Source organism: Pelophylax lessonae, assembly GCF_965119305.1.
Source record: "Pelophylax lessonae genome assembly, chromosome: 13".
Taxonomy (NCBI): Eukaryota; Metazoa; Chordata; class Amphibia; order Anura; family Ranidae; genus Pelophylax; species Pelophylax lessonae.
In genome coordinates this window covers 108,839,460-108,983,638 of record NC_138780.1, presented here as the reverse complement: position 1 = coordinate 108,983,638, position 144,179 = coordinate 108,839,460, and the positions used below count along the sequence as shown (strand labels likewise).

Genomic DNA, 144,179 nt, shown 5'->3' with positions numbered 1-144,179 from the left:
AGGGACACTTTGCAGCACAGGTATTAATTACTTACCACACCCACTTCCCTGAAGCTCCACCCACTCCACATAATTAATCTCCGCCTACTTATCATCAGATTATAGGGTCTACTCAATAAAGAGAGAATTACAGGAAATTGAAAAGGGAATTTCAAACTTAAGTAGCAGAGCCAAAGTAGCAAAATTGGAATAATTCTCCCATTCAGCTGCACTACTTCTGCCTAAAGTTTAAAATTCTCATCACAATTCTCTGCAATTCTAAAGTGTCCAATGTGCTCAGGTGTGACCACACAAAAAATGTAATATGGAAATATAAATAAATTGCAAGGGACAATATAAACTACCCGGGACAGGCTCTTATTTGCCGGGACTGTCCCTGCAAAAACAGGACGATTGCCAAGTATGCAGTAATGATGTGCAGTAACGTGTAGCAACCAATCAGCAGTAATGATGTATAGTAACCTCTAGCCACCAATCAGCACAGTACTGATATGTAGTAACCTCTAGCAACCAATCAGTGAGTGGAAATAATATGCAGTAATCTATAGCAGCCAACCAGTTTACAGTAATGATGTGCAGCAACTGCTATCAACCAGTGAGCAGTAATGATGTACAGTAACCTCTAGCAACCAATCAGCAGTAATGATATGCAGTAACCTCTAGCAAGCAATCAGTGAGTGGTAATAATATGCAGTAATCTCTAGCAGCCAATCATTTTGCAGTAATGATGTGCAGTGACCACTAGCAACCAATCAGTGAGCAATCGCTGCCTTATCTGCTGCAGTAAACTGATTTTGAGTTTAGCTGCTACTTATTGTATCTCTCAGAGCAGGTGGAGAGCAAAATTACATGGTGGAATGGTGGGAGCTGGGGGGAGGGGGGGGGCCCAATAAATTGCTTGCCCAGGGTCCAATCAATGTTAAAGACGGGCCTGCTGCTTAGTACAGGTGGAGTACATGTAGTTCAGCCTTAATCCTCAATGCAACTTCATGGAAGCTTTCTGCCTCTATCATGATTTAGTTAACGTGTAGTTACTGTGGGAGTGTGGCTTAGTTGTTGATTTTCCACTACATGCCATGGAGATTCCATTGCATGATCCTGGCAGAATGTGCTTTACCTTTACATGAAAATGATGGTATGCTTGTAAGGTGTTTACAACCTGTAGAGATGATTTGTATCTAGGTTCACGAAAAGGTATCAGGTTTTTTTTTTTTTACATAGAACTTCAGAAGAATTTGTGTTATCTCCAAAAGCAAGAAACTTCCTGGTGCTTCTTCCATCTTAGTTTTTACAAACATTGTGTGTGTGTGTGTTATATATATACATATATATATATATATAATAAGATGTTATTACCTTATTTTATTATATAAGATTTTTTCACACTAACCTATCTTCAGCAAGGTAAAATTGTTATTAACCACTTAAGCCCCGGAGGATTTGGCTGCTAAAAGACCAGGGGGTATTTTACGCTTCGGCACTGCGTGACTTTAACGGACAATTGCGTGGTCGTGCGACGCTGTACCTAAACGAATTTGACGTCCTTTTTTCCCCACAAACAGAGCTTTCTTTTGGTGGTGTTTGATCACCTGTGCGTTTTTTGATCATGCGCTATAAACAAAGAAAAAGAGCGTCAATTTTGCAAATATAACAATATTTTTCACATTTTTTATATGAAATTCCCCCCCCCCAAAAAAAATGTAAAAATCTAAATTTTTTAACATTTTCAGACAATTTGTTTTATGCTACATATGTTTGGTAAAAAAATTTGCAAAAAGCGTATTTTGATTGGTTTGCACAAAAGTTATCGCGTTTACTAACAAAGGGAAAGATTTTTGTCATTTTTGTTTTTTTTAACGCGTAATGGCGGCGATCTGCGATTTTTTTTGCGGTACTGCGACATTGGGGCGGACAGATCGGACCCTTGACTGACATTTTTGACACTTTTGGGGTTACCAGTGACATTTCTACAGTAATCAGTGGTATATATATGCACTGTTACTGTAAAATTACACTGGCAGTGAAGGGGTTAACTTTATTTGAGAGGGAGGGGCTGTGTGTGTCCCTAGGGGCGTGCTTTCTACTGTGATTGGCTGTGGCTACTAGTGTAGGAACAGTGATCAACGGTCCTACATAATAGAACCGTCTGATCACTGTTTCTACACAGGGGAGAATGACAGGCAGCTTGTTTACATCAGCCGCCTGACTTTCTCCCTCTGTACCGACGATCGGCGAGTGACCGGCGGAAATCGCGTCCGCCGGTCACACGCACTAACTTCCCTGTGAACGAGCCGCTATTGGCTCACAAGGAAGTGACAGGCAAGTGACGTACCGGTTCGTCACTCTGCCTGGCCGGGGCTGACCGCCGCAGTATATAGTCGCGCGGCGGTCGGCAACCGGTTAAAGCAAGGCTTTTCATCACCCAGATAGACCCTTCTACACAGAAAAAACATTTTGATTTAATGCTTTACTTCGGATAATACCTGTATTGAAAAATATATTTCTCCAGAGTCACAAAAGATATAAAATCCACTTTTTGCGTAACCAAGTTTCTTTACAAACCCAGATATTAATTTGTAAAAGTAACAGTGACAACATCACTGTGCTGCACATAGCCTTACACCTAAACATTTTTTACCTTATTGCAAGGAATGCATTAAGGTAAATAATGTTTAGGCTTTACAACCACTTTTACAATGGATATGCTGCGTTAATCAAACACTCATTAATGTGTGGCATGACGCTCATAAATGCATGCCTGTTAACGCAACACACAAAAACAGCAAGGTATAAATGGGCCTTAATGCCTATCTGTGGTCAAAAAGTAAAATGATATATTAATTTTCACATTGTGTTTTAATTATTTCTAGAGTCCTCCTAATCTGAGCATTTTTAAATGACATAATGTTCATGATATAATTCTCATTAATGACCCAATGTGATTATGCTTACTTTCTGAAAATTGACATAGGACTTCTTCCAGGCTTTAGCTATAATTAATTTAGCAGCCTTAAAAAAGGGTGCAATTTCCAGTACCCTGGAGGGCTGTTGTGTAGGAGACGTAGCCAGAGATTGTGTGGGATAATGATGTGAATTAAGGTTGGAATGAGGCCAACTATTCTATATATTTCAGAAAAGACCACCAAATTTGCAAAATATCACTTTGTTGATGGTAACCCCCGTCACTGTAAGATGATTGTTTGATGAACTCTAGCAGTCCCACCTTTAATGTCATTTTTCTATCTACAGCAATATCTCCAGCCTACGTACAAAATGTGGTTTTGCAATCTGCCAACCAATGCATTATTGAAGAGAAATTGAATGAAATTACCATTTGAAAGAGACTGAATATGATACACAGTGCATCAAATTATTAGATCTCCTAGGGCATTTAATGTGACCAGTTAGCTTCCCTGTAACTATAATATAAAAGTGTTTGGTCTCTAAATGATCTTTAAGTGATTGGTATTTTGATTCTGGATATTATTTTTTTAAAAAGACAGGAAAGTGGATTGCTTTTCATTGCTATGATAAATTATTACTACATGTCATAAAGCCTCTGACAATTTAGGTTATCAATGCTATTAGTAGACTGTTGGCATAAAAGACATTTTGCTAATGGTTTTGATTACCTTGGCCTGGCTTGTGTCAGAGATAGTGTAAAATAGAATATATTTACCACTTGCCGACCAGCCGCCGTAGGTAGTTTTACTGTGGTAAGTTGGCTCTGTCCTAGGGTTACAGGTACGTCCCTTCCCAGGACTGCTAGTGGGGGTGCACACATGCGCCGATTGGCCACAGGGGGAGCCAATCAGTGGGTCTGCCTCCAGCAATGTCCCCTGGGCTCCTGTAATCGCTCCCCATGCAGACAGAATAGCGGTCTGCCATTGTAAACACAGCAGACCACTGTTCTGTCAGTAATGAACACAGGGATCCTGTGTTCCTCCTTATTAGGAACACAGGTCTCTGTGTTCATTCAGCAAGCCCATCCCCCACACAGTTAGAAAGCACCTCCTAGGGACACATTTAACCCTTTGATCGTCCCTGGTGTTAACCCCTTCCCTGCCAGTGTCATTAGTACAGTAACAGTGCATATTTTTAGCACTGATTACTGTAGTAATGTATCCAAATAAAAATACAAAAAGCATATAAGTGAATAAATAAATCGGTGAATAAATACAAACCCCCAGGAAGAGGTCAGCTGTGACGAAACTTGTCGGGACCGGCATGCTGACTTCGCCACGCAACCCGGTAGGATGCCACAATGTCGCAGTCCCGCTAAATATCGCTAATCGCTGCCATTACTAGTAAAGAAAAAAAAATACATAAATCTTTCCCCTAGTTTGTAGACGCAATAACTTTTGCGCAAACCAATCAGTATACACTTATTGGGATTTTTTTTTTTTTTACCAAAAATATGTAGCAGAATACATATTGGCCTAAAATAATGAAAAAAATTGAATTTTAATTTTTTTTTATTGGGAATGTTTTATAGCAGAAATTGTCGCTCTTTTTTTGTTTATAGCGCAAAAGAAAAAAAAATAGCAGAGGTGATCAAATACCACCAAATGAAAGCTCTATTTGTGAGAAAAAAAGGACATCAATTTTTTTTTTGTGTACAGCTTCGCACGACCGCACAATTGTAAGTCAAAATAACGCAGTGCCGTATCGCAAAAATGGCCTGGTCATTAAGGGGGTAAATCCTTCTGGTCCAGAAGTGGTAATGACTAGTTGTATATTGTGCACTAAGTTCATTAAAGGCCCATTGGTTTCCAGATTTTTACAAACTGATGTTTATGATTCCAATTTAGATCTTTACAAGAGGTGCATTAACAGCAAAACAGGATTTTTTACCCCCTACCATGCTTTAATTATGGAATTTAGGCTCCATTTACACCTGAACGTATAATTTTCAGGCGTTTTTTGGGCATTTTTCAGGTGTTTTTTTGGACTTTTTTTGGTGTTTTTCAGGCGTTTTTTGCAGGAGTTTGGAGGCAGGCATTGACATCCAACAAAAATGCTTGTAATCTGCCAAAAAAGAAGCTCATGTACTTTTTTGAGCTTCAGGCAAAAAACGCTCATAGGTGGACAGGGGCCATTGAAATAAATAAGATTTTGCTTGTTGGGCGTTTGGAGACTTCAGAGATGAGCGTTTTATGAGCTGAAAAACGCTCAGGTGTAAACAGGGCTTTATGATAACTTGTTTCTGGGTGAGTCCTTAAAATAGAAGAACGGTCAAAGCTCCTTTAGACAATAATGTCAAAACAAGAAAAAATGGCCCGTGGAACTTTATATGAGGTGCGTGCTCAGTGGCTAATAATAAAGACATACACAGTGTATGAATAAAAACAACATAACATTTTATTGCATTATAAACAAACATGGCAATATATGCTCAAATACACATGATATAGCTCAAAGGCTCAAATATGAATGGCATATGACATGATTGATATATTCACAAGTATTGGTATGCATCTTGGTGTATCCTCTTGATGAAAAATACCATAATGGATAATATGAGATATTGGAATGTACATTGTAGTCTGACGCGTTTCGGGAGCAACATCTCCCTTCCTCAGAGACCAATGCGTTCAAAGTATCTCTATAGAAAATATAATATATTAAAGTCTGCAGTAGGGATGGAGTTTGAATAAAAAGAATTCAATCAAAAATGGGAGCTCAAGGGAGTACTACATACTCACCAATCAATGGAGCTCGAATGGCAAGGATGTACTCTTGTATGGCAGCGGTGCGTCTCGTCTAACCCGGGAAATGAAGGGTCCCAATATGACAGCAGCCGGAGAGGGGGGGGGGGTTTCTGGCAGGCAAGTGTATGTGTGATGGGGGACCTTCCATACCTATTGTTTATATATAAAGTAACAAAGTGATCAAAATGTAGCGTGTAGGCTACCAATATTCAAAACATGTATGATATTAATGGGGTGGGAAGGGCTAATGTGATGGATGTGTGAGGGGGGGGGGAAGTGTAAAGTAGGGATGAGGAAAGTGTGGGAGAGGATAGAAGAAAAGAAAGAGGGGGGGGGGGAAGGGGAAAGAGAGGGAAGGGTGGGGGAGAGGGGAAGGGATGGGAAAGAAGGGAAGGAAGGAGGGGGGGAGAAGGAAAGGAGGAAGGGGGAAGAGGAGGAGGAGAGGAAGGGGGAAGGGAAAAGGCAGGAGAGGGAAGGATGGAATGGGGAAAGGGGGAAAGGGAATAGGGGGAGGGAAAGGGGGGGGGGCTGGGGGGGGTATGGGGAGGAGGGTAAGGGAATGGGGGATAAGAGGGGGAAGGAGGGGAAAGAGGAGGGAGGAAGGGGGTGGGGGGGGGGGAGAGGGGGAAAAAGGAAAGAAGGAAAGACCAAAGCCAAAAGGTGATGACAAGGGATGGAGTGGTGGTGTATGATGGCAGGGGTGAGGTGATGTGAAAAATATGGGTAAATGAAGAGTCAAAGTGGAGTGCTCAGCTGTGAGGAGTGGGTGAAGGAAAAAGTGGAACCGTGAGAGGAATGGTGAGTGGCTCCCCTGTCAGGTATCTCCAAGGCTGACAGCAAAAAAGGGACCCTAACGTCATGTCACAGGTGGATGCCGATCTATCAGAGCCTAAGCATCTGTGATCGCGTGTGTGAGAGGAACGCTGGCAGGGCCGGACTGGGAATAAAATTCAGCCCTGGAAAAAATGTCATACCAGCCCCATAGCATTATTATACCGGCCCAACAGCATAGCGCCATTATTTCCTTGTTCATAAAAGGGAAAACCATGCATTTTAAAGCAAATTTGAAGAGTGTATTATACATAGATAAGATAGATATGAAAGCATATAGGGCTTTATATATAAAAGAGCAAATTCTAGTTAAAAGTGGTAAAAGTGCGGACATGGTAAAGGAGATGTCAGAGGCTGTGTGGACATGGTACAGGACATGTCAGGGGCTGTGTGGACATGGTACAGGACATGTCAGGGGCTGTGTGGACATGGTACAGGACATGTCAGGGGCTGTGTGGACATGGTACAGGACATGTCAGGGGCTGTGCGGACATGGTACAGGACATGTCAGGGGCTGTGCGGACATGGTATAGGACATGTCAGGGGCTGTGGAGACATGGTACAGGAGATGTCAGGGGCTGTGTGGACATGGTACAGGAGATGTCAGAGGCTGTGGAGACATGGTACAGGAGATGTCAGGGGCTGTGTGGACATGGTACAGGACATGTCAGGGGCTGTGTGGACATGGTACAGGACATGTCAGGGGCTGTGTGGACATGGTACAGGACATGTCAGGGGCTGTGTGGACATGGTACAGGACATGTCAGGGGCTGTGCGGACATGGTACAGGACATGTCAGGGGCTGTGCGGACATGGTATAGGACATGTCAGGGGCTGTGGAGACATGGTACAGGAGATGTCAGGGGCTGTGTGGACATGGTACAGGAGATGTCAGAGGCTGTGGAGACATGGTACAGGAGATGTCAGGGGCTGTGGAGACATGGTACAGGAGATGTCAGGGGCTGTGGAGACATGGTACAGGAGATGTCAGGGGCTGTGCGGACATGGTACAGGAGATGTCAGGGGCTGTGGAGACATGGTACAGGAGATGTCAGGGGCTGTGGAGACATGGTACAGGAGATGTCAGGGGCTGTGGAGACATGGTACAGGAGATGTCAGGGGCTGTGGAGACATGGTACAGGAGATGTCAGGGGCTGTGTGGACATGGTACAGGAGATGTCAGGGGCTGTGCGGACATGATACAGGAGATGTCAGAGGCTGTGCGGACATGGTACAGGAGATGTCAGGGGCTGTGGAGACATGGTACAGGAGATGTCAGGGGCTGTGTGGACATGGTATAGGACATGTCAGGGGCTGTGGAGACATGGTATAGGAGATGTCAGGGGCTGTGGAGACATGGTGCAGGAGATGTCAGGGGCTGTGGAGACATGGTGCAGGAGATGTCAGGGGCTGTGGAGACATGGTGCAGGAGATGTCAGGGGCTGTGGAGACATGGTGCAGGAGATGTCAGGGGCTGTGGAGACATGGTGCAGGAGATGTCAGGGGCTGTGGAGACATGGTGCAGGAGATGTCATAGGCTGTGCGGACATGGTACAGGAGATGTCAGGGGCTGTGGAGACATGGTACAGGAGATGTCAGAGGCTGTGTGGACATGGTACAGGAGATGTCAGAGGCTGTGTGGACATGGTACAGGAGATGTCAGAGGCTGTGCGGACATGGTACAGGAGATGTCAGGGGCTGTGCGGACATGGTACAGGAGATGTCAGGGGCTGTGCGGACATGGTACAGGAGATGTCAGAGGTTGCAGACATGATGAGGGGGGTGGGATGAGTGGCAGCAGGGGTGGTGGTGAGGGGGGTGGAATCAGTGGAAGCGGTGGTGATGGTGAGGGGGTTGGGATCGGTGGCAGCAGGGGTAGTGATGAGGGGGGTGGGATCAGTGGCAGCGGTGGTGGTGATGAGGGGGTGGTGATGAGGGGGGTGGGATCGGTGGCAGTGGTGGTGAGGGGGGTGGGAATCGGTGGCAGTGGTGAGGGGGGTGGGAATCGGCAGTGGTGGTGGTGGTGAGGGGGGTGGGAATCGGTGGCAGTGGTGGTGAGGGGGGTGGGAATCGGTGGCAGTGGTGGTGAGGGGGGTGGGAATAGGTGGCAGTGGTGGTGAGGGGGGTGGGAATAGGTGGCAGTGGTGGTGAGGGGGGTGGGAATCGGTGGCAGTGGTGGTGAGGGGGGTGGGAATCGGTGGCAGTGGTGGTGAGGGGGTTGGGAATCGGTGGCAGTGGTGGTGAGGGGGGTGGGAATCGGTGGCAGTGGTGGTGAGGGGGGTGGGAATCGGTGGCAGTGGTGGTGAGGGAGGTGGGAATAGGTGGTGAGGGGGGTGGGAATAGGTGGTGAGGGGGGTGGGAATCGGTGGCAGTGGTGGTGAGGGGGGTGGGAATCGGTGGCAGTGGTGGTGAGGGGGGTGGGAATCGGTGGCAGTGGTGGTGAGGGGGGTGGGAATAGGTGGTGAGGGGGGTGGGAATCGGTGGCAGTGGTGGTGAGGGGGGTGGGAATAGGTGGCAGTGGTGGTGAGGGGGGTGGGAATCGGTGGCAGTGGTGGTGAGGGGGGTGGGAATCGGTGGCAGTGGTGGTGAGGGGGGTGGGAATCGTTGGCAGTGGTGGTGGTGAGGGGAGATTGGTGGCAGTGGTGATGGGGGGTGCCATCCTCCCCACCGCCACTGCTTCCCCCCCATCCTATTAGGGAGAAGATCTGTGGTGGTCTGGTGGAGGTCGGAGGATGGGATCAATAATTCTGCTGATTTTTTTAGTACTAACTTGGTCAGACTGTGACAGTCGGACTCGATTCCCCGGGTGCTGGGCTGCTGGGCTGGCGTCCGTGTAGTGGGTCCCTCGGCGCCGTCACCGTGACCATCCGTCTTGCTGACAGACTCAGTCACATGATCCACCGCCGGCCGGCGCCGCCGCTCTGACGTCATGCCGCCCATAGCGGCTGACATAGTACGGACTTCACCAGGGATGCAGCAGCCATCACAGCGCGGCCGCGGGGCGGTCCCAATAGCGGCCGCGTCTTAAAGCGGCCACAATAGCGGCCGCGTCTTAAAGCGGCCACAATAGCGGCCGCGTCTTAAAGCGGCCACAATAGCGGCCGCAATAGCGGCCGCGTCTTAAAGCGGCCACAATAGCGGCTGCGTCTTAAAGCGGCCACAATTTTAAAGCGGCCCCAGGGCCGGCGGCCCACCGGGAAATTTCCCGGTATCACGGTAGGCAAGTCCGGCCCTGAACGCTGGGATGCAGACCTCTCCGTCCCGCAGATATGACGGCACGCAACAGCGTGGGCACGTCAGTAAGGATACCGACGTGCGGCGCTGGAGGTGCGGCATGACGCCGATGTAAGGGTGGACCCACTCCTCCCAATGAGGGGGAGGGGCGGGGACAGCAAGGGAGGCGGAGCCTCACTCTTTATACATCGCAGCTCCCGGGATATAGGCAAAGGCACCACCTGGTACAAGGAGCCAGTGTGTCAAAAACTATTAAAACCACATTGAGAATATAAAAAAGGGGAATAGGACTCTAAAGTAGTGAGATGTTGCCTACTAATAGCAGAAAAAACAAAGATTGTATATATATATATCTTATGATGACAATATGAATAAAATAACAAAAATAAAAATACAGAGGGGGGGGGGGTCACCAAGATTGCATTAATAGCCGGGAGGAAACCAGATCATTAATGGGCACAATGGGTGTCTTCCACCCTAAATATAAGTACAAAAGGGGTAATGGGCTGGTTTCTTCCAGAGCACTCCTCCATCCCGAAATATGTATCAAAACAAGAAAAAATGGCCTGTGGGACTTTATATGAGGTGCGTGCTCAGTGGCTAATAATATAGACATACACAGTATATGAGTAAAAACAACATAACATTTTATTGCAGTATAAACAAACATGGCAATATATGCTCAAATACACATGATATAGCTCAAAGGCTCAAATATGAATGGCATATGACATGATTGATATATTCACAAGTATTGGTATGCATCTTGGTGTATCCTCTTGATGAAAAATACCATAATGGATAATATGAGATATTGGAATGTACATTGTAGTCTGACGCGTTTCGGGAGCAACATCTCCCTTCCTCAGAGACCAATGCGTTCAAAGTATCTCTATAGAAAATATAATATATTAAAGTCTGCAGTAGGGATGGAGTTTGAATAAAAAGAATTCAATCAAAAATGGGAGCTCAAGGGAGTACTATATACTCACCAATCAACGGAGCTCGAATGGCAAGGATGTACTCTTGTATGGCAGCGGTGCGTCTCGTCTAACCCGGGAAATGAAGGGTCCCAATATGACAGCAGCCGGAGAGGGGGGGGGGGTTTCTGGCAGGCAAGTGTATGTGTGATGGGGGACCTTCCATACCTATTGTTTATATATAAAGTAACAAAGTGATCAAAATGTAGCGTGTAGGCTACCAATATTCAAAACATGTATGATATTAATGGGGTGGGAAGGGCTAATGTGATGGATGTGTGAGGGGGGGGAAGTGTAAAGTAGGGATGAGGAAAGTGTGGGAGAGGATAGAAGAAAAGAAAGAGGGGGGGGGAAGGGAAAGAAGGGGAAAGAGAGGGAAGGGTGGGGGAGAGGGGAAGGGATGGGAAAGAAGGGAAGGAAGGAGGGGGGGAGAAGGAAAGGAGGAAGGGGGAAGAGGAGGAGGAGAGGAAGGGGGAAGGGAAAAAGCAGGAGAGGGAAGGATGGAATGGGGAAAGGGAATGGGGGAGGGAAAGGGGGGGCCTGGGGGGGGATGGGGAGGAGGGTAAGGGAAGGCCCCCCCTTTCCCTCCCCCCATTCCCTTTCCCCCTTTCCCCATTCCATCCTTCCCTCTCCTGCCTTTTCCCTTCCCCCTTCCTCTCCTCCTCCTCTTCCCCCTTCCTCCTTTCCTTCTCCCCCCTCCTTCCTTCCCTTCTTTCCCATCCCTTCCCCTCTCCCCCACCCTTCCCTCTCTTTCCCCTTCTTTCCCTCCCCCCCCCTCTTTCTTTTCTTCTATCCTCTCCCACACTTTCCTCATCCCTACTTTACACTTCCCCCCCCCACACACATCCATCACATTAGCCCTTCCCACCCCATTAATATCATACATGTTTTGAATATTGGTAGCCTACACGCTACATTTTGATCACTTTGTTACTTTATATATAAACAATAGGTATGGAAGGTCCCCCATCACACATACACTTGCCTGCCAGAAACCCCCCCCCCCCCTCTCCGGCTGCTGTCATATTGGGACCCTTCAGCTCCCGGGTTAGACGAGACGCACCGCTGCCATACAATGTTATGTTGTTTTTATTCATACACTGTGTATGTCTTTATTATTAGCCACTGAGCACGCACCTCGTATAAAGTCCCACGGGCCATTTTTTCTTGTTTTGATACATATTTAGGGATGGAGGAGTGCTCTGGAAGAAACCAGCCCATTACCCCTTTTAGACAATAATGTCGGGATTCAGCCAGATGCCTTACACACAGCTGCTTCAGCCTCCCAGCGTGCCACTGAGAGCCTGGCCAGCCACTCCCGTTTTTCTCCTGTCAGTCAGTGCTAGAGAGGGAAGAGCAGAGAGTGGTGACTGACAGTTCTTGGGCTTAGAGCTGGCAAGGGACAACTGCACCAAAGGACCAATGCTGCAGCAGGTAGGTAAGTATATATGTTTTTTTTTAACATTCCCAAACCTCTACTTAAAGAGAAAGTAAAGCCTTATTTTGTAATTGTAACTACAGGTAAATCTATAATAAGGCTTACCTGTAGGTACTGTGAATATTCCCTAAACTTGCACAGTTTAGGAGATATATTCAGAGTGCATGCAGCCCATGATGTCATCAGGGTATACACTCTGACGGTCTGGCTTATGGTGCCAGACCTTCAGAGCTCGTGCCGCAAACAGCAGCTCCCGCGCCTGCGCGGGAGAGACGTCATTGCGGCTCCCCCCACTTACAGCACTGGAGCCTGCGAACATGAAAGAAACACCGGGGCAGCTGTCTCAGCGGTATGCGGGTGCCGATGGAGGGCTTCGATCTAAGGTAAGTGTTTCATAATGAGCTAGTATGCGATGCAAGCTAGCTCATTATATATAAATAAGAATTACAAAAGGACACACCAGCGCACAGCCGCCCTCGCATAATAAAGTTTTAATAGGAGATTGGACAACATTTCTAACAAATACACTGACGTTTCAAGAAGATAACAGGCACATACAACGATAGGTTCCCTTTCTTCCTCTCCCCCCTGGATGTCCCCTTCAGATGCTATGGAGCTCGATCGCTGCTCCTGAAGTGCCTGATGGCCCGAATACTCCTCGCTACGGCCCCGGCGTTCACAGCCCAGTGCGCCTGTGCCCGGACCAGCCGGCTAGTCGCCACTGTGCATGGGCGCCGCGGCCCTGCAAGAAGGCTGTAGATGGAAGGGGAGCAAGGAATGGGACGACGTAGTACGCTTGCTAGGTTGCTATGACAATGCATTTTGGAGGCGGGGCCTCCTTCCTCAGGTCACCTGAACATGTGAAATAAATATATGTGAAATAAATCCATAAATATGACTTAAAATGAAATCGAGATTAATAAAAAAGTACATTAATTTATTAATCTTGATTTTATTTTAAGTCACATTTATGGATTTATTTCACACATATTTATTTCACATGTTCTTATATTAATCATGCACTTTTTGATTTTTTATTAATTTTTAGATACTGTATTTTCTGGCGTATAAGACGACTGGGCATATAAGACGACCCCCCTAATTTTCAAGTTAAAACATAGGTTTTGGGCAATACTCGCCGTATAAGACTACCCCCCTTCCGAATCAAGGCAACACCATTGAAAAACATCAGATTTCTCATAGATCTCCAAGGTACCCCAAGTACTGTAATACATGTAATCTCTCATAATATCTCCAAGGTACCCCAAGTATCACCAGTAGATGCAATCTCAAGACGATGACGGGAATCCTGCACCGGCACACCGCATGCACCGCAGCCCCGGCCACACACAGTACACCGCACCGAGCCAACCACAGCGAGCAATGCACTCCACCACCGAATGCAAAGCCTGCTCGGATTGACAGAGTCAGAGAGGCGGGCTGATGTTACTCATGAACACATCGCCCTCCCCGATTGGCCCAGCGCGGCACACCGCATGCAGCCGAAGCCACGGCATACACGTCACACCGGCACAGAACTCCCAAACAGCCAGTGTCCCGAGATACTTCATCTTTCACATGCACTTTGCACTTTATAATCATGTTCACACTGGGGGGGTGCGCTGGCGGGGCGATGAAAAAAATCCTGCATGCAGCATCTTTGGAGCATGTTTAGAGTGCTAAAAAAAAAGCACCTCAAAAACGACCCTCTCCATTTAAATGAATGGAAAGCGCCTCAAAAGTGCCTTAAAAATTGTTCTTGAAGCAGTTCAGTGCAGTTTGGGCACTTCGGTATTTGAGTCACGTGACTATAAAAAAAAAGTGCACTGCTAACGCCTGTAAAGTGCTGCAAAAGAGAGTTTTATGGGCAGTTTTCAAGCCCCTCAGTGTGAAAGGGCTCTTCATTTCTATATAGTCTCGACCAAGTGTAGCTGCTGTCCCCTCCCAGCTTTTAGGCTTTACTGTATTGTAAAATGAACTTGTCTGCACAAGAGCAAAAAAAGATTTATATTCACATCATGTGCTTCTGCCAAAACATCTCCACCCTTCATATACAGTATATACCACAACGGCTCATTATAACTTCAGCATGCTACTTTGGGTGTATCTTGCTGATAACTTTACCACCTTGTTTTCAGTCACTGTTTTTACTGACTTTTACTCTCAACTAGTTTCCACCAGCCACTATGGAGTTTGTGCCTTGATATTTCCTTTTACAATCTTTTGTCATTAGAGCTCAAACCAATGATGATAATGCTCGGCTTAAGGGCAAATAAGTGCTGAAAATATTTTTTTCTTTTTGTAGAATTTAGTGTACCAGTCCCATATGTTGACCTTATGTGGGACATTGCTTTGGGCAGCAGGATTACAAGACACTATCAAACCTTAATATTTGCATATTTTATTTCCTTTTATTCACCTGTGCATATTTAGTAAAGGAACTGTAGGGGAATTGGGGAGGTGCTGGAGATTCTGAGAGGAGATATTTTGTAGTTCGGGAAATATGAAATGATATACTTTCTTTGGTTTGGTGGTCTGCACAGTTGAAAACTAGCTTGACATACAAAGCAAACTACAAACTGTCTCCAATAGGACAATATAGCAGTAGTTTGTACCAAAAAATAACATCACACATCCTTAAAGTGTTAGTGCACCTTTTCATTAAAAATATAAAGGTGAGCTAACACCCTACATCCTTCCTACCCCCCTTGTGGGGAGGTGCAGAGTGGTGCAGCAGCAGTAATTCCACAGACTTCGGTACAGAAAACAGAACTTATATTAATGTAGAAAACAGAAAATCCCAGCAAACCTGGCAGGATGGCACCCGACCAGAAACACTCATGGCAAGTAACAGCAATGTGTAGCAGTGTAGGTCTGGGATGTGTCAACAGTGTCTGTCTTGAGAAGCAGAATGTGGCCTGGCTGGTCTAGATCCAGGTAGAATGGCGTGTCCACATTCTTTCCCTACTCATCTGGAACCTCTTCCTGCCCCTAATCACTCTCCTTGTCAGATCGGTGACCTGTCCTTACACTACACACACATGCAAAATACCTTCCAAGCCTGGGAGCCAGGGCCTTAGATAGGTTCTGTCTGACCCATGATGACTACTAGAGTCACATGGGGTGTCAGCATCCAATAAGATAACTTCCCTGGTGACCCAAGAAACCATAGAGGAACCATGCTCCTCTTGACTTCCACTCCCCCTGCAATGCTCTGCAATGCTACTTGGGTTCAGCGCCTCCCACAGTGGAAAAGGAGACTGCACCTGCCTACACCCTGGTCACTGCTGCCCTTGCCTCCATGTGTGATACAGTTTTACCATTCTAGCAGCCAAGTGCAGCGGTCCTGGGGTTTGAAATCCATGCTGTTCTTCCCCCTCTTTCGCTAGGGATGCCAGGACAGATTAGAGCAGTTATGGTTGGTTAGCATAGTCCCCTCTGTATCAAAAAGTCTGCATGTTTGCAATTTTTTATTTGACTTCACACAATCTGGATGTGGATCTGGATCTTCCTTCCCAAGCTGCTGTGCACATTGTGTCCTTGCCTTGACACTACATTGGAAAAGAGAAAGTCTGCTTCTCCACTCCTCAACACACTGACACATCCTGATGGTGGAGCTCTGTAGTGGAGAAATGTAAAAGAAGGCAATGGGGACAGTTTAGTGTGCTTCTTCTCCAATGGAGTGTGTCAGTGCAAAGCCCAATCACCACAATAGACTGATCCTCCATGAAGCAGGATTTGTAGGGCAGTTACTATGGAGGGGGGATTACTGTATCCTGAGATTCATAGGTTCTGTCTCTATTAGACGGAGCCTGCCTGTGTTTGTTCTGTGCTGTCATGTGTGTAGTAGAACTGAACTCAGAAGAAGTCAAGGTGGCTAAGGTGAGATATTGTGCCTACTGTAGCTTAGTTTATAGCAAGTACTATTTGTATGTTAATTTGCATTTATTGAGGTGTTAAACTACTATGTCGTCAATCTAGTTAGGATGAAAGTGTCTCTGATTGTTTGGCAGATGCCCATTAAAAATGAAGCTGTAGGCTGGCAAGCCTGATACTTGATTACCCCTCCCATGAACTTCAGTGTGAAGGTTTCTTGGCTGGAGCTCATCTTTTGACTTATCAACTGTGACTCTTGGTATCCTGGCTTAGTTAAGCCCTCTCATCTACAGCTGCTTTATTTAATTTCATTGGAGAATTTGAGGTGGAATAGCTGGACTTGGACGTTGTGTTTGTGCACAGACTATTACTAATACTGGGTTACTGGTGAAGACAACATAACCACACAGCAGATTCCTCATAGTGAAGACAATTTAAGACAAATTTAGTTCAGAACTATTGATAATTGATAATGAACCCCCCAATATTACTAGCACATGTTTTGTGATCCTCTTTCCTATTGGGCCTAGGGAATTTTCCTTACAATCCCGGAATTTAAAGTGCTCTGTTTTCAACAACAAATTTTCCAAGTTGGTGGAATTACCTTTAACTGTTGTAGTTGATATAAAACTTTTACATTTGCTTTATATGTTGTCATCTTTCCTTTTGAGTATTTTTCATAATGGATGGCTGTTCCTTTCACTCTGTAGACTTTAGATTTGCTCTTCAATGTAAACAAATACTGTTGAACCTTTCTCTATGTCACGTGTCAAACACAAGGCCCATGGGCCAAATCTGGCCCTCCAGGCCATTTCATGTGGCCCTCGCACCTCTCCTGCAGCTGTGGCACCCCCTCACCCCCACCCCAACCTTTTCTCAGCAGTCGGCAGCAGAGAGGAACACAGAAACCTGCGCCTTTCCCTGAAGCCACGGAGGGCTCGTCTCTGCACCCACCATATCAGCAGTCGGCAGCAGAAAGGAGCACAGAACTCTTCCGCTAGATGCTGCGCTTATCCCTGAAGCCACGAAGAGGCTCGTTTCTGCCCCCAACATCTCAGCAGTCAGCAACAGAGAGGGGAACAGGACTCCTCCCACAGATCCTACGTTTTTATGTGCAGCCACAGCACCGCCTCCCCGGTCTCATCATTAAGCAGACTCCGGCAGCTGACTGCAGCCCTCCTCTGCTTCTCCTCTAGACCCTACACTTTCTGCTTCCCGGCTCCACCCCAGCTTCTTCCCGGAAACACAAGGTAGGAGGGTCGCACTGTGATGTAAGGGAAGGTGGGGGACTCAACTTGTGAAGGTGGCTCTGGAAATTTAGTCTTACAGATACAACTGGCCAACTGGAAACCATAATGCTAATGTGGCCCGCAGTGAAATGGAGTTTGACACCCCTGGTCTATTGCTTCATCTGTCTTTGTGTTTGGTTGGTAAAGGGGTCAGAGCTGGTGTACATGGCTCTATATAGATTCTTACTGGTTGAGTTATAATGTTAAAAATGGTAGTTGGGGGGCAGTAGCAAAAAAAAAAAAAAAGAGTAGAAGAATGGAGCTGTAGGAAGTAAAAAACCTACATGGGTAGGGATGGGGGTTGCTGGTATGGTTCTGGAGCACTGTTCATATATCACATTATTGATCATTTTAAATATACTCCTCCTTTATAAAATATCAGCATTCCTATTAGTTAGGGTTTGTTTACACCATCATACAGTGCTCTGCAGTGCACATATTTTGTTTTTTGACATACGCAACGTTCAAAATGAATGGGCTGCAATGCATTTCAGTGCATGAAAAATAGGTGCTGTTTACGTTTTATTGCGCCAGAGTGCAATGCAAAGGACATTGTTAGTTGCAGCACACTTGTGTTGTAAACAGTGTTGCCAACTGTTAATATTTTTACTGGCAGCCAGTAAAAAATGGGCATTTTTCCCCTGACAGTAAATGGCAGTGACAGGAAAAGGTTGCCAGTTAAAAATATGACTGTGACGCTCAGAGCCGGCCGAGACCATCCTAGTGTCTGCTACAGTGTGTTAAGGTGGCTCTGGCGGAGGTGGTGCCTGAGCATTTCGTGTGATGTCATGGTTCAAGGGAGCCAAATAGGGCTGACGAAGCCTTCTGTGCGGGTCTGCGGAACAGGAGCAAGACAAGCTGGGAACAGGACAATCAGTGATGTTTGGACTGGAGTGCACTGAATGGACCACCTGGCATGGAGAGAGAAGGTCACTGTCAGTCAGGAGGACTCGTGTCGGTGAGGTGTCTTCATCATCTCTGCTGCTGCACATTGTCAGTGTCACTGTGAGAGTCAATTTCATGTGTGTGTGCCTCCCTGTTCTAATTTCTTGCCTTCCTGAGGCCAGTCCTTAAAGAGGAGTTCCGCCCCGCAGGAAAACAAAATAAAGGTCAGCAGCTAATGTAGCTGCTGACTTTTAAATATTAGAACTTACCTGTCCAGGGTTCCCACAATGTCGGCATCCAAAGCCCTTTTTCGTATCAGCTCTCGGGTGCTGCCGCTGCCATTCAGCTTCACAGCTGGTTCCCTACTGCGCATGCACGAAGCACGCTGCGCTTTCTAATTGGCCCAGCTGGGGAGGAAGAAGGAGGGGGCCAAACTTCCGAGGGACAGCACTGCGGCACTGTCTCCCAGAAGTGGGGAAGGGAACCTGTCAAAAACAGGTACCCGTTCCCCCGCTCCCCCCTGAAAGGTGCCAAATATGGCACCGGAGTGGGGAAGGAAGCATATAAGCGGAAGTTCTACTTTTGGGTGGAACTCTGTTACTACTTACTTACTATATTGAAAATAAAATAAGAAATATGTTGTTTGCCTTAATATCTACCTTAAATCACATTGCGAATTGCATATTGTACGCTTTTGTAGCTTAAATACTGAAATTTGCACTTAAAATTCTAATTTTGTAACTTTTGGAAATTCCAGTAAAACTTGGCTGTGCCAGTAAATTTTTGCGGTCATGTCAGTAAGTTTGAGTCTGGTAGGTTGGCAACACTATTTTTAAAGGAGGGTGGGGTGGCTGAGCTGGGCCAGCAGGAAAAGTAATTAAAGACTAGTAAGTCTAAAGTAAGAGATGAGGTTATTGTGTGCAAGGAGGGAGGGGGCTGTGCTGGGAAGTTGACTCTCCAGGATGAGTCAATTATTCCAGCAGATTCAAAGGCACATTGCAAGTGCATAAAAAGTTATTCATAAAAAAAAAACAAAATACTTCAAGTAAGAATTTAGAATATTTGTTTGTTTCTGTGTTTTCTGCAATTTTTAGGTTGGTGACAGGGTCTCTTTATCATTTTACTATTTTGAGTATTTCTATTAAATAGATTTTTCTCATGTATAAATATCTAAAAACAATAATATTTCCAGTATTTTTTTCTTTCATTGGGATCCATCAGTTGGTATTATAACGCCCTAAATATTTTTCTGGCAAACTTCTGATTTTCTGAGTTCAGACTGGTGTGAAGTGTTCTTCTTTGTGTGCTCTTTAGTTGCGCACACGTGAGACTGCGCTCTTCCTGCTGATACAGATCTCCAATCACTTCCCACCTGTACAGCTGCTGTGAAATGTATGTGAGATTGTGCTGAAAACACTGCTCATTTGCATTGGAGAATGACGTTTTTCTTTTAACCTATTCATCACTGAATCCTACTGAACATAGAAACCTGGTACTGGGAAGCATCAAATATGTCTTACTAATCTTTATTTGCATGGGTAATGATTTGACATTTTTTTTTTTTTCAAAGTGTCAAAATGTTATGATCCATTTGCACCCTTGTAGTGCACTTGGTTGACACATTCAGTGTACTCTATCTATAGAGGGGCAACGATGTCACAATAGGATAGAAAGTGTGTTAGGGCTACAGAGCACCTCCCTATCTACTCATCAATCTAACATCAGGAGAAGGTGTTTTAAAGTCCTCAAAGATACACTATATTACCAAAAGTATTGGGACGCCTGCCTTTACACGCACATGAACATCCCAGTCTTAAGCCCCGTACACACGATCAGATTATCGAACGATCTGTCGTCCGTTCTTTGTGGCATGCTAGTCTGATGTGGAAAGTGAAGAGTTTATTTTCATACGAATTTTCCGTACGACAGAATTCAACTTCAGAAGTGATGTCATGTGTTGGATTGTTTTGTATGTGTTCTTTCGTCTTTGAGCATGCCTAGTCTTGCTCTTAAGATTTTTTTCTGTCGAAATCTGCACTAATGAGACGAAAATCGGTTGTTGTTTTGATGGACGACAAAAATTATATAGTCTGCACATCAGGATTTTGTCAGCCGAAAAGTCGGAGTTGGCTGTCGAAAGCACCATACTAACAATCCGAAAATCGACAGATCGGTCGTCGGACAAATTTTCCCTACAGATTTTCTTATCGTGTGTACGGGCCTTAAGTCTGTAGGTTTCAGGGCCATAGATAATTTTTTTTTTGTTCTGGGGGGGTTCAGCAGCAGGTACTAAGTAAAAGTCTTTTTAAATAAAACAAATTAAAAAAAGCTGGAAAAAAGAAAACTATGTGTTGCTCATAATAAGCTAACACATTCCTAATTCTATATTCTCAGATCCTCTTGAAAATTTATCCTGATTTCAATTTTGCCTTCTTCCAGTTCTTATGAACTCTACCCAGTTGGTTGGCTTAGGGTTCAATATTGAGTTTGCCCACCCTTTGCAGCTATAACAGCTTCAACTCTCCTAGGAAGGCTGTCCACAAGGTTTTGGTCTGTTTACTATGGGAATGTTTGGCTATTCTTCCAGAATTCCAGCATTTCTGAGGTCAGGCACTGTTGTTGGACGAAATGGCCTGGCTCACAGTCTCTGCTCTAAATGATCCTAAAGGTGAACGTTCTATCGGGTTGAGGTTAACAGGATGTTGGAAAAGGAAGTGGACATCCCCAAACCATTTCTATGTTAAATTAAATGGAATGTTTAACAAGGTGATTGTTTACAATCACTTTAGGCGTCAGCAATGCAGGACATTTTGGGCAATTTCATGCTCCCAACTTTGTAGAAACAATTTGGGGATGGCCCCTTCCTGTTCCAACATGACTGTGCACCAGTGCGCAAAGCAAGGTCCATAAAGACATGGATGAGCGAGTTTGGGGTGGAAGAACTTGACAGGCCTGCACAGAGTCCTGACCTCAAACCCATAGAACAATTTGGGGATGAATTAGGGTGGAGACTGTGAGCCAGGACTTTTCGTCCAACATCACTGCCTGACCTCAAAAATGGGCTTCTGGGAGAATAGTCAAATATTCCCATAGCCACATTAATAAACCTTGTGGACAGCCTTCCCAGAAGAGTTGAAGCTGTTATAACTGCAAATGGTTGGCCAACTTAATATTGAACTTAAGGGCCATACACACTATAAGATTTTCTATGTAGTGCAAGGGCCTGCCAGATTGCATACAAATTGAAAGTGTTTAGGTTTGACCTCATATTATATGGTTTTGGTAAATCTAAAGGAAAAAGTCTTCAGAAAATCTTATAGTGTGTATGGCCCATTAGACTAAGACTGGGATGCCATTAAAGTTCATGTGCGTGTAAAGGCAGGTGTTCCAATACTTTTGGTAGTATAGTGTAGCTAGAAAAAATGTAAGGCTGGGTTCACACCTCCATGCGGAGTGGCTCAAAGCAGGGTTTTGGTGTGTCCCTGTTCACTGTTTCAGGTCCGATTCAGTCCAAATTTTTGGCTGAATTCCGACCAAAAATGGACCAGAAGACACACAGGACTACTGTGCTATTTGCTCTGCAGCCATCCCAGGGATGTGTGAAGCGGCTCCATTAAGAGTCGGTCACAGGCTCCTGACATGCGAATTGGATGTGGAGAAACCCACATCCAATTGCCAATAGTGTGAACTCAGCTTAACTATTAGGAGTGAAGCACAGGTAGAACCATGCTATCAATGGTAAATTGTATTTACCAGACTAAAAGAGAGCAAGTAAAAATGTTTATTGTTAGGGTTTACATACCCTTTAATTCTCCTTAAATTCGCTCAAGCTTTTGATATAGTATAGAAATAATAATAATATAACGTCCTTTACAACTCGTAAATGGAAGAGTGTTATAAATTAAAATGGTCTTTTTCATTTTGCAGCAGAATTTGCACTTTGAAAGTGAATTTGCCCCAGAGCTCAGTAAATGTTTCACTTTGCAAAGAATACACAATCATATGCAAGGGAATTAAAAAAAAAACTGAATTTTTGCTTGTACATGATTGGATAATGGAAGTCAGCTGAGCTTCACTTCATTCACTAAGGTCTGGGGCAAATTCCCTTGAAAAGTTTCTCCGGGTGGAACAAAGGCAATAAAACTCTTCAGGTGGAGAGGGCTACAGCCTGTCTACACCCACCTCTTCTTCATCTCTGTCCTTTTTATCTGAGGGCAGAACGGTGTTTTTAGACCGACTTAGTGGCTGGATCTGAGTGGGAATAGCTTCAGTCTGTGAGGGTACCAAAACTGCATCAGCTATAGGCAAAGATGATTCAGGTGCTGTACCTTTAGTGGGCTCATTCCTTCTGAGCGGATCTGATAGGCTGGCTGTCCTGGCAGCTTTTGAAGGTTGAGACTTCCAGCGATCAGCGAATTTGTGTTTCCCTGGAATACCCAGGTTTCTCAGTAATACTCTGTCCCCAGGTTGCAAGTCTTGTACTCTTACTTTAAGGTCATAGTTATTTTTCTTTTGTTTACCTTGGGTGTCTGAGGCCTCCAGAGATTTTTCATAGGCTGTTTTCAAACTCTTTCTTAAACAGTCCACATATCCTCAATGAGATGTCATTGATATCTGGTCTAGGAATGTGCCAATGGCCAGACTGACAGGTAATCGAGCTTCCCTCCCGAACATCAATAGATATGGCAATCGGCAAATAGCCCATAGCATAATTTTCAGTGCTGTTGTAAGCATGTACTATAGCTGCAATGTGTCTGCTCCTATGCTGCATCTTTTCAGTAGAGTCCCAAGCATGTCCAGAAGAGTGCAGTTGAATTGTTCTGGCTGGGGGTCCCCTTGAGGGCGATAGGGAGTTTTCCTTGACTTCTGAAGGCCCATCATATTTATCATCATTTAATATCATTAAATAAACGTACTCTTTAAGTTTCTTCCCTGATCGGAATGGATACAATGAGGCAGGCGATAGTAGACAAAACTTTTCCATGAGGACCATTGCTACAGTTGAGGCTCGTTGGTCTGTGGTTAGACGTACTTGGTTAAGTGATCGGCTACTACCAGGACATTTCCCTGCCCATTCGAGTCAGGCTCCAGAAAGGAAATCAATGCACACCAACTCCATTGGTCCTTGAGTTTGGAGATGGCCCATTGGCCATCACAATAGGACAGGAAGTGTGTTAGGGCTACAAAACTCCTCCTCATCCACATAACATCAGGAGAAGGTGTTTTGAGGTCCTCAAAGATAGTTAGAAAAACTGATAGGAGTGTTAGGGTTTACATACCTTTTAATTCTCCCTAAATTTGCTCAAGCTTTTGTTATAGTATAGAAATATTAATATATGTCCTTTACAATTCATGAAGGGAAGAGTGTTATAAATTAAAGTTCAGAGGTCAAACCAACCTTGCCCAGTCATGTAGTTTAACCTCCCTGGTGGTATGATTCTGTCAGGAATTACATACCAAAAGCGGTACAATTCTTTTCATGGAAATTTGGCGTTATGTATTATAGACCTACAATTCTTAGTAATTACTGACTTAAACCTGACCAAAACAAGAGTCTAGTAGACATCCCAGAGTGATAAATTTGAAACACAAACGCATGAATTATAATCGAATCAATAATATAATTTTATTATTTAATATATAATATATATAATAAATTTATATTATTGATTAGATTATAATTCATGCATTATATATTATATATATATATATGTGTGTGTGTGTATATATATATACACACACACACATATATATATATATATATATATATATATATATATATATATATGTAATATATATAACGCATCAATTATAATTGAATCAATAATATAATTTATATATATATATATATATATATATATATATATATAATATAAAATATGTTATGTGTTTGTGTTTTGTGCAACGTTTTTTTTTTTTTTTTTAATTTCCCTCCCTAGTTCCGCTCCCATGCAGCATTGCTGCTGCAGGGAACGGAACTAGGAAGTCATCACACCGACGGAGGACGGAGGAGCGGCGGGACTCTCGGCTGGCAATCTCAGCAATGAGAGATCATCGCTGGATCGCCAGGAGAAGGTAAGAGAACACCGCTGCGCTCTCTGCACATCCACCCCGAGCGTGACTCGGGGTTACCGCTCCTGATAGAAAAAATCAACCCCGAGTCACGCTCGGGATTACCGCCAAGGAGGTTAAATACATGCAGCAGTATTAGGTTTTGTATATCATGATAAGACTTGGCCCTAATGGCCTGAGAAGGGGCACTACTACAAAATAATCTTTACACAGCTAAAAAGCCCCCTATTTAGCCGCTAACAGGTTCTCTCTTAGTTCATATCATAGTGCTATCACACTGGAGACTCCCAGGGGTTGATTTACTAAAACTAGAGCACTCAGAATCTGGTGCCGTTGTGCATGGTAGTCAATTAGCTTCTAACTTCAGCTTGTTCAATTAAGCTTTGACAATATAACCTGGAAGCCGATTGGCTTCTATGCACAGCTGCACCAGATTTTGCATGCGCCAGTTTTAGTAAATCCCCCCCACAGGTCCCTGATCTTTTTCATTTTGCAACAGAAGTTGCACTTTGCAAGCAAATTTGCCCCAGAGCTCAGTAAATGTGATAAAGTTTCACTTTGCAAAGAATACACAATCATGTGCAAGGAAATAAAAAAAAAAGTAAAACAATAATTTTTGATTGCACATGATTGGATAATGGAAGTCAGCCGAGCTTCACCCTATTCTTTAAGGTCTGGGGCCAATTCCCTTGAAACGTTTCTCTGGCTGGAACAGAGGCAATAGACTCTTCAGCTGGAGAGGACCACAGCCTGTCTAATCCCACCTCTTCTTCATCTCTGTTCTCTTTATCTGAGGGCAGAATGGTGTTTTCAGACCGATTTAGTGGGCAGGGTCTGAAAATCGTCCGAGTGGGACTAGCATCAGTCTGTGAGGTGTCAAAACGGCGTACGCTATAGGCAAAGATGATTCCAGTGCCATATCTTTACTGGGCTTGACTTTTCTTCTGAGCGGATCTGATAGGCTGGCAGTCCTGGCAGCTGTTTACAGACTTTTAAAGGCTGAGACTTCCAGTGATCAGCGAGTTTGTGTTTCCCTGGAATACCCAGGTTTCTCAGTAATACTCCCCAGGTTGCAAGTCTTTTTGTGTTTATTAAAAGAGGAGAACTTCCGCTCGAGCTGCCTAGGCAGTCTGAGCGGAAGTGGGAGCGGGTACCTGTCAAATCTAGGTACATGTTCCCCCCCCTCCCCAAAAAAATGACATGCCAAATGTGGCATGTCAGGAGGCCTTAAAGCAGAAGTTCAATGTTTGTGTGGACCCCTGCTTTAAGGTTATAGTTCTTTTTGTTTCCTAGACCTTGAGTGTCTGAGGCCTCCAGACCAGAGCTTTTCAGTGGAGAGAGTCCCACTTTTCAGTAAAGAGGTGTAGCATAGTCAGGCAGGCCTGGTCAGCAACAACAACAAACAAACACAAGGGCCTAGTGCATTATCATTTGGATGGTTTATTTAAAAAATAAAGATTAAAAATACTCACAAACGAGTTCTTGTTAAAAGCATGTCACAAAAGGAACGCAGTCCTCAGTAAAGGTATCCGAGGATGAGTAGTCCCTTAGATTCTTGAAGGCTAACGCGTTTCGAGGCCTAGCCTCTTCCTCAGAGCCTAAAAGCGCATGTCCAGGCCCTTACTTAAATACTAGACAATGATATTTGTAACGAGACACAGATTGGGGCAAGGCCCTCCTCCTGGGGGCGTATACATGGGGCGCCCGCCCACAACATCAGTGGGCAGTAGATATTTTGCGAATAGCCCGTAGCATCATTTTCAGTGCTGTTGTAAGCATGTACTATAGCTGCAATGTGTCTGCTCCAATGCTGCAACTTTTCAGTGGAGAGAGTCCCACTTTTCAGTAAAGAGGTGTAGCATAGTCAGGCAGGCCGGGTCAGCAACAAGTCTTGCCAGCAAGGTACAAAGTCAAAATCCAGAAGCGTGGTCAGAGACAGTCAGTGTCCTACACAGACTGGCAGGGTAGAACAAAATTGTTAGGCAAAGAGAGTAGTTCAGTCATTTGGAAAGGTTCAAAAGTCCAGGAGTTCAATAGTTCAGTAGTATAGCACACATCCAAGGAAACAGATCCAACAAATGGGCACTGAGCACAGGAAGTCACAAAATGTACAAGCTGGGCTGATTGCTGATTGACTGCAGCTGGAAGGCAGGTGGAGCTAGATAGTCGCAGGAGCAGAAACGCCAAGCAGGATGTGTGCTGAAGATACTCAGATTGCCCAGTGGCAGAGGAACAAAGCTGCAGCACAGAAGCGGAAGGATCCAAGTTCAGACTCTCACAGGCACATGACACTTCTAGTGTAGCCTGGTCGCACGGCTGGTATTGTTCAAACTGTTATTCGTTATTAAAGTTCTGCAAAGACAGTGACTTTGGAATTGTGGGAGATGTAGTTCCGGGAGGAGCCAGGATCATAGACTGCTATGTAGAGAGACTTTTCTCACAGGGAGCAGTGTGACGCGCGGAGCCTGCTGGGAGTGTCTTTATAAAGGGGGGCGGGATCTAATTTCGCTCTATTGCCTCGAGGACAGTGTGCTGTAAAGAATGGGAAGAGCTGCTGCGGATTGCAGAGAAGGAAGCCGGAGGCCTAGTGGCGGACACCGGAGCTGAAGCGGGCGGTGTGAGTGCATGGAGGAGTCTCGAGCAGAAGGTCTTCTGACAGGCTGAGGGAAACGCTGAGCAGAGCGGGGCCTGGTGGCAGTGGAGAGCGGAATTCCCGGTATGGGTGAGAGACATCCAGTATCTACATCTGCACTAATCACAGACCTAGGCTGAGTCAGGGCAGGACTGCCAAACTGTTTGCTTAAGAAGGCCATATGGAAATATAAATATACCACTGGACACTGCAGTCATATATATAGTGCGAGGTGGGTGAACTAGGCCTCAAGCCCTCTGTCCAGTCCCAGGCTGTTAGTCTGTTGAGACACATCAACATCTGTTTTACCTTTGTTTCTGTGGATTACAATTATTGACTATTTTGGGGATCACAGTTCATCATCATCATCACCTTTATTGGATTATAATTACTTTCCTTGGATAGTTTGGGGATTCCTTACCGGTGAAGAATAGTGAGGCCTCACTCTTCAGGAGACTATTGCAGATCAGTATAAAGGGGGCCCCCGTTAGTACACAGAGTGCACTCTGATAGTAGATCTGGTATTGTTGTACTGTTTATTCTACATTAATCATTAAGTGTAATCATTCTTTATCTGTGGTCACTCTCCAAGTATACTTAAACATTCAGTGTGTTTTTACTGTTGCTGAACGCAATCCTCTAGTATATATATGTATTTAATTACATATATATGTGTGGCAGGGGCGTAACTACAGGGGTTGCAGGGGTTGCGATTGCTACCGGGCCCCATGCTCCAGGGGGCCCAGTAGCAAACCAGTGGGTGAACTTCCAGGATTGCAAAAGTCACACTTGCGACCGGGCCCTGGCATTGCACCACTGTGGGGAGGCCCCAAGATTGCAGGAAGGGAGCCCACTGCAGAACTTGTGAAAGGATCCTGCTGCGGGACCGTAATAAAAGGCCATGCAACGAGAATAAAGAGCCCCAGGATTAGTGGGAAGAGCCCTGGGATTGAAGGGAAGGGCCCCGGCCAGGGATCTCGGGGGGCCCCTTCATGGTTTCTTGCATCGGGGCCCTGAAGGCTCTAGTTACGCCTCTGATGTGTGGCTTGTGTTCTAGATCCTGAGTGCTGAACTATACTCAAATCCTTGGCTGGGAACTCAGGATCTACCTTATTAGCAACCCTTGCATTATCTATGATTCTCTTTGTATACTTTTGTTTATTTCTAATTTCAAAGCAGTAAACTTGTTCTTACACTGCAATATTTGTGGTCTAAATTATTCAATATGACAGAACAAATAGTGTCAGTTGGGTCAGAACAGGCTCAGGGCGAAAGAAGTGAAGAGTATACCCATGCACTAAGCCACTCCCTTGGGGGCAGGGTACACTAGTGTTACCATGTTTCCCCGGAAATAAGACCTATCTCTGTTTTCTAGGATGGCTGCAATATAAGCCTTACCCCGAAAAAAAGCCCTAGTTAAAGTCCTTGTAAAATCATGTAATCCACGCTGTAAAAGGATTATATAATGTCCAGTGTGTGTCTTTATGTACTATGTTTGTAGAAAATACCTTATTTGCAGCACCGCTAGGCGCTCATGTGACCCTCCAGAGCTCTCCTCCTTCTCCCGGCTGACGTCAGCAGCCCCTCCAGCGGGAATCTCGGCATCTCCCTCGGCAGTGCTGGGAACGGGAAAGAAGAGCTCTGGCGGGTCATGTGAGCGCCCAGCCAAAATAAAGTATTTTCTACAATGTTACATAAAGACACACACTGGACATGATATAATCCATTTACAGAGCAAATTAAATGATTTTACAAGGACTTTACCTAGAGTTTATTTTGAGGATTACAGAGATGCTGACTCCTGAGCTGACAGGGAGGGAGAGGGGGAGAGAAGACAGGGGACAAATAAGACATCCCCCGAAAATCAGCCCTAATGCATTTTTTGTAGCCAAAATTAATATAATAAGACCTGGTCTTATTTTTGAGGAAACGCGGTAGAAGACTGGATCCTTCAGGGTGAAGTCTCAGTGGTGACTTTGTAGTTGCAGGTATGCACCCCCCCCCCTCCTCTCCCCCCGACTCTTAAAGTTGTGAGCCTAATGATTATCAATATAGATCAACAGCAAGGCCTTCAAAAATGGCAGCTTTTCCAGCTCATGAATCTTCTTTCTGTATATTTTCCATAGGATTGCAGTTGAATGTACTGTAGAGGTTAGCAATGCTGGCAGTCTAAGGGTTAATTCTCTTCTACCAAACAACTCTTCACAATCATCTTTTTGTAAAAATAGATGGGCAGTATAACTAAAAATAATAAGTAAGAAAGGAGTAAGTAAGAAGTAATTAATAGAAAGAAAACCCGATTTGTCAATGCTCATCCGTTTCTAGATTTATGCAGGCTGTGCCAGGTGGTATAACAAATGCAGCTTGGCATGTAGGTACAACAATTTCACAGTAAGCTTCCGGATGTGGGAGACGAGCCAACAGGGCTCTTTAGTCACCTTCATTTCAGCCGAGTACGCCACGAGATTAACGCTCTGATTTTTTGCAGCAGTCTGATGCAGTAAATACGGTATGTATTGGTGTGGGTCATTAGCAGGTTTGATTTAGAATTGCCAAACGGATTTGTGTCTATAGACTCCTGAGAAGTAAATCTGATCCTGAAGGCAACCGCCATTTTTATATTAACTCTCACCACAAGTTTTGAATGATTCCACCTTGAAAACCTGATGATTTGCTTATGTCTAAACACAGGGGAAATGTAGCAATCTCCAACAATTAAACCAACTCCAGTTCCAGTATTGAGATAGGTGTTTGCATCCCTGTTATTCACATGGGCGTATTTAGGTGTACATCCATACAATAAACTGTCCTTGCCCACATGGGATGCACAGGTATTCAGTAAATCTGTGTACTGGCAGTCCGATTCATGTTCATTAGAATGCAGTGACTGCAGGGACACGACCCTCTGGTCCTAACTTTACAGCTGTACAGGTGCACAAACACACACTGGCAAACACGGAATTTCAAACACATGTACGTGTAGCACCCTCCTATATAGATGCTAGAGAGTGAGTATAGTTTTGGCTCTGTTTGCAGAGGAGCAGCAGGTAAAATCTATATTGCACTCAGCTTAACAGAGAGCAGGATCTGTGAGTTAGGTCTGCTCAGTGTGCCCAGTGTGTGATGTATCTGGTCTGAGGGAGTGTCCTCATTGTGTCCAATGGGGAGGCACATTGGACAGTGGAGGAAACCTGGCCAATGACACACAGGCTTTTGATACAACCCCAGGGATTGGCACAGACTGTTTGTCTCGGTGCATTGTGGTGCAGGGTATAAAAAGCCAGGGGCACTTGAGGTATAGGTCTTTGGCGGGAAGCAGAGTCCCAGAAGGAGGGTGGCGGCTGCCTCCTCTTCTGCAGCAGTTGGTGAGGGCCACAGGCAGTCGGCCTGGTGAACCTACAGTATGGAGCTGAACCCAGAGGTCCAGGAGAGCTGACTGAGGAGTTGGGCACTGCGAGAATTTGGAAAGCAGTATCGTGAGTACAGAGGATCTTGGCCAGAGGTCTGCCCAGGAAGGGAGGAGTCCTTCTCCACTGACACCACTGACGGGTGTCAGCCAGTATATAGAAAGGCAGTACTGGGGGAGTACCCTGAAGAGAAGTACAAACAGGAACATTTATCTCAGCTTGATTCAAGTGGCAGGATAAAGTGGCGGCCTTGCCACGTCCTCAATTTAGAAGTCCTCAGAAGCTGTGAATAGTTCCAGGTTGGAGTATCCCACTCATCCCTTCTCCCATCCCAATCTAAAATAAAAATAAAAAAAAACATCTATCCCTAGTCTGATCATTGACTGAGCCAAAGAACGTAAGGTGCTAAGAATTCTGCGTGCAGTTGCTACGGGTAACCCAAGGAAATCCAAAAGTGTCAATCACCAGCAGTCCTCTAGGGGGCAGTGCTACATACGCTTAAGAATGCATGTGTGAAAGAAACCTTACAAAACAAACAAAATGTCTTAATAACAAACAGTTAAATGCTGCGGACCTGAAGCATATAGATACTTGGAGACTGCTTGAATTTAAAGTCACTTTAGGGCTCATTTACACCAGGTGCATAGCCTTGCAGAGTAGTTCCAAGTTATGCACAAGGCAAAGTGCCTTTTCCCCTATTTGTTCAGATGACACCATCGCATTGCATGCAGATTTACAAACCTGGACTTAGATTGTCTGTAAAAAGGGACACACATTCATACGCCTGCCTACAGCCAGTGCCATCTTAAGAGCATTAAAGGCCCCTGGGCAATGCAGTGCACTGGGGCCCTGCCTACACAATAACCCACAAGAATAAAAATGCAAATTATCGATAAGGCGATATTTATTGGTACAGCAGTGCCAGGCTAATGACAGCTTCCAAGTTGGGCGGCTGGGTCCGGTGAACACACACACAAACGGGAGTCAGACTCGACTGTCCTGTGTGGGCCTGTTCCGTGGAGGCATTCCTGCAGTTGTGGGCTCCCCCTCCATGGCCCAAGTGGCCTGACAGCAGCGCAGGGCTGACAGGCGCTTGCCGCCTGCTATGTTCGGCAGCGAGGTGCACACGGGAATTGAGACTAATGCTTGGCTGGGGTTGGATCCCTGGGACGGTGGGGCTCCCCGGGCAACTGCCCACAGTGCCCATTCGGTAAGACAGCCCTGCCTACAGCCATTGATTTTTATAGGTGGCTATACGCTCTTGGGTGGGGAATAATGCCGGAATTTTACATTGTATGGACCCAGTCTCCCGTGTCCATGAGCCCTTAAAGTCACATGACTCAGAATGATACAGACTGATAGCCCAAGTGTTACATTGTTGCGCTAATTTCAGAGACAGAATGACAAAGCTTTATGGGGGAAAAAACATCACCATTGGTTATTGATTAACTCATGTTATGAGATTGGCATAGGCATACATTTAGGCAGGTGGTGTCCTTGAAATAACAAAAATATCTACTCCAGGAACAATATCTGTTAACTGTTTCCACCAGACAACACACGTCAGCTCACATGTTTATTCAAACACAGCAGCAATTCTAAGAAAGACGTGGCCTTATTCATAAATAAACAATTCCCAAGATAGAAAGAACATAGATGAAATATACAAATGACATAGGTAACATGATAGATACTATAGATAGATACTTCCCTTATCAATATATACATGTTATAAAACATGATGATATTATTTGAAAGGAGGTCTCACTCCTAGCACTGCAGCTTGGTTTTATTATAATTGAAAAGGATTACATACATCAGTCCTTGTAGCAAACTGCATGCATTATAAAGACTTTATACTAGGGCAGACATTTTTGAATTTCAAAAGTATATATGTGCTAAAATGCATGTGCTTTCGTGTGGTGCAATTTTTAAAAAGCGTCATGTACTTCTTTTGTGCGTTTTTTGCATGTAGGGCAATCTATTGAAATGTATAGGCTGCACTAATATGATGCACATAAACAAGCAAGAATGCGCATGCTCCACCGTACCTGCATAGTTATGAATGGAGCCTTAGCTCAATAATAAACAGTTCTGAACAGTTGAGCCTGCAACAAAGAGGATTAAAGGAGTTGTAAAGGCAGAAGGTTTTTTTATCCTACTGCATTCTATGCATTAAGATAAAAAGCCTTCTGTGTGTAGCAGCCTCCCCAACACCCCCTAATACTTACCTAAGCCCCATCTCTGTCCAGCAATATCCACGAGCCCCTCGGGCATCTGGGACTCTCTCTCCTGATTGACTGAGATACAGCTGTGGTGCCATTGGCTCCCGCGGCTGTCAATCAAAGTCAGTTAGCCAATCAGGAGAGAGAGGGGGTGAGGCCGAACAGCAGCTCCCTGTTGGAATTGGCAAACAGAGCTGCAGCTTGGCTCAGGTGCCCTCATAGCAATCTGCTTGCTGTGGGGCACTCAACAAGAAGAAGGGGACAGGAGCAGCAACGAGGGAACCGAGAAGAAGAGGATCCGGGCTCCGCACAGAGAAGGTAAGTATAAGGGCTCTTTCACACGGCCGCTCCGTGAGAAAGCTCCGCTGCGGGATTTTTTTTTTTTTTTTCACGGAGTGGATGACATTCGTGTCATCCGCTCCGTAAGTCCGCATATCATCCCACCCGTTTGCGGATGATATGCGGACATAATGTAAGTCTATGGGCATTGCGGATGTCAGCGGGTGACACCGCTGACATCCGATTTTCCTTCCTTTCTGTTTTTTGAACGGATGAAAAAATAGGGTTCTGTTCCGTTCCAAAAAACGGAACAGAACTGAAAGGAAGACAATCAGATGTCAGCGGATGGTATTCCGCTGACATCCGCAATGCCATTGACTTACATTATGTCCGCAAATCATCCGCAAAAAAATAGGATGATTTGCGGACACACGGAGCGCCCGTGCGAAAGAGCCCTAACTTGTTTGTTATGTAAAAAAAATAAATACATAAAAACAAGACTTTACAATCACTTTAATACTTGCCTGTCCCGCTAAATGTGTAGCCAATATTCACTCTCTTAAAATTTGCTTTCGATTCTTCAGCACTTTCGATTCTTCAACACTTTCAGGGGTGTCAGATGCCCAGTTCTTTTCTGTACTCTCTGGTTCCATTCGCTGACCCTTTTTGTCACTAATGGATACAGTAGTTATGAAGGTTTTGATGGAAGGAACCAAAGCCCACAACGGGGGACCAGGCATCCAAACTGGAATTATCAGGTACTAAAGATTCTTCAGCATCCAACACTTCCAGGGGCGTCAGATGCCTGGTCTCTTTCTGCAATCTCTGGTTCCATCCACTGGCTCCTACGTCACTGTCAGATACCTGGTAGGTAGAGCCTGAATGTGCGGAGGAAGGCCTCTCTTACACCTCTGACTCTGAGCCCCTGATAGGGTAAACAGGAGGCGCAAGAGTGCAGAGTCGCACAAGTGCCGGTGGACGTGCAGGCTGCAGGACTGCTGGTAGAGTAGAGTTCCAGAGGGAGGCAAGTGTACTGGGGGAGTAGTTGGACCAATGCAGCAACTTGGAAGCCTCGGGGAATACTGGAAGATAGACAGAGTCAGACAAGCCGGGTCATACACAGAGAGGTCAGATCAGGTACAAGTGGAGAGACTAGAGAATGGTCAAGGAACAGGCTGGGGTCGGTGTAGGCAGGGAGAAGGAGTAGTAAGAGGCAAGCCGGGTCAATATTTCAGGAACAAATGCAGGTAACAGGAAGCAGGACTGGCACGGAATGCTGTAGACGAGACAGCACTGATCCTGGGTGCAGATCCAGCTTAAATAACCCATTTGGCGCCTAAACTGTCATGAGATGCGCCGCGCACATTAGCGTGCGCATGCGCACTCGCATTCGCATCCCGGCGCTTCTGCGTTCGCCAATGTGCCAATTAGCGCGTGCTAACGCGTTGGCGCTTGCTAAGTGCACCTCTTCTTTGGGAGCTTCGAGGGGCAGGACCTTGCCTGCGGTTGCCAACTTGTCCTCTGGCAGAACCTTCCTGACAGTCACTAATGGATACAGTAGTGATGTAGGTGGTAATGGATGGAACCAAAGCCTACAACGGGGGACCAGGCATTCAACACTGGAATTATTAGGTACTAAAGATTCCTCATCATCCAGCACTTTCAGGGGTGTCAGTTGCCCAGTCCTTTTCTGCATTCTATGGTTGTACCCGCTGGCCCCTACATCACTAATGGATACAGTAGGGATGTAGGTGCTGATGGAAGGTACTAAAGCCCACAATAGGGGACCAGGCATCCAACACTGGAATTATCAGGTACTTAAGATTCTTCAGCATCCAAAACCTCCAGGGGTATCAGATGCCTGGTCCCTTTCTGCACTCTCTGGTTCTATCCGCTGGCCCCTACGTCACCAATAGCCACAGTAGTGATGTACAGTATCTCACAAAAGTGAGTACACCCCTCACATTTTTGTAAATATTTTATTATATCTTTTCATATGACAACACTGAAGAAATGACACTAAGTAGTGAGTGTACAGCTTGTATAACAGTGTAGATTTGCTGTCCCCTCAAAATAACTCAACACACAGCCATTAATGTGTAAACCGCTGGCAACAAAAGTTAGTACACCCCTAAGTGAAAATGTCCAAATTTGGCCCAATTAGCCTTTTTCCCTCCCTGGTGTCATGTGACTCTTTAGTGTTATAAGGTCTCAGGTGTGAATGGGGAGCAGGTGTGTTAAACTTAGTGTTATTGCTCTCACTCTCTCATACTGGTCACTGGAAGTTCAACATGGCACCTCATGGCAAAGAATTTTTAGAGGATCTGAAAAGAATGAATTTTTGCTCTACATAAAGATGGTCTAGGCTATAAGAAGATTGCCAAGACCCTGAAACTGAGCTGCAGCATGGTGGCCAAGACCATACAGCGGTTTAACAGGACAGGCTCTACTCAGAACAGGCCTCGCCATGGTTGACCAAAAAAGTTAAGTACATGTGCTCAGGGTCATATCCAGAGGTTGTCTTAGGGAAATAGACATATGAGTGCTACCAGCATTGCTGCAGAGGTTGAAGGGGTGGGGGTCAGCCTGTCAGTGCTCAGACCATACGCCACACACTGCATCAAATTGGTCTGCATGGCTGTCATTCCAGAAGGAAGCCTCTTCTAAAGATGATGCACAAGAAAGCCCGCAAACAGTTTGCTGAAGACAAGCAGACTAAGGACATGGATTACTGGAACCATGTCCTGTGGTCTGAAAAGACTGAGATAAACTTATTTGGTGCAGATAGTGTCAAGCGTGTGTGGCGGTAACCAGGTGAGGAGTACAAAGACAAGTGTGTCTTGCCTACAGTCAAGTATGGCCGTGGGAGTGTCATGGTCTAAGGTGGCCGGCACTGGGGAGCTGCAGTTCATTGAGAGAACCATGAATGCCAACATGTACTGTGACACACTAAAGCAAAGCATGATCCCCTCCCTCTGGAGACTGGGCTGCGGGGCAGTATTCCAACATGACAATGAGCCCAAACACACCTCCAAGACGACCACTGCCTTGGTAAAGCTGAGGGTAACGGTGATGAACTGACCAAGCATGTCTCCAGACCTAAACCCTATTGAGCATCTGTGGGGCATCCTCAAATGGAAGGTGGAGGAGCGCAAGGTCTCTAACATCCACCAGCGCTGTCGTCATGGAGGAGTGCAAGAGGACTCCAGGGGCAACCTGTGAAGCTCTGGTAAACTCCTTGCCCAAGAGGGTTAAGGCAGTGCTGGAAAATAATGGTGGTCTCACAAAATATTGACACTTTGGGCCCAATTCGGAAATTTTTACTTAGGAGTGCACTCACTTTTGTTGCTAGCGGTATATGTGTGAGTTATTTTGAGGGGACAGCAAATTTACACTGTTATACAAGCTGTACACTCACTACTTTAGACCGCATTCACACTGAAGCGGCACGACTCCTGCACGACTTCGGGGGCGACCTGTGAAGTCCCGTGCACCGCGACTTCGGCACGACTTGCACGGACTTCACATAATTGAAGTCAATGCAAGTCGCTCCGAGGTCGCCCCGAAGTAGTACAGGACCCTTTTTTCTAAGTCGGAGCGACTTGTGTCGCTCCTATTAGAATGGGTCCTGTAGCAGTGCATGGACCGCGACGGACCGCGACTTGTCAGGCTGACAAGTCGTGGTAATGTGAATGGAGCCTTATATTGTAGCAAAGTGTAATTTCTTCAGTGTTGTCACATAAAAAGATATAATAAAATATTTCCATAAATGTGAGGGGTGTACTCACTTTTGTGAGATACTGTAGGTGCTGATGGAAGGAACTAAAGCTCACAGTTGGGGACCAGGCATCCAACACTGGAATTATCAGGTACTGAAGCTTCTGCAGCAAATGTAGCTTTTCAGAAAATTGATAATCAGTGCTGGGGGCAGAAGAACAAGTAAATAGAGACTATTTCTAGGAGCGCAGACATTTTTGATTTTATAAGTATATTTTTATTAGCAGGGATTCTGGGTATTCAAAGAACTTCAGCAAACGAACAAAGTAGCCCCCACTTTTTTCTTTGTAGGCAGGCCTTTTTTCTTTTATTTTTTTTAAATAGTGACAGAGTGACTTTAAAGGATAATACATAAGCAACCATGAGTATTTTCAAGCTGTCATATCAGAATCAGCTGTTATATTCTTTCAAGTCATCTGGCTTGTGGTTGGTCGGTTGCTGCAGGAAATTGCTGCATGTTTGCTCTAGTTTCTAAGATGAGCCCCATCTGCAGATCTAAGCTGTAAATTAGCTACTGAAAGTCAGAGTGTATGAATGATACCTGAGGGTTAATCTAGATGCATTGTGTGTGTGGGAGGAGTGTGTGTGTGTGAAAGAGAGAGAAGGAAATGCTGGAGATCTGATGAACTTGTCAGAACTAGCAGGGAGAAATGAAATGCAATGTTCTCCTGTGTAGGATCAGATCACAGTTAGGGGGTCTGTAGCCATCACCTGCCCCTTAGCCTGATCACACTTCAGGAGGGGGCTACCATGTGTGTAACAGGTACTCTCAAAGCTGGCTACTGGGAGGTGTGTTGGGGTGGAGACCTGTAACCAGTCCCAAGCTCCAGAATGGGATACAGGCAGAGTGCTGGGACAGCTGATCACTCCGACTACAGTAGCATCTTCATGATGGGGACCAATGGCAAGAAGAAGGGGATCCCGTAAGTCTCTTTTTTTTCTTTTTGTAAAGCCACTTGCTGTCACATAGATGTCATATAAAAGTGTGTACCGGAGAGGCTATGTATGTGTTTGTTCTGTGACATTGTTATTAGGAGGCAGATGATTGACAAGTACTTTGAGCTTTTTGTATTTCACAAAATAGATCTGTACAGTGTGCCAACCTGTAATAGTATCTGCTCAACAGGTCAAATGCTGAATAGGATATAAATAATTCTATATGAGAACAAAGCCCAGACACTGACCATTTAAAAATGTATTTCTGGATCTTTTATGGGGAGCAGTAATCAACTATAGATCACTTGTTGCCATGCATTTTCCAGACTATAGCTATAATTAAACTGATCTTTCAGCGATCTGTCAGCTCTCAACGAATATACTTTCTATGAATGGCTTTCCTCTAAATCAGCCTCTCAACTAGGGTTCCTTGGAATTTTAGGGTTCCTCTAAAGGTTTTTTAGGGGTTCCTTGAGTAGTGATTTATTTCTGCCTCTATGATAAGTAACCACTGACACCAATCATATTTTTAGCTATCTAGTGAGAGAACTCTTAATACTGACACCAATGTAAAGAGCAGTCTTCACATTGATTCCCAATGTAAGGAGCGGTCTTCCCATTGATGACCAAAGTAAGGAGAATACCCCCTGACAACCAATGTAAAGTGCATTATTCCCACTGACCACCAGTGTAAGGAACATACCCCCTGACCACCAATGTAAAGAGCATTCTTCCCATTGACCACCAGTGTAAGGAACATTCTTCCCACTGACCACCAATGTAAGGAGTATTCTTCCCACTGACCACCAGTGTAAGGAGCATTCTTCCCACTGACCATCAATGTAAGGAGCATTCTTCCCACTGACCACCAATGTAAGGAGCATTCTTCCCACTGACCACCAATGTAAGGAGCATTCTTCCCACTGACCACCAATGCAAGGAGCATTCTTCCAACTGACCACCAATGTAAGGAGCATTCTTCCTGTTGACCACCGATGTAAGGAGCATTGTTTCTACAGACCACCAGTGTAAATTACATTCTTCCCACTGACCACCAATGCAAGGAGCATTCTTCCAACTGACCACCAATGTAAGGAGCATTCTTCCTGTTGACCACCGATGTAAGGAGCATTGTTTCTACAGACCACCAGTGTAAATTACATTCTTCCCACTGACCACCAATGCAAGGAGCATTCTTCCTATTCACCACCAATGTAAGGGGCATTCTTCCCATTGACCACCAATGTAAGAGCATTGTTTCCACTGACCACCAGTGTAAAGGGCATTCTTCCCATTGACCACCAATGCAAAGTGCATTCTTCCCATTCACCACCAATGTAAGAAGCATTGTTCCCAATGCCCACCAGTGTAAGGGGCATCCTTCTCACTTACCATCAATGTAGGGAGTATTCCTTCCCCTGACTACCCATGCATGGACCATCCTTCCTACTGACCAACACACTAATGTACTATGAGCTGTAGATTTGGTTCTTATTAGCAGGGGGTCCCCGAGACCGGAAAATTATTAGTTCCTTTGTGGTAAGAGGTGGAGGAAAGCTGTTTTAAATATTGGCATTGCTGATTCTGCTTATTTATAGTTTGTGTGCTACAAATGACTCAGTTCAGGATGTGATGTATATGGCTTTCGGAGAGAATCTAAGATGGTGCTAGTGATGAGGCATGTGTTGGAGATTTCCATTGGGATATATGGAGTCTAGAAGTGCAAGCTTAGAGGTGTTTTTCTTTCCCTGGATGATTAAACACGTAATAGAATACGTAGACAGAGTAGGTAAATAACCATACATTGCAATGACAGCAGACTTTCTATTCAAAGTGCTGTTTATAGCACAATCATCTGATTAATATGATACTCAATGAGAAAAAGCTATATAAATCTGAGATTTGCACATTTTTGGTGTTTCCTATGTCCTTGTCACAACTTTAGGTGTGACGCTATCAGTGTTTGTGCATGTAGTTAGTCATGCACTGCAGAATACTCTGGGTGATTAATAAACAGAGTAATATCCTGAAGACCAGATATGCTGATCAATACGTTGAATAAACTTTCACTTTCTGCTTTGTCCTGCAAGGACAGAGCCATCTGCTGAGTGTGCTTGAGATTTAAATAACAAGTGTCAGCCTCTTCACTTGCATGCTCTGATGTATACAGCCCTTTCCGGAGATTGATGCATGCTTTTGTGTGATGCTGGGAAGGTTGTGTTGGAAACCAGGTGAAATGAGATTACATTATACAATCTGAGGGATGATCAGTGCCATCTACAGGCGTCTCCCAGTGGAAGGAGCAAAGATCAGGTGCCAAATGCTGCAGGTCAGAAGTACCAACCACAGGCCACTACATAGATGATCGAACAGCAACAAACTGAAATGATTAGTTGCCGTTGACTCCTCAGTAACAATACTCTGTGTGCTGTTTTATTTAAAGCATTTTTAAGACTATTATAATGCTCATCCTTAGTAAGTGCCATGATTTTGCACAGCGCCATCCTAAAAGTGGTGCAAAAGGATAATGTTACAATTAAAAGGTACTATAATACTTTATCTATCATCTATTTATCTCATTTTATATCTATCATCTTGACCATCTTTATTACTAAGACTGGGTTCACACAGTATTGTGACCACAGACATCGCATGTGATTGGCACTGCATTGCTGATCACGTGCGCTGCCTGTGCAATGCTAATTCATCCATACAGTTGTATCGCTGAACTCGCGTTGGATTTGCACGAAAAAGGTGCAGGGACCTTGACTAAAGGATTCGTCAACTTGGGTCCTTAAGCACTAGAATAAAGACGCAGACTGTGACATGGGTTTAATACGGCCACAGCAGCCAATATATTAATCAAAGTATAAATAACATCACATTTACCATAACAATAAGTAAAAAATTCAACAATGAACTTCTAACAATACCCAACAACAAGGGGTCTTTGGGTGGCCTTAAGGCACAATTTTAACTGTAATCGTCCATGTCCTCAGCCGCGCCCCCAACCGGCTCGAAGACGTTACGACCTCACACATACTTCCCATTTTTTCCCCCAGGGGACCAAGCTCCTGGGAGAACAACCACAAACCAAATGAGGAGCACCATACCCTAGATGGGCCCTCACCAGGGAAAATGTAAGTAATCACTGACCCCCCAAAGACCCCCTGACCCGCCAACTGCTGTGACAAAAGCGCAACAGACATAATCATGTATGCATTTTTTTTTTTTAATTCTGAAAATCTTCTTTTCCTTTTTTTTTTCTTTTTTTTATAAATTAAATTAGAGTAGAAAACACAAAAGTATTCCCCAACCTGTACTCCTCAGCAACCCTTAACATATATGGGAGGGAAGTTACCTCTTCTAAATTCTTTGGACACACCCCAATATTACCTATCTGCATTGCCCCTAACATTTGCCCCCAGCCCATCCAGCCTTTTTCCTCCAATTAGGTAAGGACTACTGCCTTTGCCACCCCTTTGACCTAGCTAACCCTTCCCTGATCCTGTTCCTCCTTAAAGCTGGATACACACTATCCAACTTTTGTGGTTAAATTTCCTTCGGATTTACCTCTTCTATGTAGAGCAAGGGCCTGCCAGATTGCATACAAATTGAAAGTGTTTAGGTTTGACCTCATATTATATGTTTTTGGTAAGGAAAAAGTCTTCAGAAAATCCTATTGTTTGTATGGCCCATTAGTCATGCAGCCCCTTCCTCCGTTTTCTCCTATGGGCCTCACTTTTTTTCCTTGTACTGGAATTGGATCACATGGGTGTCCGATTCCTGTCCGAATTCACAGTTCTCACTGCGATCTGCGAACCGATCTGGAGGTGTCATTACCTTTGTATTGACACCCGCAGCGGTTAACGGAGGGCAGTGTGAACTAGAATCGTGCTGGTTCCCGCATAACAGTAGTGCTATAGATCTTTATCTATCTATCATGACCATCTTTATTACTAAGTGCCATAATTTTGCTCAACACTGTACAAAAAGCAGTTCATAGACAAAACAATGTTCAGTTATTATTGTTGTAACAGCTTGGCTGTATACAGGTGTGGTAATGTGTGCTTCAATTGTGTTGAACGCTTTGGAAAATCCCTTTCCAATTGCTTGCCAGGTGTTCAAAAGGGAATAATGCTTTCACTCATACTCCCAGATCTCAGCAGTTCTTGGAAACACACGTTGTTACAGGACAGTCAGATGTGTCACCACTAATGATGGGCTCAGGCGTGTTCGGATCATACCTGCCGGGAAGCCATCACTGCACACCACCAATCATACGCAGCGTGTGTATGTCTAGCTGCTGGCTGGGAAATGCCCCACTGCCTATGATTGGTGGCTTCTTGTCTGGTAAAATCCGAACACTCCTGAGACCATCACTAGTCAACCCTTCCTCAATGAGCCACCTGTCCCGCCATCCTTACTAAAGCCTAGTACATGTGGGCCAAATGTCGGGCGAATTGGCCAGTGCAATAGAAACCAGCCGACATTCGGCCCGTGTGTCCTGGAGTCGGTCCGAACAGCCGGCTTCTGTTGAAGGGGCATGACCGAAAAAGATCTGCTGATCAGCTCCAGATCAGCGCTCATAGCCAATGGCTGAGAGTGCTGACCGGGTGTTCTGACTGGGGGCCATCCCTGCCGGGAGAAGACCGTTGTTCGCAAGTGATCCAGCAGGCTGGTTGTACCCAAGTTGGTCGATCGATCAACTCGGTACATTCAGCCTGCCCATTAATGGTTCGAATTTGCCTAAAGTCCAAAGAGCTTAAATCAATAAAGCCTTTTGGTGAGAAATTTTAAAAGGTGTGGTGCGGTACCTCCTTGCGTACCCTAGTAGGAATGTTGTCTCAATTGCTCTTCCCAGCATATTTTGGCATTCTGCAGGTACTAAAATGCAGTTCAGTCTGCCCTTCTTTACTAAATTCATTTCATTTTTTTTTCATTGCAGCCCCCTTACACTGAATTGTTAAGCCTCTGTGCATAGAGAAACTATGGCAACAAAAATGAGAATACCACAGCTCCAAAAAGTTCTTCAGTCATAAAAAAATACATTTGAGGTTAAAGCAGTATTAAAGTGGTTCTAAAGGCTGAAGGTTTTTTTTGTTATCCTAATGCAATCTATGTATTAAGAGGAAAAACCTTCTGTGAGTAGCACCCCCCTTTAGCCCCCCTAATACTTAGCTGAGCCCCGTCTCTATCCAGCGATGCTGCACGAGAGCCTTGACTGTATGGGACTCTCCCTCCTCATTGGCTAAGACAGCCATTGGCTCCCGCTGCTGTCTGTCAAAGTAAGTGAGCCAATGAGGAGAAAGAGGGGGTGGGGCAGAGCTATGGCTCCATGTCTGAATGGACACACAGTGCAGCGGCACGGCTTGGGTGCCCACATAGCAATCTGCTTGCTGTGGGGGCACTCGGCAGGAGGGAGGAGCCAGGAGCACTGGTGAGGGACCTCAGAAGAGGAGGAGCTGGGCTGCTCTGTGTAAAACCACTGCACTGAGCAGGTAGGTATAATATGTTTGTTATTTTTATTTTAAAAAAAAGTGAGACTTTAATATCACTTTAAACCCAAAACCAAAAATGTAATATATTGCAGCTTACCAGGCATTCGATGTGGTGCCTATATTAGTTTTCCTTCTTTAGGGCTCTTTCACACGGGCGTTCCGTATGTCCGTTTTTCATCCCATCCGTTTGTGGATGAAAAACGGACATAATGTATCTCTATGTAAATACGTATGTCAGCGGATGACCATCCGATGACATCCGTTTTTCGTCAGTTCAGTTCAGTTCAGTTTTTTTGAACGGAGGAGAACCCTATTTTTTCTTCCGTTCAAAAAACGGAACGGACGCAAAAACGGATGTCAGTGGTGTCATCCGCTGACATCCGTATTTACATAGAGATACATTATGTCCGTTTTTCATCCGCAAACGGATGGGATGAAAAACGGACTTACAGACCGGATGACACAAGTGTCATCCGTGTCCGTTTCAAAAAAAAAAAAAAAAGGAACTGATCGGGCATAAAAAACTGAACGCCCGTGTGAAAGAGCCCTAAGTCTTTTCCCCTCTGTTTTTACCTGGTGATCTAGCTAGTAACACACCTCCCGTATTAGACAATCTATGCTCTGGATGAAGGAGCACAGGGGGCAGCTTTGGACAGAAGCATTGTCAGTCTGGGGAAGGTGAGTGTTAGATGGACTAGCAGGTTTAAATACACTTTATAAGTAGTGTTGAGCGAACACGGACTGTATTATTCGTGTTCGTACCGAATAATTGGATTTTTTGTACCCGAACACGGACACGGACACTTTACTGTATGTTCGGGTAAAAATCCGTGTTCGGTCGTTTTATTTCCGGGTTTTGCATGCTTTGGCGCTCTTTTCATGGCGGGCTTTCAACAGCCAATCAACAATCGTTTAACTGGTGTGCCTTAAGCCATCCCAGCCATGCCTGCAAATGTCTCAGTAGCTGTGATTGGCCGTCTGAAGCATGTGACCAAGTCTTTATAAGTTCGAGGCAGCCGCAGCGGCGTCATTATGCTGCTTAGATTCAGGGACAGAGCACACATCAACGTGCTGGCTGCTGATTAGGGAAAGATAGGCAGGAAAAAACCATTTGTGTCCGGATAGAATTGAGGGACAGGTCGGAGTGTTTAGGCAGGGCGAGTTGTAGGCATTTTAGGGATAGAGTCTGCTGAATTATATAGGGTCAGTGTCTTCTACAAACTACAATCGATATTGCTGTGTGGGGGGTGGGGTCTGCACTCAATCCTGATCTACGATCTCTTCTCAATCCTGTTAGGGACAGAGTCTGCTGAATTTTAGGGAAACTGTGTTCTACAAACTACAATCGATATTGCTGTGTGGTGTGGGATTGGAGATAGGCAGGTGTCAGTGATCCACATCCATTTTTCTGTGTGTGAGCTGCAGTGAACACAATCTTTTTGGGCTGCAGTGAACACAATCTTTTTGGGCTGCAGTGAACACAATCTTTTTGGGCTGCAGTGAACACAATCTTTTTGGGCTGCAGTGAACACAATCTTTTTGGGGTGCAGTGAACAAAATCTTTTTGGGGTGCAGTGAACACAATCCTTTTTGGTGTGCAGTGAACACAATCTTTGTGGGGTGCAGTGAACAAAATCCTTTGTGGGGTGCAGTGAACACAATCTTTTTGGGGTGCAGTGAACAAAATCCTTTTTGGGGTGCAGTGAACAACATCCTTTTTGGGGTGCAGTGAACACAATCTTTTTGGGGTGCAGTGAACAAAATCCTTTGTGGGGTGCAGTGAACACAATCTTTTTGGGGTGCAGTGAACACAATCTTTTTGGGGTGGAGTGAACAACATCCTTTTTGGGGTGCAGTGAACAAAATCCTTTTTGGGGTGCAGTGAACAAAATCATTTTTGGGGTGCAGTGAACACAATCTTTTTGGGGTGCAGTGAACACAATCTTTTTGGGGTGCAGTGAACACAATCTTTGTGGGGTGCAGTGAACACAATCTTTTTGGGGTGGAGTGAACAACATCCTTTTTGGGGTGCAGTGAACAACATCCTTTTTGGGGTGCAGTGAACACAATCTTTTTGGGGTGCAGTGAACACAATCTTTGTGGGGTACAGTGAACAGAATCTTTGTGGGGTGCAGTGAACACAATCTTTGGGGGGTACAGTGAACACAATCTTTGTGAGGTGCAGTGAACACAATCTTTGTGGGGTGCAGTGAACACAATCTTTGTGGGGTACAGTGAACACAATCTCATACTGAAGGTTTGAGGGTGCTGCCTGTTCCATACTCCCCCTACTCCTCATCTAGCCTTTTAGGGGTACAAACAATAGTAATTGGGGCCTAGTGTGGTTGTGTACGTGTGATATACATACACTTTTTTGGGATCATATTTTCTATTCCGCTATTTAATCAAAAACCTTTGGGGATCAGTTAAATTGGGGGATAGTCTGTGTTGGTACGTGTGAGAGAGATCCACCTTTCCAAGTTGTTGGGGTTCATCTCATACTTCTGAAGGTTTGAGGGTGCTGCCTGTTCCATACTCCCCCTACTCCTAGCCTTTTAGGGGTACAAACAATAGTAATTGGGGCCTAGTGTGGTTGTGTACGTGTGATATACATACACTTTTTTGGGATCATATTTTCTATTCCGCTATTTAATCAAAAACCTTTGGGGATCAGTTAAATTGGGGGATAGTCTGTGTTGGTACGTGTGAGAGAGATCCACCTTTCCAAGTTGTTGGGGTTCATCTCATACTTCTGAAGGTTTGAGGGTGCTGCCTGTTCCATACTCCCCCTACTCCTAGCCTTTTAGGGGTACAAACAATAGTAATTGGGGCCTAGTGTGGTTGTGTACGTGTGATATACATACACTTTTTTGGGATCATATTTTCTATTCCGCTATTTAATCAAAAACCTTTGGGGATCAGTTAAATTGGGGGATAGTCTGTGTTGGTACGTGTGAGAGAGATCCACCTTTCCAAGTTGTTGGGGTTCATCTCATACTTCTGAAGGTTTGAGGGTGCTGCCTGTTCCATACTCCCCCTACTCCTAGCCTTTTAGGGGTACAAACAATAGTAATTGGGGCCTAGTGTGGTTGTGTACGTGTGATATACATACACTTTTTTGGGATCATATTTTCTATTCCGCTATTTAATCAAAAACCTTTGGGGATCAGTTAAATTGGGGGATAGTCTGTGTTGGTACGTGTGAGAGAGATCCACCTTTCCAAGTTGTTGGGGTTCATCTCATACTTCTGAAGGTTTGAGGGTGCTGCCTGTTCCATACTCCCCCTACTCCTAGCCTTTTAGGGGTACAAACAATAGTAATTGGGGCCTAGTGTGGTTGTGTACGTGTGATATACATACACTTTTTTGGGATCATATTTTCTATTCCGCTATTTAATCAAAAACCTTTGGGGATCAGTTAAATTGGGGGATAGTCTGTGTTGGTACGTGTGAGAGAGATCCACCTTTCCAAGTTGTTGAGGTTCATCTCATACTTCTGAAGGTTTGAGGGTGCTGCCTGTTCCATACTCCCCCTACTCCTAGCCTTTTAGGGGTACAAACAATAGTAATTGGGGCCTAGTGTGGTTGTGTACGTGTGATATACATACACTTTTTTGGGATCATATTTTCTATTCCGCTATTTAATCAAAAACCTTTGGGGATCAGTTAAATTGGGGGATAGTCTGTGTTGGTACGTGTGAGAGAGATCCACCTTTCCAAGTTGTTGGGGTTCATCTCATACTTCTGAAGGTTTGAGGGTGCTGCCTGTTCCATACTCCCCCTACTCCTAGCCTTTTAGGGGTACAAACAATAGTAATTGGGGCCTAGTGTGGTTGTGTACGTGTGATATACATACACTTTTTTGGGATCATATTTTCTATTCCGCTATTTAATCAAAAACCTTTGGGGATCAGTTAAATTGGGGGATAGTCTGTGTTGGTACGTGTGAGAGAGATCCACCTTTCCAAGTTGTTGAGGTTCATCTCATACTTCTGAAGGTTTGAGGGTGCTGCCTGTTCCATACTCCCCCTACTCCTAGCCTTTTAGGGGTACAAACAATAGTAATTGGGGCCTAGTGTGGTTGTGTACGTGTGATATACATACACTTTTTTGGGATCATATTTTCTATTCCGCTATTTAATCAAAAACCTTTGGGGATCAGTTAAATTGGGGGATAGTCTGTGTTGGTACGTGTGAGAGAGATCCACCTTTCCAAGTTGTTGGGGTTCATCTCATACTTCTGAAGGTTTGAGGGTGCTGCCTGTTCCATACTCCCCCTACTCCTAGCCTTTTAGGGGTACAAACAATAGTAATTGGGGCCTAGTGTGGTTGTGTACGTGTGATATACATACACTTTTTTGGGATCATATTTTCTATTCCGCTATTTAATCAAAAACCTTTGGGGATCAGTTAAATTGGGGGATAGTCTGTGTTGGTACGTGTGAGAGAGATCCACCTTTCCAAGTTGTTGGGGTTCATCTCATACTTCTGAAGGTTTGAGGGTGCTGCCTGTTCCATACTCCCCCTACTCCTAGCCTTTTAGGGGTACAAACAATAGTAATTGGGGCCTAGTGTGGTTGTGTACGTGTGATATACATACACTTTTTTGGGATCATATTTTCTATTCCGCTATTTAATCAAAAACCTTTGGGGATCAGTTAAATTGGGGGATAGTCTGTGTTGGTACGTGTGAGAGAGATCCACCTTTCCAAGTTGTTGGGGTTCATCACATACTTCTGACGGTTTAAGTATGCTGCCTGTTCCATACTCCCCCTACTCCTAGCCTTTTAGGGGTACAAACAATAGTAATTGGGGCCTAGTGTGGTTGTGTACGTGTGATATACATACACTTTTTTTGGATCATATTTTCTATTCCGCTATTTAATCAAAAACCTTTGGGGATCAGTTAAATTGGGGGATAGTCTGTGTCGGTACGTGTGAGAGAGATCCACCTTTCCAAGTTGTTGGGGTTCATCTCATACTTCTGAAGGTTTGAGGGTGCTGCCTGTTCCATACTCCCCCTACTCCTCATCTAGCCTTTTAGGGGTACAAACAATAGTAATTGGGGCCTAGTGTGGTTGTGTACGTGCGAGATACATACACTTTTTTTGATCATATTTCCTATTCCGCTATTCAATAAAAACCTTTGAGGATCAATTGAATTGCGGGATAGTCTGTGTCGGTACGTGTGAGAGAGATCCACCTTTCCAAGTTGTTGGGGTTCATCTCATACTTCTGAAGGTTTGAGGGTGCTGCCTGTTCCATACTCCCCCTACTCCTCATCTAGCCTTTTAGGGGTACAAACAATAGTAATTGGGGCCTAGTGTGGTTGTGTACGTGTGATATACATACACTTTTTTTGGATCATATTTTCTATTCCGCTATTTAATCAAAAACCTTTGGGGATCAGTTAAATTGGGGGATAGTCTGTGTTGGTACGTGTGAGAGAGATCCACCTTTCCAAGTTGTTGGGGTTCATCTCATACTTCTGAAGGTTTGAGGGTGCTGCCTGTTCCATACTCCCCCTACTCCTCATCTAGCCTTTTAGGGGTACAAACAATAGTAATTGGGGCCCAGTGTGGTTGTGTACGTGTGATATACATACACTTTTTTGGGATCATATTTTCTATTCCGCTATTTAATCAAAAACCTTTGGGGATCAGTTAAATTGGGGGATAGTCTGTGTCGGTACGTGTGAGAGAGATCCACCTTTCCAAGTTGTTGGGGTTCATCTCATACTTCTGAAGGTTTGAGGGTGCTGCCTGTTCCATACTCCCCCTACTCCTCATCTAGCCTTTTAGGGGTACAAACAATAGTAATTGGGGCCCAGTGTGGTTGTGTACGTGTGATATACATACACTTTTTTGGGATCATATTTTCTATTCCGCTATTTAATCAAAAACCTTTGGGGATCAGTTAAATTGGGGGATAGTCTGTGTCGGTACGTGTGAGAGAGATCCACCTTTCCAAGTTGTTGGGGTTCATCTCATACTTCTGAAGGTTTGAGGGTGCTGCCTGTTCCATACCCCCCCTACTCCTCATCTAGCCTTTTAGGGGTACAAACAATAGTAATTGGGGCCTAGTGTGGTTGTGTACGTGTGATATACATACACTTTTTTTGGATCATATTTTCTATTCCGCTATTTAATCAAAAACCTTTGGGGATCAGTTAAATTGGGGGATAGTCTGTGTCGGTACGTGTGAGAGAGATCCACCTTTCCAAGTTGTTGGGGTTCATCTCATACTTCTGAAGGTTTGAGGGTGCTGCCTGTTCCATACCCCCCCTACTCCTCATCTAGCCTTTTAGGGGTACAAACAATAGTAATTGGGGCCTAGTGTGGTTGTGTACGTGCGAGATACATACACTTTTTTTGATCATATTTCCTATTCCGCTATTCAATAAAAACCTTTGAGGATCAATTGAATTGCGGGATAGTCTGTGTCGGTACGTGTGAGAGAGATCCACCTTTCCAAGTTGTTGGGGTTCATCTCATACTTCTGAAGGTTTGAGGGTGCTGCCTGTTCCATACTCCCCCTACTCCTCATCTAGCCTTTTAGGGGTACAAACAATAGTAATTGGGGCCCAGTGTGGTTGTGTACGTGTGATATACATACACTTTTTTTGGATCATATTTTCTATTCCGCTATTTAATTTAACTGGGCCTCCATGCGAGACCTGTGTGCCTTGTTGCGCTGTTTTGAGTACTCCACCAACATGGCCAGTGGCAATGACGCCGTTCTCAGCTTAACTATCCCACTTCTATGCCTCCTTGAAAAAACAATTCGGGCGATGATGGAAGAGGATGTGGCACAGGATGAGGAGGAGGAGGAGGATGAAGAGGTAACATTTCCAAGGCTTTCAGGGCAGTCATTCGCAAGGGGCTCCGAGGGTGGGTTCCTGCACACGCAAACGCCAGGGACGCAATTGTCCAGCAGGGGCACAGTTCTGGAGGATGAGGAGGATGAGGAGGAGGAGGAGCTGGAGGAGGAGATGGAACCATGTTCACAGCAGGGTGGCACCCAGGCCAGCTCATGGCCATCACTGGTGCGTGGCTGGGGGGATACAGAGGACACGGACGATACACCTCCCACAGAGGACAGCCTTTCGTTGCCTCTGGGCAGCCTGGCACACATGAGCGATTACATGCTGCAGTGTCTCCACAACGACCGCCGAGTTGCCCACATTCTAACTTGTGCTGATTACTGGGTGGCCACGCTGCTGGATCCCCGTTACAAGGACAACGTACCGTCCTTAATTCACTCACTGGAGCGCGATCGCAAGATGCGCGAGTACAAGCGCACGCTGGTAGACGCCATGCTGCTGGCATTCCCATCTGACAGCGGGGCCACAGTGGAAGCACAAGGCAGAGGAGGAGGAGGAGGAGGTCGCCAACGCAACCAGGGCACCGCCAGCACCTCAGAAGGCAGGGTTAGCATGGCCGAAATGTGGAAAAGCTTTGTCAGCACGCCACAACAAACAGCAGCACCAGCAGCTCAGATGGAACGTCTTAGCAGGAGGCAGCATTTTACCAACATGGTGGAGCAGTATGTGTGCACACGCCTACATGTAGTGAATGACGGGTCTGCCCCCTTCAACTTCTGGGTCTCCAAATTGGGCACATGGCTTGAGCTTGCCCTTTACGCCTTGGAGGTGCTGGCGTGCCCTGCAGCCAGTGTATTATCTGAACGGGTATTTAGCACAGCTGGGGGCGTTATAACAGACAAGCGCAGCCGCCTGTCCAGAGACAATGTGGACAAGCTCACGTTCATTAAAATGAACCAGGCATGGATCCCACGGGACTTTTCCGTACCTTATGCAGAATAGCAATGGATACCGACCTTACCCACCCATTGTTCCATTTTTGCTCTTTCTCACTCTTTTGGGGTGTACCCTCATTTAAAATTTTTGAAAAGAAGCAGTGTTGGCTACCTCGTCCTCCTCCTCAGGGCCAGATTAATGTAGGGGCTATTGGAGCTGCAGCTCCAGGCCCCTACCTTTTATATAGGCCCCGGGTTGGCCATATTCACTGTTACCGCTCTTCTGTCACTTGTAAACACAGAAGTCTGGCTTCAATGCTCGCTTCCCCAGGCAGCACCCTCAGAACCTCCCCACACAGCGTGAAGGCCGGACAAGGAGGGACAGTTGGCGATGCATGGATGTGTTTATGGGCTTCAGAGACAGCATCCCATGTTGAATTAGGCATGCATGGCTGCACCCTTCCTCCTCTGGGTGCATGGCAAGGCACGGCCCTTAAGGCCCTTCAAAATCCTCAGCACCAAGCCCATGATGCTGTTAATCCGGCCCTGGTCCTCCTCCACCGCCGCTTCCACCTACACCGCCCATAGGTGTGCGCAGCCTATTGCATTAAGGTGTGCACCCCAAAGTTGAAATACACATGCATGTGTTTGCCAGCAGGGAGAGTAATGTATCGGGGCCATGTACCTGTAGGCAAGGAGAAATAGAGCAGAGCAGGTCCCAGGGAGATCTTTCCCATCTCCTCACTGGCAATGCTATGTGCCCTAGGTGATTAGGGTGTGCCCAGGCACACCCAGCACACCCTGTGCGCACGCCTATGTCACCGGCCGCCACATCCACCACCACCTCAACCTCCCTCCTACTCCATATGGGCCTCGTCCTTCAGAGATGAAGAAGAACATTGTTTTATTTTTCTGTTTTTTTTTGTTGTTTTAAGTTATTTCCCTATCCACATTTGTTTGCAGAGCACTTGCCATGCTCTTAATTACGTTTTGCTGCCATTTGCAGCACTCTAGCCCTTTCCTTTGGTGTTTTAGAGCCATTTTAGTGCCTTAAAGTTCGGGTCCCCATTGACTTCAATGGGGTTCGGTGTCCGGGAAAAGTTCGGTAAAAGTCCGGGACACGGACCCGGACTTTTTTTTAAAGTTCGGCCGAACCCGTCGAACACGGACATCTAGGTGTTCGCTCAACCCTATTTATAAGTAGTTACAGCATTTTTTTTTCTTTTGGGATAAAGATTATTATAAGCTCCCCTTTCTGTGGTAAATAGTTTGTCTCAGCCCTGTTTCTGATACATCTGCAGGACAGCTTGTTCTGTTGGATAAAAACAAACTTACAGGCTGAATCACTAGTTTAAAATAAAGGAAAGAAAGCCTAAAAAGAAAACTACTGTGGCCATCACATATAAGAATTGGTTAGCAGCAATATATTAAAAATTTGCTTTTGGGTTTAATACCGCTTTACATCTCCATGTTCCAAGAGCAGTAACCCATTGTCAGAAATGATAATAACTACACAGTGGGGTTGATTTACTAAAACTGGAGAGTGCAAAATCTGGTGCAGCTGTGCATAGAAACCAATCAGCTTTCAGGTTTTATTGTCAAAGTTTATAGAATAAGTTCACCTTTAAAATAAATAAATGCACATTTTTTTGCAGGTAAAATAAATAAATAAATAAATGCACATTTTTTTGCAGGTAAAATAAATAAATAAATGCACATTTTTTTGCAGGTAAAATAAATAAATAAATAAATGCACATTTTTTTTGCAGGTAAAATAAATAAATGCACATTTTTTTTTTTGCAGGTAAAATATTAAATAAATAAATAAATGCAATTTTTTTTTTTGCAGGTAAAAAAAAACGTGCATTTACCTTTTTTTTTTTGTAGGAGCCTGGAAAGCATTACACCCACGATCAGCAGATCACAGGTTCAATGCAGGACCCTTGCAGGCTGTCAGTGTAAGATACGGGCAGGCAGTTACACAATGACAGGAGGAATCAATGAACTACTAGAGTGCTCAAAAGCCCCCTTGTAGTTTATTGAGAACTACAAGCCGTCAGCTGCAAAGACTGTCAGTACTTGTAGTTCATTCATTTATTCACAGAACTCTGTGAATGAATAACGCTGCCATGTGGATGAAGCCCCCGCACGGCCGCACTATTTTCAAATAGTGACAGTGGGTGCAGCGAGAAGATTCCCAGTCTGCTGTCAGAGGGAGGGGGGATCAGGGAGTGGCTGCGGGTGTGAGAATATGTTACATGTTCCACCCTAAAAACTGGTGCAACAAGTAACATGTTCCCAAAGGTAAATTTATCCTTTAATTGAATAAGCTGAAGTTAGAAACTGATTGGCTAACAGCTGCACCAGACTTTGCACTCTCTTGTTTTAGTAAATCAACTCCAATAAGTAGAAATGCAGTCCATGCAAACAGTACTTTCATCACCCATCTCTTGTGACTGGCTGAAGAACAGTGTGGATAAAAATCAATGATTTAAAAAAAAAAAAAGAAACAAAATCAGATTTTTGTGATTTCAATCAGATTTCTTTTTTTTTTTTTTTTAACAAATTTATTTTAGTAAAATACTTTTGGTGTAAAAATCTATTTAAAGATAATTTTCTGTTAAGTGATTGTTAAGGTTCATTTTTTTTTTTTAATAACAAACATGGTTTACTTACCTGCTCTGTGCAAGGATTTTGCACAGAGCAGCCCCGATTCTCCTTTTCTGGGGTGCCCCTGCGGCACTCCTAGCTTCTCCTGTTCATTGGGTGGCCCCACAGAGAGCCGCTTTTTTCGGGCGGGTTCATGAGTTCTGCTGCCTTGTCCATTGACACAGACAGCAGTACTCGCCCCCCCTAGTTCCCGTGTTACTAGATTTGATTGATGGCTCCCGCTGCTATTAATCTATCCAGTGAGGACCCGAGACAGCGGCTGGAGCCGCTGGGCTTGTGCTAATCACTGGGACGATGGGGTTCAGGTAAGAAAAAAGGGGAGGGGGTCTGGGGGGCAGCTAAAGCACAAAAAGTTTTTTACCTTAACCTCCCTGGCGGTATTCCCGAATGTGGCTCGGGGTGAAATTTCAGTGGCATTAGCGGTAACCCCGAGCCACACTCGGGGTACCACCAGGGAGAAATCGCTGGATCCTGGAAGAGGTTACTTACCTTGTCTCCAGGATCCCGCGATGTATTCCGGCAGTGTACGGTGGCCGGATCTTCCGCCTGATGCTGTGTGCCCCGGCTTCCGTTCCCTGCGAGCGTCGTGTCACAGGGGGGTGGAACCGGCGGCAAATTCAAAAAGTAAAACACACAAACACACTGATATATCGTAATCCTATTGAATTACATTACAAAAAAAAAATAAATTGACCTTAGTTTGCCCCCAGTGCCCTTGCGGTACCTTCTTGCGTACCCTAGTAGGAATGTATACAACTGGTAGCTCCACTTTTGTAGGGGGAAAAAAATAGCAAATAAAGAAAAAACAATATAGCGTATACAATTGCGACACAAATCATATTGTAATTGAATGTTATTAAACATTATTATTATTATTATACAGGATTTATATAGCGCCAACAGTTTGCGCAGCGCTTTACAATGTGAGGGAAGACAATACAGTTACAATACAGTTCAAAACAGGAGGAAGTAGAGGGCCCTGCTCGTTACATTACCTTTCCTTTTCAATCTGCAGCTGTTGTAATTTTCTGAAATTGCAATGCAATATGGCTACCTGGAGCTGTTCTGTACACAGAATGTGTACTGACCACACAAAACATAATTTCCTGCTTGTGTGATTGGCTCACCAATTTTCCCAGAAGTCTGCCTAAGATAGAAGTCAGATTTTTGGCATCCCCTGCAATAAAAATGTCATTTTTGGTGAGCACATCTAAAGGTATACAGGCCCAGCAGATTTCCTCATTAGAGCCCTGCAGCTGCCACAGCTGACAGATAATTATGAAACCATTCCCATATAATCCACTCAGCACAGAGGAACAAATAGTGATTTCTTTACTGTCGGTTCACACTGGGGACAGCTTCAAAGTCGCCCGACTCTGAAGCCGCCTGTGCAGTGCAACTTCAGCGGGGCTTGCAAACAACTTCTCTAATAGAAGTCAATGCAAGTTGCCCCCAAAGTAGGGAGGAGGAACCTTTTTCTAAGTCGGAGCGACTTGAGTTGCTCTGATTAGAGCATTGCACTGAATGGAGTGTAACTTGTCTGGCGGTTGAGTCGACTGACAAGTTGCCCCAGTGTGAACCCAGGCTCAGAATAACAAAAGGTAGGAATCTATAACAACGTTTGTTAAAATCCTTGTAATGTTCATAGATTATCCAGAGGGAATGTTTTTTTCTCAACGAAAGTGGAGTTACGCTTTAAGCATGTTTGTGGGGTTCTACATATTTCAGAAGAAATGAGTGAAAAGCATTAAGGTCTTTATCTAACCTAATAAGCTATATCCCCCTCCCCGTACCTTCCATGATAGGAACAGTGTGCACATCAACAAAGGCATTGATAGGATATGTAAGTGGTTGTTGAATAGGAAAGTAATTATCAGTAGTAGCTTTAAAAAGGGGCAGAAGTTTATTTTCGGGTGACAAACGCACATAGGGCAGGCCATTCAAGTAAATAGGCTGCCTTATGTGACACACAGAATCATGTGAAAATTGCACTGTCAAAATCGCATAGAGGGAATGTTTGTTCTGCTACATGATAATGTGAATAGGGCCTTACAGTACTGTTGTAAAATCCTGCTGACAGGGACAAGACTTAATAAAAACCGACAAATTTATGTGGTTCATACTTTACAACTCACAACAACAATGGGGTTGATTTAATAAAGGCAAACAGCAGACAGACTGTGCACTTTGCAAAGTACAGTTGCTCCAGAGCTTAGTAAATGAGCAGAAGCTCTGCTGACTTCCATCATCCAATCATGTGCAAGCAAAAACGCTGTTTTTTTTTTTTTCCTTTTCCTTGCATGTGATTGTTTTTTTTGTTTTTTTTTGTAGAGTGAAGCTTTACCTTATTTGTTAGGCTTTGGTGCAACTGCACTTGCAGAGGGCAACTGCACTTTGAAAAGTGCATAGTCTATTTGCCTTTAGTAAATCATCTCCAATGTATTTAACACACCTTATCAGTCTAGTTATTAGTTCATTTATCAGTCTATGTATGCCTATTTTACAAGCATATTGATTCTTGTTTTACTTTATCTAGCCTTTGTTCAATCATGTTTAAATGTTACATGAGTGTATCAATTGTTATATAATAGGAAAACAGTAAAAGCAGAAAATAACAAAATAAAACAGAACAAGCATCTAACTGCCGGTTCACACTGCAGCGGCACGACTTTCGGGGCGACCTGTGAAGTCGCGTGCACCGCGACTTCGGCACAACTTGCACGGACTTCATAAAATGAATGTCTATGCAAGTCGCTCCAGGTCACCCCGAATTAGTACAGGACCCTTGTGTCGCTCCTATTAGAACCATTCCTGTACTACACTATGGGACGCGACGGTGCACGACTTGTCAGGCTGACCAAGTCGCCTGACAAGTCGTACCAATGTGAATGGAGACTTAGAGGGTCTTCCACATTCCCTTCCAACTTCCAGAGTCAAAGTCCAACCACAGAGGATTCTGGACAGAAATCTCTCTTTTTCAATGTCCACTCTATGTCACCAGCAAATATCCTGACTAGGACCTTGACATATTCATTAAAGGCCCCTCTACTGCTGAGCACCTACACAGACTACCACATTTCCTGATTGCCCTATACTGCCCCACTTGCTCCCTAGATGCCGTACAGACAGTAAATGCACCCCTGAAGCCTGGAGACATCCCACAACCAAGACACAGTTTATATAAGTTCCAGGATGAAGACGGTGGCATGTCTTTGGATGTATGCCAGAGATGAACTGATTATGATATATGTCATGTGCATAAAAAAGAATGTGTTCCTTTCTATTGTCGTGCAAAAGCAAGTGCTAATCATTTTCTGCATTCTTTGGAAAATATGAAATGGTTATATGCAAATTATGAGGGCTTGAGGTACAAGAAAAACGTGAATTGAAACATAGCTTTTTCTTTTGAATTCTGCCTTTTTTGGTATACTTCTGTTACATTCAGCTACCATAACCTGACCTCTAACTGGGTGTGTTGGCTTATAACACATCATTGTGACCATTGTACCAAACAGTGGTTTCCAGAAGACCAAATGACCTTGCCAGGTTGTTGTAAACCACTGCAATCTTCTACTCAACTTACACAGGCCATAAATGGTTTGAATCTCCAGGTCCTGCTGAATCGGTCAAGATTCGAACCGTGTATGGACAGGCTGAAAGTACCAAGTTGGTCGATCAATCAACTTGGGTACAACCAGCATACCAGGTTTTACCTGCGGTTATTGCTAGCTGCTGCTATAGCGGCTAGCAATAACCACTGTCTTCCCCTGGCAGGGACAATGGTTCAGCAGGAGGGATTTCCGCATCGACACCATCTCCGTGTATAACCTGTCTTAGTGTACAGGCTCTAACTGTACAAATATGGTGAATCTCCTGTCTATACAACAGGCCATGGTCAGAAAGAAATGTACACAATTTGGAAAATTGCTGTGTGATAACGAGCGCTCCCAGTCCCAGCAGTTAGTAGTCCTTAGCATTCAACGCAAAAAAAAAAAAAAAAAACATGAAAATTATCTTTCTTCAGCAGGGGGGATTTGATTTAAAATGTCTATTTAAATCACAAATGAAATCACTAGTAAAATTGCTTGATTTAAATGAACTCAATTTAAATAATCATTTTTAAAGAGCAAATGTCATCTCTGTCCTGCAGCGGCTCCTCCTCTGACCCGCTGTTGACTCACAGACAGTCCCATTCACTTTGGGGTACGTTTATGAAACTGTGAATTTTTTTTCACCGTTCACTTCTCGGCAGTTCTCCGAGGAAAATGATCTCCTCTGGCACCCAGGCTGTTTATGAAGCGATGAACTTCAGTTCTCACAGGGTGAACAGAGGAGAAGTTTTACCTCTGAGAACAGCCGAGATCTGTGTACAAGTGAGACAAAGCGAGATTACAGTACGAGAAAATCACTGGTGCCCATTTAATAACCAGTGATAGATTATCACTGCTGAGTACACGTGCATTCGACCCCTACTAATGTTAATTAAATAATTATTCCCCCCACATAAATATATATATATACTGCATACACACACACATACATTTTATATATATATACACACACATTAAATATATATATATACATGTATGTGTGTATATGTATATACAGTGCCTTGCGAAAGTATTCGGGCCCCATGAACTTTTCAACCTTTTGCCACATTTCAGGCTTCAAACATAAAGATATAAAACTGTAATTTTTTGTGAAGAATCAACAACAAGTGGGACACAATCATGAAGTGGAACGAAATTTATTGGATATTTCAAACTTTGTTAACAAATAAAAAACTGAAAAATTGGGCGTGCAAAATTATTCAGCCCCCTTTACTTTCAGTGCAGCAAACTCTCTCCAGAAGTTCAGTGAGGATCTCTGAATGATCCAATGTTGACCTAAATGATTAATGATGATAAATAGAATCCACCTGTGATGTAATCAATTCTCCGCATAAATGCACCTGCACTGTGATAGTCTCAGAGGTCCGTTTAAAGCGCAGAGAGCATCATGAAGAACAAGGAACACACCAGGCAGGTCCGACCGAGATACTGTTGTGGAGAAGTTTAAAGCCGGATTTGAATACAAAAAGATTTCCCAAGCTTTAAACATCCCAAGGAGCACTGTGCAAGCGATAATATTGAAATGGAAGGAGTATCAGACCACTGCAAATCTACGAAGACCTGGCCGTCTCTCTAAACTTTCAGCTCATACAAGGAGAAGACTGATCAGAGATGCAGCCAAGATGCCCATGAGCACTCTGGATGAACTGCAGAGATCTACACCTGAGGTGGGAGACTCTGTCCATAGGACAACAATCAGTCGTATACTGCACAAATCTGGCCTTTATGGAAGAGTGGCAAGAAGAAAGTCTTTTCTTAAAGATATCCATAAAAAGTGTCATTTAAAGTTTGCCACAAGCCACCTGGGAGACACACCAAACATGTGGAAAAAGGTGCTGATGAAGCCAAAATCGAACTTTTTGGCAACAATGCAGGGACAGGGAAGATGGTTAAAATTGATGGGAAGATGGATGGAGCCAAATACAGGACCATTTTGGAAGAAAACCTGATGGAGTCTGCAAAAGACCTGAGAATGGGACAGAGATTTGTCTTCCAACAAGACAATGATCCAAAACATAAAGCAAAATCTACAATGGAATGGTTCACAAATAAACATATCCAGGTGTTAGAATGGCCAAGTCAAAGTCCAGATCTGAATCCAATCGAGAATCTGTGGAAAGAACTGAAAACTACTGTTCACAAACGCTCTCCATCCAACCTCATTGAGCTCGAGCTGTTTTGCAGGGAGGAATGGGCAAAAATTTCAGTCTCTCGATGTGCAAAACTGATAGAGACATACCCTAAGCGACTTACAGCTGTAATCGCAGCAAAAGGTGGCGCTACAAAGTATTAAATTAAGGGGGCTGAATAATTTTGCACGCCCAATTTTTCAGTTTTTTATTTGTTAAAAAAGTTTGAAATATCCAATAAATTTCGTTCCACTTCATGATTGTGTCCCACTTGTTGTTGATTCTTCACAAAAAATTACAGTTTTATATCTTTATGTTTGAAGCCTGAAATGTGGCAAAAGGTCGAAAAGTTCAAGGGGGCCGAATACTTTCGCAAGGCACTGTATATATACATGTATATATATAGATAAATATGGCAGGGGGACATGATTACTGTGTTGGGGGGTCTGAACGAGGAAGAAGGATGTCGATAATCTTCCTTCTTCCCCCTCAGTTCTCCCCTGATTCTGTCTTCTCTCCCCGATTCACCACCTCTAGGCTGGTGAATCCGGGAGTGTGAATTCTGGCATAGATCACCAGTGAAATGCTGAGATCGCAGCTTCATAAACTGGCCTTTCTGTGTCAGTCAATGACAGATTCTCCATGTGTAGAGATGATCAGCAGAGAACATGTTCTCCCCCGATCATCTCTGTTTCATAAACCAATAATGATCGGAAATGAGCTACTATCAGCAGGATCACTGCTCATCTCAGTTTCATAAAAGATCACCTTTATTGGGATGGCTGGTGATACGGCAGTGACACAACAAGGTGAGGGACATGGCGGCAGCAGGTGAGTGGATGCCCGCTAACAGGCGCTGCCATGATGGATATCTGAAATGACAGGTGCTCTTTAAATGTAAGGACTCATTCTTGCTGGTAGTTAGAATCTATAACATTTGCAAACAAATTGAAGGTTTCCAATTTAGAATAATAAACTGTAGCTGTTTGTAGTGTACAAAGATTTGCAAGACAATGGGGTAAAGAAATATTCCTGAATTTTGTTTTATCTCACGGTTACTGTGAAATTGTGTGAATGCAGTGCACGTTATCTCAGCTTGCAGAGCTTGGATTCATTGAATGAGTTTACCAAAAATGTGAATATTGTAAAATATAAAGGCTTATACTACATAACTAAGCTCCATTTCATGCTGAATAAACTAAATTATTAATGTATCTTAAAGAAGTTGTAAAGTCTCATGGTTTTTCACTTTAATGCTTTCTATGCATTAATGACACAAAGCTCTATCATAATAATATATATATATATATATTTTTTACAGTTCTATCCCTTTTGGGACAAAGTACATGTAGTACATGTTTCTAAGTGCTTTACAATCCTAGTTAGGAGGTCTGACTTGCACCCCTTCTGCTGCCAATTCGACAACAGTTTAGAAGGAGATGGTTAATTCATAGCCATCTTGGTTGTGAACACATTTCTGAGACAAGCAAAGGCAAGGGGAATGTAGAGAGAGGGGTAAAATGTTAGGCTCTGCATTCCTCTTGCCATTTCAGGAATGTCTTCACAGCCGAGATAAGTTGCAGCTATGAGAATGAGCAGTCTCCATCAGGGCTGTTCCTGGACTGGCTGTGGCAGGAGGGGAGAAGGGCAGGTTAGACCTCATAACTAGGGTTAGAAAACACCAAGGTTCCATTCACACCTAAGCGTAGCGATTTACCCGATTTTTTCAGGCATTTTTTTAAAGCTTTTTTGCAGCTTTTTACAAGCGTTTTTAAAGGGATTTAGAAGCATATTACAAGCGTTTTGCAGCTTCAAGCATTTTAGTTTAGCCAATAGAAAGCACTAGGGGGAGGAGAGGGAGAGGAAATTAGGGGTGGAGAGCTGCTGAGCAGAAAACAAGCGACAAAAACACTTGTAAAAATGGTCACGTCAGGCATTTCTATTAAAGTCTATGGGGCCAAAAACGCTTGTGATCTGCCAAAACAAGGCAATGTACTATTTTGAGTGACAGGGGTTTTGCTTCAAGCGACAGGGTCATTGAAACATAGGGACAGAACTGTACAAAAATATAATTATTCGATTTAATATCAGAAGGTCATTGTATACTATTACCTTAAATTGTATCTAAACCCAAGAACGAAAACTTTATATATTGCAGCATACTAACCTTTGGATGTGGTGACTGTATTTGTGTATTTCCAGGCTTTTCCCCCTTTAATTTTACCTGGTACGCATGTCAGTAGCACACTTCATGTTTAAGGGTGGCAACACTCACTCACTATATTATTTGTGGAGAAGGATTGTTGTCACCCCAAGACATTAAATATGTTTGGACAGGGCTCGACAAATCCCAGGCACCAGGTCGGTATGGCGACTGGAATTTGCATCCTGGCGCCTAGGCTTTTGTAAGCCCATTTACTGTTGGCACTACTAAGAGCCTCCTCACTGCTGCCGTCCCCTATGCTCTTATCTGTCTTGTGTAACATCATCCGCCCATGGTCGCCGGTGGGCATCTCTTTACACTTTTAACATCCGTACATAGCCCTTGAAGCTAGGTAGAAGCATAATCTTTGCAGGGGGTCCTGGACATTGGTTAGTGTAGGCATGTGAAAGCACTGACCAATATGAGTCTGTTCTTTCTTCTAAGACAAAAGAGTAGACTCTCATTTGTCAACACTGTCACATGATCACTCTAAACAATGCCCAGGAGCCCTTGCAAAGATTATGCTTCTACACAGTTTCCAGGGCTGAGTATGGAGATGCACACCGTTAATCGTGGGTGGCATGGCGGCGGATGATGTGACACAAGACAGATAAGTACACAGAAGTTTCCCCCCATAACAGGTTTTTATTGTCTTTTTTTTCCGGCCCTGACAAAGGCGTTACATTGGGGTTACTAGCTGCCTGCTCTGCAGTAAGGTAGAGTTATTGGGAGCAAATTACTTGCCTTGCCCTGGACGCTGACAACCCCCAGTATGCTAAAAAAAAATGGCTCCTAACTTTTTTAGCTGGCTCCGGGATTTAAAGCAAATAGGTCAAGCTCTGTGTTAGGACTACATAAAACCTCCCCCTTCCCTCAGGCAGGGCCAGTATCATTGTCTTGACATTTGTGCAGCCTTGTTAGCTTGCTACAGGAAGTTAGGGGTCACTGGGTTTCTGGCAAGGTTTTTTTGTATTGTTTTGCACGCATTGTACATATATACCGAAAAAATACATTCAGTGGTGTTTTAAAGAATAAAAGGGATTCTAGAACGGTATTGTTGTTTTTTTAAATATATTTTACACCAATCTAAAGAAAATTCTGGACCTTGAAACCCTTTGTAATAAAAATGGAAAATTGGAATACTATGTGAGCATCAACAAGGCAATTTTCTGAGCTGTTTAGAAGGAATCTAGGTCAGGCCAGAGACTGTTAAATACTTCCAGATAAGTGATCATTATCATCCCATCTTACATCAACATAGTAGTCATAAGAATTCACATGAATATAACTGGAGCAATTTATTAGAGAGCATTTGACTTATGGGGATGTATATTCTTTTTGTTTGGCATATAAAAAAAAATGCACATGGGAAAGCATATTTGCTCAGTAAAAATGCTGTCTGTACTGGTGAATGTCTGTTAAGGGCACATACACTATATTACCAAAAATATTGGGTTGCCTGCCTTTATACGCACATGAACTTTGATGGCATCCCAGTCTTAGTCCATAGGGTTAAATATTGAGTTGGCCCAGCATTTGCTATAACAGCTTCAAATCTTCTGGGAAGGCTGTCCACAAGGTTTGGGAGTGTGCCTATGGAAATGTTTGACCATTCTTCCAGAAGCGCATTTATGAGGTCAGGCAATGTAACCAAAGGCCTGGTTAGCAGTCTGCACTCTAATTCATCCCTAAGATGTTCTGTCAGATTGAGGTCAGGACTCTGTGCAGGCCAGTCAAGTTCCTCCACCCAAACTCGCTCATCCGTGTTTTCATGGACCTTGCTTTGTGCACTGGTCCAAATCATATGGTGAGGGGGGGTGGGGGATTATTATGTGGGGTTGTTTTTCAGGGGTTAGGCTTGGCCCCTTACTTCCAGTGAAGTTACTTTTAAGGCGTCAACAACATACCAAGACATTTTGGACAATTTCATGCAACTTTGTGGGAACAGTCTGGGGATGGCCCTTCTTTCTTTCGTCCACATCAGTGCCTAACCTCACAAACGGAATTCTGGAAGAACAGTCAAACATTCCTATAGACACACTCCTAAACCTTGTGGATAGCCTTCCCAAAAGAGTTAAAGCTGTTATAGCTGCAAATGGTGGGCCAACTCAATATTGAACCTTACGGACTAAGACTGGGATGCCATTACAGTTCATGTGCGTGTAAAGGCAGGCATCCCAATACTTTTGGTATTATAGTGTATAACTCTTAGGGCAGTCACCAATGCTGGTCCTATGTAAGCTCCCTGAGGATTGTGTTTTTGTTGCCATACCTCCAAACACCAATGTTTATTTCAGTTTATCAGAGAATGCATTAATAATTAGATAAGGTTTGCAAACCTGCATGAATGCTGATTCTCTGATAAATGATGGCTAACACCTCAGATAATAGATTGTTGCCAAATTTTCTCAAATATGGTCTGACTGACCATATCTTTACTGCCGTTCTTGTCACTGCAAGTTTATCTTACCCTGCCTAGGCCATTTCTTCTTAAACCTAGAGCCACAGACATGTACTGGCTGGTCCATGGCCATCAGCTCAAGCTTTGGTTTTGAATGGCAGTGATTAGATGAAGTTTCAGCTGTTATGGCTTCACCCAATTCCACCAACAATACTGAGGCAAAAGTGTCTATCGTGCATCATCCGAATTTCACCATTGGCTCCACTTAGTTGGTGTCATTTAGGCTGTCAGTTGCTATGTTGCCATTCTTATGAGACCAGCTCCTGGTCACTGGAGGAGAACTCTATTTAAAGGGTCAGTCCACCCTAAAGTAATGTGTTAGTTTAGGTGTGGTGAGTTGGGCATTGGCCCTTCTTACAGGTTTTGTATATCCCATCCAGTCAGATCTCCCTTCCATAATTCCTGGCCCTGTTCTTATCTGCCTGGTAATTTTGGGTGTTATTGGGGGTTTGTGTATTCCAGCACCCCCTTTTGCAGTCTCTATAATAAACTGAACTGGATTTCACCAATAACCTTCACATGAGATACAAGAAACGATCAGGTGTTGGCGCTTCTAAGTTTCTAACAATATCCAAAATATCCATTTTGGTTAAAAGGGCTCTGTAAGGGCTTGTTCACACTAGGTATATTGTTGCACGTTCCAGCCAAGGCAAAATTCATGAATGTGAGAACATCTATTGCTAGCATGCACTGATACCAATACCAGTATTGGTGCTGATACTAAGCATTTGCACGAGTTCTGGTACTTGTGCAAATGTTCCAAAACTAAAACTGATACCTTCAAGTCTGTAGACTGGCTCACATATATGGGAATTGGATGCATTTTCAATGGAGCCGATTCACATATGTGTGGGCCAGCTGAACGATTCTGAGCTAGGTTCAGGTGTGATTTCCATTGTCATACACTTTGACAATTCACACCTGAATCACACCCGAATCCTTGACCAAAGTTGCACCAGATTGGGGGTGAAATCCCGCTGTCAAAACCAGACCGCACATATTTGAACCCGGTCTTATGGAGATAAGCTGTCACATGACACTAAAAATAAGTATGGGTAATTGGTATCGGCGAGTACTTGAGAAAGAGTATCAGTACTCGTACTCGGCCCTAAAAAACTGGTATCGGTGCATCCCTATCTATTGCTATCACATCGCACATTTATTGCATTTTTGATGCATTAACCTGCATATTTCCATTCAAGTCAGTTGATTGATACTTTTTATAATGCCTATAAATGCACCATATGTATTGTGTACGTTCAGAGACTACTCCTTTTGAAGTAATACTGTGCCATTCACCTAAACTATTTTTTAACATTACTGCGTATTATTTAATATTTCATGGTTGTATTTCATATACAGATATGTGAAATCCCTCTAGTGGCTGTCTGTATATCTACAAGTGTGGTTAGCATCCCTGCTGAAGAGATGCTGAACTAATATCAAACAGACACACAGATAGTTGACTGTTCTCATGATTGTGTTTCATATATACAGTAGATATGTGAGTTTTTCCTTTAGTCTGTATATCTACAAGTGTCACTAACATCCTTGCTGAACAATATAAAACAGCAGCCCTTCTACCTTATCACCTCAACCATCCCTTCCCTTCTACCTCCCAACCCCTCCCCCCCCCTTTTTTTTTTTTTGTCCCTTTTGCCTTCCTCTCTACCTTTCTCTCTTTCCTCGCTTTCTCCCCTCCCTGCTGCTGGTTCTTATGTAAAAAGAGAAGAAATGGATTGGGTAGTCCCATGTTTTTCCCTGAGGGGCCAACCCCGTGGGAACCTTTAGGCTCTATAAGGGATTGATGAATCTATAGTTGAAGAGTTCACTCTGTTGATTTATTGAATTCTATGAATATTCAGCTTTCATTTACTATTTACTTGGTTAAACTTAGTGGATTGTTGCACTGTTCTCTATGTACTATTGACTTGGCGACATGGAACTGCCCTTTTTCTGGTTAAAATAAAATATGAAAAAAGAAAACAGTGGCCCTTGCTGAAATAATATCAGAAAGCCCCGTAGAGAGTCCACTATTTTCATTATTGTATTTTACACATAGATGTGCAAGTAATCTCTTTAGTGGCTGGCTGTCGATCTAAAAGTGTGGTTAGCATCCCTGCTGAAAAAATATTAAAAGGCCTTTGTTTTTGTGATTGCATTTCATAACCAGATGTGGAGAGTCTCCCTCTAGTGGCTGTCTTTATATCTACAAGTTTGATTAGCATCCCTGCTAAACAGCTGCTGAAATACACTGCCTGAAAAAAAGAAAAAGTCGCCACCAAAACAAAAAGGTCACACACGGTGGACCGCCTTTTTTTTTTGTTTTTTTTCGGTGGACCGCCTTTAGCTTTGATTACGGCACGCATTCACTGTGGCATTGTTTCGATAAGCTTCTGCAATGTCACAAGATTTATTTCTGTCTAGTGTTGCATTCATTTTTCACCAAGATCTTGTACTGATGATGGGAGCGTTGGACCACTGGGCAAAGCCTTCTCCCACATATCCCAAAGATTCTCAATGGGGTTAAGTTCTGGACTCTGTGGTGGCCAATCCATGTGTGAAAATGATGTCTCATGCTCCCTGAACGACTCTTTCACAATTTGAGCCCGATGAATCCTGGCATTGTCATTTTGGAATATGCCCATGCCATCAGGGAAGAAAAAAATCCATTGATAGAAAAAACCTGGTCATTCAGTATATTCAGGTAGTCAGCTGACCTCATTCTTTGGGCACATGCAGTATCCAATGTATCCAATAGGATACCGTAGTTACTGCATGCTTAGTTTAGTTAGTTGCTTAGTTAATTCCAGGTAGAGACTTTTTTTTGGCCAGGCAACAAGCGGCAATAGAGGTTTTTTTTTTTTTTTTTCAATCAGATTTAAAGCTTGTATACAAGTGAGCAGTATATGATAAGATAACGCTGCAGCTGGATAGTTTCACAGTGCTGAAATCACAGCCATCCACATTACGGAACGAAATATAACTTTATAGAATGGTTTTATTGTTCTCAGATAAACAGCGCAATGTTCTGTAAACCTAAAGCTTGGCTCGGTCCAGCAATAATTAACTCTAATGAGATTCTTCCCTAGCGTGAGCCGCAGTCTCTGGGCTGTCAGCATTACAACTGACAACAGACTGTCTCTATTTAATGTATTGCATGGGATAAAACAATGCATTTTGCTCAGAATGGCTTGACTGTGTACCAAACTTCAAACATTTAGCTGTTCTTCCCTATATGATGTAAGAGCAGCCAGGCCAGCCTGTATTCCAGGCTGACATGTAGCAATATGTCTCTGTTTTATAGACGTGTTGTGGCTGTTCATTAAACTTTCTGCGTGATTAATTCTTCAGCATACCTACAAGGAAGTGATACTCTGCTACTTACTGGATGCTGCCTGTTAAGGTGATGATGTTATGCATACTCGGAAATACCCTATAGTCCATGACATCATCAAAGCGCACTATGCCATTTTCATCTCAGCTGTGCAACCAAACCTCACAGGAAAGCCTATGGAACTAATTAAAAAGTTTTATTAGGAAAATAGGTAAGAAAGGAAAGCAATTTATTATATGCTTATTCATCAGAATTTTGTTCCCATTTTACTGGTAAGGAACCTTAATATGTCTGGAGATATTTTATTTATATTTCCTTAAATGGACCACATATGTACTACCTGTTGTGTTCTTCAACTGTAAGTGTACAGCGACTGAAGAATGTAGAGAAAAAAATAAAAGTGAATAAAGTGAATTGGGTAATTCATCGCTCATCAGTTGCTACAAAGTCCTAAAAAATGTCACACACGTGTTTTGTATGTGTTTTTAAAGAGCGGTCCCCAACATTTTTGGCACCGGGGACCGACTGCTTGGAAGAAAATTATGCCAAGGCTTGGGCGCAATGGCTGGTGTTGGAGCTTCAATCTTCACGGCACAATGGTTGATATGGTGTCCGAATGATTGAAGCGCATTTCTTCTATTATTACATTGTAATATAAAATGAAAGTTCAGCTCACCATAATACAGAATCAGTGGGTGCCCTGAGTGTCACTTTCCACGTCGCCTGCCACCAGATGCGGATTGTCACTTGCCATATTGCCTGCCTCCAGATATGATTATCGCTTGTCACTTGCCATGTCATTTGCTACCAGATGTAGCTTGTCACTTGCCACTTCACCTGCCACCAGATATGATTATCACTTGCCATGTGGCCTGCCACCAGATGCAGCTTGTCACTTGCCATGTCCCTTGCCACCAGATGTAGCTTGTCACTTGCCACGTCGCCTGCCACCAGATATGATTATCACTTGCCATGTGGCCTGCCACCAGATGCAGCTTGTCACTTGAATGTCCCTTGCCACCAGATGTAGCTTGTCACTTGCCACGTCGCCTGCCACCAGATATGATTATCACTTGCCATGTGGCCTGCCACCAGATGCAGCTTGTCACTTGAATGTCCCTTGCCACCAGATGTAGCTTGTCACTTGCCACGTCGCCTACCACCAGATATGATTGTCACTTGCCATGTTGCCTGTCACTTGCCATAAGATGTAGCTTGTCACTTGCCATATCGCTTGCCACATCGCCTGCCACCAGATATGATTGTCACTTGCCATGTTGCCTGTCACTTGCCATAACATGTAGCTTGTCACTTGCCATATCGCTTGCCACGTCGCCTGCCACCAGATGCGAATTGTCACTATTCTGCCACCAGCTGAAGCTTCCGACTGTTGCCTACCACCAAAAAATGCCAGATGCAGCTTGTCACTTTTTAAATATGAAGGCAATTTGGTGGCAGGAACAGTACCATCAGAGAAAGAAGCTTCTAGCAGTCTCTCCCCAGCTTTTCAGCAAATGCATATTTTCTGGATCTGGAGAGTAAGGGCTGGCAATGAGAGATGATGTATTCTCTGCTGCCTGCAGCTGCACAGTGAGGGCGAAACTGCAGTGATGCAGGGTTTGTGGTGAGAGATGATGTCATTTCTCTGCTCGCTTGCCCCCCTACTCGCCGGCCCGCTACACTTGCAGCCCAGCTGCAGAGAGGCCATGGTCCGGTACCGGGCCGCAGCCTGGTGGTTGGGGACCCCCGCTTTTAACAACTACTGTTGGCTGATTCAGACCTGCAACTGTGCAATCTGACTTAGCTGAGGGACATGTCAGACCTCTGGGGAGAGACCACTGATTCTCCTTAGAGCAAGGAATCCTTTTGTACAGAATACTGACAGGGAAAATGCATTTATACTTAGGTGCAGCTGCTTTCTTAAAGTGATTGTAAACGATCACCTTGTAAAATAACCTATTTCGTTTTAAATAGAAATGAAAGGCACAACATTTGTATATAGATATATTTAAAAAAAAAAAACATTATAAATACCTTTTTATCCCTTTTTTTTTTTTTTTTTTTTACGTCATTACCTTCCCTCTGTTCTTAGCTGCATACGAAATGGCGAAAATGCACTGCAAACTCACTACAAATGCATGTAAACATGCATGCGGAGCTGCACACTTAATCTGTGCCCTTAATCTTTGCAATACGTTGCATGGGAACACTGAAAGGGTTATTTTTTAAATTCAGAGTTCGGCTTTAATTACATTCCTTTGGAGCATAGATCCCTACAGGATTACGTAGATTCAGATATTCTAGCTCTATCATGCATTGCCTTTAGTACTAAAACACCCATTGTCATTATCTGCCCTTGATCTTTACTGCCACTTGCACACATGAAGTAAATTTACCTTTTCAGGAACATATTTGTCATCAAGGTGTACAAACCCAGGTCACCGCAGCCTCTAGACCAATATCACTACAAATATATGATGTATAAACACCTGTTCAAAAACGTCATTAATTTGCGTGCATGAATCAGTTCAATGTTATAAATAAGAAACCATGGAACAATTTTATATCCCCACCCCTACCCTAGTCCCTGGGATTACTTTCATTTTTTTAAATTCCCTGAAACTAATAATCAATTATTCATGTGCCAAAAGAGCACTCTTGTATTTACAGGTAAATTCAACAATTACCATCAGGGAAAAGGATGCAAAAACACAAATCACCAAACATACTGATGACTAAAAAAACCAATAGCTGCATGGTTTATAGCAACCATATCCTGTTAAAACTAGCATCAGATATTTTTTTTGTATACATGCCAAGTAATTTGCCTGTGCAACATTTGCAGGTATAAAAAAACAACTGATCTTTCTATCTAGATGACTGGCGCCATCTTTGTTTAGCTAATGCCCAAAGCCTACATCCACATCTTGAACTATGGACATACTTTCACTGAGCACCATTGTCCCCACTCCCTATTCCCCCACTGGCTTATGTTCACATTGTGCCAAACCCAAGCGCACTTAGGTCATTGCCTCTGCCTCACATACAGTAAATGCATACCATGGCGAAACCAATGGTACCAGTCCCAATCCTACCCCTTTAAGTGGGACAGAGTACAACGTGCTAAACTGTGCCCTAGCATGGTTCGGAGCTATTACACTAGTCAAGTAAATTGGACTTTGGGAGCCAAAAGTGCTCAGGCAGATATGAGTGGGGGGAACGTACCGCGCTTCAAGGAAAATGTAAACGTAAATTAAAAAAATGTGTATTACAATCCTTGTGTGTATAAATCAATATTTAAATAGATAAATAAAAATAGATATAAATGTAAACTGTGATAGTGCCAACAATTCATATACAGTGTTTCCTTTAAAATTATTTGGACCTCTAATGAATCAATGAATCTTAAATCTCCTTATTCCTTAAAGTCAATCTATAAATATAAAGTGCAAAAGTGCATATACAATAAATAAAGGTGCTTATGGTTTTATCTGTGTTGATCCAAAGTGCTTAAAATTAATACTCATAAAACCAATGACAGTAAAGTGTTCAGTGCTTAAAACATCAACCAATAAATAATTCTATGTGTTACACTGTCTGCACAAAAAAAACATTTTAAATCAAGTTCTTCAGTCTTTATAAAGTGCTGAAGTGTCCCAAAAGCAGATAGGAGATACAGACGCGGTGTTCGTTCTATTTCTGATGTCACACTCTTATAACCTCCACCTTAACACCGTATACTCTATGGGGTGCTCCTTGGTGCTTTTCCCCTATGGTTGTGCTAAACGCTAACCTCCAGGATTCGGGTTATGCGCCACTTTGATCTATATAGATGAAACACTCCTCTCCTTTCTTCTCCTCCTCAACGTTATATATAGGATGGGGGAATGGTGGTCTGCCTCCCCTTATCCGGATCGGTATACGCAACTCTCCAGTGCTCACTCGGATCTCAAAATAAGGGGCTAATATGGTGTAGTATTTCCAAACTAGCAATTTATTAAATAAGGTATAACAACTCACAAAAAAGTAGACGTTTCTGAGCCTTTTTTCTGTATGCACTCAGCTGCGGGACTTGCTTCCGCATTCCATACGTCACTTCCGGTGCTCGGCCCTACGCGTCACGTCCGCTCACGTGACTTCTTCAGGCAGAGTTTGGATCACCTAGTGTGATTACGTACTAAGATGCTAGTTTGTTGATAACAGAATTGTGTAATTCCTGTGTATTTCTACAGTACACTTCTCATAAATATTATTCTCCTTCTACCGTCTCTAACTTTGTACCTTGCTACAATCTTTAATATTGCTGTTTGATTGCTGGCAGGTGGGAGGGAAAGACTGAGAAAATGCCTACTTCAGCCTGCAGCAGACTGATGACCACATTCTCCCAGACTGCATCTCTCAGCCTAGGCACAGATTGAAGCTCAAGTTAGAAAATTGAAACAACAGTTTGAAAGGTTGCTATCTTTTCTGCCTGAAGTGAAATTAGTGAAGTGAAAGTGACAATTATTTACAGGGTGAACCTCTCTGGATCAGCTGCAGGTTTAGAGGTCTCGGGGTGAATTTTTTTTTTTCTCAGATAACAACAAAACTTTGTGGAGGAAAGACAGACAGTATAAATGGGTCCCAGTGTGTCTCCCTTTTGGACATACAGTATTGGTGGCCTTCTAATAATCCTAAACAATTGTGTGAAAATGTCTTCTAAAGAGTTTGGATTATCACACCTTCTCTAGGCCATGACTTTTTCTGGCTACACAGGTAGAGCTTGGATATCAAACGAGAAATTATTTTTTGGGGATTTCAGTAACATGTTAGTTGCTGTTCATTCACACCTTTGCATATCATTGCCTTTTTTTTTACCTAATGCATTTTCATTTACTGATGATGTGTGTTTTCATTGTATGTGATATTTACTGTTTTAGGCAACCATTTGTATGAATGAAATTGATTAATTCAGTGTGTATTGTTGTGATTAGCTGTGATTGCCACAGCTAAACACATGTTGCAGATGGGCTGTGATTGGACTGTCTGTATCATGTGATCACTCTGACCAATCACAGCTATAAGCATAATAGTACACAATGAATGGTTTGAATGGAAGACATCCATTGTGTTCAATTGTTATGTGATCTGCTGTGATTGGTCACAAGGATCCCATAGTACCGGCAGCGGCCCAGTACAGTAATCTGTCATCGGCTGGATACAGCGGGTGACAGATTGCGCACAGCCGTTATTTGTCTATAGGCAGGGAGGGAACTGGTTAATAAAACAAAAACAAACAGCTAAAAAAAGTTGAAATACATACTGTATATGGAAACTGTATATCCCAAGGGTTTTTTTGCATTCACATGTATTGATGTATGCCGACATGCATCATGATGTGCAACCACATATCAACATGTGTTTCAACATGTCACAAAGCACCTTGGCTTGCTGTTTGATGCCTTTTCTTTGTTTCCCAAGAAAAACGCAGCACACAAACATTGCAAATGTGTGTTTCCCGCCTTACCGTAGGCTTGTACTTTTAAGCTTAAAATCAATTATAAGATGCAGTAAAAGAATGAACTGCCAATCTTACTATATGTTGGTCTAAGTGTTTAGTGTAATGATTTAAGACAAGTCTGTAATCGTTCATGAAAGTTTAGAGGACTAGGTCTTCAAAATGCATCCATTTGTTGACTGGTACAGATGAGAAGTTGGTTATCCATTGGTATCTAAATGGTGAACCTATACTCTGGCATGGCACATAAAGCTGAACTATGTACAAACAGCTAAGAACAGAGTTAAATACATACTGTATATAGGAACTGGATTTGCCAAGGGTTTTGGGACTGTGTGATCCAGGCACTTCTGCCAGACAGCATGGATTCTCAACCTCCGATTGCGACACAGCTTTTCCAAGAACCCATCCTGCTAATTGAACCATGAGGAGGTGGCAGAACTAGTAAGCTCATACTTGTGCCCACTCTGCCGCCCTCTTCTGTAAGTGTGTTCATCGTCTAAATGCACTCAACAAAGCCTGATCCTTGCACTGCTCCTGCTTCCCTGTATAAGTACTGCTTTATGGGGCTGCAGGAGGAGAGCAAAACAAATCCATGTATTTACACTAATTACATTTAAAAATGTGTTTCATGAAAAATACTGCATTAATAATTTTATATCTGCCTGGAGTTTAAAAATGTATGCTAAGTCCAATGCACACAGATGGGTTTTCGCAACCCCTGTCCTGTTGGTTAGACGTTTTAAGCATCAATACGACTTGCATAATAATCTCTACAACCTTTAGGCAGCAGCATTATACAATTTTCCTTGGAAATAAACACTTGAAACTGCAAGTAGCTTTTTGGTACTCAATGATAAGATGAAAATAAACATTCATACATCGTCACCTATTATAAAATAGTAATAATCAGCGCAAACCATAAAATTTCAATAATTCAAAAACCATACAAAATAGTGCACACAAGGCTGCAAACAATCAGGGCTAAACACAAAACACCAGTGACTAATCAATAAACAATATTGCTGTGCCAAGTGAAAAGATATCAATAAATGTGTCTAAATAACATAAATAAGATAACAACTCAATGTTAATAAATCAACTCTAATAATAGTGATTATTAGAGTTGATTTATTAACATTGAGTTGTTATCTTATTTATGTTATTTAGACACATTTATTGATATCTTTTATTAGAGTTGGTTTATTAACATTGAGTTGTTATCTTATTTATGTTATTTAGACACATTTATTGATATCTTTTCACTTGGCGCAGCAATATTGTATCGTCACCTATTGTACCATGTACAAGACAACTTAGATGTTCTGTATTTGTACGTAAAGTAAGTCCGAAGACTTGTGACAGAGAAGGCCAGGCCCTTTAAAGTTAGACATGAAAAGCATGTGTCCTGTTTCCCATGAAGGAAAATAGACCTCCTGTTTTTTGTTTTGATGTGAAAGGAGGAGGAATGAAGGGGAGGTGACTTTCTTTCTCCATCACAGAGTTGTATTAGATCCTGACATTTCCAATACATTGTCCAGAAAGGCTTTTCTCATCGTGACTGTGATGTTCATTTACCCTCTTCATTTATTTTCACAGTAGACCAGCTCATGGCTGTACGACAATCCCCAGACTGGCCCTGGAGTTAAAGCAAATCATTCACTGCACGTCCCATTCCAAGCTGCCCCAAGTGAATCCCATACGGGTGATGATGCCTTTAGGACAGCTTATAAAAGGAGCCAGCTTGGATGAACTCATACAGATGTGTATTCAAACTTTTGGTGAGTTACCATGACCGTCTGTCATCTCCTTTTATCTTTTTGCAATATATTTTACTAGCAACAGAAAAGTAAACGATGATTACCAATTATCTTCTGCCTGATGATCCTGTTTTTATTCAAGTAGGGTCTGTATAAAACAGGATGATGTGCGTATCGTAGTATGATCATAAAATTTATTACAAACTAATTCATTCTTGTGATGATGTTTAATACAATTTAATAAATCACAACCTTTTGCTAGCAAATGGCAATTAGAATATTGCAGACTTTTGCAGTAAACACAAACTTTTCACTTCCTCTATTTTTTTCTTTTTTACTTAATCGACCCCGTAATTTGTTTAGCGCTTTCATGAATATTATACAATACAAGATCATTACTCCCTGTTTTCAGTCGGAGCTGCACACATTTATTTTTGGCTCTTTGTATTCTATTTGGGTTGTATTATGTCCCTCACAATTTCTTTTGTTTTCTCTTCCTGAACAATGTAAAGACATTGATTGTTCATTTCTAAAAATACATGTGACAATCAAAGGAATGGGGTTAAAATGCAGCAGTGGGTTACCATAAACGGTGCTAGACCAATTGCCATAGCCAGCAGCTGGCTTTTCCATTGTGTCTGGTTTAATAGGAATGTTATATTTACAGCTGTAAGAAGCAATTGTTGGGAAATGTTTTGCCTGTATTGATGACAAATTAACAATGTAATGGTTTTATTAGTCTGCTTTCTGAAGTTCCGTGTTATTTATAAGAAACCTTTCTATGCAGAACAAGGCCAATATTGCTTTATTAGCAGAGATAATTAGGAAATCTGATGACATTTTTCAATCCTCACTTACTCTAATGGAAATTATTTTGTAATTTGTATTTGCATGGATCAAACAAGAATATTTTCCAGGTATGATGGCTTAATTGGCATGGGACGCTTTTCAGTGCATTTTCTATTTACTGAGCTAGCCTTTGATAGCCATGTTTCTTTTTACTCTTTGTTGATTAATGAATGTTGACTTGAAGCAGTCCTGAAGTCTGAATAGAACCCAGATAAATGGTGTGTAGAGATAAGAGTTGTGTCTGGCTGGAGAGATTGCCATGGAGGATGTGATGGGATTTGTGGAGTACAGATAATACCCCTTCCCGATATTAGTAGTGTAGTGCAAGTCAACATCTTCCACACTAACTAGTCATTGCCTTGTATTTCGCCAAAAGCTTGACTAATTTAGTGATGTACAAAATGTAGCATTGGTTATGCATTCTTCACAGCACTTGTGAGCTCGGGCCTGAGCGCCACCAAAAAAGACAGGTCCTACAGTGCTTTGCGAAAGTATTCGGCCCCCTTGAACTTTTTGACCTTTTGCCACATTTCAGGCTTCAAACATAAAGATATAAAACTGTAATATTTTGTGAAGAATCAACTACAAGTGGGACAGAATCATGAAGTGGAACGAAATTTATTGGATATTTCAAACTTTTTTAACAAATAAAAAACTGAAAAATTGGGCGTGCAAAATTATTCAGCCCCCTTAAGTTAATACTTTGTAGCGCCACCTTTTGCTGCGATTACAGCTGTAAGTCACTTGGGGTATGTCTCTATCAGTTTTGCACATCGAGAGACTGAAATTTTTGCCGATTCCTCCTTGCAAAACAGCTCAAGCTCAGTGAGGTTGGATGGAGAGCGTTTGTGAACAGCAGTTTTCAGTTCATTCCATAGATTCTCGATTGTATTCAGGTCTGGACTTTGACTTGGCCATTCTAACACCTGGATATGTTTGTGAACCATTCCATTGTAGATTTTGCTTTATGTTTTGGATCATTGTCTTGTTGGAAGACAAATCTCCGTCCCAGTCTCAGGTTTTTTGCAGACTCCATCAGGTTTTCTTCCAGAATGGTCCTGTATTTGGCTTTATCCATCTTCCCATCAATTTTAACCATCTTCCCTGTCCCTGCTGAAGAAAAGCAGGCTCAAACCATGATGCTGCCACCACCATGTTTGACAGTAGGGATGGTGTGTTTAGGGTGATTAGCTGTGTTGCTTTTACGCCAAACATAACATTTTGCATTGTTGCCAAAAAGTTCGATTTTGGTTTCATCTGACCAGAGCATCTTCTTCCACATGTTTGGTGTGTCTCCCAGGTGGCTTGTGGAAAATTTTAAACGACACTTTTTATGGATATCTTTAAGAAATGACTTTCTTCTTGCCACTCTTCCATAAAGGCCAGATTTGTGCAGTATACGACTGATTGTTGTCCTATGGACAGAGTCTCCCACCTCAGCTGTAGATCTCTGCAGTTCATCCAGAGTGATCATGGGCCTCTTGGCTGCATCTCTGATCAGTCTTCTCCTTGTATGAGCTGAAAGTTTAGAGGGACAGCCAGGTCTTCGTAGAATTGCAGTGGTCTGATACTCCTTCCATTTCAATATTATCGCTTGCACAGTGCTCCTTGGGATGTTTAAAGCTTGGGAAATCTTTTTGTATCCAAATCCAAAAACTTCTCCACAACAGTATCTCGGACCTGCCTGGTGTGTTCCTTGTTCTTCATGATGCTCTCTGCACTTTAAACGGACCTCTGAGACTATCACAGTGCAGGTGCATTTATACGGAGACTTGATTACACACAGGTGGATTCTATTTATCATCATTAGTCATTTAGGTCAACATTGGATCATTCAAAGATCCTCACTGAACTTCTGGAGAGAGTTTGCTGCACTGAAAGTAAAGGGGCTGAATAATTTTGCATGCCCAATTTTTCAGTTTTTTATTTGTTAACAATGTTTGAAATATCCAATAAATTTCGTTCCACTTCATGGTTGTGTCCCACTTGTTGTTGATTCTTCACAAAAAAGTACAGTTTTATATCTTTATGTTTGAAGCCTGAAATGTGGCAAAAGGTCTCAAAGTTCAAGGCGGCCGAATACTTTCGCAAGGCACTGTATATGGTATCTGGTACATGATATCTTACATCTCAGTCCCCTTGAAACCTAGGACAAGTGACCCCTAGGACTATTTCTTCTTTTGACAAGATATCCTTAGTTAAATACACAAGAAGCCTAAAGCCGGCCATTGACGGTTCACATCTTGGCCAGTTCAGCAGGAACCGACTGAGAATCGAACTTTGTTAATCGATCAATCAGCTTGGGTACAACCAGCCTACCGGATTTTACATGTGATCATTGCTAACAGCTTCCCCCCTGCTGGGAGAACACAATGGCTCAGCGGGAGGGATTCCTCCATCAACACTGACTGTGTTGATGGGAGAATTGAGCGATTTTCTATTCTGCAACCCATTGCAGGAAATAAAATTGCTCCATCTATGGCTGGCCTTACAACGCTGAACTAAACCCACAGGAAACAAGAATCCCAAACAAAACTCAAGAACTTTCACCTCAGACCTAGTTATAATATTTTACCTCAAATTCTAAAAAATTACTAAACACTCTTGATGGTGTTTGTATTTACATAAAAAAAAAAATAATAATTATTCTAGTCTCATCAGATGTCTATGGAATTCTCATAAACTCATTTGTTATTGGCATAGAGCCATAGACCCATTCAAATTTAACTCTATGCAGACATAAAAGACACAAATAAATGCCCCTCTGTAATTATAATTACATGATTAAAGTATTTTTTTAAATGCAAGCAGTGCAGTGAGTTTGGCCTAGTATTAACCTTTGTAGCCCCTGTACAGTAGGATCGGGTGGTGAGTGGAAGAAGCCAATTAATTCATGTGCTGACAAGAAGCATACTGATAGTAGGCTAGGGCAGTTTGACAGAAAGATGAGTCTGTGCTGCTTCTCTTTTCACTGTCCAATCACAAGCTGGGGTGGGTGGAGGATAACCTGGGATTAGAGGAAGTGGGGTGAATGATGCTGGCCATACGACTAATGACATCTAGCATCAGAAACAAGTACTGTGGGGAAAGTCTCTGTATTGCTCATGAGTATTTCAGCAAAAATGGTATTGTTATTTTATCTTTTAATGGGCTATTCATTTTTATCAAATTTTTGGCTACAGCTCTGATTTAATGACTTCTGGTTTAAGAAGCCAGAAGTCTTTCTTTTAGTTAGTCAAAATATTACCAGGAAGAAAGCCTGGTGTGTTTATAAAGAATCCCAGAAAGCTAAGAATCTCTTTACTCCTACCTAGGACCACATACTTTAACCACTTGCCGACCAGGCCATAACCAAATGACAGCTACAGCGCGGCCGGCTTATTCTGGGAGGGCGTACAATGATGTCCTCCTAGAATCGCGCTTCCCACGTGATCGCTCTGTCCAATGATGGAGTGATCAGTTGTCAACAAACCGGCGCATGTCGGTTCAGTTCTCTCCTCGCACGCTGTACACAGCAATCGGTACAGTGTGTCAGGAGAGGAGGGAGACTGCAGCACCGCTCATCCCCTGCCTCAATCATACCTCAGTCATGCCTCAATCATGCCCATCCATGCCTCAATCATACCTCAGTCATGCCCATCCATGCTTCAATCATGCCACCTATGCTTCAATCATGCCACCCATGCCTCAATCATGCCACTCCATGCCTCAATCATGCCCATCTGTGCCTCAGTCATCCATGCCATGTGCCTCAGTCATCCATGCTACATCAGTGCTCATCCATGCCACATCAGTGCTGATCCGTGCCACATCCATGCCACATCAGTGCTCATCCATGCCACATCAGTGCTCATCTGTGCCACGTCAGTGCCACTACAGTGCTTATCAGTGCCCTACAGCAGTGGTCCTCAACTCCGGTCCTCAGGGCCCACTAACAGGCCAGATTTTAAGTATTACCTTGGGGAGATGCAGACTAGAGTACTGCAATCACTGTGCAGCAAATTAGATCACCTGGGATGTATTTCAGTTATCTTGCAAACCTGGCCTGTTAGTGGGCCCTGTAAGCCAGGGTTGAGGACCACTGCCCTACAGTGCCTCGCAAAAGTGTAATGGATAGTCAGGAAATTACGGTGCTCCCTGCATGTTGGGCCTCTGTATGTGGCCAGGCTGTGTAAAAGTCTCACACATGGGGGTATCACCATACTCAGGAGGAGTAGCAGAATGTATTTTGGGGTGTCATTTTTGATATGTACATGCTATGTGTTAGAAAAAAAAATTTTCTTTTTCTTTCCATGTTTTACAAAACCTTCCATGTACAAAAAACTCATTATGCCTCCTAGATTATGCGTTGGGGTGTTTGCTTTCCAAAATGGGGTCATTTTGTGGGCGTTTCCAATGTCCTGGCGCTCCAGGACCTTCAAAAGTGTGATAGGTTGTCAGGAAATTATATGTGTAATTTTTCCTCCTAGAACACCTGGAGGTGCCACTTGGATGTTGGGCCTCTGTATGTGGTCAGGCCAGGGGCGTTGCTAGGTGGTAAAAAGACCAGGGGCTGCAGCCCGGAGGTAAATTTGATAACCCCTCCCACAAGTCCCGCCCAAGCTCCACCCAATACCCGCCCCCTCACCCCTGCCCAATGCCTCACCATAAAATGACTCACCCTTCGCAGCTATAACAGGCACAGATGTTGGATGAGAAGCCCTGACCTCACAAATGTGCTTCTGGAAGAATAGAATCAGAATAGTCAGGGAGAGAGAGGGAGAGAGAGAGAGAGGGAGAGAGAGAAAGAGAGAGAGGGGGATAGAAGGAGAGAGAGGGATATAAGGAGAGAGAGGGCAAGAAGGAGTGAGAAGGAGAGATAGGGATAGAGGGAGAGAGGGAGAGAGAAGGAGAAAAAGGGAGAGAGGGGGTAGTGAGAGAGTGGGAGAAGGGGAAGTAGTGAGAGAGGGGGGTAGTAGTGAGAGAGGGGGGTAGTAGTGAGAGAGGGGGAGTAGTGAGAGAGGGGGGTAGTAGTGAGAGAGGGGGGGAAGTAGTGAGAGAGGGGGGTAGTAGTGAGAGAGGGGGGTAGTAGTGAGAGAGGGGGAGGGGGAGGGGGATAGTAGTGAGAGGGGGGGTAGTAGTGAGAGAGGGTGGCAGTGAGAGAGAGGGGGTAGTGAGGGAGGGGGGTAGTAGTGAGAGAGGGGGAGGGGGGAAGTAGTGAGAGAGGGGGGTAGTAGTGAGAGAGGGGGAGGGGGGAAGTAGTGAGAGAGGGGGGTAGTGAGGGAGGGGGGTAGTAGTGAGAGAGGGGGAGGGGATAGTAGTGAGAGAGGGGGAGGGGGGTAGTAGTGAGAGAGGGGGAGGGGGGTAGTAGTGAGAGAGGGGGGGGTAGTAGTGAGAGAGGGGGGTAGTAGTGAGAGAGGGGGAGTAGTGAGAGAGGGGGAGGGGGAAGTAGTGAGAGAGGGGGGTAGTGAGGGAGGGGGGTAGTAGTGAGAGAGGGGGAGAAGGGGAAGTAGTGAGAGAGGGGGGTAGTAGTGAGAGAGGGGGAGTAGTGAGAGAGGGGGGTAGTAGTGAGAGAGGGGGAGGGGGGAAGTAGTGAGAGAGGGGGAGGGGGGAAGTAGTCAGAGAGGGGTAGGGGGAAGTAGTCAGAGAGGGGGAGGGGGGAAGTAGTCAGAGAGGGGGTAGTAGTGAGAGAGGGGGGTAGTGAGAGAGGGGGAGGGGGGAAGTAGTGAGAGAGGGGGGTAGTGAGAGAGGGGGAGGGGGGTAGTAGTGAGAGAGGGGGGTAGTGAGAGAGGGGGAGGGGGGTAGTAGTGAGAGAGGGGGAGGGGGGTAGTAGTGAGAGAGGGGGGTAGTGAGAGAGGGGGAGGGGGAAAGTAGTGAGAGAGGGGGAGGGGGGCAGAGCCAGTAACACTTACCAAGTCCAGGAACCAGCTCTGACACCATCCATCAATCCTGTGGCTGAATCCTTCGTGCCCCAGCCAGCTTCATTCAGTTTCTCTGATGGCAGGGAGGTGGGTGGAGCCAAATTCAGGCGCGGAGGATGAAAGCTTTGAATGCCCAGGGAGGAGGGGAAGCTGTGGGTGCACTGCACACACAGCAGTTACAATTGGTCCCGCCCCCTGCCATCTTTCTCCCCAGCCAGCTTCTGTTTCTCCTCTGCAAGCACGGAACAAGGGGGCGGAGCCCCGCATACGGCCCCGCCCACACCCGACATCAATGCTTAAACTTGACAGCTGCAATAACTCTCCTGGCAGCTGCTCCCCTCCCCTCCCCCCAATCGCCCACATTTCACTGGCTGTGCTGCTGTTACAATGCTATGTAGCCCCGAGTACCCAGCCAAACCCAGGCCTTGGGACTCGGGGCTAATTATTTTTAATGAGCAACAGGAGACCCGGGGCTTTTGGGGAGCACACTCGGGGCTATAGCCCCGGTCAGCCCCCCCCTGCCGACGCCACTGGGTCAGGCTCTGTAAAAGTCTTACACATGTGGTATCGCCATACTCAGGAGGAGTAGCAGAATATATTTTGTGGTGTAGTTTCAAGTATGCCTATACAGTGTGTGAGAAATAACTTGGTAATATGACAATTTTGTGAGAAAAAAAAAAAGAATCTTAATTTTGCAAAGAAATGTGGGGAAAAAATTGCACCATGCCCCTTACTAAATACCTTGGATTATCTACTTTCCAAAAAGGGGTCATTGGGGGGGGGGGGGTATATTGGATCTTTCTTTGCTTGTTAGTGACTCAAGAAATGAGATAGGCCGTCAGTACATAAGGTGTGATCAATTTTCAAAGATTGGCACCATAGCTTGTAGACCAAAAACCTTCACAAAGACCATATAATAGATACTTATTTGGGTTATTTTTACCAAAGATATGTAGCAATGTAACCAAAATTTATGAAGAAAAATTACTAAATTTGCAAAATTTTGAAAACCGAAACAAAGAAAAATGAATTTTTTTATAAAATTTTCGGCCTTTTTTAATTTATAGTGCAAAAAAATAAAAAACCCAATGATGATTAAATACCACCAAAAGAAAGTTATATTTGTGTGAAAAAAAAGGATGAAAATTTTATATGGGTACAGTGTTGCATGACTAAATAATTGTCATTCAAAATGTGAGAGCACTGAAAGCTAAAAATTGGTCTGGTTCGGAAGGGGGTTTAAGTGCCCAGTGGATAAGGAGTTAATGACTTTATTGACTGCTTAGTCAAAGTGCAAATTATAGCCAATCACATCCTATATCTGTATACATTCAGTGGGGTGAAGTTGACCCCACCTTCCCTACACCTTTTCCTATCCTCCCTTTGCCCTTCTTTTACTTCACCCCTTTCTCTTATTTTCCTGTTCCTTAAACCCCCCACCATTGTAGACATTATCCACCACCCATCTCTTAAACAGTGCACTCGCTACAGAAACTTACCTGATTTCCTCAGACATTAAACCTGGCCATACACATATAGATTTTTTTTGTTCAGCCTGGAGTTATTCAAATGTCCTGCTGTGGCGAATGTATTTTGAGAGCCGGCCCTCGCCTAGTTGAGGCCCTCTCATGAGATCCTGGGAAAGTTGCCTATACCAAATTTGGTGAGAATAAACTCCTGCACAATGCTAAAAGGTCTCTGCATGAGATTTGGGATATTCAACTTTCCCACTGTGGGGCCCAATGAAATTACTCTTGCTGCAGGAAGCAGACAGAAGCTGGCTAGTTTTGAAGTACTTTTCCAATAGGACCTTTTTTTTGTTTATTTGAATAGAGTGGGGTAGGATTAAAAGTTATGTTTTTTTGATGTCTATAAGTTTGTTGGGTAGTTTTTTCCCCTTACATGGTGATATTGTTGTCAGCACAACTGGAAGTGAAGGGAAGTCTCCGGACTGAAAGAGGCTAGAACCCCTGTTAACTTTTTATTGCTAAACAAAATAAAAATAGGGGCATTAAACTTAATGCTTGGCTTTCTTCAAATGCAAATTGAAAATAGTTCTTGTTCAGTGGATCCAGACCGCTCAAAAAACATGAAGTTGGGGAATTGTCCCATGGAACATCTGACTCGAGAAGATTATGCAAACAGGAAAAACAAAGCACCAAGTGATCATTTCAAAATTGCATCGAACCTTGATTCATGACAATGATCTTCCAATGGTGGCCAACGTATTTTGAGGGCCAAAACCCCCCTTCATCAGGGCTGAAATTTAATTTTGCCAGAAGCATGCAAAGCTTACAGGCTGTGTGATGTTATTGTCATTGAGCTCTTCATGTTTCCAGTTCAAGTGATTAGACATTTATTTGGAAGAGTTTGATAGAGTCCATGTCTGGAATCCCAGCAATCAAAACTCAGTCCTGATGAAGGGGGATTTTTGGCCACCAAAACACATTGACTACCGACTATCCATGTCAAGAATACAGGTTATACAGTATCTCACAAAAGTGAGTACACCCCTCCCCTTTTTGTAAATATTTTATTATATCTTTTTATTTGACAACACTGAATAAATTACACTTTGCTACAATGTAAACTAGTGAATGTACAGCTTGTATAACAGTGTAAATTTGCTGTCCCCTCAAAATAACTCACCACACAGCCATTAATGTCTAAACCGCTTACAACAAAAGTGAGTACACCCCTTCCGCTTAAGTGAAAATGTCCAAGTTGGGCCCAAACTGTCAATATTTTGTGTGGCCACCATTTTTTTCCAGCACTGCCTTAACCCTGTTGGGCATGGAGTTCACCAGAGCTTCACAAGTTGCCACTGGAGTCCTCTTGCACTCCTCCATGATGACATCACGGAGCTGGTTGATGTTAGAGACCTTGCACTCCTCCAACTTTGGTTTGAGGATGCCCTACAGATGCTCAATATGATTTAGGTCTGAAGACATGCTTAGCCAGTCCATCACCTTTACCCTCAGCTTTTTTAGAAAGGCAGTGGTCATCTTAGAGGTGTGTTTGGGGTCGTTATCATGTTGGAATACTGCCCAGTCTCTGAAGGGAGGGGATCATGCTCTACTTCAGTATGTCACAGTACATGTTGGCATTCATGGTTCCCTCAATGAACTGTAGCTCCCCAGGGCCAGCAGCTCTCATGCAGCCCCAGACCATGACACTCCCACCACCATGCTTGACTGTAGGCAGGACACACTTGTCTTTGTACTCCTCACCTGGTTGCCGCGACACATGCTTGACACCGTCTGAACCAAATCAATTTATCTTGGTCTCATCAGACCACAGGACATGGTTCCAGTAATCTATGTCCTTAGTCTGTTTGTTTTCAGCAAACTGTTTTCCGGCTTTCTTGTGCATCATCTTTAGAAGAGGCTTCCTTCTGGGACGACAGCCATGCAGACCAGTTTGTGCGATGTATGGTCTGAGCACGGACAGGCTGACCCCCCCACCCCTTCAACCTCTGCAGCAATGCTGGCAGCACTCATACGTCTATTTCCTAAAAAAGACAACCTCTGTATATGACGCTGAGCATGTGCACTCACTTTCTTTGGTCGACCATGGCGAGGCCTGTTCTGAGTGGAACCTGTCCTGTTAAACCGCTGTATGGTCTTGGCCACCGTGCTGAAGCTCAGTTTCAGGGTCTTGGCAATTTTCTTATAGCCTAGGCCATCTTTATATAGAACAACAATTCTTTTTTTCAGATCCTCAGAGAGTTCTTTGCCATGAGGTGCCATGTTGAACTTCCAGTGACCAGTATGAGAGAGTGAGAGCGATAACACCAAATTTAATACACCTGCTCCCCATTCACACCTGAGACCTTGTAACAATAACAAGTCACATGACATCGGGGAGGTAAAATGGCTAATTGGGCCCAATTTGGATATTGTCACTTGGGGGTGCACTCACTTTTGTTGCCAGCGGTTTAGACATTAATGGCTGTGTGTTGAGTTATTTTGAGGGGACAGCAAATTTACACTGTTATACAAGCTATACACTCACTACTTTACATTGTAGCGAAGTGTAATTTCTTCAGTGTTGTCACATGAAAAGATATAAAAAAATATTTACAAAAATGTGAGGGGTGTGTGAGGGGTGTGTTCTCACTTTTGTGAGATACTGTATAGAGATACTGTATAGACTTATGACGAAACGCGTACAGTGCCGTCGCATCACTTCCGGTTCCGGTACTCGAGTGGAACGCAGGACGTCCTTATCGCTTACATTTTTGCTGCTAACTTGTGAGTACCCATTTTATCGTATATGTATAAATAAAGGCTTAAACAGTATCACGCTATGAGCCCTTTTTCTTACTCTATATGATCCACTTGCCCCAAACCATGTCCTACTGAGAATGGTTGGCATTTTTCCTGAGGATTACCGGAGTGCATACCCCATTCATACACGGACCCCCAGGATCCTGGCTATTCCTTAAGGAACCTCTGTATTCTCCTGCACCCCACGGAGGACCCCTGGTATATCCATACCCCCAGAGGGAACCAGGAGCCATTTGAGAGATTGTTATCCTCATCTACATAGCCATTTTATACCCCTGTGTGGGGTGGGTAACTCTGGTGAGTGCGCTACTTATCCTAGGGGTCACCGAGCACCTCACCTTGTTACCCACCGCGGGGTTACCTCCGGTATTTGAATTCGCCACTTATATTCATTTATGGACTTCATCTGTCACCTAGTCACCTTGTTCTGAATTTGGATACTAGTCATATGGACTTTCTTATCAGATGATATTCACCTTGTTCCAATAGAATACCTATGTGCACTGATCACTTTAATATATTCTTTGGCTGATATTTCTGTTACTGAGTCGCTTTGATCCTTTACTGCACTGGCCACTTTTTTGCCAGTTGATATCCACTTTGCTTTATTGTCACTGATCACTTTACTGCCATTGTTGGTCACCATCTGATTTTATCAAATTTGTGCACACTGTCACCTTACTGGCCACCTTCTATATACAATTTTTTTGCACTTTAATATTCTGGGCAATTTTTTGAGTGCACCTGATCACTTTATTATCATATTTTTTTACCTAAGATCCTTTGTCACTTGTATTTGCTTTAAATTTGCACATGTATCACACCCACTTTTTGCATATATACACTATTTATTTATTTAATATTGTTTATTTATCTATTGTTTATATTTATATTCAATCGTTTATACACATTGGTACACTTACTTTCCTCATCCTGATAAAGCAGCGCCATCCCCTACCTCCATCTTCACTGTATAGACTTTTGAACTGAACTGAGGGAGGGAGTGGGCTGTCGTTTATAAGTGTGTATACACCAACGTGTGTGACTCTATAGTCACATGGGCTACTCAGATGTGATATGGAGGAAATGCTCAGCATAGAAACTCACTGAAAACCGAGCATGTGCAGAGCTGCCAACAATGCTCTGCAAAATCCCTAGCTGCATTAGGGACATGGACAGAGGAGGGAGATGGGGAGCAGGAGGATCGACCAGGTTTTTTGCAGAATACAAAAAATTAATCTCATAGTGAGAGAGTATGAACAGCATGCAATACACCATTTATTGATAGTTATTTATGACTTGGGTTTGGTGATACTTTAACCTCTTCCCGTCCACGCTATAGCCAAAAGACAGTTATAGCGTGGACCTTAATTGCCAGGAGGGTGTCCATGTACGTCCTCCCTTGCATGAGCTGCCTGTGCGCTCCCTGTGAAGCGCGCGGCTCGCTCTTTGATCAGCGAGTCCATGACCCCTTACCACGTGATCACCTGTCAGCTAATGACAGCTGATCACATAATGTAAACAGCAGCCGGCAATCAGTTTTTTTTTTTCTTCTCATGGTGCCAGCGTGAGGAGAAAAAAAAGCAGATCGCCGCTGCTGTCAGAGGGACATCGGTCCCGAAGAGGAGAGGAGCATCTGTTTCCACCAGTGCCACCTACCAGTGTCCACCAGTGCCACCTACCAGTGCAGGTCAGAGCCAATTATCAGTGCCAACCAGTGCCACCTATCAATGCCCACCAGTGCCAATCAGTGCCCCATCATCAGTGTCACGTACCAGTGCCTATCATTGCCCATAAGTTCCACCTATCAGTACCACCTATTAGTGCCCATCAGTGCCACCTATTAGTGCTCATGAGTGCCCATGAGTGCCACCTATTAGTGCCTTTCAGTGCCACCTACCAGTGCCCTTCAGTGCCGCCCATCAGTGCCACCTATCAGTGCCCATCAATGCCCCCTTATCAGTGCCACCCAGTGCAGCCTATCAGTGCCTATTAGGACCCATCAGTGCCGCCTCATCAGCACACATCAATGAAGGAGAAAAATTACCTGTTTGCAAAACTTTATAACAAACTAAAAAAACAGTTTTTCTTTAAATTTTTGGTCTTTTTTTGTTTTTTGAACAAAAAATAAAATCCCCAGTAGTAATTAAAGAACACCAAAAGAAAGCTCTATTTGTTTGAAAAAAATGATAAAAATTTCATTGGGGTACAGTGTTACTTGACCGCGCAGTTGTCATTCAAAGTGTGACAGCGCCGAAAGCTGAGAATTGGCCTGGGCAGGAAGGGTGTCTGCCCTTCCTTAGAAGAAAGCTCCACAAATATGTTTCCATATTTGTACAATCTCAGAATCAAATATCTTACAATGCCTATCTACAAATGAGTTGGGTTCCTGTCTATTTGATCCGCAGGTTTCATTTTGTGTGTGGATTTCTGGTTGTTTTGCCATTTGGCAGCAGTGAAAGGAGCCATTTCATCAGGTTCTTGGCCGTTTTGGTGGGTCTCAGTCTTCAGTCTCCACACACAGCTCCAGGGGAGCAGGCAAAAACCCCAACATCAGGACGGTCTCCCCTCTTTTGGGTTTCATTCTTTCTTGGTACATGCAAAATAATAATATATTGACCAGGAGTCGGTTTATTTACAAATGACTGCATACAAAAGCCTGGCAGGGGCCCCACAGAGAGAAATGAATTTTGAGAAGCGGGAGTTCTATCATAGAAGTACAGGGCATGCATTAACGGAGCAGCTTTCAGCTCCAAGCCAAAATGTCACCGCTATACAACACCAATCAGAACAGTGTTTGATGTGAGAAACTCCAGCTGGGTCAAGTCAATAAAGGATTACATCAGGATACTTTGTTGCCCTTTATTTGAAGTGGTTAACCATTTCCCTGTAAAAATGATTCAGTCTAACAAAGAGCAAAGTTTACATTTTAGAAAAAGAAAGCATAGCAGTTATTTATTAGTGTACCGTATTAAAGGGAAGCAATACTAACAGCTCATTGGTAGGCACGCTTTTTAGAATTCTTATTGGATAGAGTGTAGAAGGATTAACCCCTAACAGATTATGGCCCTGTTAGGGTCCTTTCACAGGAGCCCTCCCAGGGCCTTCTTTAATATCGATTTGACCCTGGGCAAACATGTTCTCATAGGTGTGCACAGGGGGTGTGCCAGGTGTGCCTGGGCACACCCTAATCACCCCGTATGGTGCAGATTCCCCCTGCTGATATTTCACCAAAAGTCTTCCAAGGGGGCTCCTAAAAAAAAAAAATAGTAAAAAATAATTAAAAAATCAAATAATAAAAATAAAAACTAGTGACACTGACCTCTGCCCTACTGACAAGTCTACTACCCTACTAACACCATCCATGTTTTAATAAATTTGGGGTGCACACCCTAATGCAATAGACTGCGCACACCTATGCATGTTCTTGGGCCCTCCCAAATCCACTTATCAACTGTTTACGGGCAGTGTGGGCTCAAGGGGCAGCTACTTTGGACTCCACAACAATGACTGGGCCCGGGGCAGCTGCCCCTTTTTCCCTGCCTTAAAGACAGCCCTGAGCGCTCCGATCAGATCCGCTTGTCAATTTTTTAGGCGGATCTGATCGGATCCTCCATGCATCCCTATGGGGCAGCGGATGTCAGTGGAGACATGTCCGCTGACACCCGCTGCCATCTGCATCCGATCCTGTCCGCTCTCATCAGATTCCCTCATAGAGATGCATGGGGCTCTGAAACCTCCCTCTCCGCACACAGAGCGGAGAGGGAGCTGTCACCTGCCTACGGAGGCGGACCATGTGAAAGAAGCCTTAGTGAGATTTCCTGCTCCTGTGGACACACAGGAAATAAGAGGCTTCTCTCCAATGGCTGACAGCTGAAAAAGCCATCTTTAAAGTGGTACAGTACATCCGGAAATATTCACAGTGCTTCACTTTTTCCACATTTTTATGTTACAGCCTTATTCCAAAATAGAATAAATTCATTATTTCCTCAAAACTCTACAAACAATACCCCATAATGAAAACGTGAAAGAAACTTGTTTGAAATCTTTGCAAATTTATTAAAAATAAAAAGGAAAATAAATCCAATGTACATAAGTATTCAAGCCTTTGCCATGACACTAAAATTGAGCATCCTGTTTCCAATGATCATCCTTGAGAAGTTTCTACAACTTGATTGGAGCTCACCTGTGGTAAATTCAGTTAATTGGACATGATTTGGAAAGGCACACACCTGTCGATATAAAGTCCCACAGTTAACAGTGTATGTTAGAGCACAAACCAAGCTATAAAGTCCAAGGAATTGTCTGTTGACCTCCGAGACAGGATTGTATCGAGGTACAGATCTGGGGAAGATTACAGAAAGATCTCTGCAGCATGAGCACAGTGGCCTCCATCATTCGTAAATGGAAGAAGTTTGGAACCACCATGACTCTTCATTGTGAGCAGGCCACCCGGCCAAACTGAGCGATCCAGGGAGAAGGGCCTTAGTCAGGGAGATGACCAAGAACCTGATGGTCACTCTGACAGAGCTCCAGCGTTTCTCTGTGGAGAGAGGAGAACCTTCCAAAAGAACAACCATCTCTGCAGCACTCCACCAATGAGGCCTGTATGGTAGAGTGGCCAGACGGAAGCCCCTCCTCAGTAAAAGGCACATGACTCTCAGACCACAAAAACGAAATTCTCTGGTCTGATGAAACAAAGATTGAACTCTTTGGCCTGAATGGCAAGCATCATCTCTGGAGGAAACCAGGCACCGCTCATCACTTAGCCATCAGCCAATATCATCAATACAGTGAAGCATGTTGGGCTCCAGAGCGCTCTGGACCTCAGACTGGGGCAAAGGTTCATCTTCCAACAGGACAACAACTCTAAGCACACAGCCAAGATACCAAAGGAGTGGCTACGGTGCAACTCTTTAAATGTCCTTGAGTGGCCTAGCTAGAGCCCAGACTTGAAACTGATTGAACATCTCTGGAGAGATTTGAAAATAATTAGTCTTGTGCTGATTTACCCCACCCACCCCCAGCCCTGCAAAGCCATTAACTGGGAAGACCAGTGTTCTGTTGTTTTTCCCTCCTGTAGAGAACAGAGGTTATGTGACCACTTATAAAAAAGGGAAAAAGAGGTATGTATAATATTTTTTATAAGTATACAAAAATGTTTTGCCTTTTCTATCTATAGATAACTGAATAGGTTGTTTTACAAAATGAGGGTTTATGTAAACTTTAAAGTGGTTCTAAAGGCAGAAGGTTTTTTATCTTAATGCATTCTATGCAGTACTTACCTGAGCCCATCTCCATTTAGCGATGTTGCATGTGAGACTCGGCTGTCCGGGACTCTCCTTCCTGATTGTCTGAGACACACATTGGTGCCCACTGCTGTCAATCAAAGTCAGTGAGGCAATGAGGAGAGAGGAGGCGGAGCCAAATTGTGGCTCTGTGTCTGAATGGACACACGGAGCTGCAGCTAGGCTAGGGGTGCCCCCATAGCAAGCTGCTTTATGTGGGGGGCGCTCGGCAGGAGGGAGGGGCCAGGAGTGCCGAAGAAGGACCCCAGAAGAGAAGGATCTGGGCTGCTCTGTGAAAAACCAACTGCACAGAGGAGGTAAGTATGACGTGTTTGTTATTTTTTTTTACAAAAAAACCCAAGACCCTCGGCTTTAATTCAGTCAAGTCCACCTAAATCTGCTAGGGCATCTAACACTATCCTCCCACTAAAATGACTTTGCTTTACAAAGATGGCTCTATTGCTCCTGCATCCAGAGTGGAGACACCCATCAGGAATTGTGTTACAGGTGAAAATAAAGAAAAAAATAATAATACAGCCACCATATCTGTGGATTAGTAAACTGAAATATATTAAATTTTTTGTTTTTGGGTTTAGTCCCACTGCAGGGCTGACATTTAGTGATGCTGCTTTCTAACAATGAAATGTGTCCCGTGTGTTGGTGGTTGCTTGCTTTTTATAGTAGGAACCCCTAGGCTCCATGTACACTGGCCTACATTTACCAGGGCCATGGGAAAACGCAAAACAGGGCAAATGTTTCCTTAATGCGATTCTTCCACAATTAGGAGAGGGAGGTCCAAGCTCACCTAAACATGTAAGCTCCTGATTCCCCCTTTAAGATCCTGATCTCCGTCAGAGATCGCATGGTCCAATATAAAATTGCTCACCGGGCGTACCTCACCCCTCACCGCCTACATAAGATACATGATTCCCACTCCCCGGAGTGCTGGCGGTGCGGCCCCACTCCCGGGGAGTTTCTTCACATCTTCTGGACATGCCCGGATCTGGCAGACTATCGGTTGCGAATATTTGCAGCCGCGAACTGCGTTTTGCAGGTTTCACTTGACCCCTCACCTAAAATAGCTCTATTGGGCCTCTTGGATGATCTGCTGCCTAGGGTGGCGGATCGCACCCTTATGGGTCTCCTTTTTTTCTTTGCTAGGAAGAATATAGTGCTTCATTGGAGACAGTGGTCTCCCCCCCCTCGCTGCAGCGGTGGAGGGCACTGGTGGATTCGGTGATACCGCTGTATAGACACATACTTTCATAGGAGATGCCCCAAGAAGCATGACAGAGTCTGGGCCAGATGGTTGGCAGACTCTTCCATCCCATTGCTTGCTGCCTGCCTGGGTGGGGGTGGCCCGAGGGTCAACTAGCCGCCTACTTAGAGTTGGATGAGCTACTGCTCCGGTTGCACTCTCTGACCTGTACCGTTTATTGATATGCCGTTCCATTTTGATGCCAATGTCATTTCGCCCCTGCGTGGGCACCTCGTGCTCTTGAATGCTCTCACTGTTGATGGTCACCTGTAGTAGGGCTGTTGATGAACCTTTTGCACCTATTGTTTGTATGTTGTTTACGTTGAAACAATAAAAAAGATTTAAAAGAAAAAAAAAAAAAACATGTAAGCTCCTAAACTCTGCTTAAAGCTTATGTGTACATTGACACGTAGGCTTTTAAGGAGTTGAGTTTCGGAGCTTTAGTAAAAAAATGTCAAAAGCTCCTAAACTCAAGTTTAGGAGCTGCCAGTGTAGGCTAGTGTACATGAAGCCTTAGTCCTCTGCCCCTAAATATGTTTGCAGTGGTAATCTTCTTGTGCTGTGGGGGTTCCATTTTAGTACCTGTGCCTGTGACGGGCACTTGTCAGAAGCGCGAACTGTGTCCGCCCTTTCCACCCCTGCTCCATTCATAGCTCCTTTACTGAAGGTTCCCACATTATTGAAGGAGGCACACCTTTCAGCTTTAACTATATGGTCCACTTTGTTGGGGTAAATGAAAGTGATTCAGTTACCAAAAAAAAAGAAGAAAAATAAAGAACCGTGTAAAAGAGGAATAATATTTACTCACCCCTGCGGGCGTGCCTCCTATATTTCATGCAGAGCTATGCTGGTGGAAGACTCAGCGTCTGACAAACCTCCATGTGTGTCGTATTCTTGGAACCCTGCTGCATGCTGTGGTTCTACCTGCCTACACAGTAATGACATACAGTAGTTTGTAGCACAGCATCCAGAGGGGAACCAGACACAGACACTATACAATGTGTGTTGGAAGTTGAAGATTCTTAAAGTGGAACTTCACTGTCCCGATTTTAAATCCTTATGCTGCTATCATTAGTAAATAGATAGGAAAGTATATCCTATTTACTTGTTTTAAACAGTTTTTTTTACATTTCTTTTGTTGTGATGCTTGGGCAAATGATGTCATGCATCCCAGGAGTCTTCGGGAGGGGAGGAGGGGTTTTCTCAGCGAAGCGCATCCTCCTGCCTGTATGCTTGAGCTAAGAGCAGATGGATTCTAGAAAGTAATTGCTCCATGAATCATATGCCCTTACTCAAGATGTCTACGGCCAGAAATGCTAGGGGGTTGTTTTTCAAAGTGATTTCTCAGCAAATAAAGCATGGAGACATGAATGGATGGGTGAGTTTTCTTTGAATATTAAAAATTAATCAAATAGCGCTTTTGGTTTGGTGTGCTCAGATTACAGTATAGTTCTGTTTTAACCAGATGCTGACCGCCCCACGTGCTTTTATTGCGGCAGGGCGACCACTCTGGGCAGAATCACATATCTGTAGGTGATTCTGCACTTCTGGCTCTAAGGCACGCACATGCACCGCTGACGACCTGCTTCCTCTGTGATTGGACACAACAAGAGCCAATCAGCTGGTCCAGCGGACACGATGCCCGCCGGACCTGCTGATCTTTCGTGAGACAGGCAAAATATGTAAACAAGGCCGAACGCCACTCTGTGACAAGGGAAGGCTTTGATCCGATGTTCCTGCTATGCAGCAACAAGGATCTCTGCCTTCCCACAGTACAAGCGACGCCCACACAGTTAGCAAACACTCCCTAGGAACACATTTAACCCTTTGATCACCTCTGATGTTAACCTCTTCCCTGCCAGTGTCATTAGTACAGTGACAGTGCATATTTTTTTTAGCACTGATCAATGTATCAGTTTCACTGGTCCTCAAAAAGTGTCAAAAGTATCAGTTAGGTGCATGATTTGTCTGACGCAATATCGCAGTCCTACTGTAAGTCGCTGATCACCGCCATACTAGTAAAAAAATAAATAAAAATTCCAAAAATATATTCCTTAGTTTGTAGACACTATACCTTTTGCAAAAACCAATCAATATACGCTTATTGGAATTTTGTTTACCAAAAATATGTAGCAGAATACATATTGGCTTAGATTGATAAAGACATTTTATTTTTTTTACATTTTTTATTGGGTGTGTTTTTAGCAGAAAGTAAAAAATATTGTTTTTTTTTTTTTTTTTCAAAATTGTCGGTCTTTTTTTGTTTATAGCGCAAAAAATAAATAAGGCACAGGTGATCAAATACCACCAAAAGAAAGCTATAATTGTGGGGGAAAAAAAGACATACATTTTATTTAGGTACAGCGTCGCACGATCGTGCAATTATAAGTTAAACTAAGGCAGCGCGGTATCATAAAAAATGGCCTAGTCGTGAAGGGGGGTAAACCTTTCGGGGGCTGAAGTAGTTAAGCTGGTGTAGTTCTGCAAGATTGAAAGCACAGGGATGAGTAATATTCCTCTTCTTTAGAAGGGTGTATTTTGGTGACAGAGTCACTGTAATTTGACATGTGGACAGATAGGAGGTGAAACATTCCAGTCATACTGGGTAATGCTGGGTAATGGTATTCTTGATTATCATCATTGCAGTGATCGGTCATGCTGCAACTGTGATTTATGTGAGTGAGTGTGACAGAGTTTATCTTTTTGTGGAGGTGGCATACTTTTTGAGTCTGGACAGGAAACAAATGCTAGGAAGTCTGTCTCTAAGCAGCACCATACATCCTGTAAGTTGTGATAGTCAAAGACCAAAAGACAGAGAATGGTTTAAAAATGTCTCTTTCATCTCTGCATTAGCGATAATGCCATCCTTTAAAGTAATTCTAAAGTCAAACTGTCAAAGTATACCCTGCATTTAGGTAAAAAAAAAAGCCCCACTAACTGTTCCCCCTCCTCCCAACCATCTCTCACCAATCCAGCTCTGTCCCAGCTGTAGCACTGCTCTCCTCTCTTCCTGGTCTGACAGGAGACACTGAGGGCAGTGGAAGCCATAGGCTCCTCTTGCTGTCAATTAAACTCCTGGGAGGAGGGAGCAAGGGGCATGGCTTACCGGTGCTATGTGTGTCCATGGACACAGACAGCCGGGCTCGGAAGTGAGCCTGCATGGGCGCCAGCATAGCACCTACTTGCTAAGGGGCACCTGAAAGAATGGACAGCGCCAGGGGAGTAATCACCAAAGAGGAAATATGGGACTGCTCTGTAAATGTCATTCCACACAAAAACCTCTCTTTATTTTAATTAGACAAACTAAAAAAAATGAATGTCACTTTAAGGCAGGTATAGACCCATGACCGTTCAGATGCTCTACAAAAGGTTGCCAAAATATGTTACCGCAGTTCCTAAGGAGATGCAGCTTCTACCAAATCATTATTTGCTTTATGTGATTTCTATAGCATTGCCATAATACAAAGCTCCTAAAAGAATATATAGAACTATTCACACCAATCCCTTTCAGAGGCACGTGCAATCTATTGTCCTTCTTAAGCCCCGTACACACGATCAGATTATGGAACGATCTGTCGTCCGTTTTTTGTGGCATGCTAGTCTGATGTGGAAAGTGAAGAGGTTATTTTCATACAAATTTTCCCGTACAACAGAATTCTACTTCAGAAGTGATGTCATGTGTTGGATTGCTTTCCATGTGTTCTTTCATCTCTGAGCATGCCTAGTCTTGCTCATAAGATTTTTCCCCGTCGAAATCTGTACTAATGAAACGAAAATCGGACGTGTGTTTACGGAGGACAAAAATTTTAATGCCTGCACACCAAGATTTTGTCAGCCGAAAAGTCGGAGTCGGCTGTCGAAAGCACCATACTAACAATCCGAAAATCGGCAGATCGGTCGTCAGACGAAATTTCCCTTCCAAATTTCTTATCATGTGTACAGGCCTTTAGTTATCCAGACACACTCACACTAGGACCAAGATTGGTCAATCGACCCATTTGGAGTTGTTGGAGGAAAAGCAGTATGTAAAGAAAACCAACGCAAACAGGAAAGATCATAAAAATGAGCAACTAAACCCAACCCAATGCTACAAGAAGAGCATGCTAAGAATCTATTTATTGTGTGGCTTGTTACGGATATATGAACATCTATTGCTACCATAGACATGACATTAACACACAGCCTGGATAAAAATACAAACAAATGGCCACTGCCCCCACCTATAACTGGTCTTTGCAGCAAGGAGCTCTGGAAGGGTGACGTATGTCAAACAAATACAAAGAGATTTCCAAGCTCAAACTTACCAACCAGCTAGCGACCAACCAAATAGACCTGTCTAACAATATGCATTGGGAACAGAGGTTTAGTCTGCACATATTTGAAAATACATGCGTAAGCTACAGGCCCCATCAAGGCACCCTGTTTTCTGTAGTCCCTAACTTTAACTTCAGAGAGTCTCCACCAATGAGAGCACATGGATTTTAATGGATAGGCAGAGGGCAGGTAGACCGGGAAGGAGCCTGGTTGAAGAATGGCTGGGTTGGGTGACTTGCATCACAGGACTGTGCCGTAAGGTCCTAACTCTGCAACTACTTCTCCAGACAGTTTAATCCTGTATTTGGGTCATCTGATTTAGCGATTGTAAAGGCTTTCTTGCCACTGCTTTGTATATGCTAGATCACATCTTGAGGTTATTGTGACTAGTGTTTGCAATCAGGGCAACAAATACAATGTAGTCTGATCCCTGATTTTCTATGCTGATTCTGTGAATGAGGTGGAACACGGAGTAAGAAAAAGACATTTGTTTGAGGGATAAATGATATGTAATAGTAGCTGTGTGCCTCAGAATAATCTGACAGGGTGACCTGCTCTTTACCCTGCACTTGCATTAGTAACACAAAGTTGGTTGTTTTTAGGAGAATATTTGAAACATCGATACATTTAACACCTGTTCTTTTCTAGCATACCAATTTATTTTTTATGCACTTGGGAATGGTGTTGCCTCTGCTGGATAAATCAGTCCTTATGTTTTGTGTGCTAGTACATTCCCACATTCAGGCCTGTTCATCAGCACTCAGTCTAGTAACGTCCAAAGAAGTAGACACTAACTTTTTGAACCTTTTTATGGCAGAGGAACCTTTGAACAAAAGTTAGAGATTTTGGGGAACCCCGAAATACATTGTATAGGAGAGTAGTTTGGATCGTTCACAGCAGCGGGTGCGTATTATGCTCTGTATAATGTGCATCTCTGAGTGAGCGTTCTGGAGGCGCAGTTTGATGCATTGTTAGAATGTTGTTAAACGCGTTGTCTTTATAAACCCTGACAACATTTCATTAATCTTTTTGCATTGTAGCACATTGTAGTGTGTTGGAACATGTTGCAGCCTCTAAAAAAAATTGGTGTGAACTGAAACAATAAGACATTACGCAAATTGCTTTTTCTATGTAATGGGACTGCATTGGGCATGGCTACCCATTGAATGACAAAACATATGGTGTGAATGGGCCCTTAGGCTGTCCATACATGAGTCATTTATTTCATTCAACCTGCTGGTTGAAGGAAAGTAAATGACTAGATTTCCCCCATCCACACATTTGATGCAGATGGGGAAATCCCTCCTGGTGAGCTAATGTATTCTGACAGTGTGGAGACTGCCCGTCCGTGAGAATAGATTTTATTAGCGCCTTTGGCTATAGCCGGCATCGCTAATCTAGAGAAAATTTTCCAACAGGCTGGTGGTACACAAGTCAACTGATACAACCGTCCAAATTTAGGTCCACCTATGCTTTAGGCATTTGGCTATTAGTTCAGAGACCCAGAGTGGTTGCTTGGGTGACATGACCCACAGAAGAACATGTACAGGTATCACCTCCTCCCATGTCCTATTAAAGATGAGGCAGGTGTTATAGAGGTTTCCCATTAAAGGAGAAGAACAGCCAAAGCTCATCTGGCTGTACTTCTCCTGTGGATCACAGGAGTGCAGTTCGTTCTGCACTGCTTTGACCCATTTTCAGCTGACAGTGGGGTGAAGCCTACTGTCGGCTGACGCCATAGAGCCTGGGGAAAGATCACAACCATATGGTAAGATTCCACTCAGAAGCCTGGATTGGCACCTGGCTCAGCCTCTTAGGGAGCAGCTGAGAGCCTGAGCCAGTCGCTCTCGCCCCCTCCACAGCCCAGCGCTCCAGTGAGCGCTGGAGGGGCAGAGCAGACAGCGCTGACTGACAGTTGCCAGCTCCTTGCATAATGGAACACTGAGAGTTGAGCAATCATCGTTGTTTGATCACTCGGTTCTCAGTTTTAGAGCTGACATGGGACGGATGCAGCATTGGTCTAGGTAAGTATGATTCTTAATAAAAAAAAAACCCAAGCTTCTCTTTTAGGTATTTATCTGAAACCAGGTGCTCTACTCTCATCTGGCGCATGTATGATGACATTAGCAGCTGGAACTTTAATGGTAATATTCAGCAATGACTCAGCATGGAAACCACTGCTGAGCAGATATAAATCCACTGTAGCAGCGGGTTGTGGTGGAACTTTAGTTGAGAAACCCTAAGGCTAGACTACCCTCATTTGCAGTAAAGTGGGGCTGTCTCTCTTTTCTAGCTTTCACATAAAAGACATGCATATAAAAGAGAATGGCCTGGAAGGTAGATGCAGAATTTTACTTTGATAAAAGGTGTGTAGCACCACCCCCGCAGGAGCTGCTAATTATGTTGTTGGGTCTACACCCTGCCTAACAACCCAATCAAATTGGCTCGATCCCTCCTCAGGCACAACTGACCAAGAATAGGACTGAACTATCAAATGGATACACAGATTGGAATACAATACTTCAATATGCAACAGTGACTTGTTACCTTCTTCAATGGTAGTCCTTCTGGGTGACACAATGGAACAGCACACAGGATTGTAATTAATCAAAGCTTAATTTACTATGTATCAAATTGAACAAGGGAGATACAATGAAATACAAGTCCATAAAAGGTTACTTAAATCAGCTTTAAAGAGATAAAAGAAATACCCCCACACTCCTCCTTCATTAAGGCTAGACACAGTACCAGATAGGTAGGCCTATCTGAGTCCCTCCCCCAGAGTTCTCTTCTTTCTTCTTGGTATCTTCACTAGCAATGTTGGTGCACAGGTTTATTTGTACTCCACATTAGGGATGAAGATCCAGAGAGGGAAAAAAAGAGCAGCAGACTGTTGGTTGTCACCGCAGGGTATCTGTGTAACTGAGCAGTAACTTCTGAGAGAGAGGTAGGCCTCTGGCGACTCCTTTATAGATACGGTTGTTTGTCTATGAATATCCTGAGACAGTATGCTGATCTACCCCGGGGTTTATCACCTTCTGTTACGCTATCGCTATCTGTAGGTAAAGCTACTTCCTTGGCAGATAAAGTCAGTTTTTGGGCAAGTGCCCTCTCACCAACAGGAGTTTCTCTTTGGCGCGCTCCACTGCGATCTTAGTCTCTGCCTCCGTGTTCAGCTGCGCGAGGTCTGTCTTTGGTGGATGTCTCCGGTCTCTGCAAACAGCGATGGGACCTCCAGGGTATTGTCTCGTGCTTGAGATGGAACGATTCAACGTCGTCACTCCAGGCTTAGAGGCTTTGGCCTAATATCCAGCATCAGTCCTCAGCTCTAGCTTCTTGGTTCCTCGGAGTCCAGCGCAGAAGGGCCGAGCTTGGCTCCTCCCTTCCTTTAAATAACTTCCCCCATAAAGCCGTGCGGTGCAGCCGTGCACCCTGGATCTTGCAAAGCACCATGGGAGATGTAGTCTCCTCAACTTCCTGGAAAGAAAGTCACGGCCCGGGAAATTCCATGTAACTGTCACTAGAGGGAGCCTAGTTCCTCCCCGGATATCAAACAGTATCCTTAGGCATATTTAACACCGCTACAGGTGGAAGTAGTCATCTTCCTATAAATGATACAGGTTGGCTTTCGCAAGAAGAAGTGCGTGTACACCATTCATAATAGGAACTGGTTACTTATGTTTCAACTTTCAGTGTCAGATCTGAATGTTCCTAGCATAGCAGAACCAACAGGAGGCTGTCATGTGGAAGCCAGGAAGAATAGTATCTGATGAATCTGCCAAGAAGATGGATGTTTGGGAAATCCTGTTATAGGATGACAACGTCTATCCTTTTTATCAATTTTGACCCTGCCTTGTTGTCATCAAGTCACAAGTGCTCCTGATGGAGACTGCAAGTGGCTGGATTGATAAACATTACACTGTTGACAACATTTGGAACACCAACTTGAGAAATGCCAGGTAGCCATCACTGGTGTGTGTGCATGTATGGAGCTGCAAAAGATCAGCAACACTCAGATCCATCAAAGGATGAAAAACAGCGAAAACAGTGTGTATATATATATATGTATATATATATATATTTTTTTTAAAGAAAAATAGAAAATAAATATCATTCAGTTCAAGAGGAGGGCTGCGAACTTGATAGTGACAGTAGAAGATAGGTGTGTGCTGCTGACTCCACTAGTAAATGATAGATGGACAATGTAAGAAATAGTTTCATTCAGCTTAGTGTTTATGGATTTGTATGTTTCAGAAATGTACTGTGTTTGAATGCTGCCTCTGGGCAGGGGGCTGCTCAGTGTGTTACCTGGATTGAGTTGGAGCGAGTTTGAAATCCCCAGGGATTTATTCTGTGCCGAGAAATGTGGGAGGAACATTGACAAAAGAAACTCTATTGTTTGTCACTCCGGAGGAAAATGGAGGAAAATTGCAATCACATTAGCATTAATACAACAACTTTCCCTAAATGGAAACACGGCAGGAAATCTTCTGCTAACCTGCAAGAATATAAGAAGTGAAATGGAGAAACGCTCTCCTTTATTTAGTTTTATTTTCCATGACGTGATCCTCTGTGCAAATGACAGATTATGTGCCAAATTGGTGTCATATGCTCTCAAATGCCTCCTATAAAACAACTTGCTGCACTGTATGCTAGTGCTGAGCATCGCCACATGGTATTCCTTATGTAACTAGGGCAGAGTAATGGTCTAGCCTAACAACATAGCATGCTGGGGGTTTAATAAACTGTTAACTCTCGGCTGGCAGGCAGGATTGAAGAAACAGGTGAACGGAGCTCTTGTATAGTGGATAAAGTATATTTAAGCTTGTGATTGTCACAAACATCTCCCAAAACCACTTCTGGTATACTGAGAATAGAAAGCTTGAAAAAGGAAGTGTGGAGCTGGGTGTGAAGCACGAACACACCAGTTACTTCCTGGGGCGTATCTTCATTTATGAGTGTAAATCCTGAACTAAAAATTAACCTTTAAACCAATGTTAGCCCAATGTGGGAAAGTTATAAGGTCTCAGCATTCTAATTTTAAACCATAAATGCTTAATGCTGCTCAAAAGTTACTGCTCTTCTCATGTAGTCATCAAGAAAAATCCTTTGACATCGTGTCATAGTTGGTAAAGGAGCCCTTTCCTTTGCCAATGTCTGTAGAAACCATTGCGAAACCCTTCAGCTTTGAAACAAAAGGCAAGTGCATAATCGGTGAACAATGCTATACTCCTGTCTGTCCCCAGAAACAATCTGATGCCTCTGTTGGGTGCTGCCATCTTTTTTTCTCGCACAGCAAAACCGAAGTGAAGCCAGATTGTCAATCAAATCCAGCATGTCAAAGTGACCTCTGTCCTTCCTAGGACCATCATTTGTCACTGATTTCCACACAACGGAAGGCATAAAACAATGGCCCAGGGAGTGGTTATTGGTGTGGTAAGGGAGTGTTTAGTGGTGTAGTTGGGGAGGGGGAAGCTGTAGCTCCGACAAGACAGGGGGTGGATAAGACCACTGTAAAGAGACTTTTGCTCTCGCACAGAGTTTACTGCAGGGGTGCCCAACCTACGGCCCACGGGCTGCATGCAGCCCAAGATGGCTATGACTGTAGCCCAACACAAAATCGTAAACATACTTAAAAATGTAAATGTTTTTGGAAAAAAAATGCATTTACGCTTTGCTAACACATGTGGATGAAGAAAAAATGTACAGTGTCCCTTGACTGGACTTTTATAAGTTTTATCTTTCCCAAAGAAAAATCTTATACTCTTCACAATCATGCCATTAGGGTTGCCACCTGGACAGGATTTACCTGGACAGTTCGGGTCTTGAATTATTTTGAAACATGTGTCCGGGTTTCAGTCTGCCTGGAACCTGGACACGTTATTCAGACCAGACTGTGGCAGCTGGAGGCCGGGGGAAGAAACAGAACGAGTGCTTATCGGGCAGCAGCTGGGAGCTGAGGTAGGAACAGAACTAGTTAATGCTCATCGCTTAGCAGCAGAGTAATACCTGTACAGCGGCTCCTGACAGTTAAATTAAAGTCCTGGCCCCCTTGTCTATATTAATATGCCGGGGCATGTAATCCAACGGTGCCCCAGGTCTTTTATAATCCTATAGTGGAGTGGTCTCCAAACTGCGGCTTGAGGGCCACATGCCGTCCTTTGCTTATACGCCCCTTGGGGCACTATTCATCCCACTGACATGAGACACTATTCTGCCCACTGATACCAACAATGGGGCCTAATTCCTGTCCCTGACACAAACAATGGGGCACTATTCCTCCCCATGGTATTAAAGATGGGATACTGTTTACTCCCACTGATGGCAGAAAAAACTTAAATTTCTGCTGGCTACAGTCCGGCCCCCCCTAAAGTCTGAGGGACAGTAAATGGGCCCTTTGTTTAGAAATTTTGGAGAACCCTGCTATAGTTTACTCTACAAAAAATAAATTGTCGTACAATACTAAAGTGTTCGGGTTTGGTTTGAAGAAAAGGTGGCAACCCTACATGCCATGCATGTCCTTTTCAACACCTATATTTGTGAGCAACTTTTTTAATGGGTGAAGCATACAAAGGGCAAAATTAGAACCAAAATACTGTATTTTCTGGCGTATAAGACTACTTTTGAACCTCAAAAAAATCCCCCAAAAATGGGGGGTCGTCTTATACGCCGAGTATAATATCTCCAAGGTAACCTAAGTATAAGTATTACCGGTCGATGTAATCTCGAATCCTATACCGATGTGGGAATCCTATACCGGTATACCGTATGTACCGTAGCTTCGGCTACATACAGTGTACCACGCTGAGCCAATCAGGGAGAGCGATGTATTCTATTATTGAATGCAAAGCCTGCTCGGATTGGTGGAGTAACATCAGCCCGCCTCTCTGACTCTGCCAATCCGAGCAGGCTTTGCATTCAATAATAGAATACATCGCTCACTGTGATTTGAGATTACATCTACTGGTAATACTTAGGGTACCTTGGAAATATTATGAGAGATCTATGAGAAATCTGATGTTTTTCAATGGTGTTGCCTTGCTTCGGAAGGGGGGTAGTCTTATACGGCGAGTATAGCCCAAAACCTATGTTTCAACTTAAAAATTAGGGGGGGGGTCGTCTTATATGCCCAGTCGTCTTATACGCCGGAAAATACGGTATCTGATGTGTACCTTGAGAATTCATCGAGAACTGCTACTACATCCATCAAAGCAGAACAGTGTCAAAATGGCCTGCCAGTACCCCCTGAGAAGTGAAACCAGCTTTAGTGGCACTGTCATCTGGTCCCTTTCATTTACTAAACCTTGGTAATGTGCACCCCAAGAGTCTCTGAAACACACAGATACCCCACTACTCCACATCCAATTTTTACAAAAGACATTGCTAAAGCATTCCCTGATCGTATCCCACTATGCAATGCAGGACATCTCTCAATATGAATATGCTGAATTATTGGATGAGGTGAAGGTGTGTTTCAACACTGACTTCTTGGAAAGTCAGGAGCTGAAAACGAAAGGCACTTGGATTTTGGGGGCTCACAGAGTACTTTACAACAATGGGTTTGCAAATGGATGCAACTGGTCAGTATCGGATGTTGCTTTTTCTTCTCTTTAATACTTATTTTTGATTTTAATTGGTAGATTTACTTTAAAGATACACTCCAGTCAACACTTTGACTGGCCTTGAAATGCTTATACGGATGGGCAGCCAGCATCCTTCCATTTTGTCTGTAATCTGGAGATCTCAGAATACACTTGCTAGAGCACCTACCTTGCTCATTCTCAAATACAGAAAAACTTATATAAAAAGAAAAAAGTTTCTCAAAGCCACCAAACATATTCAACCCTGCCTTGGAAGCTTGAATGTGATTGGTGATACAGAAAGTGAGAGAGGAAGTCATACAGCATAAGCTGCAGAATGCGCACTCGTAGTTAGGATGTACAGAGCTGTGGGGTTGATTTACTAAAACTGGAGAGTGCAAAATCTGGTGCAGCTCTGCATATAAACCAATCAGCTTTTTTGTCAAAGTTTAATTGAACAAGCTGAAGCTAGACGCTGATTGACTACCATGCACAGCTACACCAGATTTTGCACTCTACGGTTTTAGTAAATTAACCTGTGTGCCTAATCTGCAGGGAATTACACACAACAGTGATTATGGTAAATCAAGTCAATTATATAATTATAGCAGTGATTGTTTTAATATCTAGCATTAGTGGCTAACTGAACACTTTACTTCTTGCCTGAAATTGCTCTTTAACACAGATTTAAACCCTATCAGAATGACATTGAGTTTGGAGCTTTCTCTCCCCCCCCCCCCTTTTTTCCCTTTCTTCTTTCTTTTTTTCTCACTCCCTTTTCCCCTCCGCCAGGGTGTACTACTACACAGGCAACACTTTTTCCTACCGATTCGCGTTATGTGCCTCCATGGTTTGAATTTGCATATTTTTTAACCTTGTCTTAACCACTTAAGCCCCGGAAGATTTTACCCCCTTTCTGACCAGGGGGTATTTTGCGATTCGGCACTGCGTGAATTTAACGGACAATTGCGCAGTCGCAATTACCTAAACGAATTTGACGTCCTTTTTTTCCCACAAACAGAGCTTTCTTTTGGTGGTATTTGATGTAAAGGTGGTATTTGATCACCTGTGCGATTTTTTGATCATGCGCTATAAACAAAAAAAGAGCGTCAATTTTGCAAAAAAAACAATATTTTTCACATTTTTTTATATGAAATTCCCCCCCCCCAAAAAATGTAAAACTCAAAATTTTTTAACATTTTCGGCCAATTTGTTTTATGCTACATATGTTTGGTAAAAAAAATCGCAAAAAGCGTATTTTGATTGGTTTGCGCAAAAGTTATCGCGTTTACTAACCAAGGGAAAGATTTTTGTCATTTTTTTTTTTTTAACGCGTAATGGCGGCGATCTGCGATTTTTTTGTGGTACTGTAACATTGCGGCGGACAGATCGGTCCCTTGACTGACATTTTTGGGGTTACCAGTGACATTTCTCCAGTAATCAGTGCTATACATATGCACTGTTACTGTAAAATTACACTGGCAGTGAAGGGGTTAACTTTATTTGAGAGGGAGGGGCTGTGTGTGTCCCTAGGGGCGTGATTCTAACTGTGATTGGCTGTGGCTTGAGGTGTAGGAACAATGATCAACGGTCCTACATAGTAGAACCGTATGATCATTGTTTCTACACAGGGGAGAATGACAGGCGGCTTGTTTACACTAGCCGCCTGCCTTTCTCCCTCTCTCCTGACGATCGCCGAGTGACCGGCGGACATCGGGTCCGCCGGTCACATGCGCGGGGGGGTCCGTGACCTAGCGGGAGAGTGCCTCCGGCGGCGCGCGCTTGCTCCCCAGAGCCTCACAGGCTAGCGATGTAGACCTACGTCGCTCTGCCTGTGAGGGGCTGACTGCCGCAGTAAATATACTGTGAGCAGTCGGCAAGTGGTTAAGCTGGCTACACATTATACCATTTTTTTTTTTGTTCAATTTCATTTAGATTTACCTCCAACTGTATAGTGCAAGGGCCTGCCAGATTGCCTACAATTTGAAAGTGTTTAGGTTTGACCTCATATTAAATGGTTTTGTTTAATCAAAAGGAAAATTGTACAAGAGAATTGTAAAATGTGTAGCCAGCTTTAGGTTGGAGAAGACCAAATATAGTTATGTGACCATTTGGGCTTGGTCTCACGTCTTTGTGTTAAATGCTGTAATCCTCCTATCTATGCCCCTCACTTTATTGTACCCTTTTGTGCATTACTTTCATACCTTTTGTTTTTTTTCATGCAAAACTCAATAAAAATCTTTGTAAAGCAGAATGACATTGTCTCAGTTCACACTGATGCGATGCGGGAAACACACAAGATGCACTGCGTTTCCACACATCTCATTCTAAGCAAATGCACAGAATCTTTGTGATCTGCTGTGGGTGTCAATGTTTTCTTAACGACACCCCAAAACTGATGTGAACACCCATTGGATGCGATTCAGGTGGGGGAGACGAAAGGTTCCTGCACCATTTTGGTGCAGATTTGGTGTGGGTGTGATGCGATTTCAGCCATACAAAATGTATGGCTGAAATTCCATCGAACGGACATCGCATGTGATGTGCACAGGAATGCGGTGCGATAATACCTGTGCAAATCACATGCAGTGTTTTCCCACGCACCAGTGTGAACCTAGCCTTAGCTTGCTAAAGCACTTGGTAGCCTTTACTATTTCCATTTTATAAATCTTTTTTTTTTTTTTTTGCATCTCAGTGCTGCTGATCTCCTATAATTTTTGCAGCCATTTTTTTCAATACATGCACTCCAACGATGACTGCATTGCGTGTCTCAGGGCGCATTCCATGTCTCGAGGCACAATTCCTTTCAACAGTGGACCATGGCTGTGTAATGTGCACTGACTGCCACTTGTCTCCATCAAAAGCCCATGTGATAGGGTGATGATGCATAAACATAACTGGAAGTCCAACAATCATTGGTCACTCTATAACAGGACATTATATTATTTTATCTCCAATGTCATTGTAATCATTGTCCAAGTCAAGGTTATAAATATTGCCAGGCAGTTCTAAGAATATGGCTATAGTAACACCCATTACAATCAGCTTTAAATCTGTAGGCTCCTTTCACTGAGAATTTCTTAAAAGCATTTGAACCAGCCAGCCAGGCTGCACTTCTTTACTTTTTCCTGCTGCTGAGAGCTACACCTTGGGTTAAACTATGTTGTGTTGTCAGCACATAGGTGGCTGTATCTTACAAAGCAGCAGCCATGCTCTCCAGCAGTTCAGATCTGTTCCCTGAACACTGTTCCAATTTAAGCTGGCTACAAATTATACAATTTCCGGGTACAATTTTCCTTCAGATTTACCAAAACCATATAAAATGAGGTCATACCTAAATACTTTCAAATTGTTTGCAGGTAGGCCCTTGCAGGCCCATAGTTGAAGGTAAATGTAAAGGAAATTGAACAATAAAAGTTGTATAATGTGTAGCCAGCTTAAAGCGGAGTTCCGGCCTCGGGGGTCAATTTGAGCTAAAAATACCCCCAGGACAGTCAGGGCTAGTACATTCCATAATGGATAGCCTCTGAACTGTCCCAGGTCGCACTTACCTGTAAGAAGAAATATTTACCTTGAAAATTTCTTCTCCAGCGCTGCCATCTCAGGTGTGGGCAGCTGAAGCCGCAGCGTCTCTCTTCATGTCCTCTTCCGTGACGTCGGAGTCCAACAATGCACTGCACCGGCCCCGCTCGTCACTTCCGGTGCAGGCGCGGCATCCCTGCACAGCTTCTAGGCATGCCCAGAAGCTGTTTAGCAGTGAATGCCGCGCCTGCACCGGAAGTGATGAGCGGGGCCGGTGCAGGCGCATTGATTCCTGGGAGCGATGACATTCAGCTCCCAGGAATCATTGCAAACCGGAAGTGACGGCGCGGGCCACAGCCGCAGAGGGAGGAAGTGTAAGGAAGGTGAGTATATTTTCTTCTATAATAAGGTAAGTGACCAAAAAAAAAAAATCGGCACTATCCATTTCTCTTTCAGGTTGCCCTCAGCAAGCGGATGGCCCAAAATCGTTTTTTTTCGATTTTGAGGCCGGAACTCCACTTTAACAGCGCTGCTCAAGATGCAAGAGCACTGCTGATTAAAGCAATGTAAATCCCCTTACTTATGAGGCCCCAACCTCGGCACCCAAGATGTTTTGGAACTACATTTCAAGCGGACCTGAACAAAATAACGGGGTGGGCAAATACATGGCAGATGAGGTTTAATGTTGAAAAATGTAAAGTAATGCACTTGGGGGCCAGAAACCAGAAAGCATGCTACTCACTAGGGGGGGAACCTCTGGGTGAGTCTAGGATGGAAAAGGACCTGGGGGTACTGGTAGACAACAGGCTTGGCAGTGGCATGCAATGCCAAGCCGCTGCAAGCAAAGCCAACAGAATACTGGGATGTATAAAAAAGGGGATTCACTCCAGAAATAAAGAGATTATTCTCCCACTCTACAAGACTCTGGTCCGGCCACATCTGGAGTATGCTGTCCAGTTCTGGGCACCAGACCTCAGGAAGGATGTGCTGGAATTGGAAAGAGTCCAGAGAAGGGCAACAAAAATAATTAGGGGAATGGAGGACATCAGCTATGAGGAAAGGCTACAAGCACTGAACCTATTCTCTCTGGAGAAGAGACGATTGAGGGGGGATATGATATCAATGTACAAATACTGTACTGGTGACCCTAGCATAAGGAACAAACTATTCAGAGAGAGGAGATACAATAAGACACGTGGCCACTCACTAAAACTAGAGGAAAGGCGGTTTAACTTCACTGTAAGAGCGGTAAGGATGTGGAATTCTCTTCCACAAGCAGTCGTATCAGCAGGGAGCATTGATAGTTTCAAAAAACTATTAGATGGGCACCTTAGAGACCACAACATACAGGGGTATACAATGTACGGTTAAAAGCAAACACACACACACATCAAAGGTTGAACTGGATGGACTGATGTCTTTTTTCAACCTCACTAACTATGTAACTATGTAATTTGTTTATTTTTATTTTTTAAATTTTTGGTTCAACTCGGTGGATATATGTCTTTTATTTAACCTACCTATTAATAGTCAGTCTTCAAAGTGTGTGTAACATTGCAATGTGGAGACATAAAACATGGAAGTTTTTATGTTTTATAGGTATCGATTGTTTGATTGAAGCTTGTATCTGTACTATCTGACTTATGTTTTATATAGACTGACATAACCTTTTCAATACTTTTTTTATTTGTATTTTCAGATTCTGAAGGGAATGTTTGCCAGAGCAGTGAGCTAGTACAGATTATGTTGACAATGCACGGATTCCTGATTCCATCTGCAGACCTGCTCAGCAAGCTCAGGGCATTATATCCTTTATTGTGTAGCACATATACCTTTGCTTGGGTGTTCCTCACTATGCAAGGAACCTTCAAACCCAATAGAGAATGGGAACTCTAGTCTATTCTGAAACTTTTAGTAGATACTTGTTATCAATACCAGACATTGCTCCAATGCCACCACTATTGTCACACTTATATTAGGCTACCGCATAGCTCCATCTCTAATGTGTGTTGGGGGGTTTCATAACCTCCTTCCATGGAGCATTTCCCATGATGGTTCTGTAATTGACATCAGTTTTAGTGGAGGGAGTTCTAAACAGCTAAAGCATCACATATCACGTGCAGATGACCCAATGGGGCTTTCCTCACACATTTAATGAGCCAATTTGGCATCTGCAATCCCTGCTTGGTATCTCATGTATAAATTACTATAAAGTTAGGACACGCCAGATATAGCACTAAAAGTCAGTTTTACGAGCATTTTCTTTTTTGTGTTTCTGCCTGGAGATTAGAAAACTGGGTATAGTACATCATTTCGTTTTTTCATTACTGATAAATTAGAAACAAAACTGAAAATCTAAAGCACAGAGAGCCAGAAGATGTTTACAGCTTATTAAAGAGACAATGAGCCTTTTTAGTGAGTCTTCTTCTAGAAGGCAATGCATTCCATATGGCTGTGCACAAACAGACCTCAGCATGTGTGTCATTAATGATAGGCATGTGCCGCTGAGGAGGCTGGGAGCAGGTAACGAGGCCCCCCGTGGGAGAAGGAGAACCTGGCAACAGAAAATTACACTCAATTGTTGTTTATTATCACCCTTCTTATGTCTCATCTTTTCAATCTGAGTAGGTGCAAGAGAAATTCTGCTTTACGCTTTTCATATGACATGCTTTATATGATTATACTATAAAAGCAGAGTCCCTTCAAACATAGGAGTTAGACTTAAGCCCCGTACACACGAGAAGAAATTCGGCCGGGATTTTTCGTCCGACGACCGATCTGCCAATTTTCGGCTTGTTAGTATGGTGCTTCCGACAACCGACTCCGAATTTTCGGCTGACAAAATCCTGGTGTGCAGGCATTAAAATTTTTGTCCTTTGTCAAAACACGTCTGATTTTCGTCTCATTAGTACAGATTTCGATGGGGAAAAATCTTATGAGCAAGACTAGGCATGCTCAGAGAGAAAGAACACATACAGCAATCCAACACATGACATCACTTCTGAAGTAGAATTCTGTCGGGCGGGAAAATTTGTGTGCAGTCTAGGCACATTCCAACCAACAGACACCACTCTGGACAAAAGACGGACGACCGGTCGGCGGAAATTCGTTGCGTGTGTACGAGGCTTTAGACAAGCTATCGTGTGGGCTAAACATTAAAGGTATTTTTGGTTCTTGAGAGCGATGCTACATTCACATTGTATTATAATTCGCTTTCAATAGACTTCGCTGCTGCTTTTCCTTAACTGACATTTACGTATGAGGAAGCTCTGCAGAAGAGGTCATTGCTTCTCTGCCTTAAGATCTGCTACTTTGTAAGGTAGGTTTCTTAAATATAGACTGAGCTTTTCTGTTGTGATCCTACATTTTTGGTCAGTCCTTCAACTTTTTTCTCTTTTTAGATATTGGATTACAGAACTCTGGACTATGTTCAAAGTGGACTCCCGTCTTACTGAGACCATGGAGGAGTTCCAAGAGTTGGTACGAGCACAGGGGGAAGAGTTACATTGGCAACTTCTTGACACAGCTCAAATGTGAGTTCTCAGGAAATGTTAAATATCTTTTGGCATAATATTGATTTATACTGGAATGTAATTCTTTATTTTATAATATAGTAACTCTCGGGAATGGTCTAGAAAACTGACACAAAGAATAAAACCAAACTGTAGTAAGAAGAGGAAAGTGTCACTTCTATTTGACCACCTGGAGCCACAGGAATTGGCAGAACACCTAACTTACCTAGAGTTTAAATCATTCCGCAGAATTTCTGTAAGTAAACAAAGCAGAGAAGGATAAGTTTATCATTTTAATGGTGTTATACAACTTGGTTTTATAATATACTTCTCTATGTCATAACTGTCAAACAGAGAAACTGATACCATGACAGCAAATAATGTGTTAGTGTAGAGGTTCTTGTCCTCAGACCTCAACAATATGTGGATCTTCTCTCAAGAGAACAGATAAATGTAATTACTTAGTTTGTTCAGTAAATGCTCTGCCTATGTTTCCGAGAGGAAAAACAAAAATAAGGACTGAGTTTGAAAACCTATGAGTTGACTTTTTGCTTGGATTCAACAATAAATTGAAGCAGTCATGAAGTCTTTATATATATTTATCTTCTAACCTGAAAGATCCTTCGTGTATGGCTGAACATTATACCCAAATTAACTTATCCTTAAATTGTCTAGTTACATTTTTAAAGCTGAGTTCCAGCCATTTTTTTTTTTTTTTTAATAACCCCTGTGACAGTCGCCGCTTGTACATTAAAAATCTGCATGTTCTGATATGTATCTATTGGTTTTTACAATAAACATTTTCTGATTTAAAATTTTCTGAAAAAATAATATAAAAATCAGCATGTGCTGTATATTATATAGTTTATGCCTTTGTGCACGTCTTAGGACTTACTTTGAACTCCTGATCCAGCAAGTAGTTATCCTAAATATGGGCATCTGAAACTTGCTGGGACTCTCTTCCGGGATTAGATGCAGCTGGCCCCCCGATCTCGCGCATGTGCAGTGGGAACGAATCACGGCCCACTGTATGTATAGCAGTAAAATCGTGTGATACTATCAGCGGGGGATGCCCATCGAGCCCTGGGATTGATTACACTGCTATTCCAGGAGCCAATAGGAAAAGGGAGATGACGTACATCACTGCAGCGAGGACGGACTGAAGTGCAGTCTTTTCCCTCAACAAAAGTTAGAAGATGAAAAAAACTATCTAAAAATGAATGGGGATGCGGTCGGCAATAATTGCAGCCGTTGTTGTAAATTATGGTGGAACTTCGCTTTAAGTGCCACAAAATATAGAATAATTGCACGTGTCTATATTCTCAACACTCTTGTTATACTTTCCCTTTAGTTTTCAGACTATCAGAACTACATTGTAAATGGTTGTGTGAAAGATAATCCAACTATGGAACGTTCAATTGCACTCTGCAATGGGATTTCTCAGTGGGTTCAACTGATGGTCTTAAGCCGGCCAACCCCTCAGCTCCGAGCCGAAGTTCTCACTAAGTTCATTCATGTGGCTCAGGTGAGCGTCAACATCTATAGATTGCATATCCTTTAATAAACTAAATAACACAATCTAATTATCATCGCAGTAGGATCTATATCTTCTGGCTTATCCCCACAGAAACTTCATCAGCTGCAAAACTTCAACACTCTGATGGCTGTTATTGGAGGACTGTGCCATAGTTCCATTTCTAGACTCAAGGAGACCAGTTCTCATGTGTCTCATGATGTCAGCAAGGTAAATACCTCCACTAACATAGTATATGCATTGCGTCAGAGAAAAAATATTACTGACAAACAAAAGTAAGATCCTCCTTGTGCTAAGCTAGCCTTAACTGATAAGAGACAGCCATCCCTATCTATTGAACTGCACTAATGTATCATGTTTATTTTCACTACATTCACTCACTCCAGGTTTTGTGTGCCTACCATTATTTCATCAAGTAAAAAGGAATCTGGTTGGCTGCACACCGAAACTGAGATCCAAAATGCCTTTATTCATGTATAAAGTACATAATGAGCACAACATGTACCAGCAGGGGTACTAGCTGTCCTCCCTTGCTGGTACATGTTGTGCTCACTATGTTCTTTATACATGAATAAAGGATTTTTGGATTTAATTTTCTGCGCAGCGATCTCTTTTTACTTGATTGTTTCAGCTGTGACTGGGCTGGAACTCAACCTCAAGGAGATCATGCCTGAGTCAGCTCACCTTTGAGCAGCGTGAATCTTTCTGTACCATTATTTCATGTTCGTTTATTGCCACGTCCCTTCGTTTTTTGTATAAAGCTATTAACAGCCCGTGACGTTAGATATTGGGCACTCCACTCCTCAGAGTGTGCCTCAGGAGTGTATTGGGTCTACGTCAAATCCAGTAACAATATGGCAGTAAGGGGTCTATTTATCAATGTTTTTAACCCCAAATCCAGTAACAATATGTCAGTAAGGGGTCTATTTATCAATGTTTTTAACCCCAATTTGCACAACTTTTAAGCAAGATTCACACATTTTTCACATAAGATTCAATTAGAAAAAAGTGTGACCCTTGGATGAACGTTGTGTAAATCTTTGGTGATAATATTGATAAATACGCCTCTAAAGGTTTTATCAATCAGGTAGATCAATTTATGCTTTATCTGATTTTATTTTTATTGCAGGTCCTTAATGAGATGACAGAGCTGCTGTCCTCCTGCAGAAATTATGATAATTACAGACGAGCTTATAATGAATGCAGCAATTTCAAGATACCTATTCTTGGGGTACACCTGAAAGACCTTATCTCTCTATATGCAGCCATGCCAGACTTTCTGGATGAAAAGAAAATTAACGTACCCAAACTGCACTCTATGTACAACCATATTAATGAGCTGATTCAGCTACAAAACATTGCTCCACCATTAGATGCCAATATGGATCTTGTGCATCTGCTCACGGTAAGTTCTAATTTTCAATATTTGCGTGTTTAGAGAAAACCATTATATATTTCCCCTGATTGTTTACTGTAGGAGGTAACTTGAATATACTAGGAATATTTTGAACAACCATACATAAACCTTATATTGACACACACAGCGTTACTTGTCCCCGCCCCCACATACTACTCACAGGCTTTGATTGACAGCAACAGGAGCCAATGGCTCCTAATGCTGCCTGCATGTTTAGTGAGGAGGGAGAGAGAGGAGAGAGCTGCTACTCTCGGGCACTGCTCTGGATGAAGATCAGGCTCAGGTAAGTATGTATGGGGGCTGAAGACAGAGTTTTTCATCTTAATGCAGAGAATGTATTAAGGTTAAAAGAAACCCCTTCTGCCTTTACATCCACTTTAAAAAAATTCACAACTGTGGAACAGGAAAAAATAATATAATCTTACTTCATTGTAAAGCTCTGACCTTCAGTTATGAAGTTTCTAGATATAAACCAATAGCTGTAGGGCTCATTTTCCTGGTTGGTCTCCGTACCATACATAATTTTCAACAGAATCATTGGAACATTTTCCTCACCCCAGATTCAGGATCAATGCTATGTTTCTGGAATGAACTATAGCTATGTTGTTACTTTAGTAAAATGGGCCTCCAAGTATTTTATATGGCTATATATCTGTTGATCCTTGCTAGCACCAGAAGTGGCTTCTTACTGCAATCTCCTTATAGTGATAGCATTGTAGAAACCCTTTGGCTATCCTGGCATACACAGACTGCAGCTGACAGCAGGAGTTTTTACTGTCTGTCATACAAATGACATGTTTATTTGCTCTTATATGTGTAAGGAACCTTCTACACTGTATTATATATTTTTACATCAATTTATTTGCAGCTTTCCCTTGACTTGTATTACACGGAAGATGAAATGTATGAGCTGTCATACGCACGGGAGCCGAGGAATCATCGGGCACCGGTAAGTTACCTAAAATTACAGTATTTATATAACAGGCATAATTCACTTTGTTCCAATCACTGGCAGCTGAAGAAGGGTTAGGGAAGGGAAACAAATCAGTTCATCCTATTTTTACCTATCCTTTCTTAAGTGTCCATCTTTGACTGTCAGCTATTGGTTCCGTTCTGGAAGACTGGATATAAAGCGGAGCAGAAGAGGGACAGGATATAAGACACTCTTGCAGATAGCTTGAGGCCAGCTATTCGCAGACAGATCTTACACCATCAATGGAGGTGAGCTCAGGGAGCCACCAAGACATATGCAAGTTAGTTAACATTTAGATATGATGCATGTACATTGAAAGATCAGTTCTTTTTTCTATGGAAAAAGGAAACAATCAAGAGATTTTCCAATGTGGTTCCATTGCCTTATGAGATGGTTAAAATATAGGATAGGTGGCAAATGTAAAGCAGGCCATACATGAGTAGAAAAATTAACAAAATTTTATGTCGAAAAAACGACTGTTTGATTGTCGAATAATTAGCGTGCCCACAGCAACAGATGATTTTTGTGTGGCCGTGCGGTCGAAAATGACCAATGGAACATGTTGGAAATTTGTTTCAGAACAAGCGATTTTCTCCAAGCTGGAGCTGGCTGTAAGTGCCGGTTCACACTACCGCGGCACGTCTTCGGAGGCGACCTGTGAAGTCGCGTGCACCGCGGCTTCGGCGCGACTTGCACGGACTTCATATAATGAATGTCAATGCAAGTCACTCCGATGTCGCCCCGAAGTAGTACAGGAGCTATTTTCTAAGTCGGAGCGACTTGAGTCGCTCCTATTAGAACTGTTCCCGTAGCACAGAATGGACCGCGACTTGTCAGGCTGACCAGTCGCCTGACAAGTCAGGGTAGTGTGAATGGGACAAACAAATTCAACATTTTGTGTATTGCAGCCTTGTAATCACAACAAAGAATCCAGACAGATGGATCTGGAAGTGTGTTAAGCAAAGCTATTTAACATAATAAACCCAGTTTAGCCAAGAGGTCAAAATACATTGCATCACTTCCAAAGAAGAAAGAAGTAAAAAAAATGTTGTTTTTGCAGGGAAAATTCTGAAACAATGATGGCACAATTGTATAAAAAATTGAGCGACAATTTTGATTTTCGTTCGACAGATTCTTAAGGTTGAGTGTCTTTAATATCAATGAGAGAGGGAAAACCACAAACATTGCATGAAAGTAATTGTATGAGTATCTAACAAAACTAGACTGCATTTGGGAGCTTCCAGCACACATCTGTTTAGTCTATTGTCCAAAGCTGCAATGTGATATGCTTAGATAACTGTTTCTTTTTGAGGTCAGCTGCCAATTAGGATATGAGCTTCTCTGTCACCGCATGCATTCAAACTGGCACTTATGCAACACTCATTACTTGCATAAGCAAATATGTTAGTTCTAATAAATTTAAGAACTAACTGCTTAGCTTATTCATGGGCAATTGTAGGTGTAAATACAATGCCTTGAAAAAGTATTCATACCCCTTGAAATTTTCCACATTTTTGTCATGTTACAACCAAAAACTTAAATGTGTTTTATTGGGATTTTATGTGATCGACCAACACAAAGTGGCAAATAATTGTGAAGTGGAAGGAAAATAATAAATGGGTTTCAAATTTTTTTACAAATAAATATGTGAAAAGTGTGGGGTGCATTTGTATTCAGCCCCCCTGAATCAATACTTTGTAGAACCACCTTTCGCTGTAATTACAGCTGCAAGTCTTTTTGGGGATGTCTCCATCAGCTTTTCACATCTAGAGAGTGACATTTTTTCCCATTCTTCTTTGCAAAATAGCTCAAGCTGTGTCGGATTGGATGGAGAGCATCTGTGAACAACAATTTTTAAGTCTTGCCACAGATTCTCAATTGGATTTAGGCCTGGACTTTGACTGGGCCATTCTAACACATGAATATGCTTTGATCAAAATAATTCCATTGTAGCTCTGGCTGTATTTTTAGGGTCATTCTCTGCCCCAGTCTTTTTCAGACTCTAACAAGTTTTCTTCTAATATTGCCCTGTATTTGGCTTCATTCATCTTCCCATCAACTCTGAACAGCTTCTTTGTCCCTGCTGAAGAAAAGCATTCCCACAACATGATGCTTCCACCACCATGTTTCACGGTGGGAATAGTGTGTTCAGGGTGATGTGCAGTGTTAGATTTCCGCCACGCACAGCGTTTTGCTTTTAGGCCAAAAAGTTCAATTTTGGTCTCATCTGACCAGAGCACCTTTTTCCACATGCTTATTGTCCCCCCCCCCCCCCCACCACATGGCTTCACGCAAACTGCAAAAGGGACTTATTTCTTTCCTTTAACAATGGCTTTCTTCTTGCCACTCCTCCATAAAGGCCAGATTTGTGGGGTGCACGGCTAATAGTTGTCCTGTGGACAGATTCTCCCACCTGAGCTGTGGATCTCTGCAGCTCCTCCAGAGTTACCATGGGCCCCTTGACTTCTTCTCTGATTAATGCTCTCCTTACACGGCCTGTAAGTTTAGGTGGACGGCCATGTCTTGGTAGGTTTTCAGTTGTGGCATACTCTTACCATTTTTGGATGATGGATTGAACAGCGCTCCGTAAGATGTTCAAAGCTTGGGATATTTTTTTTTTTAACCTAACTCTGCTTTAAACTTCTCCACAACTTTATCCCTGACCTATCTGATGTGTTCCTTGGCCTTCATAATGCTGTTTGTTCACTAAGGTTCTCTAGTAAACCTCTTGAGGACTTCACAGAACATCTGTATTTATACTGAGATTACATTATACACATTATAAATTAGGTGACTTCTGAAGGCAATTGGTCCAACTAGATTTTAGTTAGGGGGTATCAGAGTAAAGTGGAGTGAATACAAACGCCACACTTTTCAGATATTTATTTGTAAACAATTTTGAAAACCATTTATAATTTTCCTTCCACTTCACAATTGTGTGCCACTTTGTGTTGGTCTATCACATAAAATCCCAGTAAAATACATTTACGTTTTTACTTGTAACATGACAAAATTAGAAAAATGTAAAGGGGTATGAATACTTTTTCAAGGCACTGTATATATTGAAGGACATGTTTGTACCACATTCTGTGCATAGACAAACTGGCAGCACAATATTTAATGACATCTTTCTGCTTAGATTTTGCTATTAACTATCATTTAAGAACTTAAAACACTCAGCTTATTTGCTGGCTGTGACCTAGAACACAATTCCATATGTGGTGGGAAGGGTTTCTGTGAAAGCTGAAAATTAAGTCTAGTCAGAGTGTAAAAGGAGACATATAAATAGAAGCGCCACCTCACCTACAGACACGTGTATTATCTGACAATACTGGATGCGGATTGCAGTCGTGACACTAGCTGTGAAGAGCAAAGTGTTCTGTGAAAAAGCTCCCACACTTACAGCTCAGTCCAATTGTTAATCACTGCCTCCACATAATGGCTGGAATAGGTAGAGTGCTCCATCCAGTGGTGGGCATAGAACACAGGCAGCACTTGCTTAGTACCAGTGACAATGCAGAGCCCTACCGATCTCATCCAGGAGCTCAGTGGGTCCACTGTTGCATACAGTGCTTTGCAAAAGTATTCAGCCCCCTTGAACTTTGCAACCTTTTGCCACATTTCAGGCTTCAAACATAAAGATATAAAACTGTATTTTTTTGTGAAGAATCAACAACAAGTGGGACACAATCAAGAAGTGGAATGAAATTTATTGGATATTTCAAACTTTTTTAACAAATAAAAAACTGAAAAATTGGGCATGCAAAATTATTCAGCCCCCTTAAAGCAGAGTTCCGGGCACAAAAACAATATTTTTTTTTTGTGCCCCTCCGCTAGTTCGACATTACCTGAAAAGGAATTGGATAGTTATTTTTATTTATTTTTTTTGTTTACTCACCTTGTAATTGAAGATCGTAAATACTCACCTCAGAGTCCTTCCTCCCTCAGAGCCGCGGCTCACCCCGTCACTTCCTGTCTCGCGATGATTCCTGGGAGCTGAACATCATCGCTCCCAGGAATCAATGCGACGGCACCGGCCCCGCTCGTCACTTCCGGGCGACGCCGCATTCCCCTGCTAAACAGCTTCTGGGCATGCCCAGAAGCTGTGGAGGAATGCGGCGCCGCACCGGAAGTGACGAGAGGGGCCGGTGCAGGCGCATTCTGGGACAAGAAGACGCTGAAGAAGACACAGAAGAGGACCGCGCCGGCTTCAGCTGCCCACAAGAGAGATGGAAACGCTGTGGAAGAAATTTTATAAGTAAGTATTTCTTCTAAAAGGTAAGTGCGAACCGGGACAGATCAAAGGCTAGCCATTGTGGAATGTGCTAGCCCTGACTGTCCCGGGGGTATGTTTATTAAAAAATGACTTCTGTGCCCGGAACTCCGCTTTAAGTTAATACTTTGTAGCGCCACCTTTTGCTGCGATTACAGCTGTAAGTCGCTTGGGGTATGTTCTCTATCAGTTTTGCACATCGAGAGACTGAAATTTTTGCCCATTCCTCCTTGCAAAACAGCTCAAGCTCAGTGAGGTTGGATGGAGAGCGTTTGTGAACAGCAGTTTTCAGTTCTTTCCACAGGTTCTCGATTGGATTAAGGTCTGGCCTTTGACTTGGCCATTCTAACACCTGGATATGTTTATTTGTGAACCATTCCATTGTAGATTTTGCTTTATGTTTTGGATCATTGTCTTGTTGGAAGACAAATCTCCGTCCCAGTCTCAGGTTTTTTGCAGACTCCATCAGGTTTTCTTCCAGAATGGTCCTGTATTTGGCTCCATCCATCTTCCCATCAATTTTAACCATCTTCCCTGTCCCTGCTGAAGAAAAGCAGGCCTAAACCATGATGCTGCCACCACCATGTTTGACAGTGGGGATGGCTTGCACAGTGCTCCTTGGGAAGTTTAAAGCTTGGGAAATCTTTTTGTATCCAAATCCGGCTTTAAACTTCTCCACAACAGTATCTCGGTCGGACCTGCCTGGTGTGTTCCTTGTTCTTTATGATGCTCTCTGCGCTTATAACGGACCTCTGAGACTATCACAGTGCATTTATACGGAGACTTGATTACACACAGGTGGATTCTATTTATCATCATTAGTCATTTAGGTCAACATTGGATCATTCAGAGATCCTCACTGAACTTCTGGAGAGAGTTTGCTGCACTGAAAGTAAAGGGGCTGAATAATTTTGAACGCCCAATTTTTCAGTTTTTTATTTGTTAACAAAGTTTGAAATATCCAATAAATTTCGTTCCACTTCATGTTTGTGTCCCACTTGTTGATTCTTCACAAAAAAATACAGTTTTCATATTTATGTTTGAAGCCTGAAATGTGGCAAAAGGTCGCAAAGTTCAAGGGGGCCGAATACTTTTGCAAGGCACTGTAACTTTCTATGCATGGCTATCCTACCCTTGCTCTCTCTATTATTTGTTCCAGCCATATGGCTTCTGGAAGAGCAGAGCCTCAAAACAGACTGACTGCTCTAAAGAGAGGCATTGATGATCCAAACTGAAATGGGAGCCCACTGTCAGCCCTACCTCATCCCAGGGCCATGCCCTTATTTTTAGTAAAGCTAACAGTAGGTCATTGTAGCAGCACCCCGACTGTGCATGCAATCTGCCTGACAGTTGATTTGGACTTGTAGGAATTGGTGTTTTTCTGCGTTAGTATTCTTGTCTTAGAATATCATTGTACTCACTGTCAGTTGGTTTGGATATATACATCATTATTTTACTTTGCTTTATTAATAATACAGTGCCATAATATACAGTTTCATAATATGGGCTAGTTTAAATGTTGCATAAAAACTGATGAAACATTGTCTGTTCTCTTTTTGTACAGCCCGTTACACCCTGTAAGCCTCCAGTTGTTGCAGATTGGGCATCTGGTGTCTCTCCTAAACCCGACCCAAAAACCATCAGCAAGCACGTGCAAAGAATGGTGGATGTAAGTAATGTTTCTAGATATGTGTAAAAGTTTAAGGCCCGTTTCACAAGTTTTCCGATCAGGCCCACCTGTCAGTTTTGCAGGCAGACCTGATCAAAAGCTGCATTTTCTCTGGGCAGGTGGATGTAAACAGTCTTCTGTCCCTTCACATCCACGACCTCCAAGTCCATCCTCTTCTGGAACAAAAAACTGGAAAAGAACTGCATCCTTTTTCATTTTTCTGGACCTAAATGTTACAGATCAGAGGTAGCCTGATGTAAACAGACACAAATCCATTTACATCTGTCCATCCATAGAGCCATCACAGGTTCGCAACAGTCTGCTGTCAAAATGCAGAAAAAAATGAAATTTGTCCCATTCTGCTCCTATTTAGAAGGGGATCTGCTGTTAGAGCAGAGCGCTCCTGTGTGAAAGGGGCCCAACTGTGTTTTGTGTCTAAATATATATTTATCCAGCATTGTAGGAAGCATTGCATACTTACAATGTGTGGATTTGAACATCTGATATTTGTGGTTATTTTACATTCACAATGAGTTCCTTCTAAATGAGCTGTGGATAATGGATATTCTTTCCCTTTCAGTCTGTGTTTAAGAATTATGATCTGGATCAAGATGGATATATATCCCAAGACGAGTTTGAGAAAATAGCAGCCAGCTTCCCATTCTCTTTCTGTGTGATGGATAAAGACAGGTGAGCAGTCAAAGGAACATCTAGAAACATCTTTTAAGCAAATAAAGACACATCGGTCAGCTCACAAAAGCTCTACCATGTGTGCTATGCACTTTATCGTTGTTGAAATATCACACTGAAAGCTTACAGTTATATATAAAAAAATAAACTAAAGGTTCAGTTATGTAGAAAAGCCGTTTTCTATAGGGCACTTATGTTGGCTCACTCCCGAGCCTCGCTGCCTGCGACTATAGACACAGACAACAGGAATCAGCAAAGCCAGTGAGACCAGGAATTGAGAGGAGAGAAGAGCTGCAGATGGGCACATTGCTGGATCCAAAGAGGGCTCAGGCGAGGGGAATGCTGATGCCTAAACATTTTTTCTCTTAATAGAAGGAATGCATTAAGGTAAAACATGTTTAGGCTTTATAACCACTTTAACTTTAGAAAATTTTCCAAATGAAATCTGGGGACACCCTACTGACCATCCCCACAACACCACACCCCCTCCGTTGTAGCCACACCTACAAAACCCATGCCCCTATCTAGCATAATTTTTGAGTTGTCAGAGCCCACACATTGCAAACTTTACAATATGGGGATGTCTGTTTCCCAAGGCAAGACCCCTCACCACAGGGGCTGTCCCCAGGAAAGGGGGACGAATGGCAACCGTAATTAACCTACAAAACCTTATTTTCAGATTACTGTAAAGAAAGGTTTCCTAATTGGTTGCTGCACATTTCACACCATAACTGCTCTCTTCAATTCTATGTTCAGTAAGGTAAGCACTGAACCTTCAAATTATATTTTACATTGTGTGTTTTTTCGGCATTAAAAAGTAGCAGCCTAAATATTACTAGAAACTTTTTTGTAGTCTGAAGTGGTTTTTGTGAAGGCTTATAATGCTCATACATAATTGCCCTCTTCAAAGAAGATTAACACCTAAAGTCAGTGCTGTATTTCGTTTAGTACTGCCATCTCTAGCCCTGCTGCCTAGGCACTAGCCCACCATTGTGGTTATAGTACCTATAGTCCTGATAAAGGTATCCTGCAGGGCACTGCCATATTGTGCAAATGCCAGGCTTTGGGGGGTGGGCTTCCTGCAGTGCTGAAAAAGAGTGTCCATGCCTTGGCTCTAATGGGCTCCCCAACCCTCCATATATGCTGTAGCTTCTGCGTCCCAGGAAGGATCTTCTAGGAATTAGTGCAAGGCCTGGTATTAGGCAAGGGAATTAGTACAAAGACACACTATATACACCTGTGGTGGCTGGCCATCTTTTAAAATAATAATCTAATTTCTTGTTTTTCTTTTTTTACCTACAGGGATGGCCAGATCAGCAGACAAGAAATCACTGCATACTTTATGAGGGCAAGCTCCATATGCTCCAAACTTGGCTTGGGATTTCTTCACAACTTCCAAGAGACCACCTACCTGCGCCCAACTTTCTGTGACAACTGTGCTGGCTTTGTGAGTAGTGAAATCATAAAGACCCAACAGACCACACTGGCTAGGAAATTAGCATGCCTACCTTGCAGCTTCAAGTTCAGTTCCCACCAGAGGCTATCTTTATGGAAAATGTATGTGTGGGTTTCCTGAAAGTGCTCCAGTTTCCTGCCTAGACCCAAATATAGGTCTTAGACAAAACGAGGCCCTATTGTGTGCAGGTGTGTATGACTGTAGTTGAACTTTAGACTGTAAGCTATTGTTGGGCAGTGACTGAGATGAATGGTCCTGTGTAAAAAGTAGAATATGATGGCTCTTGTAAAATTCATTCTAGATCATATGGAGTTCAGGCAGAAAATAGAAGCTTTTCAAATATTAGTGAAATTGTTAGCTGCCTGACAGTGAAGCAGCTAGCATTTCCAGCAAGAAGGGCAGCAAAGGCGACCTAGTGTTGTGTGAAAAGTGCGCTGGATACAATGTGGTAAAGCTGCAACCTGAGAAAATAAATAGTGACAATGGGGGAAAAAGAGGTGCGCTAAACTCTTATGGGGTATTCCCCAAAAGGGATAAACCAAAATGTGATCTAAATCATACAAGTGATAACGTATGTTGAATAGTTAGATGTAACCAAACATAACGTGTCACAGTAAAGAAATTAGATAAACAAATGGTGCAACAAAGTGCAGTTCTGAAGACAAGTATAAAGTGAGGTAAATAAAGTCCAATCCAAACAAAAGTCCTTGTGTGTAGTGAATAAAATTAACTTCTAAGGTGACAAATCCACAGCAATTAGAGTGCAAGTGATCCCACCACCGTATCCAGATTGGCTCCTTACCAAAAGCAATAGGGTGTAAGGGCATAAAGGTAACCCAAATCCAGATAAGAGATAACCACGATGGATCCCAGTAATAACCACACTCAAGGAGAGGATGTGCCTCTTACCGGAAAAATCATGTATTGGGGCTAATCACACACTCTCCCGGAACTAGGTTGGTATCCTTCCCTTGGTCCCTAGGTCTGGGTGTATCTCCTCTGGTGCTTTGGTTTGTCTCGCAGTATCCCAAATGCAGAGAAAAAAACGTACAATAGTGCAGTACCTTCTATACCATTTATTGGCACAATAAAAGATACACTTACATATGACGACTTGTTCTCGGGCACAGCAATGGTACAAACAGCACGACAGTGGAGAATTGGGGCCGCGGCCGCCTGCAGCGCGGTCCGCGGCGAAGAATGATGACGTTGCGGCGCTCCTTTCTGACGCGTTTCCTCCAAAAGCGGACATCAATGGAGATAGGAGATCCCCAATTCTCCACTGTCGTGCTGTTTGTACCATTGCTGTGCCCGAGAACAAGTCGTCATATGTAAGTGTATCCTTTATTGTGCCAATAAATGGTATAGAAGGTACTGCACTATTGTACGTTTTTTTCTCTGCATTTGGGATACTACGAGACAAACCAAAGCACCAGAGGAGATACACCCAGACCTAGGGACCAAGGGAAGGATACCAACCTAGTTCCGGGAGAGTGTGTGATTAGCCCCAATACAGGATTTTTCCGGTAAGAGGCACATCCTCTCCTTGAGTGTGGTTATTACTGGGATCCATCGTGGTTATCTCTTATCTGTATTTGGGTTACCTTTACGCCCTTACACCCTATTGCTTTTGGTAAGGAGCCAATCCGGATACGGTGGTGGGATCACTTGCACTCTAATTGCTGTGGATTTGTCACCTTAGAAGTTCATTTTATTCACTACACACAAGGACTTTTGTTTGGATTGGACTTTATTTACCTCACTTTATACTTGTCTTCAGAACTGCACTTTATTGCACCATTTGTTTATCTAATTTCTTTACTGTGACACGTTATGTTTGGTTACATCTAACTATTCAACATACGTTATCACTTGTATGATTTAAATCACATTTTGGTTTATCCCTTTTAGGGAATACCCCATAAGAGTTTAGCGCACCTCTTTTTCCCCCATTGTCAGCAAAGGCAACCTCCATGTTTACATGGGACAGGTTTCTATTAAAATAGATTTTCCCTACCATGCAGTCTTTGGACTATTAGAGCAGAAAAACACTTAACATTGTGAGTGTGATGGAGGGGGCAGAACACACAAAAACCCCTACTTACCAAAAGTTGATGTTCTGGTAGTCCCAGTTATATACTGAACCTTCAGATCCCAGAACTACAAGGTTTCAGTGCTAACCACTGCATCAACACATTACCCGGTGGATGCTACTAATTCACTCATTACTAAAGTGGCAAGAGTGTGGGCTTTTGTAAAGTTCCATTTAAAGGTAGAAGTAGAATAGAAGTATTTTTCATTGTAAACATGTTTTCAGACAAAACATCTGTTAATATTTGTAAGACAATGAAGAACAAACACTATTTAATTGTACTGAAGAGTGGTATATGCTTTATTTTCCAGCTCTGGGGTGTGATCAAGCAAGGATACCGCTGCAAAGGTAAATACTATATAACAAGAATTATCAAAAAAGTCCAAACAAGGGGGGATAACAGTGCGCCTCATTTCTCAGTAGTCTGTGTTAGGCTCCGTTCACATCTAGGCGTTTTTGGGGAGTTTTTCTGCTCTAGGATCAGCTCTCAAAACGCCCAACAAGACAAATCCTATTCATTTCAATGGCCCCTGTTCACATCTGAGCGTTTTGACGCTGTTTACAAAACGCCCAACGCTCAAAAAAGTACATGAGCTTCTTTTTGGGCAGATTACAGGCGTTTTCCATTGGTATCTATTCAATCAAAAAACGCCTGCACAAAAAACGCCTGTAAATCGCGGTAAAAATCGCGGTAAAATCGCGGTAAAAAAACGTGCGAAAACGCTACGCTCAGGTGTGAATGTAGCCTTATCGCTAGCAGCTGGGTAAATTCTTCCTTTGTTCTCTTCAGTACACTAAGGGAATAAATGGAAGAATTTAAGAGGCCAACTTTGGCGTATCCACAGGGTACCTCCTCCCCGCTGCTCATAAGATTCACTGAATCCGATCACCAATGGTCCTTTAGTGTGCACAAGCATTTTTCTATTTTGATAGTGCAAAACATTTAAATATGAGATTCTTTGGGAAAAATCAAATTGCTTGTCCACATTTTAGGACTACTGCTCATAGGGTTTCATGAATCCTAAAAGGAACAGCTGGGGAAGGGGGGCACTTTGGCTGCATTGAGTGTGGCTCAAATGGTCTTTTAAACGTTTGTTTACACGTGACCTAACCTGCATATTTCTTTTCTGCAATTTTGTGCACAGACTGTGGGATGAATTGCCATAAACAATGTAAAGAGCTGGTGGTGTTTGAATGTAAGAAGAGAACTAAAAGCTCCACTGAAGACTGCAGTTTATCTCAGGATGCTGCCACTTCTGACGTTTCATCAGCCAGTAGCAAAGAGTCAACAAATGGTAAGTAGGTGATTTCTATAATTCATTCAATATGATGTACAAAATGGTACTGTGAGCAGCTGTGCTTTGTGAAGGTTAGGTAGCACAGAATTGGCTAAACACAGGGCTAGACAGTAAAGGGCCATACACGCTTGACGAAAATCGGACAAAATATTTCTCTGTCTTCTCAGCGTTCATAACCGTTTTTAGTTGACAGTGCATAATGTTCACAAAATTTCTCGTCCAATTTTTCTTTTTTTTTGGCACATTTGTTCCTAGACTTCCGGGTTGTCAGCAACTTCAGATCATGCGTGGTCTTTTGTATCCGATTTTTCGTGGACGTACTGCATACACATTAAACGACGGACAAAAAAAATTTTGGTGTTTGTCCCTCCGTTTTTTTTCGTTGAAAATGTCGGCATCGGCTGCTGAAAGTTGTGTACGCACTAGGCGAAAATCGGACGATTTTACCTCGGACGGGAATTTTCGGCAGATTTTCTACTAGTATGTACCCCACTTAAGACTGTGCAGATGATGTGCAAAGAGCAGTAAACCAGAGGAAGCAATCAGATTACATTACTGCTCAATGAGAAATGATTGCTCTTTACTCCTCCTTACTAAATAAATGTGACAAACCTCCAGAATTGTAGTGTTCACGTAATCACAATCATTTTCTATGCTTGCCCTCTAGTGGCTTTATCACTTTAGCGCATCAAGGAAATGTAGATAATTGTAGAGAGAGCTAAATTGTTTTGTGAAAGTTGATCTTTGTAACCTTGCTCTCTCAATATACTAATTACTGCACATTCTAACCTTTAAAGTCTCTAAAGATTAGAGCAGAGACACGCACTGTACAGAGTTGCCTTGACACTAGCATGTACCTTCCCCAGCAGAAGTTTGAAAACTGAGATTTCTGTGGGGTTTTTTTTTTAATACTAAAATTAGGTTTTAATTAGTTCTTGGTCCATTTATGTTGGTAATTTTGGGTTTTACTTTCCAAAACTGTGCAGCTGAAGAGGACAATTTCCCTTACACAAATGGTGAAGACAGTGAGCACACAGAGATCGGCAAAGACAGGACAATCATGCTGATGGGAAGCTCCGCTCAGAAAATCTCTGTACGGTTACAACCAACAATGAGACACCGGAGCACGCAGACAGAAGACAATCCTCCCAGTCCCTGCTTACAGGTTACCTCTCCTCATAGGAGTCGACCAGATGGCAGTCCTAGTCCGCTTTTAATAAGGAAGCGGGCATATGCCAAGTGGGAAAATAAGGACTCTGTCCGCAAAGCCAGAGAGGAGAGACGAGTATCTAAACAAACAAACCAAGAACTAGAAAAGGTAACCAGTATACTATAATCTTATTCTATGAATGCTGTTATAGTGCTTTAATGATTACTTATTTCGGTAATAAGCATTTCATTTATACAGTATTGTGTAAACCTTTTAGGCAGGTTTGAAGAAATGCTGTTAAGAATGCTTTCAAATATAAATGTTTTGTATCTGTGGCAACTCACACTAGGAACAATATATAGGGGGGGGGAGCACTTAAGATACCACTGTCAAAACTGAGGGGGCACTCATAATTTTCGCCACTAAATCATACCACTGAAAAACTAAATAGGTATATATATATATAAATAAGGTTACAAAATACGAGAGTAATGCAGTATGCAATGATACCTTTTTATTGTACTAACCTAACACTTAAAAGACAAGCTTTCAATAGTTTTTCTTTCTTCCTCGGGTATTGCTTCAGACCTGAGAAAGAGGAAAACTCTTAAAAGCTTTTCTTTATAGTTTAAAGCAATTTCAGCAAACAGTGTATGCAATAATAACCCCTAGTATTGGTGCCAGTTTATGCAGTAATAGCCCCTAGTATTGGTGCCAGTTTATGCAGTAATAGCTCCTAGCATTGGTGTCAGTTTATGCAGCAATAACCCCTAGTAGTGGTGCCAGTTTATGTAGTAATAAAGCCTAGTATTGATACCAGTTTACACAGTAATAAAGCCTGGTATTGGTGCCAGTTTACCCAGTAATAACCTCTAGTATTGGTGTCAGTTTATGCATTAATAACCCCTAGTACTGGTGCCAGTTTACGCAGTAATAAAGCCTAGTATTGGTGCCAGTTTACGCAGTAATAACTCCTAGTATTGCTTCCAGTTTATCCAGTAATAAGGCCTTGTATTGATGCCAGTTTCAGCAGTAATAAAACCTAGTATTGGTGCCAGTTTACGCAGTACTAACCCCTAGTATTGGTGCCAGTTTACGCAGTAATAAAGCCTAGTATTGGTGACAGTTTACGCAGTAATAATGCCTAGCATTGGTGCCAGTTTACGCAGTAATAAAGCCTAGTATTGATACCATGCTCTCAGGGCAGAGGAGGTAGGGAAGAATAGGGGGACCTACCAACCACAGTGATGAAAGTGGTAAGGCCAGCCTCAACAGTGGTGGCGGTTTTAACACTTTTATCAATTTCATGGGAGATCTTTATGATTTCCCTATGGGTCTCCTGATGCGCTACAGTACAGCTCATCTCTCCGTCCAGGACTCCTTCCCTCCACCACATGGCGAAACTAAGGGGGAAGGCTGCTACAGCACATCTGATTTAATTTTATGAGGAGGTAAGTAAAACCAGTATAATTGGATTTTGTAAAAGCGTTTTAAAACAGTTCCCCACACATGGCTAATGTGTAAGGTAGAGTCTACAGGCTTGGAAAGATCAGTTTGTAAATTGATAGAACACTAGCTAAAAGATAGAATTCAGAGAGCAGTGGTTAATGATTCTTACTCTGAATGGTCTAAGGTTATCAGTAGTGTACCCCAAGGTTCAGTGTTGAGACCCTTACTTTTAATATTTTTTATAAATGATATAGGGTTCGGAAATAAAAGTACCATTTCAGTCTTGGCAGATAACACCAATATTTGCAGTGGAATAACTTCCTTACAGGATGTCTCCAACTTACAAGCCGGCCTCAATGCACTGTTTCATTGGGCAACTATTTGGCAATGAGGTTTAATGTTGATAAATGTAAAGTTATGCACTTGGGGGCTAAGAATATGCATGCATCATACATACTAGGGGGAGTACAACTGGATGAATCCATAGTGGAGAAGGATCTGGGTGTTCTGGTAGATCATAAGCTTAATAATAGCATGCAATGCCAAGCTGTGGTTTCCAAAGCAAGCAAAGTCCTTTCTTGTATTAACAAAGGCATGGACTCCAGAGAGAGAGATATCATTTTGCCCCTGTACAAATCATTAGTAAGACTTCATTTGGAATATGCAATTCCGTTTTGGGCACCAGTTCTCAAAAAGGATATTGGGGAACTGGAGAAAGTGAAGAGAAGAGCAACCAAACTGATAGAATGCATGGAGGAGCTCAACTTTGAGGAAAGATTAGAGGAACTGAATTTATTCTCTCTTGAGAAGAGGAGATTTAGGGAGGATATGATCAACATGTATAAATACATAAGGGGTCCATATAGTGAACTTGGTGTTGAGTTATTCACTTTAAGGTCATTACAGAGGACAAGGGGGCACTCTTTACAAGTAGAGGAAAAGATTTAGTCTCCAAAAACAGAAAGGTTTTTTCACAGTAAGAGCTGTGAAAATGTGAAATAGACTTCCTCCAGAGGTGGTTCTGGCCAGTTCAGTAGATTGCTTTAAAAAAGGCCTGGATTCTTTCCTAGGTGTACATAATATAACTGAGTACTAATATTTATAGATAAAGTTGATCCAGGGATAATCCGATTGCCGCTCGAGGGATCAGGAAGGCATTCTTTCCCCTGCTGTTGCAAATAGGATTATTCTTTGCTGGGGTTTTTGCCTTCCTCTGGATCAACTGTGGGTATAGGATTGTGTATATGGGATTGTATGGTTGTGTTTTCTGTTTTGTTTTTATTGGTTGAGCTAGATGGACTTGTGTCTTTTTTCAACGTCCTTGACTAACTATGTAACCTCTCTATCCGGGACTCATGCCCCTACAGTAGGGGTTCCAAATCTTTTAAGGATCGAGGGCCACTTTAGTGACTTGGTAACCAGTCGTGGGCCACAGTGAGCGGGCAGATGATAGGTTTGTGTCCACTCAGCATAAGCAGAGTCGACATGGACACAGCCCGTACTACTCTTTGGACCGTCCGATCAGATCCGCCCAGACTGAAAGGGACAGATCTACTTCTGTTTTTTAAGTGGATCGGATTAGAGATAGGCGGGTGTAAACGAACACAAGTCTGTTTTGCATCTGCTGCTCTATAGAGGTGAATGGAGGGTCCAATTGGGTCCACCTGAAAAACAGAGAGGCGGACCCGATCAGACAATTGTGTGAAAGGGTCCTAAGGCTGCTTTTACACGGATGCACTGCGGTCTACCTGCACCTCAACTGACCTCAATCTTCACTTCTTCCTCAGGATTCCTGCAGGTATCGCTTGCTGCTGCTGTCCTTCAGGCGGGTATGCCTAGTGGCTGCTGCTGGCTGTCCTCGAGGGCTGGTACTGCTGGCCGGGACTGCTGGCTGGTAGTGTTGGCAGATACAGCTGGCTGGTACTACTGGTGGGTACTACTGGCTGGTACTGCTGGTGGGTACTGCTGGCTGGTACTGTAGGTGGGTATTGCTGGTTGGTATTGCTGGCTGGTACTGTTGGTAGGTATTGCTGGTGGGTACTGTTGCTGGGTGCTGCTGGCGGGTACAGTTGCTGGGTACTGCTGGCTGGTTCCTGACCCACCATTCCCAAGCATCAGTGTGACAGGAGCCAGCCCTAGAGGAAACATGCAGCTGCAGTAGACAGCAGAGCCAATGCTTCCTGTATTGCTCTTGTCACAGGGGGAGTGCATTTGGTATCACTCTGCCTGTGACAGGAGTGGGTGCTATACAGGAAGCATCGGCTCTACTTCCTCTAGTGCCGGCTCCGTTCTTCACAGTGATGCTGTGAGATGGCGGGTCGGGAACCCACAATCTGAGCTTAATGACCCGCCATCCCAGAGCAGAAGATGGTGCCGGGATCCTGTTGGGGGGCACATGGTAGGGGGGGCCCATTATAATGTTGGGAGGGCCCCCCCTAGTGATGCCACTGTTATGGATTTGTTTATTTTTTATCAGTTTACAAAATATAAAGTGAGCGAACAGAAGAAAAATCAAATCAATATTTGGTGTGACTACCCTTTGGCTTCAAATCAGCATCAAATCTTACTCTTGCACACTTAGTACAATTGAACAAAATAAGGGATTTTCTAGGATTAGATTGAGTTGGATGATTAAGCAATTTATCAAAGCAGGTGCTAATCATCAATTTCATATGTATGTTGAAGCATAGTCATTGAAACAGAAAGAGCTGTGTAGGAGGCTTAAAATTAGGTGAGGAACAGCCAAACTCTACTACTAAGGTGAGGTTGTGGTAGACCGTTTCATGTCACAGATCAAATACCATGGCAAGACTGATCACACAAGGTAGTTATACTGCATCACCAAGGTCTCTCCCAGGAAAATATTTCAAAGCAGACTGGGGTTTCAGGGTGTGCTGTTCAAGCTCCTTTGAAAAAACAGCACAAACAACAAAAACATAAGCGCTCTATAGGCTGAGAAGAGGAGGGCATATGCAGGAGTAAGTTGTGGTTGAAATGTCCATAAAGATCAAGCATGGCCTGATTGCTGGACAATGGAGAAATACTGGCTGTAGAAGGCTGCAGGCTCTGATGAGAGCTAAAAGGAACTCTGTGGAAATGTACAAGAGAGAAAGGAGAGCAGCGCCATCTAAATGCAGTATAAAAGATGCGCTTAATAACAACAGACAAATGCAAACTCACAAGATGGGAATGATAAACCAGCATGTAAAGGGTTCATCCAGTCCAGTGGGAGGACGAGCAGCAGGGATTCGGGGAATCTTCGTTGGTTCCAGCTGTGCTAGTGCTTCCCAGCACTTACAGGTACCAGGTGTCCCTCAGAGAAGAGCCGCTAACTTCACTTCGGGGTAGGTGGGGGGTGCGCGCATTGGAAGCGTGGATGAAGACAGACCTAGATAATTACGAAAAAAATAATAATGATGACGAAAAAATAAAAAATAGGAAATAATGACAAAAAATGTACACATATACATATATTTTTATTTTTTCGTAATTTTTGTTTTGTCATCATTTTCTTACAATTATTATCTGTTATCCACTGGTCATTTATTATCCTTTTCTCATTATTTTCTTGCCTTCTTCTCTGCTTTTCTTTCATTCTGCATGTCCATGACATAACCAATGTTTTTGTTAATACATTAACTCATGCATCCAAGCAACTATTCAGGTAGAATCCAAAGTGCTCTAATATATGCCTAGTGAAGGGTTAACAAACTCCTGCACTTAATAGGTCTGTCTTCATCCCGATTAGCAGGTGTGCAGTATTTGTTTATTGTGAGCTGATTACCATGGCTTTGCCCCCAATTGGACTTCCTATTTATACCTCCTCCCTGATGGCCACATTCATTGCCTGAGGAAGAAGCATGCATGCTTCGAACGCGCACACCTCCCACTCCACCTTCTACCCAGAAGTGAAGTTATAGGCTCTTCTCTGAGGGACACCACATACCCGTAAGTGTTGGGAACCACCAGCACAGCCGGAACCAGCGAAGATTCCCCGGATCCCCACTGCTCGTCCTCCCACTGTTGTGGATGAACCCTTTTCATGCCGGTATATCATGCCCATCTTTTGAGTTTGCATTTGTCTGTTGTTATTAAACGCATCTTTTATACTGCACTTAGATGGCGCTGCTCTCCTTTCTCTCAAGCTCTTTTGAAGAAGCACAAAGAAACGGGCGAAGTTGAGGACCATGGACGCAGTAGTCAGCAAAGGAAACATAATTCAGCAGATGAAAGACATGTCATGCTTACTTCCCTTCGACATCAGAAGATGTCCAGCAGTGCAATTAGCACAGAACTGGCAGAAACCAGTGGGACCCAGGCATACCCATTTACTGTCCAGAAAAGTCTGTCCAGAAGTAGTCTTCATGGAAGAATTGCAGCCAAGAAGCCATACCTTCGACATTAAAATAAGGCTAAACAGTGGCTCCGGTGATTGGTGTATTAAAACTTCCTACAGGGGGCTACGCCAATTCCCCGGAAACGGTTATGGCAGAACTAGTAAAATTCTACTCGGATCTCTAAGGTCTTCTATACCGCAGAGGCCCTATCAAGTTATTTACAGTCTCAATAACCCTACCTTGTCAGACGCTCATAGAGCAAGTCTGGATGCTCCTCTTACGTTAGAGGAGATCCGGGAGGCAACTAGGACTTTTCCCAACTCCAAAGCACCTGGGTATGATGGGCTGCCAATGGAGGTATTCCAACAACACGCTGATATAGTTTTACCTAAGCTGTTGAAAGTATTCAATGAGGCCTATGAGCATGGACTGTTACCGCCTTCCATGTATAGGGCTAGTATTATTTTGCTTTTGAAGCGTAATAAACCAGCAACGGAGCCCAATTCCTAGAGACCTATTTCCTTGTTACAAGCTGACATAACAATTTTGGCTAAAGTACTGGCTAAGAGGCTTAACAAAGTAATTGCTGATATTGTTCATGCAGACCAAGCTGGCTTCATGCCTAACCAATCCACTGCTTTCAACCTCAGACGATACCAGCTGATAATGGTGGGGTGAGAGTGCTTTTGTCGCTGGATGCACACAAAGCCTTTGATAGCATGGAATGGGGCAGTGCTGGAAATATTTGGCTTCGGAGAACAATTTATTGCATGGGTACGTTTATTGTATCATAATCCCCCAGACTGCTATCCGGGAGGGTGACAGGACCTCACAGGTATTTTCACTAGGTAGGGGTTCTAGGCAGGGGTGCCCTCTCTCCCCCTCCTTTTTTCCCTTGCAATAGAACCCCTGGCGGCCAAAACTAGGACCAGCTCTCTGGTTGAGGGCTTTAGATATGGTGCACTACATGAAAAGATCATGTTGTATGCAGACAACATGCTGCTTTTGATGGGAAACACAGGCCCCTCTTTGCAAGCCGTAATGGACATAGTCACTGAATTTGCCATTTATTCAGGCTTGACTAATAACTGGACCAAGTCAGCCCTGTTGCCCCTGAATGGCGCTCTTAACCCCCAGTAATCTTATTTTCTGCCCAGTGCCTTTAGTTTAGATATTTGGGTGTCATAGTCTCATCTGACTGAGATTGTGGACTATTGCCGTTTGAACATATTTCCCCTGCTGTCACGGTTTAGGGATAAGGGGGAAATTGTGGCCTAAACTACTGCTGTTAGTGGTGGTAGAGCTAATTTAGCAAAAATTATCTTAATGCCCCAGCTGCTCTATTTCCTCCACATTACACCTGTGGTTATACCCCTTAAAATATAGAGTGGTAAATTCCATATTTCGCTCGCTACTTTGGAAAACAGGTCCTGCTAGAGTCAGGCTGAAGCAACTCCAGAGCTCTAAGGATACTGGAGGCCTAGCTACCCCTGGTTGTACTATATGGCAGCCCAGCTGCAGCAGTTGCTAAATGGCATGAATGATGAATCGGCTGAGGGGGAACACACACACACTGATTCCACTTTAGCTGTGGCGTTACACTGTGTAGAAGCTCAGACTTTCCCGGAAACCCTTGAGGCCCAGCTCTTCTTAAAGTCCAACAAAAGGTACCCCACATATAGGCTTCTACATAGGACTCGGTTCAAAGCAAAACAACTACAAGAGTGTCAGGATTTACTAGTTATAGCCCCATCTGGAATAACAATACTTACCCGGAACTGGTAAAGCTGCAGTGGGTAGCCCAGTGGCTAACATATGGTGTTACTCACCTTCGTCACATTTTAAGCAATGGCAGGTTGCTCCTATTTGCTCAGATGCAAGCCAGATATGGATTGTCAAACAAAATGTACTTCCCCTACTAAATTATTTTTAAGTTGTGGATAGCATAGAGAAGAGTTAACTGCTCATGCAGTGATGTAAGATTGCTAACAGGTCCACTGGACAGTAACTGGCAGAATGCAATGGGCAGCAAGATGACGTCACGCTGCCTCAGGTCTTAAGTATGAGTCGTATGTAAGTCAGATGTTTGTAAATCGGGTACTGCCTTTATTTAATTACCAAAAGTGTATACTTCATACAACTTCTAAACGATTGAATTTGTTTTTCGAAAGGCCAATAAAAAGGAAAAGTAGTAGTTGGAAAAAAGCAGCAGTCATTTTTGGCACTTTAATCCTTCATGGTTTGCATAACAGGGAATGTGACAGGGGGGTCCTTAGCCAATATACGTTTTGTTAAAAGATGTCTCTCTTCCTGATCTCAGAAAGTTGGAGTGTGCACAACTTAAAAGACTGTCAGAAACAGGCAAAATAGGTTTCTGCAGCCCTTTTTAAACTAAACATACTGCCAGTTCATGTATTTGGCCTGTCGTTGTCTTCTGGGGAATGCTGAGATTTTCAGGTGTCTAAAAGCTGGAGGTCTCCAACTTGCTAATCACTGTTGTGATGGTCTATGTACAAAAATCAGCACATGTCTAACTGTTTTTCCTAAAGTCTGGCCATGTCACCAAGTGATCTAGGCCAATCCTCTGCTGTGCAGAACATGCAAAAAAAATAAATTTTAATAATTACTTCACATTTCAGGTAATTTTATTGTTCCTGGTACCAATTGCGTTGCTTCTGAGAACAATCAGTACCAGGATCAATGTCACCTGAAGTGCAAAGTAAGCAGTAGTGGTATAGAGATCCTGAAATATGTCCCTAGGATGTTGTTTGCAAGACTAATGTTCTATTTTTGCTCTTCACAACAGGAAAAATCCTTGTTAAAGGAGGAGAACACAAACCTGAAGATCCAGCTTAAAGATGCCCATAGAAGAATGGAGGCTTTGCGAGCAGAGCTTAGAAAGTATGTCATGGACAATGAGACTGTTGGGAAAGGATCATAGGTACAGGGACTGCTGGAAAGCCCATTGCCACGGACTGTACAGATACAGGCCATTATTCTGCTACTGAGCAAGATGGACTCGATGTCCACAGCCTGGAGGATAGAAACTAGGTGCTCGCCAGTTGCACAGTGGAACACACCAGGGATTCTACAGATTGAAGAAATACGGTGTACACCTTACTTCCATGAAGGTTAATTATATGTATACCTGTTCTAAGACTCTAATACATGTAATCTTAAGGATCCTCCCCTTAATACATCACATTTCATGGTGTAGATATTGGGTGTCTATCGGTAGTTGAAGGTGTGTAAATACAACCTTTGTTTAGCCAGTTTATTTAGTAAGGACGAGCACATTGGTGATGTCAGTGTATAATGTATGTAGTGTTCGCCTTTCCTTATCTAATTGGCATGTCAAAACAGAACACACCTGCAACAATGAACACAGAATGTAATCATAGTTCAGAACTGAAAGCTAAACAAAGCAGCTTGGTTTTATATTGGCTGCTCTGCTTCTGCTGTTTTTCAAGACCAAATGCAATTCTCCATGGTAAGATGTCTCAGGCTATGCTGTGACAATGACACATTTCTAAAAGCAATTTGGAAGAAATCAAATGTGGCAGTAGTGAAGATCACTGCAGCTTCACTAAACCAGTAAGCGTAAACCACAGGTTGAAGTATGCAACAAAGCTTAAAGAGTATGTCAAGCAAAGACTATTTTTTTCCTGGATAGAGTGGGGAAGGGTTCAAACCCTTCGGATTTGTAGTGTTGTCCAAAGTTCCAGTAGAGAAACTTTCTCCATACTTCCTCCTCTGCTGACAATATTTTACCAGACAGGAAGTAAGAGGAAACCTTCAACAGCAACACAAACTGAAATAAATACACTTTTGTTAGTAGAGTAGGGAAAGCTAAGTTTCCCTCACTTCCTGTCTGGTAAAAATTGTTGTCAGCAGGGCAGGAAATTAGGTTAAAGTGGTTGTTAACCAACTTATACAACTTTATATAATCCTCTGTGTAGCCTGGTTACTAATGCCCCTGTCTCTGTATTTTATAAAAAAAATGCAGCCTTTACCGTATCTCAGAGTGGCTCCCGGTGATCACGTGACCCAACGGCTCTCTCCTCCCCCGTCTGACAGATGCAGGGGGCAGAGCCAAGATTCCCTGCTGATGTCTGGCGGGGTGAGAGGAGGAGAGGAGAGAGAGAGATGGCCGGTCACGTGATCGCCGGGAGCCGCTCTGAAATATGGTAAAGGCTGCATTTTTGTTTTTTTTATAAAACACAGAAACAGGGGCATTAGTAATCAGGCTACACAGAGGATTATAGAGGACAAGAAAAGTTTTAAATGCAGCAGGAGGGGAGGGAGTGGGCTCTAACACAGGAGCAGACAGGCAGGGAGGGAGAGGGGAGAGGAGGACAGAGAGCACAGAGGAGGACAGAGAGCTGCAGATGACGGAGGCGCGTACACTGACCACGGTGTCAGGGCTCAGCAACCATGATATACTGTGGTCAGTGTATAGGGGGAAGGTAGAAACTGGCAGGATCAGCCAGGTTTTTCAGGTGATACGGGGTGCCAAATTACACAGCACAAGCACTAACATAACATGCTTTAAAGGAACAGGATCTTTATTTTTTTGCTTTTTGGGGGGTAATAAACGCTCTAAATCGCTCTATCTGAGCCTGGGATAGCAGTAAAAACCTCGCAGGAGACCTAAACATCTCTCAGTATATTTAAAACATTAAAAAGGTGTTGGCTTGACTTACACAATAACTTTTACAGACAAATAGGTAACGGCAGCAGAAATGAAAATGACGGCTTTAAAGCAAAGGTTATATTGTCAGTAACCCAATACAGTAGTGCTGCTTTAAGCTTTTTTTTTTTTTGGCGATAAATGCCTAATAACACAGAACAATCCAAAAGGACAGCAAAACGATGTCAAATATCTGTCATTGCACAATATGAGAACTTTTAAGTTCAATATTTGTCAATACTGCTGGTGGCTCTTTTATATAAAGTAACTATTTAGGTTTAATAGCCTTTTAAAAAAGGAACGTTTATTGAGAAAGACTTGGAGTCTGGTTGCCGTTGCTGATGACTGACAATTATATTTGCTTGGCTGTCATGCTGACTTATTGGCTTTAATACCATGGTCACTGACCAAACTCAGAACTCAGAAATTACTGAAGCCAGCAGGTCAGAATAAAAGTCAGGGACCCAGATTCAGCAATGGAAGTATTTTTCTCTCAGTTTACTTTAGGTCCTGTGTCTATGGTCCTTGGGTTTCTAATGATATCTGTTTGACATCATTCTGAGATGTGTCTAAGATCATTCAGAATTCATCGACAGGTGCAACTGACCTCCTTCTGACCTACTTTAAGCAGGTTTTGCATTCCCATAGATTGTATAGGAATGCAAAACCAACTTGAAGCAAACAAAAGCCTATTCACATAGACTCTTAAGCTGAGGTCTACTGAAAAAAAAAAAAGTTGTATGAAACTATAGATTACTTGTGCTCCTTCCCTGAACAGGAGATTCATTGGACTAGTTTTCTCATCAAGGCAATTACTTTTGCATTCAAGCTTTCTTCCTGGCTGGCCAAATTCTCCACTATGTGGAGAATAGGAAGAGCGGATGTTTGACTACCTCGTTTGGCAATGGCAACTTTGGTGTAGAGATGGTGTGTAGCACAGGAACTACAGCAGATGACCCTCTCCACTAAGACAGCGATGTTAAAGTGACTCTGTCATAAGAGAAGTACAGGAGTTACCATTGTTGGCCCCTTTTAAATATAATGGTTGCCAGGCTATTTCTAACTTAAGAACAAGCAGTGTCAGAATTTTTTTTATCTCTATACTTAATGCAGATCAGTGATTTAGCCTGCATTGAAGCCAAAGCAAGCTGGGGAACTACTGATCTCAAAAGGAGAGTTCTATATTGCCAGCTTCCATAATCTCTCATGACAGAATCCCTTTTAGAACAGGCTTTCAGTATGTTTTAATACACTGTCTTCCATCTAGCAGTGGTGTTGCCCTGTTGTGTAGGGTTAACCTTGAAATTATAAGGTACCATAGTGCAGGAGGTACATGGGTATCTGTAGGGTTCCTGGCCGCCATGTTCCTACAAGCTGAATGGATTGTTTTGAAAGGTTTCAGCTTAGTTGTTGAGAAGCCTCTGTTTCCACCAATTCATGTCCTGTTTATAAAAGATTTGCCGAAAGCTCTCAAAAGAATTTAACCAAATGTCAGGCCTCATATTAGAAAGCAACAGTTCTTGATAAAAGCAAAATCAGTTAAGCAATGATCTGTGGCACCTTGCCCTGAGATCCCTCTGTACAAATGATTGTTGCTGTTGGACCTGTCATTTATAGGTAAACTAAGGCCCTGGATCTTCATTAGCAATTACAAATGTATGAGCCTTCTTATGCGCCCTGTTCCTAAATAACATCTTTATTCAGTGAACATTAGTATTAAGCAATAACATAATTCAAAAGGATAAGCCATATAACACATTTTTTTAAAATGCATCTTAAATTCATCCATCTCATCCATATAAAATTGCAAACTTGGTGTTACACAAGTACATTAATATAATTCGTCTTTTCTATGTAAAGAGTTTAACTAAATTGTGTCCTGAAAGAGATGTCTGTTGCTCTAAAGTTTTCACAGTGGATTTGTCATATAACTCCTCTCCTGTTTTCTGATTGGCTTTCCATACCTGTTTGACGCAAAACAGTACTGGTAAAAATAATTTCATGGTGTAAGATTGAAGCGATATAGAAAACAATGTCAGTGGAGATGGAGGTAAAAGAAACTGACTTTCAAAGTATTTTAAAGTGACTTCAGTGTCTATAGACAGAGTTGCTCCCACTTTTGTACTGTACAATTGTGATCATGTTTATTGATGTAAATAGCTATAGGAGAAATCTGCTGTGTTACTAGAGGACCGGCCCAGTGTTTTTTTTCTGGTTTCCAAAACTGTTTCGGTGGTAACAGTGCTGCTATTCTGTATTAGGTGCTTGTGCCAACAGCTAGAATGTTTGCTACATATAAATGACCCTATGTAAATGTTGTATAGATTTTTATATATGTTAATATGGTAGGATTTCATTGTCCAGTATTTATATAAAACTATAGACCCAGTTTTACCTCATGTTCTAGAAGGTCCACAAGCTTTAAAGAGCTTCATTTAATGGTTTTAAAATTTCAGTGAAGGTTATTTTGTTAGTGGTGGGGAGGGGATGAAGGTGAAATAAATGATTAAAACCTTGAAATATCTGTTTAATCTGTTCTGAATCAAAATACGTTCCTCTGCTGCTGTTCATGGATATTAAATGGGGAAACTCATTCCCCTGATACTTTGCTTCGCCCCTTCCAATCCTACGCTGCCATCTTCAAGAATTTCACTCATGTACAGATGTGCCATCTTCAAGAATTTCACTCATGTACAGATGTGCCATCTTCAAGAATTTCACTCATGTACAGATGTGCCATCTTCAAGAATTTCACTCATGTATAGATGTGCCATCTTCAAGAATTTCACTCATGTACAGATGTGCTGAAGGTACCAAAGCCCGGGGCACATCTGCACATTGTGGGAGTTTCTGATCATGGGCACACACAATGCCAGTATCTGGTACCAGGATATCTGTGGCTTCTGCGCACATGACTAAGAAACCCTCCACGTATGTGCAGATCTATGGCAAGTCTCTGCCGCGACCTAGAGTTTATAGCTAGCCTACTTTTCATATTTATGGATTTACCTATGAAAAGTGGGTTGGCAATAGATTTGTATCACTCTTAGCCTTACATTTAACAAATGACAGATGAAGCTGATTTGGCAACATGAAATGTCCTCAGTAGCACAATTTTCAATAAATGGCCCTACGTGCTTATTGTATTTTCATAACTAACAGTGTTTTGGATAGCGTGAGTAAGAGTCAGAACCTTTGTCAAGTGTTTATTACTGTACTAGGTAAGCTTCATCTTCAGTCCTGTCCTAATGACATCCTATGTGTCAGGTGTATGATAGGGTGTCATCCAGAACAGAAAACTAGAGAAATATTACCAACAGGGACACGTCAACAATGCCAGCTGACATTTAGGCTGGGTTCACACTGATGCAAATTGGATGCGGGTTTACACAGCTCTCACAGATGCGGCGCGCACTGCAAAAGGGTCCTGTGCATCTTTGGCTCTGTTTCAGGTCTAAATACAGGCAAAAGTTTGGACCTGATTCGCACCTAAAACAGTGAACAGGGACACTCCGGACCCCAGGCATGGCCACAACAGTGTGAACCCAACCTCAAAGAACTAAAATATCAGCATACCATAGCTTTCTTGGTAAGGGGTGGGGAGAAACACATTGGGGTTGATTTACTAATACTGGAGAGTTCAAAATCCGGTGCAGGTGTGCATAGAAACCAATCAGCTTCTAGGTTTTTTGTGAAAGCTTAAATAAACAAGCTGAATTTTGAAGCTGATTGACTACCATGCACAGCTGCAGCAGATTTGGCACTCTCCAGTATTAGTAAATCAAACCCATAGTATTCTCCGCTGACTCCCAGCACTGTGGACAAATTGTTCACAGTTAAAAAAGTCACACTTAGACCGCATTCACATTGATCCGACTTGGACCGCGACTTGTCAGCCTGACAAGTCGCGGTCCGTCACGCTCCCATTGTGTAGTACAGGAGCCATTCTAATAGGAGCGACACAAGTCGCTCCGACTTAGAAAAAGGGTCCTGTACTACTTCGGGGCGACCTGGAGGCAACTTGCATAGACATTCATTTTATGAAGTCCGTGCAAGTCGCGCCGAAGTCGCGGTGCACGCGACTTCACAGGTCGCCCCCTAAGTCGGAGAGACCTAGTGTGAACCGGGACTTAGGTGTACATTTATGAAACTAAGAATGTTAATTCACTTCTCGGCAGTACTCAGGTAAATTATCACCTCTGACACCCTGAACTTCAGTTCTCACAGGGAGAACAGAGGAGAAGTTTTTCCACTGAAAACAGCTGAGATCCATGTAAAAGTGAATGGCCGCCTGTAATCTCGTGAGACATAGTGAGATTACAGTACGAGAAAATCACTGAAACACTCTGGTGTCTGTTTATGAAGCAGCAGTAAATAATTACCACTGCTAATTACATTGGCATATTGTGTGTGTATATATATGTGTATATACACTGCTCAAAAAAATTAAAGGAACACTTTTTAATCAGAGTATAGCATCATCTCAATTAAACAACTGAGATATTGATCTGGTCAGTTAAGTAGCAGAGGGGGTTGTCAATCAGTTTCAGCTATTTTGGTGTTAATGAAACTAACAGGTGCACTAGATGGGCAGCAATGTGACCACCTCCAAAACAGGAATGACAACTGACATTTCTTTTCCCTACTCATCTTTTCTGACTGTTTTTCACTAGTTTTGCATTTGGCTAGGGTCAATGTCACTACTGGTAGCATGTGGCCATATCTGGACTCTATAGAGGTTGTACAGGCGGTCCAACTCTTTCAGAATGGCACATCAATATGTGCCATTGCCAGAAGGTTTGCTGTGTCTCCCAGCACAGTCTCAAGAGCATGGAGGAGATTCCAAGAAACAGGGAGTTACTCTAGGAGAGCTCGACAGGGCGGTAGAAGGTCCTCAAACCAACAGCAGGACCTGTATTTGCTGTATTGTGCAATGAGAAACAGGATGAGCATTGCCAGAGCCCTACAAAATGACCTAGGCCACTGGTGTGAATGTCTCTGAACAAACAATCAGAAACAGACCTCATGAGGGTGTCCTGAGGGCCCAACGTCCTCTAGTGGGCCCTGTGCTCAATGCCTGGGAACTGTGGAGCTCAATTGGCATTTTCCATTGAACAACAGAATTGGCAGGTCCGCCACTGGTGCCCTGTGCTTTTCACAGATGACAGCAGGTTCACCCTGAGCCCATGTGGCAGATGTGAAAGGGTCTGGAGAAGCTGTGGAGAACTTTATGCTGCCTATAACATCGTTTAGCATGACCGGTTTGGTGGTGGGTCAGTGATGGTCTGGGGAGGCATATCCATGGAGGGACGCACAGACCTCTACAGGCTGGACAATGGCACCCTGACTGCCACTGGGTATCAGGATGAAATTCTTGGACCAATTGTCAGATCCTCCTGTCAGATCCTACGCTGGTGCAGTGGATCCTGGGTCCCTCCTGCTGCACGACAATGCCCAGCCTCATGTGGTGAGAGTATGCAGCTAGTTCCTGGAGAATGAAGGAATTGATACCATTGAATGACCCCAAAGCTTGCCTTACCTAAATCCAAAAGGAACACTTTCGGTCCAACCGATGCCACCAGGTTGCACCTCATTCTGTTTAGGAGCTCAGTAATGCCCCAGTCCAGATCTGGGAGGAAATACCCCAGGACACCATTTTTCGTCTCATTAGGAGCGTGCCCCGATGTTGTCAGGCATACATACAAGCATGTGTGGGCCATACAAACTACTGAGTATTATTTTGAGTTGCTGCAATGAAATTTCAGCAAAATGGACTAGCCTGCTGCATAATTTTTTCACTTTGATTTTTGGGGCATCTTTGAATTGAGCCCTCTGTAGATTGATAATTTTCATTTCCATCAAACGATGTGGCATCCTTTCGTTCCTAACACATTACCCAATCCATATCCAGTATAGATATCCAGCATGTTATTTTTCCCCATTGAGATCTGATGTGTTTTCAAAGTGTTTCTTTAATTTTTTTGAGCAGTGTGTATGTATATGTGTGTGTGTGTATAAATATATATATATACATAAATATGGCAGGGGGATATGTTTACTGTTTTGGGGGGTCTGATTGAGAAAGAAGGAAGTCAATAATCTTCCTATTTCCCCCTCAGTTCTCGGGGGATTCTGTCTTC

General features: G+C 43.2%; 1 protein-coding gene across 1 annotated transcript; it reads left to right on the top strand.

Moving 5' to 3' along the window:
* Positions 1 to 37,218: 37,218 nt before the first annotated feature.
* On the top strand, positions 37,219 to 137,196 carry RASGRP1 (RAS guanyl releasing protein 1). Its single transcript, XM_082274832.1, has 17 exons — positions 37,219 to 37,559; positions 74,339 to 74,520; positions 109,199 to 109,304; positions 110,756 to 110,818; positions 110,901 to 111,032; positions 111,114 to 111,267; positions 112,363 to 112,536; positions 112,639 to 112,755; positions 113,675 to 113,950; positions 114,831 to 114,911; positions 120,773 to 120,877; positions 121,458 to 121,567; positions 122,870 to 123,014; positions 125,427 to 125,463; positions 126,261 to 126,410; positions 127,400 to 127,731; positions 136,156 to 137,196. The coding sequence occupies exons 1-17, from the start codon at positions 37,468 to 37,470 to the stop codon at positions 136,288 to 136,290; spliced, it is 2,391 nt and encodes a 796-aa protein (XP_082130958.1). The 5' UTR covers positions 37,219 to 37,467; the 3' UTR covers positions 136,291 to 137,196.
* The last annotated feature ends 6,983 nt before the right edge of the window (positions 137,197 to 144,179 follow it).

Excerpts from the sequence above, each read along its gene's own strand:
- RASGRP1 (XM_082274832.1), top strand. The coding sequence starts at position 37,468 with ATGGGATACAGGCAGAGTGCTGGGACAGCTGATCACTCCGACTACAGT. Across the intron at positions 110,819-110,900 it reads AAGATCTGCTACTTTGTAAG|ATATTGGATTACAGAACTCT; the intron begins GTAGGTTTCTTA and ends TTCTCTTTTTAG. Across the intron at positions 112,537-112,638 it reads AGTTCATTCATGTGGCTCAG|AAACTTCATCAGCTGCAAAA; the intron begins GTGAGCGTCAAC and ends TTATCCCCACAG.